General features: G+C 55.8%; 1 protein-coding gene across 1 annotated transcript; it reads right to left on the bottom strand.

Moving 5' to 3' along the window:
* Positions 1 to 45,790: 45,790 nt before the first annotated feature.
* On the bottom strand, positions 45,791 to 97,478 carry Bmp7 (bone morphogenetic protein 7). The gene is made up of 7 exons (XM_090352557.1): positions 97,061 to 97,478; positions 77,185 to 77,377; positions 61,382 to 61,530; positions 53,180 to 53,377; positions 49,185 to 49,261; positions 48,045 to 48,155; positions 45,791 to 47,661 (listed from the first exon to the last, which is right to left on the bottom strand). Exons 1-7 carry the CDS (start codon positions 97,476 to 97,478, stop codon positions 47,512 to 47,514), a joined length of 1,296 nt encoding a protein of 431 aa, XP_090208683.1. The 3' UTR covers positions 45,791 to 47,511.
* Between the last annotated feature and the right edge of the window lie 14,530 nt (positions 97,479 to 112,008).

The raw sequence follows: 112,008 nt of genomic DNA on the forward strand, positions 1-112,008 counted from the left end.
GGAGCTGGAGGCGGAGAGACCCGGCCAGGCTTCACATGCCTCTGCTTGCCCAGGATGCTCCGAAGGGCTGCCAAGCTGGGCCCAAGTATGTCAGCTCACACCAGGGCTCTCAGAAAGGACCACAGGAGGGCCCGCCAGCTGGAGTCGGCCTCTGGAGCTGAGTAAAGGAGATGGAGTCCATCTGGTACCCTCAAGAGCAGCTAGCCAGGAAGTCAGGGCACCTGTCTGACCCACCTGGGCTTTCTCCTGCATCAGAGGCAGATAGGTGGGGTTCCGGGCCCTGGCCAGGAGAATCTCCTCTCTGATGCTACCTGGCCTGGGTTTAAGGGGCCCACGCTCCTCTCCCACAGCCCCCCACACCCCCGGGCCCACCAGGACCCCTCCTGCCTCAGTGCTGGGATTTTTCAAAAAACGAATACCATGCCGCCAACCTGGGAAGGTGTCCCCAACGCGGGGACTGGGTCTTCCAGTTCCTAAGCAGGAGCAGCACCATGTCACAAACCTCGCTGCCCTAACCAGGAGAGGGCAAAGCCTCTTCACCTTGCAGACCCCTCGTGCCCAGGTGCGAGGCTGGTGGACTGGCAGTTGTAGAAATCACCGGCCTATTTATCAGAAGCCCCTGGTTCCTGAGGTCTTCCTCCTCCAGGCCCCCATTTCAGCAGTGTCTGAGTCTAGCTGTATCTCTCAGAAACATCATCATCATCATCATCATCATCATCATCATCATCATCATCATCATCATTATTATTGCAGCAATTCTCCTTGCAAAGTCTCTTTAACAAGAAACAAGGGTTTTAGAGTAAAAAAATACACAGAGGCAGCAGAAAAGAAAAGCCCAGAGAAACTGGTCACGGGAAAGATGAGTTCAAAGACCATTTCAGAAGGACACATGGTTCACGCCCATCACCCTAGCTCTGCAGGAGGCTGAGATCTGAGCATCACAGTTCAAAGCCAGCCTGGGCAGGAACCTCCATGAGATGCTTATCTCCAATGAACCACCAAAAAAAAAAGTTAATAAAAGCCTGACATGGAGCTATGGCTCAAGTGGCTTAAAGAGAAAAGGCTCAAGGACAGTGCCCAAGCCCTGAGTTCAAGTCCCAATACTGGCACATACACAAAAGTTGCTGGCTGACTTGAGACTCAGAAGTTCCTCCTGGCCTGAGGAGAGAAGCTAGAAAACTCAATTGAGGGCCACGGAGTCAGCTCTGGGCTCCTCAAATTCATCTTCCAAAGGCAGGCATTCATCTCTTCAAGTCTCAAACCACGTCTGCAGACGGGAGAGAGCTTGCCGGGCTCACCAAATCCGTCCATTCCACAGTGGACTTTCTCCCCGAGATGTGACAGCGACACAAATGTCCCCACTTTTTTTTTTATCCTTCTATTTTCTTTCTCCTTAGACTAAAGGTGACATCAGCATGACTAACTGCAAAAGGTATTCTCCGGTCTCCGTTTTGTTTTCTGAACTGTTCTATATTAAATCTATACACGCTGCCCCTTCAGTGAGAGCTGTCAAAACAGCTCCATGTAATCTTCCCCGGGAGAGAGACTTTGTGAAGCCACGTAACTCAAATTATACAAATAGCTGTCAGAAAGCATTACACTCAGAGCCGGCGCGGGGGGAGGGGAGCCAGGGCGAAGCTTTCCTCCTGCTGAAGAGAAAGCCCAGCACAGCCACTCTGTGTCTAGCCAGCTTGGCTTAGGAGGACCCTACATTGTCTGAAATCCATGGGTGAGTGGTTTGTGGATGGGGGGACATGGGTTCTGAGACCCTGGGTGATCTGCTAACCCCAGGCCCTCATTCCTGAGTCCATGCCCCACGGCTAAGCCCCCCATCCCATCCCCAGCTCTGAAATAATGCTGCCTATGCAGTGAGTGATGGGATTTGGGGGGGTGGCATGATGGTGGAGACGTTGCTAATGGTGGTTCCCCATCCATGGTACCCCAAGATCTGATACAGGGCAGGGGAGGGGTGCTAGGTGCAGGGACCAGGAGCTGTGGTCCCTCTTTCTGCCCCATGGAGTCTGAGGAAGGTCAGATTTCTAGACCCCAGATGGGGTCTTGTCCCCATTTACCACGCTGTCGTCTCTCTGGGGTGCACAGCTGGCCTCAGAAGGCTGGGCTTGCTACAGGAGCCTGGGGTTGGGCAGGGAGGCCCCAAGGCCCTTGCAGCAGGTGGATCCCCAAGTCCTCAGCAACTGAGGTGGCCCAGATTCTCCCCCCCGCCCCGTCCCAGGGCCCTAAGGCCCCATGGCCTCCAGGGCCACACACCCACAGCCATCCATGGAGACTGTCATGCAGTCACTCCTCGCTAGGCCTCTTCTCTGCCTGTTTCTTCTGTAGGCAGCCAGTCCTCACCTGCACGGAGGACAGGAGGGACATTCCACAATGTCACCGGGATCTTTCTTTGATTCTGACTTCTGATTTGATCCCTTTTGCTAACTGAGAAAAACATGATTGGTTTTCTTCCCCAAATTGTTCTGGTTAATTTCAGTATTTCTTTTCAGCGTTTTGGCACGTGAGAAAACTAAGTCCAGGTCAATATCTGCTGCTGTAAAGAATCTTCTGGAATGCCATTCTGATGTGGTGTGACCTTGGTCGGCAAGTTCGTGGCAAAGGTCACTGAACACATAGAATAGGAGAGGCTAAGGCCTTAAAAAAAAAAGCTCATAAATGTCAAAAGCAATTTTCTGAGCTCACCGTCTGGACACGGGGGAGGTGGCCATTCTGGCTCCTAGCACATTCCAGAAGCTTCTCCTGGGAGCTGAGCAGCGGCCCCCTCCAGGTGACCCAGAGGCCCTGTGCTCACCTGCCTTAGCCCAGGCTGGGAGAGGCCTGGTGGCCCCGGGGGCGTCACCCGGGCTAAGCAATGCCTGTGCACCGATGCGCGAATCATCTCCAAGCCTGGACGGGGCCCAGCATGGCCCGTCACTCCACCACGCCTTTTCTCCCACCTGTTAACAGGCCTCGGGTGCTGCTGCACCCCGACTGCCACCATGGGCTTCGCTGCTGTGTGTCTGCAGACACCCACCCCCATCTCTCCACGCCCACAGATCCGCTCAGCAACCCTGTGAGTGTTTGCTTATTACCCAGGGCGCAGGGTGGAGCCTTGACACATGGCTGCAGACACGGGCCCTGGTTCCACCTTCCACAGGAGCCGGTGAGCCAAGTGTTCTCATGGAGCAGAGCGGGGGCCACACCTGGGGACCTGTGCCTGAAACCAGTTGTTATCAGTGAATGCCCATCCTCAAGAGCTGTACACCCACCCTGCCGTCACCCCGTGTGCTTAAAAAACTGGATGAGTTCAGAGTCTTGAAACATAGCATGACAGCATACACAAAATGACAGAACACAAACAGCAGAATGAAATACGGAAGGCAGTGCAGGAGAGGAGAGGAGAGATCCAGAGAGATCCAGAAATCTCCAAATAAAGAGCTCAAAAACTGCTCAAACTTCAACAAAATCAGTCAAAAACCTAGACGATAAAATACGAGGTAAACATCAATGTTAAAAAATTCTTTAGCAATAAAAAAAATCCTAGACATTAGAACAGAAGTTGAAGACTGAGGATCAGAGATGGAGGTAAAGCAGAGGATTCAACCCAGCACTCAAAGACAAGGAAAAACACTCAGAAGCCAGTGCCAGCAGCTCATGCCTATAATCCTAGCTACTCAGGAGGCTGAGATGTGAGGATCTTGGTTCAATACCAGCCCAGGCAGAAAGACCTCGTGAGACTCTTATCTCCAACTGACCTCTGGAAAACCAGAAGTGGTGCTGTGGCTAAAAGTGGTAAAGCACTAGTTTTGAGCAAGAAAGCTCAGGGATGGCTCTCAGGCCCTCCAAGTTCAAGTCCCAGGATGGACTAAAACAAAGCAAACCCAACAGAAGACAGGATGGGGACTTTCAAGATCTTGTAGACTTCACTGAAAAATCAAACCTCTGAATGATGAGGATGGATGAGGAAGAAGAAATAAAAACCAAAGGTACTGAAAATGTATTCAAGAAAATAATGACAAAAACAAAACAAAACAAAAGAAACTTCCTCACCCTCAAGAAAGAGAAGGTAAGAGTAAGAAGAAACACTCCCAGGCACCTTGCAGTTAGCACACTGAGTGTGCGAATAACGAAAGATTACCAGAGGCCCCAAAAGAGGGAGACAGCAGCTTCCTCCACGCGGGATGGAAAGATGTCAGGCCCTGAAAGATCCCAGCTTCCAACCCAGAGTGCAGTGCCCAGCCGAGCTATCCTTTAGCTAGCGATAGAGAAATGCAGAACGGAAAATGCAGTACGGTGGATCACGCAGCCACCAAAACGCCCCGTCTGCAGAAAAATGGATGTGATTGGAGGACCTTGCCTTCATGCGTGAGGCAAGCCAGAAATCGTGGGTGAAGATCTAGCTGAAACCAAGATCCCTGTCCAGTGACTCTGAAGGAATGGAATGGCTCCAGCGGGGAGCGGGGAAACTAAGCAGTGGGTAGCACGGGCCCCTCCCCCCACCCAAAGGAGAGAAGAGTGGTGACACAGCTCAGCTTCTTGTTCCCTCCTCCAGGAAGACCTCCACCCTGAACCCTGGGCTCACAGAGGCCCACCTCTAAGTTAGATGTCAGTTAGAGCTGCAGGTGCCAAGTCTACTAGCGTATTTTCCCCTGAATCAAAGATCTGTCAACTTTTGTGTAAATAAAGACGCCACTGGTAAATATCTTAGATGTCACAGGCTGTGTGGTTTCTGTCTCGATTGCTCTGCTCTGTCACTGTGGTGCAGAGGCAGCTGTCTGCAACACATGACTGAATTCAGCTCTGTTTCAATAAACCTTCATTAGTGGAAGCTCAGATCTGACTTACATGTAAGTTTTGTTTGTGTGTGCTGGGGGTGGGGCTTGAATCCAGTGCCTGGGCACTGGCCCAAAGCTTTTCTGCTCCATGATGGTTCTCTACCACTTGAGCCACAACTCTACTTCTGGCTTTTTTTTTCTGCTTAATTGGAAATAGGAGTCTCACAGATTTCTCATCTTTGGGTTCGCTTTAAACCAAGATCCTCAGATCTCAGTCTCTTGAGTAGCTAGGTTTACAGATCTCAGCCCCTGTCACGTGGACACGTAATTTTCAAGTGTCACAAGACATAGTTCTTTGGATTTCTCACCAGCCAGTTAGAATGGCTTTCTGATTCCTGACCTCAATCGGGAGCTCTTGAGGTCAGACCTGGATGCAAAATGGCCCTTTTCAGGACTGGCCTCTGGGGGAGCCACGCTGACCAGAGCAAAAGCCTGTGGGTCTGCGATTGCTATTGAAGGGGTAAAATTCAGACCCGGGAGAGGATGGTTGGCGGCGTTAACTTGTCAGAAAATATTAAATTTGCAAATGTGTGTGTGTGTGTGTGTGTGTGTGTTTTGCTCTAAAGTGTCTCTGCCGCTTTCCACCTTAGCTGAAGGTTATGAAATGCTAATTAGCTCCCATCACAACCACAGTTCACAGATCTGACTGACTATCCTGTTGGGGTGTGTCTGTGCAGCACCCCACTTGGCACACGGAGATAACAGTGCAGCTGTGAGCAGCAGCTCAGCTCTGTGAGTGACCCGGCGGGGACACACAGGAGGCCTGAGGCCGGGGACCTGGAAGTAAAACAGCCTGCCAGAGCGCCGGCCACACCCCCATCTTCCCTCAACGATTGGGACGCCTGTGCCCACAGGAAGTGCGTGAGTCCTGAGCATGAGGGTCTTCACCAGTTCCCCCCGGCCACAGGCTGCCTTGCCGTCTGGCATACATGAGGGGGGCGGGGTAATAGGTGGACCCTCTGTCTGCCCTTCTAACAGGTGTGGATTGGTTCATGGCATCTTGGTCAAGTACCCAGGGAACTCTGGGTGCCTAGTGGCCCAGCTCAGCATTGCAGGATTTGGGGCTTGGAGCTTCTCTGGGTCTTATGGGAGCCGGAGCGGTGCCCTCCGTGGCACTGCCCGTGGCATCCTCCCGTGGCGTCCCCAGCCCCCAGCTGGGAATAAAACCCAGCCTGCAGGAGCCATGGTGGCTGAGCCTGTGCCTTTCCCCAGCAGGTGCCAGCTGGTGCTTTCATGTTCTTGAGCTCCCACCGAGTGAGATTCCAAGCCGGGAATTCAACGTATTTACACCTGTTATCTTCCCCCAGGCCAGTACTGGGGCTGGGAGCTGTCTCTGAGCTTTTTCACTCAAGGTTAAGACACGACCACTTGAGCCTCACCTTCACGCCTGGCTTTTTGAAGGATAAGGAGATAAATGTCTCATGGACTTTTCTGCCTCAGATCCCAGCCTCTTTTGCTAAACTAATTTATTTTTCAAAATTTATTTTAGGGGGTGGGGGGAGAGAAAGTGGGAAGGGGTAACAATGTTTGAGAAGTGATGTACTCACTGTCTGATGAATGTAAGACAGTGTATCACCCTGATAATAAAACTTAAATTTATTTTTTTCTATTTTCAGTAGTTTTTTAAATTTATTTTTTATTGTAATTAATAAAAGGGTTACATGATATTTGCCAGATAGAAGGTGCATTAATTCACATATATTGATACCCTTTCACATGTCTTGGTCCCCATTATCCTCCCCTCCACCCCCCCATCTTGGTTTTCCCCCTAAAACTTAAATTTAAAAAAAGAAAAAGAAAAAAGGAGGCTCTGGTGGTTCATATCCATCATACTAGCTTCTTAGGGAGCTGAGATCTAAGGATTGAGGTTCAAAGCCAGCCTAGGCAGGAAAGTCCCTGAGACTCTTATTGCCAATAAACGACTGAGAAAAGTTGAAATTGTTTCTGTGGCTCGTGTGGTAGGGTGCTAGCCTTCAGTAAAAGAAGCTCAGAGATACTACCCAGGCCTGAGCTCAAGATGCAGGACTGGCAAAAATGAACCAAAAAATATCTTTAAGTAGAAGGGGGTGCCCTATAACAAGGCAGTTTGTGACCATAATGCACCTTCATGGGGGAGATCTCGCCTCTTGAGTAGCTGGGATTACAGGTAGGAGCCACCAGCCTCTGACCTCTTCCTACCCTTGAAAGCATCGACCAGCAATGCCCCATGTTCTCACTGGTGAGAAGACGGTAATGGAGGCCGGCCCTGGGCTCCGAGTGAGGAAGTATCTTCCCAGCAGGGCTGGCTTTGATACTCAGGATCCTCGGGCTTAGCGCCTGCCATTCCCCGGCTCTGCCTAAGCCCAGGACACGTGTTGGGGATTACTGGGCTCTAGGTGCCTTAAGTGGGGGCTGCACTACCAGTACCACCAGCCAAATAACCCCAGAGGTCCCCGCAGGGTCCCCTGCACGGGAGGCAACATGGACGGTGGGCGCTCTTCCACTAGAGCCCCCTTGACCACAGCCCAGCGCAGGGGGGGAAGAGAGGGGGGAAGGGGACAGGCATAATTATACCAACTCATCCGGCTCCCAAGGCGGACAAGCCTGTGCTGGCAGCCTGCTAAAACTCGAGGCGTGTCATCCAACCATCCACACCGCTAATTACGGGGGCGGGAACATGAAAGCAGAGGGAGGGGCGCGTGGTCAGCCGCCTTCTGCCCTTCCTTTCAAGTGCGCCTTGTGAAGTATTTATCTGATTGACAACCCTACAGCTCCGCCTCTCCAGGTACTTTCATGTAGGATGGCTCTGTGCCCTGTCCCTGCCCCAGGCCTTCCAGCCTGGCTCCTCCTGGCTTCCACCCTCCCCACTACCAGAAGGGAGAGGGGTCACCTTGTGGGGGAGCCTGGCCCGCCCCCTGGAGTCTCCTGAAGTTTGGAGCACTTGTCTCCTGTGGGTGTGTGTATGTGTGTGTGTGTGTGTGTGTGTGTGTGTGTGTGTGTGTGTGTGCGCGCGCGCACACACACGTGCAGGTTTTGGGACTTGAACTCAGGACCTGGACACTTTCCCTGAACTTTTCTAGCTCAAGGTTAGTGTGTTACCACTTGAGCCACACCTCTACTCTTGGCTTTTTGGGGGTGAGGTGGAGATAAGAGTGTCCCAGAATGTCTGCCCTGGCTGGCTTCAAAGCAGGGCCCTCGGGTCTCAGCCTCCTGAGGAGCTGGGGTGACCAGAGTGAGCCTTGGACACCTGGCTTCATTCACTTTTGTGAAGCCAAACTTCTGGAAGAGGAGGTGACCAGGAAGCAGGCAGATTTTTCAATGGATGTCTCAGACATGAGGCGCCACCCCCCCACCAAGAACTATGGTTGGGGGGGGAAGGGCTGAATGAGTCAAGGACATATGGACCTGATTTCTGTCTATGAAGCCTCAAAAACAATCCCAAAGGCCCCAGACAAAATAGAGCCGGTCTGTTCCCAGTGTGAGTGGCCAAGGGGTGTCCTCACCCCAGATGGCCCCATTCTTCACTCACTCATTCAAGCAAGAGACACCTGTAGCCCTACTATGTACTGAGTTCAAGCCACGCCTGGGATGGGGACAGGAGGAGGCAACCACTGCCCTCCCTGAAGTCAGGCTAGGGACAGATGCCATCCTGGGACCAGCACTTGCTCTGGGATGAGGGTGGAGGGATTGGGGTACCCTGTCTGTGTGGCTCCAGCTGCAGACAGGTCATTTAAAGTGACAGTACCTTCTGTCCCAAGCCTCCTGCCCCTCCTCCTCCTCCTCTTCTTCCTCCTCCTCCTCCTCCACTTGCTCATCTCCCTCTCTTTGGTCCTGAGGTGGACGGCATCCCTCACCTCCAGAAGAGTCACATGACCTTTGTGTAGTCACCTCTACGCCTTCGGAGGTTTATTAGGGAATTTTCCTAATGTCAGATTCTCAGTCCTAGAATTTGATGCCTACCAGGTTGAACGGGAGGAATTATTTCTCTCTTCTGAAGCATGTCTGTTTTTCTGTAAAGGCCTGACAGAACTTAAATGCCCCTTAAGAGGCAAAGGCAACACATGTAGATGTGCGCACAGGCCTGGGTGCCAATAAAACTTTATTTGTAATGCAGGCCGCTGTCCGCTGGGCTGGGCTGGCGTGGCTACATCACAGGCGGGGTGCCCTTGCTTGCTGAGGGCAAGCGTAGAGTTGGCCTCACAACCTGCCCCTGATTTTCCAGTTCCTGAAGCTGGGGTACAGGGAAAGCTGATATCCACTGCTATCACGGCCAGACAGTGTCCCCCCAAATTCCTGTCCATCCGAACCTCAGCGTGTGACCTTATTTGGGAACAGGTTGTCTGTAATGTCATCAGGCTACAGACGGACATGAGAGAGAGAGCAGGGTGGCCCCTACATCTAAGGAGAGGGACCTTCCACCCACCGACAAGGTGCCATGGGAAGGGGGCAAGCAGAGTGGGAGGGGCAGCCTTTACGGGGGTGGGGGAGGACTAGAGGGCAGGCCCCGCCAGGGGGGCAGGCAGGACTGGGCGTGTGTCTGCCTGGGGGCCACCTTCCAGGGCATGGAGGTTGGTATCATGGGCAGTGGTCGATGGAGCAGAGGGTCAGGCTCCCCTCTGAAAGTGAAAAGAAACCTTCAGATCTGACCGGGCTGGCCACCGGGCCCCAGACCTCCCCAGAGACCTCTCCACACAGCTTGTCAGCGTTGGCCCAGGCTCCCTGGTCCTCAGTATGGTTGCCCCCAAAGGCCTCGAAAGCCACACTGAACTCTGAATATGCCAGCTGGAAAGGGAAAGAAAAATGGAAAGAAATCCATCGGGGGTGCGATGGGCGCCTACGCTGGGCGTTCACAAGACGCTTTTCTCGGTCTCTCCAAACTACAAGGTCTCTAGGGACTTTTGGTGGAACCCAGGGCTGGGTGATGACTGGGATGAAGGAAAAACGGGTGATTGTCCCTTCACCCAGCTCTGGAAACTGACGCTCCATCTCCCGGCCGCCATCTCCAAACTTCATTTCTGCCCAGGGGAGAAGGCACACTCTCTCAGCCCCGGATCACTCCCGAACCTGGCTGAGGCCAACCTCGGAGGATCTGAGGCAAACTGGAAAGAAGCCATCAGAGAGCGTTTCCATAGCTACTGATTTTGACATGATCAACTGCAAGCATTCGCTACCCCAGGATGACAAAACTCTGGTAACTTCAAAGCTGTTAAGGATAGCTCCAGGGCAAATTTTAATTAAAATTAGATAGCATATAGAAAAGCATCTAATTTGTACTCTATAAAAGAGTTTGGGAGGCATAACTCTAGAGCCCCAGGACAGTGGCTGTAACAATTATCCTGCAACTTTTCACAGCCCCATCACAACATGTTAATTTGTTAATGAGTCAGTCAGAGCAGGAGAGAGCTCTGACAGCAGAGGAAAACATACAGGCCACATTTACATTTCTATTTTTAAATAAATTAAATGTTTCAAGTCAAACTCCAACTTCGCATGGAAGTTTGAATTCTTATTTTTTTTTTAAAGAACTTGATTTGCCAGCTGACACACCAGTATTAAGATTCTTAGATTTCTCCTGGAGAAATAAGTGATTTCTTTATTCCAAAGTGGTTACAATTACATATGTGCTAAATGCATCCATTAGAGGAGAGGAAGTGGCTCTCTCCACTTCTTTTCTTTCCTTTCCTCTTTTCTTCTTTTCTCCTCTCCCATCTGCTCTTCCTCCCCCCTCCTCCCTTCCCTTCCCCTCTCTTCCCCCTCCTCTCCTCTTTCCTCCCCTCCCCTCCTCTCCCATTTTCTCTCTCTCCCCTTCTCTTCCATGCCTCCCCCCGCCCTTTGTGAAATTCTGGACTCTCAGAAAGGAGAGAAAAGACCCCCCCCACCAAAATCAGTTAGAATCTGCCCTCTCATTGAGTAATGCAAACACAGCAGGTGGAGGAGGGAGGGAAAAAGGGGAGGAGCCAGGAAGGCAGGGGCAGGGGAGGGGTCGGGAGCTAAGGACCTTAAATGACTTCTGACCACCCATTAGGAGATGATTTATTTTTTTAGACATGACACTGAAAGTATAAACAACAGAAATGGTCCCATCAGCCTTCATCCAACCCTTGGACACCAATGGCCATTTTCTAGAGAGCGAAAGGCAACCTGTGGAGAGGAAGATGTGCTCAGATCATCTGTCTGGTTTGAGTTTTACATTCATGTTTAAAGATGGCACTAGCCATCTTTTAAAAAAACCATTTATTAAATGGGGATCCCAAAGTGGAACATGAATTGAAGTATGTTTCCGAAACTTCTCTTCCAAACACTTGAAAAGCGAAGCATCAAACAGATGTGTTTTCACAGTGGCCCCCAAGTCCATCAACAATCACCGAATAAATGAAATGTGGTCTAGCTACATTGTGGAGTATTATTCAGCCAGAAAGAGAAATGAAGATCCAATACCGCTTCAACGTGAGGAAATAATCAGATCCAAAGGAACCAATCTCTTTTTGATTCCATTTGAATGGAGTTGTAGGACAGGCCAGTCCCTAGGGACAGAGAGAACATGGGCAGTTCCCAGGAGGGGGGTGGGAGGAGGAGGAGCTGCTTCATCAGCCAGTTTCCATTCGGTGTGATGAAATCCTTCTGGAAACAGACAATGGTGGTGGTTTCCCAACACTGCAAATTTAATTAATGCCACTGAAATAAGTGGAAAATTTTATATTCCATGTATTTTGCCAATGTTTCCCACTCAGCCTCCAAGAGTCATACTAGAAAAACCAGTTCCAGCACAGGTTCTACCGCCAAGAAGTGTCCAGAAGAGGCACGGGGGAGGCTGCCGCTGGGGGCCTGTGCATCACACATCTCCTGGACTTGTCCTACGGCCAGTCAGAGCAGAAAGCCCCAACGCACCCACATCACACTTCCGCTTTAAGATCTGACGGTGGCGGCTGACGCTCCCCCCATCCCTCCCCCCCCCCCCCCCGGGAAGGGAAGCAGAGGAAATGAAAGGCCTTTTGATCACGTTTTGATGAGAGATGACCAGTGATTTCAGGAAGAACCAAACCAAACCAAACAGCCAGTCTGGCCTGGCCTAGGGCGCTGTGGCGAATGCACGCTCATTCTAGACACAACTCCAGCAAAGGAGACAATCTCAGGTTCTTCTCCTCTGTCCCCTTCAACACGGCAGCTCCAGCACGGGCACCTTCAGAAGATCAAACAAGAGCCCAGTGCCTGCTGAGAAAAGGAGAAAAGACAAGGCACAGCCCGAGCACACACAAAGCTCAGGATGCAGAACGAAGATGAAGCAGAATTAGCATGTACGGACTAATGTCAGAACTAACATGGTAAGACTCAACATGCTATAGAATGAGCAGGATACAGAATGAATACAATACAGAAGATGAAACAGACCCACTGCGGGTGCTTGGCCAACCCCTCCGCAAAAGAAGAAAATTCTCACAATGAATTTCCTCAACACCGTAGTATTCCCAGTCACTGAGGGGAAACTGAGGTGCAGACGACCCCTCTCCCCAAGGTCGTGGGCCAGTCTGCAGATCCAGGGCTCACTAGGGAGGTGAGGACTCCCCCCTTCTGCAGGGACACTGTCCCTGTGGTACAGCTGGGTCCCCCAAGGGGCTGCGTGGAGAAGCCCCTCCCCCTCACTGCTCAGGCCTTTTCAGGAAGAGGACTGCTGGGCGTGTGCCAAGACTCATGGCTGGCAGGAGCCCCAGGCTTCTCGCTCAAGACAGGGAACCAGGCAGCCCAGATCCTGGAGCCCCAGGCTTTGGCTATGGGCAGAATTAAGTGAAGGCACATCCCATGGCTCACATGCCCTGACAGAGCAACTGCCATGACTCACCAGTGCCAGGAGACACACCAGAAGGCAAGTGGATGCTGGCTTGATGGTCGCAAAAGTGTCAATTCAAGTGGGCTTCAAGTTGGGGACTGGAGGAATGGTTCAAGTAGTAGAGCACCAGCCATGAGTAAGCTAAGAAGAGCAAGAGGCTTTGAGTTCAAGCTCTAGAAGTCTTTTTTTTTTTTAATACCATTCCTGGGGCTTGCACTCAGGGCCTGAACCCTGTCTCTGAGCTCTTCAGCACAAGGCTAGCACTCTCCCACTTGTGCCACAGCACCACTCCAGTTTTCTGGTGGTTATCTGGAGATAAAAGTCTCATTGACTTTCATGCCTGGGTTGCTTCGAACCACAATCCTCAGATCTCAGCCTCCTGAGCAGCTAGGATTATAAGCATGAGCCACTGGGGCCTGGCCAGCTTCTCCTTTTCTTGACTTCTTAGCAGAGTGGATCATGCAGAGGCAAAAAAAAAAATGCAAGAACTGTAAAAGGCAGAAATGACCCGACCACGGCTTTCTCTAGGTTGCGTGCAGAATGCTTCCTACCCCAAACTATACGGAGGCAAGAAAGCCACACAACCCCCCTAGGGCAAGATCTGGTAACTGACCCATTACAGAGGGGTCAGGGTGGGGCAGAGGGAAGGGTTTGGAAGCCCTGGTCCTTAGGGTCAACCTGGTGGCCCCTGGAGGGTTTGCTGAACCATCGCAGGAAAACTCATTTCTCTGCACATGGGGACTCCTCCGGGCCCCCTCTTAATCCTGCTGAGGATGAATATGGCTTCTCAAGGCATGGAGCTGATGCCCGCTCTGTCAGCACGTGGCAAGGCCCGGTGCAAGGCCCAGTGTCATTTGGGACAGAAGCACGCCACACCACCACGCCACCACATCGTCACACAGCCACGCCATGCAGCAGAGGGAGCTGTGACCCTGCCCCACCTTCAGAAGCCATGGACTCAGCCAGGGTTTCTACAGTGCCCTCTGCCCATGTGGAGAATACAACATTCCTGACCCATAGGCACAATGCACAGGGCGGGCTTTAACCTAACTCAACATGTGCTTTCCAGGGAAGAAGATGCTGGCCCCCAAAGGAGAGAGAGGACAGGAGAAGAGGTCTCCACTGAGCTCCAGGGCCTCTCCCCAGCCACAGGGAGCTCTTCCTGGACCCACTTTACACACAGAGAGACTGAGACTGGGTCTGCCGTGTCCTCCGGGCTGGACCTGACACAGTGGCTCCCGCCGGGGATGGTGTGTCAGTGTGGAGAGTGGTTCAGCCGTGGCCTGACTCCTGATGTTGAGTGGGCCGCTCTCTGTGTGGACGAGAGGCACCGCTCACGTCAGAACCTTCCCTGCCTTCGAGGTGCCAGGTGCCACTGTCAGGTGGCTAGCTGGGACAATCAAAATCTCTGGAGACATTGCCAGATGTCACCAGGGAGGGAGGAGGAGGAGAACCACTCCAGCCCCACCTCAGAGGTGGCCCTCGTTCTCTGTGAACCCCAGCAGAGGCCGGAGGAGGCCACAGGTGGACACCCCACATTCAGTGGCCACTGCAGGGCCTGCGCCACCCCCCAAATTTCTTCTCTGCCCTGCCCAGACAGTTTAATTTTGCCATGGGGCCAGTGCCCCCTGCCAGCCCACACAGCCGCCCTGCTTCCTCCCTGCCCAGTGTCCAGGGCAACATCCGGAGGGCAGATGACTGCAGGGCCACTCAAACCTGGCTCCCAAATCAGCCTTGGGTATCGAGAGACCCCAAGAGTCCCCTACCACCAGCCTGGGGCTCCCAGGGCCTCCCTGAGCTCAGTTTCCCGTTGGAAGGGAGAGGCCGCAGGCCACTTCTCAGGGCTGTTGTGAGAGCTGAGGCAGCTGGACCCACCACGGAGCCAGGGCCCTGTCGAGACGCAGGCACCCAGCAACCCCTGGGCATAGCACCTGTGAGTCCCAGGGCAAGGCATAAGCTGGAGAACGCCGAACGCCAGCCCCACCAGCCCTCCTGGAGAGCTGGGAGCCCAGTGTCTCCACACTGAGGAACGGGAAGATTTCACCCAAGAACGCCCGTGGCTGGCTTTCTTTGGAGAAGAAGGGATGCTGGCACCACCCACCCCCTGCCATGTGTGCCCTGCTGGGCCCTAACCAGTCCTGGCTTTACACAACTCCTTCCTGCTCACCCACAACATCTGCAGCCTCTGGATAGCCTCCCTCGGGGACATCGGGCCAGAAGCCAGCTGCTGGGGTGCAGGGGGTGCTTTCCAGGTCCCTTCTGGGATTCTTCACGGTCACCTCCCCATCTAGGGGAGAGGAACCCCACCAAGCCGCTGGCTCACCTGGCCCCCTCCCCATACCAGAGCCTGCTGAGCCTGCAACCTGTGCAGGGTGCTTCCCAAAACTCTCCTCCTCCTCCTCCTCCTCCTCCTCCTCCTCCTCCTCCTCCTCCTCCTCTTCTTTTTCTTCTTCCAAGTCTTGCTCAGCTCTCAGTTTACATTCGCTGCATTTTATCTCATCAGGACAGGACAGCAAAATACACACAAGAATTTGGGGAATTAGAACCACATGTGAGACAGGAATGTTGCTAGGAGAACGAGATGGCCGCTGTGGAGACTCCACTGGGCAATGTCAGGCAGGGGCAGGGCAAATAGAGCTGGAATGCACTGCCCAACCCCCTCCCCATGTCCAGAGTGACAACTGGACCCTGGCCATCCATGAGGTCCCTGTGTTTAGAGATGGCTGCAACCTTGGGGCAAAAAGAGACACAAAGGCCTGAAGAGGTCAGGCAGTGGTGACTCACACTTACGATCCTACCTGCTCAGGATTATGGTTCAAAGCTAACCTGGGCAGAAAAGTTCCTGAAACTCTTATGTCTAATTCATCAACAAAAACTGGAAGTGGAGCTATGGCTCAAGTGACAGAGTTTCATCCTTTAGCCAAAAGGCTCAGGGATCGCTCCCAGGCCCAGGGCTGGCATAAAAATCAAAATAAAAAAGGAATAAAAATGTTGAAAAGAAAACCAACATGGCAGGGGAAAGAACCTAGTGTGATTTGATCCTTTTCCTGGTATTGATATGAGATCAAGGTTTTCTTTCAAGACCTTTCTTTTTCTCCATTTTGCTTTGGGGCCAGACAGATTGGCCTTAGAATTCTACCTCCCCTGCTCTGCGCGCCAGAGAAACTGTCTGTACTCATCCTTGACCTGAGGTCAAGGGCAGGAGGGGTGCTGCTGTCCTAAGCAGGCAGTGCTGCGGTCCATGGACTGGGGCCTCACACGGGAGGCTCTTTGCCCTCCCACTCCTCACCCCTGCCACGGCACATGTTAGCGTCACATGGAGGTGTCTGGAGCTGCAGACCGAGGAGCGATCAGAGGGATGGGGCGAGCCAGGGCAGCGCTGGTGCCTCTGGAAGGGCCACACACACCTGCCGGCTCCCGCTGGGTCCTGGAGGATGCTAGACAGGTGGAAGGCCAAGCACGAAGGCCCACCATCCTCCAGTCCTCTGACCTCCACCCTGCCCTGCGGCTCTCTCTTGAGTCCAATGTGTGTAGCCAAAGGGGAGCAGGGAAAACACCCAGACACTAGGTTCCAGGAATGGACTTGGCTGGGCATTTTCTTATTAATTCCCGAAAAGACATGAACCCAAACCACCACTACATACTCCAGAAGATTCAGTTAGTGGCTTTTAGGAGGAACCCAAACAGGAAATGCAGAGCATCTGGGAAGAGTCCACCTTGGCCCGGGACCAGAAGCCCCAGCTCGGACCTTGTTCTTCCCAGCCCCATCCGCTCCTTGCCTCAGTGCGCAGCGCATGTGTGAATGAGTGAATGGCTGGGTCCATTGTGGATAGATGGGTGGATGCATGCATGTACATAGTATGTCTGTATATAAGGAAGGATGGAAGGGTGAAAGGATGGAGAGGCAGGTGGATGGATGCATGGACGGATGCGTGATGCATGAGTGTTGCATGAGCGAATGAAGGAGTAGATAGCTGCTGGCTGTATGGGTGGATGGATGGACATATGGGTAGCCGTGTGTAAACATGGTTAGACGGCTGGTTGACCGGCCAGCTGGTCAACGGATGGCCTAGAAGTGCAAGAAATCCGAATCTGAAATGCAAGAAAGCTCAAAGAAGATGCCTCAGGCTCTGGCTTTCTCAGCCTGGGCTCTGCTCACCAACCCAAGCCAAGCCCTTGTCCTACATCTACCAGAAGATGCTGAAAGCTGATGTTAGTGTTTAGAACAAGAACTGGAAGTTGATATCACCCTACCGTGACAAAAGGCTCCAGGGGACCAGAGTTCCCATGACAACCTGGAAAGATCTGCGATCCCACAGGATTTGAGAGCCGCATCGCCAGCAATCAAGTTCAGACATTGAGACACTGAAGGGATCCAAGCTAAGTCTATTTGATCTTGAACTCCTTTTCCAGTCCCAAAGTTCTAAATATCAGGGACGAGTATCTACCAAGTAGCAATCTCCTCCAAAGTGGCCTGCGTTGGTCTACAGCGCTTTCCTATTGGAAAGGCGGCTTGATTACCTTTGCTCAGAGACCAAGGAGCGCTCGCCAGACATGACACAGCAAGCTCGTGCCAGCAGGGTTCCTCACACAGCCTATCTGGGAAGCCTCCCAGGGCCTCCAAAGTGGGGTTCCCTCTCACAGCCAGCCCCAGCAAAGACAGGGCTGGGGAAAAGACTGGCTTCTTTGGAACCTTCTGGAACCTGGGTGCCATCCTGTGCCTATTGATACAGCTACCCAGCAGAGGTGGGCAACTCAGCGCCTGCAGGGTGACTCAGACTTGAACCGATGAGATTCAGAAAGAAAATCATAAAAATGACAGAGCTCGTGTTTATTACTGGGCTGTGTCTCCGGCTGCTCTGTGTCGCAATGTCGTGATTTATGGTCCCCATGCCTGGAGGAGGCTGGGCCAGTCGCTGCCTGCAGGGTGGGTTCCACCTGTAGAGGGTGTCTCTGAAATGTCTATACCACCCTGTGTGTGTGTGTGCGCCTGCTCGTGTGCACACGAGTGTCAGTCCTGGGAGGGCTTGCACTCGGCATTTTCGCTCCAGGTTGGTAATCTACTACTTAAGGCACAGCTCCACTTCTGGCTCTCTTGCTGGTTCATTGGCGATAGGCGTTTCATGGATTTTTTTTCTGCTTGGGCTGGGTTCGAACTGCAACTTCCTCAGATTTCAGACTCCGAGTAGCTAGGAGTGCAGGCGTGGGCCTGCGCAGTCCTCTTGCCAGCATGTCGGACGCACTTGCAATCGCCTAAAGCAGAGCCATAGCACATGGCGTCGCAGAGACACCATGCCCTCTCTGTCCTGTGAGTGGGCCGCGTTTGAGCAACCCCAGAGATGGGTGCATGGCTTGTGTCTCGATTTACTCCTCTGTACCTCGCTCCCCAGGAGAGACCTCGGCTTGGTGCCCCCCATCTGAGGGTGATGCTTCCACGTCTAAGTCTTCAGAGGATGTAGTAATTTGTTTTTGCCGATCCTGGGGCTTGAACTCTGGGCCTGGGCTCTGTCTCTGAGCTTCTTTTGCTCAAGATGCGACTTGAGTCACAGTGCCACTTCTGGCTTTTTCTTAGTAGTTTGTGAGAGATAAGAGTCTCACAGACTTCCCTGCCCGGCTGGCTTCCAACCTTCATCCTTGATTTCCACTTCCTGAAGGCCTGTGGGCCATGCCCCACCCTGTCCTGGATGTGCTGGCTCCCCCCTGGCCTGGGCCTTGCTGCCTGGAGCTGGGCTCTCAGCCCCTGTTAGCGCCAGGCAGCCGGCCAGGGCTCAGCCACCACGCTGGATGGATGGAGCGGCTGATTTTTATCTCCAGTGATTTGTATCATCTCCAGCTCTCTGGGGTGGACGGGAACCGCAGGGGAGACAGCCAGCGTTGCAGGCGCACAGCAGTGCGGGCATGTCCCAGCTCGCACTCTGCACTCCAGGTTCCCAGGGTAGAACTCGGCCTCTAGACTGAAACCCCCCGGTTCAGAACATCTGTGCTCCTGGCGGTGCCTGAGACACCAGATACTTACTCCATTACCTTCTCTGAGAAAACAGTAAGGGCTGCACAAGCTTGAACCCAGGGGCTGCTGTGTGACTTTGAGAGAGCCCCTTACCCTCTCTGATCACTAGCCTCTTAGTCTCTAAATGCAGGCCACACTATTACTTGGTTAAGATAATGCATACGAATACTTGTTCGAGTCTGCTATAGTGTGTGCCACCCCAGTTGCAGGAGAGACACATTCTTTTATTGGCTGTATGTCCGCAGCACCCAGACCAATACCAGACAAATCCGCATTCAGTAAGTGCCTGCTGAATACGTGAGCAGGGCTCATGCGGCTCTGCAGCCCCAGCCGTGCTGCTGGCACTCACTCAGCGTGACCACGTTTGCATGAAATGTGTCTCCCTGGGTCGGTGGCCAGAGAACTAGCCTGCCTGCCGCCTGAGCTAGTATCTCCCCATCAGCTGCAGCTGGGCATTGAGATACAAGGCCAGGTCCACAGGGGCCCACTGGACCCCCTCCCCCGCCCTCCTCAGATTGGGGTCCCCTGAATCTGGTTGCTAGAGGCCCAAACAGGCCTCAAGACCATCATGGCCCATGAGAAAACCCATCCCTGGTGTTTCTCTGTTTATCTCCGCCCCCTCTCCCCTCCCCCCTCCCCCAAACCCCAGTGGTGTGACTGCAGACAGCATCTGTGGGACAAGCAAGTGCAGGGCTAGAATGGAGGGCGGTGTTTCCAATAAACCTTGGCGTGTTTAATGAGACCTTTACAACTGCTAAACGATTAAGGGCAACACTTAAACCAGGGCCCCAAATCTTGGCAGCAAATGAGAGGACCCGGCCCCGCCCTGCTGTCCCCTGGGGCACCCCCGTGAATTATGTCAGGGAGCCATGGTGCATTTAATTAATAAACTAATAAACACCCGCCAGGCCAGTTTCCTGGGAGACCTGCTTTGGTTTTCTTAGGGATCCACACCAAAAACTGCCTCTACCCAGTGGGTCAGGGATGGAGAGCCCTGTGGCCTTGTGAGCTGCCTGCCCTGCCCAGTGGGGAGTGGGCAGAATCCCAGCCCATGATGCATCTGACACTTGGAGAAACCAAGAGTAGCTGGGCACCCTGGCTCACGCCTGTAATCCTAGCTACTCAGGAGACTGAAATCTGAGGATCTTAGTTCAGAGCCCATCCAAGAAGGAAAATCCATGAGACTATTATCTCTGATTAATCTCTGAAAAGGGAGCAGTGGAGCTGTGGCTCAAGTGGTAGAGCACCAGCCTTGAGCAAAAAAGCCAAGTTACAGTACAAGGCCCCGAGTTCAAGCCTCAACACTGTCACAAAAGAACACTAAAATAAGAAAAAAATACAAATAGAAAGAAAGGGGAAAAGCCGCTTGCATGTGACCTGAGGCAGCTGAAGGATGGCCCAGACCCTGGGCTGGTGCGTGGAGAACTGGAGGCAGGGCCTCACCCCTGGGACTGGACTTGGACTTAAGGGACAGAGGTGAGTTCAGGTCAGGTGGGAATGGAGGTATCAGAAGGGTGACCCACAGCCTTAGAAGAGTCAGAGCCTTGAGCCCCTGGGTTTACATGCGAACAAATTGTATAGACTAAAATGCTGATGCTTAGTATTATGAAAGTAAAAATGTGACTGTAATATTAGCTAAGTATAACTATGCCACAGTACTATAAAATATATGTAACTACTTAATCTCAATTAAAAAAAAAAAAGCTGGGCATGGTGGCTCATGCCTGTAATCCTAGCTACTCAGGAGGCTGAGATCTGAGGATCTTGTTTCAAAGCCAGCCCGTGCACTAAAAACCATGAGACTGTTAGCTCCAGTTAGCCACTAGAAAAGCAGAAGTGGTGCTCAAGGGATATGGTGGTAGCCTGGAGCTGAAGAGCTCAGGGACAATGTCCAGGCTCAGGGGTAGGGTGGTAGCCTGGAGCTGAAGGGCTCAGGAATAGCACAAGCCCCACAACGACCAAAAAAAAGGGGGGGCAGGGGGCATGGCCTAGTGGTAGAGTGCTTGCCCAGGATGAACAAAGCCCTGGGTCCAATTCCAGAAAAAGCCAGAAGTGGTACTGTGGCTCCAGTAGAGTGCAAGCCTTGCGAAAGCTCAAAGACAGTGCCCAGGCCCTGAGTTCAAGCCCCAGGACTAACCAAAAGGAAAGTAAAATTCAGAGCCTTTCTCAGGCTGGTGGGTGGAGCCAGGCTTGGGACTGAGTCACAAGCCCCAGCCCTCAGGCCTTTCTGCCCTGTTCAGGCGAGGTCTCAGGCTCTGGCCTAGGCCCAGGCCCGGGCCTTGATCCTCGTACCCCACCAGGCCCTTTCCAGATCTTTTTTTTCAAAATACAGTCAGGAAATGTAGATTAGAGAGGCTGATATGTCTGCTCTTAAATGCTGAGTTTACACATTTTTCTTAAAGTTTTTAAACTGTGCACTGGCCAATAAGCACCTGGGCTGTCGCTGGCTGCACCGCTTACCCTCGGGTTAGGGCCGGGACCCCCACCCGAGCCGCGGGGGTGGGGACGGGCATGGAGGACGCCAGCTCCGGCAGTCTCCTGGAGCATAGCGGGCACTCACAGCTGAGCCAACCAGGGTGCTGGTGGGGCGCTCTGTGTGCCCCAAGAGCCTGGGGGGAAGGCAGATCAGCCGCCAGGCCCAGCCTGGCCCAGCCGCTTTGGCCATGTTCCAGGTTGGTCCTCGCCAGCCTTCATCCCCAGCCCCCGAGCACAAGGCCCAAGTCACACCCGAAAGCTGGAGGTGATAGGGTTGACTTCCAGCTCTCCCAAGGGCCTCGCCCTCAGGCCGGCTCAGGGGTCACAGCCCCAGGGAGCCAGGGACCCACTTCCAACAGTGCCAGGCAGGCTGCAGCGAGCACTCCCAGGGCACTGTGGCCTGGCGCCCTGTCCGCCCCGGCTCCCAAGCTGGCCGCGCCGCCAGCCCGCTGCCCGCTGCCCAGGGTGCCAGCCCCAAGGGGCCAGCTGGGGAGACTGCCCCTGCGGGAGGCGGCCAGCCTGGGGTCTCCCGGGGGGGCAGCCCAGCGCCCCCTTCTCCAGGAGTCGGGACCAGGCAGGCCTGTGGGGGTCACAAGCAACCCAGGCAGGGCCAGAGGGGAAACTGAGTCACACACTCCAGGAGGCGTCCCAGAGGTGGCTCCCGCTAGCATTCGCCTCTGGCCCTCAGAAGGGACAGAAGGGAGACGAGGCCCAGCCCCAGCGAGGGCCCCATGGGCAAGGCAGGGCACGTGAGGGTACTGGAGGAGGCGGGCCCTGGCAGACTGAGGCCTGAGGGCCCAAGCCAAACACAATGTCTTAAGGCTTCAGATGCTTCTGTGGCTGTGGGGCAAGGATGGTGCTGGGTGAAGAGCCCCAAAATTATGAAATGGGGGGTCATTCGCAATCCCAAAGCCCCGCAAGGCTGAGCCTCGAGGGAAATTGGAGCTCAGTTCCAGGCAAGGGGATAAGCCAAGGGCCAGCTCCACGTCTCCAGTCTCCCTCTCTGACTGGGTTTTCTTCCCCCTAAGAGTGATTGCTTCTTCTTCCTCTTCCTCTTCCCCATCCCTCCTCCCCTTCCTCCTCCCTCTTCTGCCTCCTCCTCCCTCTTCTGCCTCCTCATCTTCCTCTCTCCCTCTTTCCTTCATCCTCCTCTTCATCCTGCCCTCCTCCCCCCCTCCCCTCCCTCTTTTTCTTTCCCTCCTCGTCTTTCTACTCCTTTCTTCCTTCTCTCTCCCTCTCTCTCCCTCCTCCCTCTGCCCCCTTCATTTCCCTTTGCCTCTTCCTCTACCTTCATCTCTTTCTCCTCTTCTTCCTTTCCTCATCTTCCTCTCTCCCTCCTTCCCTTTCTCCTCCTCCTTTTCCTTTGTCCTCTTCATCCTCCTTCCCCTCCTCTTCTCCTCTAGTCCTCCTCCCTCTGCTCCTCTCGTAGATGACAAGTGATGTTCCACCTCACCCCGTGGGTAGGTGGGACTCACGCTCCAGTGCTCATGCCTATTGGCCATGCTCTGTGCCCGCGTCCAGCTCTGGAGGTCGGCTCCGTCTTTCTCAGGGTCTCTCCGGTGTGAAATAGGACACATTTGAAGCGCAGCTCCTTCCTATAATTAATTAAGCCCGTAATTACCGAGCAATCTTTAAAACTGTAATTTGTAGTTTCCCCACAAAGCTCATTTCAAATCCAACTTCTGATGTGGCCTAAATTATATTGGAACCGATTTTTACTACTTGGAGACTTGGCAGAAACTGGCTTCATTGATGATTGATTGAATTTTATTGCCATTTCCGTATTTATTGGAGCTGCTTGAGTCAGGCCTCACTTCCTGCGCCCGGGAAGTGACGGCCAGAGAGGCTGAGCCTGGCTGGAGCCCGGGCTGCAGCTCAGTGCCTGCGTCCACAGTGACTGCACATGCATGTACACGCGTGCATGGGCATGTGTGCATGTGTGCATGTGTGTACACCTGTCCTGCGGCTCGAACTCAGGGCCTGGACACTGTCCCTGATTTTCACACTCAAGGCTGGTGCTTTACCACGTGAGCCACGGTCCTGCTAACCAGCTTTTTGCTGGTTAATGGGCAATAAGAGTCTCACGGGCTACCCAGGCTGGCTTTGAACCTCCATGCCCAGGGCTTGGCCTCCCGAGCAGCTTGGATCATGCTGGCTGGGGCTGGGAACGAGGATTGTTGCTGTTATGGCAAAGAGGCTGCAGTTCTGTAAGTCGGCTCCCGTGGTACAGTGCCACCCTTGTCAGCGTCACCCCCAGTTTAAGAGGGGAAGCAGACCAGCCGGGTGATATCTGGGGTGCAAAGAAATGGCCGCCAGGGCCTTGCTGTGGTTCTCAAAGCTGGCCCAGGCTCTCCCTGGCAGCTAAGGTAAAAGAGCTTCGCCGGGAGGCCGGGGAACAAAAGTGAGCAGGGCCGGGACGTTTCTGGCTTTGTCTCTGCGGTGGCCCGTGGCAACATATCACGTAGAATGCCAAGGCTGGAAGGAGAGCAGCCCCACTGCAGAGGCACACAGGCCTGGGCCCAGCCAGAGAGGATGGCTGGAGCATTTCCAGCCCTATCGGCCATGCAAAGGCACTGTGGCCCCCGGGCTCTTGTCTTGAGAGGCAGTAGCAGGGGGAGTCCCTAGCTCTGGATTCTGTGTTGAGTGGTTTGGGGACCCTTCCCAGGCCTAGGGAGGAGCCCTCGGCTGCAAACACCTGCGGAGGGGCGTCTAGAACATTCCCTCATCCCTACAGGCTTCCTGATTTTGCACTTTGGTCTTGGAGACAGCGTTGTAACTAAAGTGGAGGATTGCTCATCTGACCTGGGGCAGGAGCCGCTCCTCAAACACCGGCTTTCCACCGTCTTGCATAAACTTTGGATTATTCCTTTTGTTGAAAAGATTACGATAGGAAACATCCTCAAACGGTTCCTGCATGTTGTCTGCTCTTCCCTGGCCCTGGGCCCTGGGCTGGCACCTGAGGTTCAAGTCCCAGGAAATGACCGGCCACCCGGCCCCTCGGGGCCCAGGGGCCCCTCGGCAGACCCCAGGTGGGCTCTCTCCAGCGGGGCCAGGGCTGCCCCTGCCAGCGAGTGCCCTGCTGGGGCAGAGGACTCGGTTTCTGACTGTTTTGCCCTTGCTGTTAGGGGGTTGCGCCCTTCCCCACAACCCGAACCCAGGATGCTTTGGGTTCCATTTGTTATTTTTGCCCCGTTGACCTCGGATGGGGATCCTCGTAACTGCCCCTCCAGAGGAGCTGGGAGACCACCAGGCCTGCATGGCAGCAGGGCCGGGCAAGACTTGGAGTTGCAAAGTAAAAGGTAAATTAAAAACTGTCATGTCTCAGGGGCCGGGAGTTTGGCCTAGTGGTAGAGAGCTTGCCTAGCACGACAAAGGCCTGGGTTCAATTCCTCAGTACCACAGATATAGAAAAAAGCTGGAAGTGGTGCTGAGGCTCAAGTGGCAGAGCGCTAGCCTTGAGAAAGTCCAAGGACAGTGCTCAGGCCCTGAGCTCAAGCCCAGGACTGGAAAAAATAAATAAATAACCTATGATGTCTGGGCACACCCCCCCAGCTCCCAGGAGGGAGGGTCCCCTCCAGGCCTGGCCCCACTACCCATATCACTCCTTGCTCTAACTTGCAGCCTTTTGTCCAGGAAAGTGACTCAAACCCCATGCGGGAAGAGGTGGGAAGCCTGCAGGCCCCACCTGCGATTCTGACTCCTCCCCAGACCCTGGGACCCGGCCACCACTCCTGCAGCGCCCCCTGCTGGCGCCCCCTGCTGGCGCCGGGCAGCGGCCCTGGGGAGCTCAGGAGCGCTGGGGCCTGCACCCCCTCTGCCCTGTGGCCCACAGAGGACCACGCCCGGGCCTCGCGGGCCCTGTCTACCACCCGAAAGGAGCACACACTTCCCCAGCAAAAGCACGGGAGGTCAGGATGGAGCCGCAGCGCTCGTGCACACACCCCATGTGTACACAGTGGATGCCCACACAGCACAGTGCACGCACACAGCTTGCGTGCTCACGCAGGTCCTCCACCACCAACAGGTGCCCATGCAGGCCCCAGGATCCTGCAGCTCAGGCCTCCTCCCACTGCAGTATGGACCCCAGGAAAGCCCCAAACCCTAGGCCTGATTTCTGGCCCTCACAGGTCTTCACAAAAACAGGGAGAACAGAAGCACACACACAAGACCACCCTTCAGTAAATCACACACACCCAAGACCACACTTTAGTAAGGACAGCAGCAGTACAGAATGAAGAAATAGGGCAACCAGGAAGGGCTGGTGTGGATAGAGTAGTCAGGGCAGGCTTCCTGGAGGCAACCATTTAAAGCAAGGCCTGCGTCCATCCAGAAGGAAAATATGTCTGGCAGGGAGCTGCAGGTTCAAAGGCCCTGTGGTGGGAGGGAATGGGGTGCACTGGGGAAAGACAGGGAGGAGCTGGGAGGAGCCTGAGGCAGGCGTGAGAGGCCAAGCATGAGAGACAAGAACGCAGGGCAGGAGAGGAGGCAGGGGCTGGGAGCCTGGCTGTGCTGGCCCCTGGAGGGCTGGCTGGTGAGCACAGTGGCATGGGAGGGTAGGGGGAGGCATGGAGTGAGGAGAGGTGACTGGAAGAGGAGTGAGGCGCCACAGCCAGCCTGGGCCACCAGCAGCCAGCCCACGCAGCCCTCTACCTCCACCCTGGCTGGGAGAGAGTCGGCAACTGCGCTTTTGATCACCTTTGTGGCATCGGCAGTGTGGTCACAGACCGTGGACGGAAGCATGTCCACACAGCACACCTGGCCCCCCCTCACCGCGTGGCACCCCTTCAGTCACAGGCTCCATCTCCATGCTGCAGGACGGCCCACAGGGATGGCGCCCGGGGCAGGCACGGGGCAGGTGTCTTCCCGGGCACGTGTAAATAACTGCGAGCAAAACCGCCCTACAGCGCTGCGTGGCCTATCCCATCAGTCACAGCCAAGCCACTGCGTGGGGCCTCGGAGTCTGGGCTGTGGGCCTGGCTCCCCACTGGGCTTCCTCTAAAACATCACAACGCCCGGTGTCGCCGGAAGGCGCAGAGCAGGGAGGGACTGTGCAGCTGGCACAAAATGACTCCAGAATCTTCTGGAATGTCTGCCATTAGCCTCCTCCTGCAGGAAAACATCGAAGACCATGCAGTTTGCTAGCCAGGGCCGAAGCGGACGTCCAGTGCCGAAACCAGAGGTGGCCTTTGGAGCATCCTCAGAGCTAGCAAGAGCTGGCAGTAAGACCCCGGGGACATTTGTGGGAGCAGTGGACACTGGTGACATTTGTGGCACCAGTGGAGGCGGTTGCCAGGTTTCCTGGGTATTGTTTCTTGGGAGCTTCTTGCCCTCTGGACCCTTACTATGGACTGCGGGTCAAGGCAGTGAACTGGAGGAGAAAGGGACCACCAGGGCCGCCTGTGGTGACAGGTACTGGACGTTAGGCCCCCCACTCCACGGTGTCCCCCTTTGCACATGCATTAGAAGGAAGTAGTCCAGGACAGAACCCTCCTCTGCCCCCTCTCCCCCGACCTTCTACACCATCAAGAACACTGGGCTTGCACCGAGGGCGGGGTGCAGTGCCCTGGGTGGCTGGCCAGGGTGTGGCGCACACGGCCTGCTGTGTCCTGGGTCTCTGCTGGGCTGGCGCAGGAGGCCCTGCCTCTGTGAGACTCAGGTTCCCCTCTGCAGCATAGACTCCAGCCTGTGGCCATTGTTTTAAGCAAGAGCGGGGCAGTGGGTTAAGGTGAGGGCTCCCTCATGGGCGAGTGTGGACATGCCACACAGAAGCCCTCCTGTGTGTGCTAAGAGAACACAGAAGACAAAGAAAGGCCAGCCTGGCTGGCTGGAGCCCAGCTCCCACGCTGCCAGCTGGAGTCTCTCTCCGTTCATCTTCTGGAGAAATCTGGAGGGACCAGGAAGGGAAGCTCCTTGATACATGGCCGTCCCACGGCCCGGATCAGAACAGGGCCTCGTTGTCCCATCCTTTCTGGGTTCAGGTCTTCTTTGGCACCCATGACAGGTCCACACACACTGGCCTGAGATCCCCACACCACAGGGCCCACAAGGACCCCAGCCTGAAAAGCAAAGAGGCTACTGCCCAATCCAGCAGCACAGGGCACCAGAGCCATGCATCCAGCAGAGGCCAGCAGGGGCAGCTCTGGGCAGCAGAGGCCACCAGGGACAGAAGAGGTCAGCAGGTCCTGCAGGGGCAGCAGTAACCGGCAGAGGTCAACAGAGGCAGAAGGGGCCAGCATGGGAAGTAGAGGTCAGCGGGGCCAGCAGGGGAAGCAGAGGTCAGCAGTGGCCATCTGGGGAAACAGAGGTCAGCAGAGGTCAGCAGGAACAATAGGGTAGCAGAGGTCAGCAGTGGCCAACAGAGGGCAGCAGAGGTGAGCAGGGGCCAGCGGGGGAAACAGAGGTCAGCAGGGGCAGCAGGGGCGGCAGTGGCCAGCAGAGGGCAGCAGCCCCCCACACGGGAAGGGCCTAGGTCACTCCACGCCAGACAGCCTGGGCTGTCTGGGCGGTGGGGACAGAGTCACACTGCAAGGTCCCCTGGGCTCTGTACCCTGCTCCCGGGTGTCAGAGCACTTTTACGAACATGACCGAGTCCCACCTTGGGTCTCAGCCACCTGTGTAGCCCCAGGTCATCCCCAGAGGAGGGCAGGAGGGGGCAGCTGTGAGGATGCCATGCAGGTGCCAGCAGAGGTGCAGTGCAGCCCAGGGCCCAGAAAGGTGCAGGGGACCCCAGGGCTTCTGGGGGGGGACAGTGAATCAGAGCCCTGCACCATCACACTCCAGCACCCCATGGCCGGTGCTGTCCCCAGGACCCTGGGTCCCCAGGCATGCGCGGAAGGAGCTTCTGGATACCAGGGACAGGCCTGGCCCGGGTCCTCACTGCATTCCTCTGCTTCTGGCATGTTTGGGTGACAGTAGCGTGGGGATCACGTTGTCCCCATGTGCACCCCGTGGCTGGGACACATTCACACCCGGGACCGTGAGCTCCAAGGACAGCCTGGAACCTGGGCCGGGCTCCAAGCCAGGTGTCCCGGGACAGAGGCAGGGCGACCTGAGACAACCACCAGATGACATGGCTCTGGAGCCTGCAGAGGCTGGCACACCGTGGACCTGTGTGGGGGCGCAGGCCATCCCCTCACCAAACCGGGGCTCCCCACAACAGAGGTCATCCGACCTGCCCACGTCTGCAAGAGCAGACTCGAGGTTCAAACCCCAGCAGAGTGGCTTGGGTAGCGTGGCCCGGTGCCCCGAGGGCTGCCCGCTGGCTTTGTCGTCCAGAGAGGGCATAAGTGTGTGTAGCACCGTGGAGTCTCGCTCATACACTCACAAAGGCACACCCAGACACAGAAGTACAGACACATGCGCAGACACACATATAGTTACACACAGAGACATACACAGAAATATAGACACCGACACAGTTACACACACACATACAGTACAGACATACACAGAAGTGAGATACACACAGACACATACATTGACACACACACACACAGACATAGTCACAGAAATACACACACTGACACACATACAGCTACACAGACACAGACATGCACAGAAACACAGGCATATGCATAGAAATATAAGCATGCATGTGTGGTTTGTGGAGCACACAAATTCGTTTGTTCCATAAAGATTTATGAAACATGATAGGGAAGGGGGGAAAACCAAGACGGGTTGGGAGTGGGGGGGGGAATGGGTACCAAGACATGTGAAAGGGTATCAATGTATGTGAATTAATGCACCTTCTATCTGGCAAATATCATGTAACCCTTTTACTAATTACAATAAAAAATGCAAAAAAAAGATTAAAAAAAAGATTTATGAAACATAAACTGTGTGTGCACACACACACACACACACACACACACACACACACACACACACACGCTCGTGAGGGTGGACTCTGAGCTCCATCTGCAGCTTGCCAGGGTTGCTTGTCCACACCCAGCTTCTCCCTCCTGCTCCACCACTTTCAGCCCCAACCCAGAACCCCTGCCAGGCACCTGCCCCTGGGGGCTAAGCCCCCGGCCCTGCCAGCCTCGCAAGCCTCTGTCTCCCCGCAGACAGGCCAGCAGAGCCCCCAGCCCTGAAGTGCTGTCTCTGGGTTGGCCTGGCCTGCCTGGACCTTTCCAGACGCACAGTAAAATCTAACCTTCATCTCAACCCATCTCCCCAAGCTACAGGTTCTCCGCGGACTGGGCAGCTGGGTGGGCGGGGAGGCTCAGGCCCCACGGTGACCCCAGGGGACAGCAGGCTTGTCACCCCAGACGGACGCACCCACAGGGGACACACCCTGCCCTGTCAGGAGGCCCTGGGCTCTGAGCTGGGGACTCTGGGGCTGTGGTCACCACCCGCCTGTGGTGGTCACCGTGGAGGTGAAGTCAGACCTGGTGGGGACTGGGTGAGCTCAGGACCACAGTGGATGGTGCGGTCATCAGGGTGTGTTGTCTGTCTGCCTGCTCCACTCCCACCCACCACACCCAGGCCCTTTGCACTTCCCAACCCTCACTCCACTGCATCCGGGGCCCCGTCACCTCACAGCCCTGCTTTCCATGAGGGGAGGTAACTGGGGCCCAGGAAAAGGGCTGAGGACGGGGAGCCAGCTGCCCTAGCGCTCACCCGCTGTCCAGGCTGGCATGGGCACAGTCACCCGGGTTTAAGCTTGATTGAAGGCATCAGACGCCCAAGTTGTGTGGCCCTCGTCCTAGGCTCCTGCTCAGAGGCAGGACAGAGCGTTGGGGGAGGGGGTCCAAAACTCTATCACAGCCCATAGCTGGGTACAGTGTACACACCTGTGGTCCCAGCTGGGTGGGGCAAGAGGATCACATGCAGCCAGCCCAGGCAAAAATGTCACAAACCCTGCTACACAGACAGACAGACAGACAGACAGACAGACATAGATAATAGCTGATAGGTAGATAAATGATGGATTGATGGATGGATAGCTAGATAGATGACAGGAAGAAGAGGTAGGAAGGGAGGGAAAGAGAAAGGGGGGAGGGAGGGAGAAAAGGAGGGAGAGAAGGAGGGAGGGAGGTAAGAAAGAGAGGACGAGAGAGAGAGAGAGAGAGAGAGAGAGAGAGAGAGAGAGAGAGAGAGAGAGAGAGTTAATTTGACTGGTGGTGTATACTTTGGGAGTGCTGTGGGCTGTAGCTTGTATCCTGGCTTCTCTGGAATGGGGATTCTTCCAGGCCCTGGAGAAAGCAGTCAGCTTTTAGCTTTTTTTTGACTGGTATCTCAGTTCCTAGCGAACTAAACTTGGGTTGCAAACTAAGGCCCATGGGCCAGGCCCAGGCCCCTGTTTGTCTGCGTGAATAAAGTTTTATTGAAACAGCCACATCGTCCAAGTTGCCATGACAACACTGAGAAGCAGCAACAGAGATGGGCTGGCCCAAAGGGACCACAGCCCTTTGTGAAAAGCTTGCTCCCCTCTGCCTCATGGCCGGCCCCCATGGCTGGGCTTCCCAGCTCCACATCCTAGAGGGCCCACATTCTAGGCTGTACCCCACGTCCCTCTGCTGATTCCAGCCATGCTGGGAAGGCAACACGGGGGGCAGGAAAGGAGACTCCTGCACACCGCAAAGTCCTCTAGACTCTGCCCTCCACTTACTCAGCCACACATCGTCCTCTTCCTGTTCGTGACGGATGGGGTTTCCTGTTATGGCCCCCTGGGCCTCTCATACCCCGGTGTTTCTCCCATCACCCTGTATTCCAGGACAGGCATGGCCAGCCATCCTCCACCACAGTGCCACCTCCCATGTCTGCCTCCAAGAGTCCCGGCCAACCTGAAACCTGAGCTCGGAGATGAAGGAATGGGAACGGTGCAACCCGACCTCACAAGTATTCTTTTATAAGCAAGTCCTCCGTGTCTGCTAATTGGATGCACATTCCGCTGGATTTGGGAAGATGGGGCGGCTTCCCCTCTCGCCATGGCCGCTTCCTGGGCCCCTCCAGGCCCCAGCTTTCCAGCCCTAGCTTGGGAGCGTTCATGCGTCCTTAGGGATCCACTTGTCCACCCCCACCCCGGCCAGCCAGGCCCCAGAAGAGCCAAGACCCGGTCACCGCTCCAGTCTCCTCTCTCTGTTTGGCCTGCTCAGTGTGTGTAATTTTCACCAGGAAAGCCCAGGCTTTTCCCGCTGAATGCGCAGTGAGAGAGCACTGGCGACCCCTTGTGGCGGGCCCTGGGCTCTGCAGCCTCCCTCCGTGCCCACCGGGCCTGGGGTCTCAGACCTGGCCTCCCGTACTGCTTGGCATGTTTCCCAGCCTCTGAGGGCGCTTTTCCCTCAGGACTATTGGCAGGTGGGGTGCAAGGTGCTGAAAAGCCGCAGGCTCTTCCTTGGGGAGTCAGGCATCTGCCATCAGTCCTGTTCGTACTGATGGGGTTTCCTGTTATGGCCACCTACCCATCCAGGCTCACCTCGGCCCCGAGAAGAGGGGAAAAAACCTCAACAGCAATGCAACGAGACCTTTTGATTTCCTAACCTACCTTCAGCACTCCTCCAAGTGATGAATCAGAAGCCCATTTCCTCTGGTTTACAAATAACAACAACCCAGCGAGCTAAAGAAAAAGGCAGCGTTCAATAAAAACGTGGGGCCTGACGCAAGGGGCCTGGCTGTTAATTGCTTCCTTCCCGGACGCTGGGGGCGCCTGTCACAGGCCCCAATGAGTCTGTCAGAGAAAATGCCAGCCCTGTAACTCTCGGGGTGACATGACACAGCCCTCGGAGTAAGCCAGGATCAACACGTTGTTAGCCGTTTGATCTTGGGAGTCAGAATTAATGCTAGGTATTTTGCACAAAGGAAAAAAATGGATGTCAAGAGCCTGTTTACACTAACCGAAGACATCCCTGAGCACCAGGCCTGCGTTGGAGGCGGTTTCCTGCGCCACAGCTGGTTCACGTTTGGTTGTCTGCGGGTGGTGGGTAGCAACTGGTAATCGGAGCCAGACTGAGGGTGTGGGGACTCAAGGGGGAACGCAGAAGCTTGAGCTCAAAAGCCCCAGGGAACTGCTGGAAAAGGAGTCCTGGGCTGGCATTCAGGTCCTTGGGGGAGAATCGGGGTTCATTTGTAAACATGCATCCTTCAGCCGACCCTGCCGCTGAGCCCTGAGAACAGAGTGAGCCAGGTAAACAGCTAGGGCACAGTGTTCTGGCCCACTAGAGCCAGTGCAATGGCCCTGAGGCAGGAGAGATTGGAGGGTCTCCCAGCCACTGCAAGGCTGTCCTTGTACAGGAGCCAAGGGAAGGGAGGAGGAGGGGTACCACATTGGGGGCGGGGGGATCTGGGATGGGGATGGACACCACACTGGATGAGGCTCCAGAGGCCAAGGGGTCTGGCTGTGATTCTGAGCAAAAGACCTCCAGTAGAAGACTTGGAGGAGGACACTAATGAGATTTGATTTTTAAAATCTCTCTGGCTGTGGCAGACAACAGATGGTGAGGGGGGCCGTAGGGGGCCAGAGCCCAGCCCAGACAGCTGGAGTCATCTGGGCTGGAGGGAGGATTAGGAAAGGATTGTGGCCAGGTTGGCACACACGAAGCCTGGGTGGGGAGGAGGGCCGCACCTCCCAAGCCTCAGACCTCTGACAGGAGAAGCGAACTCCCCTCAGCTCGGGGGTTACTGGTATAAACTCATTCTTTTAAAACTAATCCCGAGAATTAACAGCACACTTGGTGGCTCACACCTGTCGTCCTAGCGACTCAGGAGGCTGAGATCTAAGGATCACAGTTCAAAGCCAGCCAGGGCATAACAGTCCCTGTGAGACACTTATCTCCAATTAACCACTCAAAAAACAAAGGTAGTATTGTGGTTCAAACAGTAGAGCACTAACCTTGAGCACAAAGAAGCTCAGGCTCAAATAAATAAATAAATAAATAAATAAATAAATAAATAAATAAAAAGAAACTCAGGCTCAGGGACAGCACCCAGGCCCATAAAAGACCAAAAATCAAGGATCAAGATAAATGCAGTCACCGGGAGTTTGGCCTAGTGGTAGAGTGCTTGCCTAGCATGCACAAAGAGCTGGGTTCGATTCCTCAGTACCACATACACAGAAAAGGGTAAATGCAGGCACATCTGAGCTGCTATTTTGGCCTGCTTCAGGTTCCCTCTGTGGCACTGCCACAGAACAGGTCTTTACAGGTTTTTTTCTAATTCATCATTGATTTCTAGTATTTCATCATTAACTTTGATCTTTTTAAACTGCATTAAAACCTTGCTTATCAGAGTCTGGTATGCCTTTCATCACAGCACTCAGAGGACAGAGGCAGAAGGATCAAGAGCTCAAAGCCAGCCCAGGTTCATAAGGAGAACCTGCCTGAAAGTGAGACAATGGCCGGAGATACGGCTCAGCAGTCCACTGCTTACCTAGCTTGTGCAAAGCTTTGAGGAGAGGGAAGGGAGAGGAGGGGAGAAGGGAAGAGGAAGGGGAAGGGGAAGAAAGAAAAGAACATAAAAGTGGAAGAAGAGGGAGAGAAAGAGGTAAGGGGGAGGGAGAGACAATCACTGGACGCAGTGCCCAGACCACAGCACTGGGCCTGAGCCTAATCCCCACCCCATGCCAAGTCTCCCCATACTTGGGGACTGGTGTCACTGCTGTCGTTTCTCAACCCACAGCAATTACAGGAAAGCCACCAGGAGAACCAGTGCCAGGCAGTGTCTAGAACCTTCTGGAGTCCCCTGACCACCCAGGGTTGTCACACACACACACACACACACACACACACACACACACACACACACACACACACACACACACACCCACCCCACCCCAGGGGAACAGGGAGGTCCTTTCCTTCCCAGCCTCTGGTTCTTCTAGATAGAAGTCCCAGGGGAGGTTGTGATTGGCTCATTGTAGGTCACATGTCACTCCTGAGCCAATCAGCTCACATCCAGGCAGAATGTGAGAACCCACATGGCTGCCTGGGAGAGGCAGTTCTCTAGGGGAGAGGTGTGGACTGGGTGCATGCCACATGTGTCCTGTTCTGAGTACAGAACTCCCTGCTTCCCTCTGGAGCTTAGGAAAGGCTTGGGAGTCTGGAAAGAGCCGGGTCTGGGAGGACACACGGGCTGTGGCATGGTCAGCTCTAAGCTCTGAGTCACCTGTCACCCCTACGTGGGATTCTTCAGACTCACTCCAATTCAGTGTCCCCAAAGGTGGAGTTTAACCTGGGGCGGGAGGGGGACATTTGGCAATGTCTGAAAATATCTGGAGTTGTCACACATGAGGGAGAGGCCAAGGTGGAAGCCAGGGGTACAGCTAAGCCCCCCCCCAAGAGTGCACTGTAGCCCCTACAGCGGAGAAACACGGGTCTCAAGGGCCCAGATGCCCACAGTGGCAAACCCTACCACACCCTACAAAATGCTTCTCAAGATGGAGGGTAGAAATCCCTCAAGGCTGGGGGTGGAGTTTGTCTAGGTGGCGACTGGTGGGGAAGGATCTCAAAGCCCTGTCACACACGGTGGTGCATCTTCCGGCCTGCGCCCCCAGGTGCCAGACACTGGCCGAGGAGCAGGTAGGTCCAGACCAGGAGACCGGGCAGGGAGCCCCCGCAGCCTGGCGCAGGGTTCAGAGCTGAGCGTAGATTCGGAATTTTCCCCAGGATGCATTTTAACAGCTCTAGTTATGAGAAGCAGCGGCCGCCACTCACTGGGTTTTATGTGTCGAGAGACGCCGAGGGCTCCCAGCAGTTCCCCTGTTTGCCCTTCATTTCCTTTTGGTCCCCAAGTGCCACATAAACCGAGGCTGGAGGGGTTCACGGCCCGGGCTCTGCTTGGCTTCCCAGGCTAGGGCTGAGCAGGGCTCCTGGGTTCTGCACAGAGGCTCAGGCCCGGCTAGGCGAAGCTGGGACCCCAGAGGGTGGGGGCTGTGCCACCCTGCCAGCCGTGCCCCCTCTGCCTCGGCAGTCCAGCCAGCACGGGCACCCCCAGGCTGGACTACATGGCCTGGCCCATATCTGATCATCAGAAAGCTACGAAGCAAATGTACGCCACTTCTGACCCCTCCAAGTCACACACTGCCACGGCCACACTCAGATTCCACACGGAGGGCTCGGCGGGGAGGCCAGTCTGTGAACACCAGCCAGGACTCAGCTCAGAGCCAGCTCTGCCACCGGATGGCTTTGCCTTCTTGAAGCCCAGTGAGGATCAGCCAGGCCCTGGCGCCACCACGCAGGCAGCAGGTCTGCTCCACCTCCCCAGGGAGCACCCCGGGGTGGACAGGGCCGTGGTGGGCCGAGCTCAGAGGCCGACGCCTCCAGGTGCTGGCCAGATGCGGGTCAGGGAGCTCAAATCACGTCAACAGGGACAGAGCCCAGCCGCAGCAGGCCAGGACGCCTGCCGGCCCGGTCACATAGGGAACACTGGCTCTGGAAGCACTCCCTCTGTAGGGGCATTCTGACCGAGCCCCAGCACCACACAGCTCAGCCTCTGAGCCTCAGTTTGCCCATTTGCCAAGTGAGAGCAACACTGTTCCCTCCTGGAGCTGAGCACAACCCAGAACCAGGCAAGTGCTGCCTGAGCACTCCCTGAGGGCTGCAGGGGGAGAGAGAGCGAGTGAGCTGGAGGGGCCTCATCCCTGCCCTGTGCCAGGGCCCCAAGCCCCCAGCTCCCTAACTCCTGTCCTTTCTCCCTGCCTTCCAACCCCCTTCCTGGAGTCAGCTGAGCCACCCAGAGGACTGAGCTGGTCTGAGCTGCCCACCACTAGTCTAGCTCCAGCCCTCTGGGGTCTCTGGGTTAGATCGCAGCCAGGGCCTCTGCAGCCCAGGCCTCTGCCATGGCCCTCAGCCCTGAGCCCCGGAGGCTTCTGCACCTGGTGATGCCAGCGATGGACACAGCCACCCCCTGGCTAGGCCTTGAGACGACACAGGCTGTCCCCTGGGGATGGAACCCAGTGGTCACAAGGCCGCAGAGCGGCCCGTCAACCCATTCTCCAGGTCCCGCCACCAGCATATTGTGCCATCAGCTCAGAGAATTTACACAGCAGCAGTGATGGTGCTTGACACAGGATGAAGAGCCTGAGGCCCACAGATGCCCACCGCCAGGGAAAAGGAGAAGCCTCAGGGTGCAGGGGAGGGGGGGGTCCCAGCAAGTCCTTGTCCTATGAGCTCTGTCCCCGCACAGTTGGCGTGAGTGACCTGTTCTCCAGGGACTTTGTCAGGTCAGGCACTGGAGTCTCGGCATCAGGAACCTCAGCCCTAGGCACAGGGTGGGGGCCCATGCCAGGCCCTTCCTGTGGCTTTGGTGGTCTTCCATGGGGCCAGCCCCACGCACACACTGACATGCATCCTGTGGTCAAAGCCACCTCCATGCCTTTATAGGAAGCACCTTACTCTGGTTTTAGGTTTAGCCCTCCCATTTTTTTTTAAATGTCTTAATTCTAAGGTCCTTGCTAAGCCTCTCGCAGGCGTTCTGGAAGCAGGCCTTGTCTGCCTCTTAAATCACCGAGAACAAGGCGCTGCCCTCACACAGCTGCAAGCCGAGCAGAGCCAGCCAAGCTGGCAGGTTCCCCGTGGCCTGGGAGTTTTGAGGCGGAATTATCGGCTCATCTGGCACGCCCAGTGGGCAGGACACTTGCCAAATCTCTGCTGTGGACTGTGCGGCGTCCATTACCAACAAAGAGATTGTTTTCCTTCCATTCATCTCCACAGAGGCTTGGCAGGACTTTCCCAGGGCAGATTCTCAGAGCATGGCCCCATATGTGTGATGTAAGGACCTGGGGCAGGACCCAGAGGAACAGAAGTAACCAGGACCCATGGAGGTCTTCCCTTTGCCTGAACCCAGATCTTTCCAATGAGGGGAATGGTATCCTAGCCTGTGACCCTGGCAGGTTTCTGGCTCTCTGTGGGCCATCTCTGTAGCCTCTTAATTATGCTTCTTTATGGCTGGATGCAGTGGCTACTGGATGCAATGGTGATAATGGTGATGATGATGATAATGGTGATGGTGGTGGTGATGGTGATGTTGGCGTCAGTGGTGGGGATGGTGGTGGTGATGGTGGTGACTGGTGGTGATGGTGGTGGTAGTGATAGTGGTGATGGTGACGGTGGTGGTGGTGGTGGTGGTGATGGTGGTGGTGGTGGTGGGGATGGTGGTGGGGATGGTGACGGTGGTGGTGGTGATGGTGGTGACAGTGGTGGTGATGGTGGTGGTGGTGATAGTGGTGATGGTGACGGTGGTGGTGGTGACGGTGGTGATGGTGGTGGTGGTGGTGGGGATGGTGACAGTGATGGTGGTGGTGGTGGTGGTGGTGGTGGGGATGGTGGTGGGGATGGTGACGGTGGTGGTGGTGATGGTGGTGACAGTGGTGGTGATGGTGGTGGTGGTGATAGTGGTGATGGTGGTAGTGGTGGTGGGGATGGTGACAGTGATGGTGGTGGTGGTGGTGGTGGTGGGGATGGTGACGGTGGTGGTGGTGGTGGTGGTGGTGGTGGTGGTGATGGTGATGGTGGTGGTGGTGGTGGTGGTGGTGGGGATGGTGATGGTGGTGATGGTGACGGTGGTGGTGGTGGGGATGGTGACGGTGGTGGTGGTGGTGATAGTGGTGGTGGTGATAGTGGTGATGGTGGTGGTGGTGGTGGTGATGTTGGTGACAGTGGTGGTGATGGTGGTGGGGATGGTGATGGTGGTGGTGGTGGTGGTAGTGATGGTGGTGATAGTGGTGGTGGTGGTGATGGTAGTGACGGTGGTGGTGGTGGTGATGGTGATGGTGGTGGTGGTGATGTTGGTGACAGTGGTGGTGATGGTGGTGGGGATGGTGACGGTGGTGGTGGTGGTGGTAGTGATGGTGGTAGTAGTGATGGTGGTGATAGTGGTGGTGGTGGTGATGGTGGTGGTGGTGGTGGTGGTGGTGATGGTGGTGGTGGGGATGGTGACGGTGGTGGTGGTGGTGGTGGTGGTGGTGATGGTGGTGATGGTGATGTTGGTGACAGTGGTGGTGATAGTGGTGGTGGTGGTGGTGGTGGTGGTGGTGGTGATGGTGATGATGGTGATGTTGGTGACAGTGGTGGTGATAGTGGTGGTGGTGGTGGTGGTGGTGGTGGTGGTGATGGTGGTGATGGTGATGTTGGTGACAGTGGTGGTGATAGTGGTGGTGGTGGTGGTGGTGGTGGTGGTGGTGATGGTGGTGGTGGGGATGGTGACGGTGGTGGTGGTGGTGGTGGTGGTGATGGTGGTGATGGTGGTGATGGTGGTGATGGTGATGTTGGTGACAGTGGTGGTGATAGTGGTGGTGGTGATGGTGGTGATGGTGGTGATGGTGGTGGTGGTGATGTTGGTGACAGTGGTGGTGATGGTGGTGGGGATGGTGACGGTGGTGGTGGTGGTGGTAGTGATGGTGGTGATAGTGGTGGTGGTGGTGATGGTAGTGACGGTGGTGGTGGTGATGGTGATGGTGGTGATGGTGGTGACAGTGGTGGTGATGGTGGTGGGGATGGTGACGGTGGTGGTGGTGGTGGTAGTGATGGTGGTGGTAGTGATGGTGGTGATAGTGGTGGTGGTGGTGATGGTGGTGGTGGTGGTGGTGGTGATGGTGGTGGTGGGGATGGTGACGGTGGTGGTGGTGGTGGTGGTGGTGGTGGTGATGGTGGTGGTGGGGATGGTGACGGTGGTGGTGGTGGTGGTGGTGGTGGTGGTGATGGTGGTGATGGTGATGTTGGTGACAGCGGTGGTGATAGTGGTGGTGGTGGTGGTGGTGGTGGTGGTGGTGATGGTGGTGATGGTGATGTTGGTGACAGTGGTGGTGATAGTGGTGGTGGTGGTGGTGGTGGTGGTGATGGTGGTGGTGATGTTGGTGACAGTGGTGGTGATAGTGGTGGTGGTGGTGGTGGTGGTGGTGATGGTGGTGGTGGGGATGGTGACGGTGGTGGTGGTGGTGGTGGTGGTGATGGTGGTGGTGGTGATGTTGGTGACAGTGGTGGTGATGGTGGTGGCGGTGGTGGTGGTGAGAGTGAGGACCACTTAAACCTAGGCACATTTCTGAGTCCTTATGTGGTTCGAGAGGTTATTAGCCTCTTTTGTGGAGGCGGCTACCTAAGGTCACCACCCTCGCACGTGGGGCTGACTGTGAATCCAGACCAGGTGCCAAGCACCATCACATGGGAGGCTGAGGCAGGAGGATTATGGTTTGAGGCCAGCCCGGGTGACATGGTGAAAAGCTGTCTCAAAAGGAGGGAGGTAGCCTATGGGCCTGGGACAGGGAGGAGAGAGCAGAAAGCCCTCTGCACCTGAAAACTTGGTGTGGTAGAAAGACCATAAACATGCACGGAGCCCTGGTAGCATCCAGCGGGAGGAGGCAGCGGGGCGGGCGGCCGCTCACCTGCTCCCAGTGCCCGGGGGACTTCCAAACCCAGGATGGAGAACAGTGCCCCAGGCCTCAGAACACATTCCAGAGAAGAGGCCTGTTAGCAGCCAGGGACCCAAGCACCCCAACACGGGTGGGGCTGGGGGTCCCCGCTGGGGAGGCCGAGAAAGCGAGTCCCTCGGGCTCCCTGGAGCTCAAGGCCCCAGCCGTGGTTCCTGCCATGTGGGCAGAGGCAGCAGGCCTGGGCACAACACAGCAGGCCTGGGCACACAGCAGGCCTCTGCACACAGCAGACCTCTGCACACAGCAGGCCTGGGCACACAGCAGGCCTCGGCACACAGCAGACCTCTGCACACAGCAGGCCTGGGCACACAGCAGGCCTGGGCACAACACAGCAGGCCTGGGCACACAGCAGGCCTGGGCACACAGCAGGCCTCTGCACACAGCAGACCTCTGCACACAGCAGGCCTGGGCACACAGCAGGCCTCGGCACACAGCAGACCTGGGCACACAGCAGGCCTCGGCACACAGCAGACCTCTGCACACAGCAGGCCTGGGCACACAGCAGGCCTGGGCACAACACAGCAGGCCTGGGCACACAGCAGGCCTGGGCACACAGCAGGCCTCTGCACACAGCAGACCTCTGCACACAGCAGGCCTGGGCACACAGCAGGCCTCGGCACACAGCAGACCTCTGCACACAGCAGGCCTGGGCACACAGCAGGCCTGGGCACACAGCAGGCCTCTGCACACAGCAGGCCTGGGCACACAGCAGGCCTCTGCACACAGCAGGCCTGGGCACACAGCAGACCTCTGCACACAGCAGGCCTGGGCACACAGCAGGCCTCTGCACACAGCAGGCCTGGGCACACAGCAGACCTCTGCACACAGCAGGCCTGGGCACACAGCAGGCCTGGGCACACAGCAGGCCTGGGCACACAGCAGGCCTCGGCACACAGCAGGCCTCTGCACACAGCGGGCCTGGGCACACAGCAGGCCTCTGCACACAGCAGGCCTGGGCACACAGCAGGCCTCGGCACACAGCAGGCCTCTGCACACAGCAGGCCTGGGCACACAGCAGGCCTCTGCACACAGCAGGCCTCTGCACACAGCAGGCCTGGGCACACAGCAGGCCTCGGCACACAGCAGGCCTGGGCACACAGCAGGCCTCTGCACACAGCAGGCCTCTGCACACAGCAGGCCTGGGCACACAGCAGGCCTGGGCACACAGCAGGCCTCTGCACACAGCAGGCCTGGGCACACAGCAGGCCTGGGCACACAGCAGGCCTGGGCACACAGCAGGCCTCGGCACACAGCAGGCCTCTGCACACAGCGGGCCTGGGCACACAGCAGGCCTCTGCACACAGCAGGCCTGGGCACACAGCAGGCCTCTGCACACAGCAGGCCTCTGCACACAGCAGGCCTGGGCACACAGCAGGCCTGGGCACACAGCAGGCCTGGGCACACAGCAGGCCTCTGCACACAGCAGGCCTCTGCACACAGCAGGCCTGGGCACACAGCAGGCCTCTGCACACAGCAGGCCTGGGCACACAGCAGGCCTGGGCACACAGCAGGCCTCGGCACACAGCAGGCCTGGGCACACAGCAGGCCTCTGCACACAGCAGGCCTGGGCACACAGCAGGCCTGGGCACACAGCAGGCCTCTGCACACAGCAGGCCTGGGCACACAGCAGGCCTGGGCACACAGCAGGCCTCTGCACACAGCAGGCCTCTGCACACAGCAGGCCTGGGCACACAGCAGGCCTGGGCACACAGCAGGCCTCTGCACACAGCAGGCCTGGGCACACAGCAGGCCTGGGCACACAGCAGGCCTCTGCACACAGCAGGCCTGGGCACACAGCAGGCCTCGGCACACAGCAGGCCTGGGCACACAGCAGGCCTCGGCACACAGCAGGCCTGGGCACACAGCAGGCCTGGGCACACAGCAGGCCTGGGCACACAGCAGGCCTGGGCACACAGCAGGTCTGGGCACACAGCAGGCCTGGGCACACAGCAGGCCTCTGCACACAGCAGGCCTGGGCACACAGCAGGCCTCGGCACACAGCAGGCCTGGGCACACAGCAGGCCTGGGCACACAGCAGGCACACAGCAGGTGTGCAGGCCACACTTCAGGATGGGGTCAGCCTGCTATTTATACCCCCAGATGCCGCCAGACCAGCTGAGTAGCAGATGCCTGGAGACCCAGCACCGCCTCTCCATCTGACCCACTCAACGTTATCACAACTCGGCTCCACAGATAAGACTTCCGCTCGCCCTGCCCCCATGCTGTTATTTTAGGGAGCACTCGGGACAGGCTGGGATGAAGGCCCAGGTCATCTGTCATCTTTCCCTTCATCCACACCCTAAAGCAGGGCAGAGCAAAGACCAGTGTTGGTGTGGAAGGCTGGAGCTGCTCCACCATCCGGCCCTCCCTCAAGACTGCTGGGCAGAGAACACAGCTCCCACCCCACCCGGGCATCCTGTGACAGCCCCCTCCCCTGCCAGGCTCAGGTGCGAGGCAGAGTTCAGCTTGGACTGAGCTCTCAGCAATGTGTAGGTGAATGCACTAAAACCCCAAATAGAATCTGGATTCGCTTGAGCACGAATGTGTAATTACTCAGCTGGCTCGAGGAACCAAAACCACTCTTATTCCACTTTGCTACAACTTAATCAAGCTGGCCGTGCTCCAGCGAGGGTCAAGTTCAAGGTTACGGGCCCTAAGTTCACAGGAGTCAAGGACCCCACTCATCCCTGCCTCCATCTCCTGCCCCAGCCCCCATCCATCTACACAGCAGAACCTCCGGGGATTATTTCACCGGCCCTCCTCTCGGTGCCCGGCCAGCAGGCCAGCACCACTGGGGTCTCCCTGAAGCAGGTGGGGGCTTCCGTCCCCTCATCCTTAAGCACCTGGGAGTCGGTCCTTAAGCATGCAGGACCTCAGCTCCCAGGCCTGTTCTTGATCATTCCCAGGCATTGCTAACGGGGTACAACTGTGCACATGGGTGGTTGGCATGGGTGTATCCTTGCCTGTGCCAAGGAGGCTGCTCCCATCCCCCTTGCCAGGATGACCCAGGGGAGGACAGAGGATGGGCCCCTCGGAGCTGCCTTTCCCAGACGGCTTCTTTCCACTGGTTCTCTTCCCTGGGGCCGCAGGGCACAAGGTGTCTGCATGCCACGTGCCTTGCTTGGCATGTAGCCCTTGCTCACCTGCCATGTTCCTCCTGCATGGGGTGATGCCCATGCGACTCGCTCCCTCCTGGAAGCCAGGCACGGCTCTTCTTACCTGCTCCTGCCTGGTGCAGCTTCTTCCTCAGCGGCCCCTGTGAGTCCCCAACGATTCCATCACCACACGGTTCATGCAGGGGTGAGGCCTTTGGGCTCTGCTGTCCAGGGTGTGTCTTTCAGGCCTGCATGGCTCACACAGGTTCAGAATGTGCTTGGTGAGGAACACACCAGGCTAAATTGGACCCCACGTCCCTGCCCTGTCGGCACCCAGAGCAAGAGGAGAAGGTGTAGCCCTTGGCCAAATGCCGGTAATAAGTTCAAGACAGTCACCAGAGCCGGAGCCTGGGCCCTGGCCCTGGCTGGCGATGGCACAGGCCTGGCTTGTATGGGGCCAGTGGGGTGGGCTGGGGGGCTCCCCTCTGAGATGCGCGCCATACAGATGGTTCCAGGCTTTGTGTGTGGATTTGGGGCTTCATCACAATCTCATCATGCAGAGTGGCATCTGCAGGGGGCTGAGGAGAACCAGGGCCTGCCAGGGGAGCGGGGCTGGGCTCTGCAAGGCCCAGTGCATGCACTGCTGTCCACGCTGTCCACCGCCGTCCACCACCGTCCAAGCAGCTGCTGAAACCCCCGGGGTCTGGAGAGCTGTGTGTTTTCCTCTTCTACTTTTACTTCTTCAAACCTAGGACCAAAAGAGGCCAACTCCAAACTGCTGTGGAGCCCGAGCCAGGAGGTAGGGAAGCACGGGCGGAGGGGAATGGCTAAGGTGGCTGTGGGTGCTGTGGACAGGAGTGGGGGCAGGGAGAGGGGGTTAGAGAGTAGGGTTGGGCCGTGCTGGCTGTGCTCAGAACAGCCCCTGCACCTAGAAAGGCCCCTTAACCGGGGTCTGCCTATCCTAGGGTCTACCCTGAGTGCCAGCAAGGCCCCTCAGCCAGTCTGGAGAAGCACCAGGAAGTGATCAAGACCCTGGAGACCACGAGTGGAAGGAGGCTCCCAGAACAGGCATGTCCACCCCTGGTGCCCGGAGCCCAGCTGCTGCATCCTTGCACGGATCAGCCTGAATCCTGTGCTGGACCCCAAATGTAGCCAGCATCCAATGGGATGTACCAAGGGGGGCTGGCAAAGGCTCGAGGGGGAGGCAGAGGCTGGGTGGTGTGGCCACAAGCCAAGGGATGCCAGTGACAGGCAGGGAGGAGTCTCCAGACAGCCTGGCAGACAGGGATTGGGAGGCCAAGCCGGGAGCCAGGCCCCCCCCATCCCAAGCAGCCCCTGGAGATTCCCACCCAGGGGAGCCTACGGGGAACCCCAGGTTTGGGGTTTGGCTCCCTGGCCCAGCAGTTATTAGCTGGGGGACTCATGACCCCCATTGCCCTCTGTGCCCAGCAGCATTGGGCAGAGGGGTGAGGAAGTGGGACCTGGCAAGAGGAAGGCTGAGGATTCGACTGCGGACATGCCCACTGGGTCTGCCCGTGGCAGAGCGAAGCCACAGCGCTGGCTGTCCTGGAGCCGGTGCCTCTCCCACTGCAGGGTCAGGGCCACACACACGTGTGTCTCTACCAGGCTCTCAATGGCCGCTGGCCCTCATCTTTGTGAGAGGCCATAGGGCACTGTGGAGCCTGTGGCGTGGGCCGGTCCGTCCTCGCCCCCAGCCAAGAGCAGCAGGAGGGGGCAGGTGGCCCGCCTGGCTGACTGCTCAAGAGAAGACAGAGTTGGGGATTTTTTTTTTCACTTCTATCTTCTGATTAAAAAAAAAAATGTCGGCATTTTAAAAAATGTGTAAGCAATCCTGAGGGGAGTGAAGACCTCCTCGAGGCCACATCTGGACCTCGGGTCTGGGGCCTGGAAACGAGAACAAAGGCTAAATTGTACATCAGAACACTGACAGGAGAGTGTGGTAACCACAAGGCTGGAACTCGTTAGGCACAGTTGCAGAGCCAGAGTCAGTGCTGGGGGGTCAGTGTGGGAGCAGTCAGGACCAGAGGGGTCAATACCAGGGAGTCAGTGCTGGAGGGGTCAGTGCCAGAGGGGTCAGTGCCAGAAGGGCCAGTGCTGGAGGGGCAGTACTGGAGGGGTCAGTGCTGGAGGGGCAGTACTGGAGGGGCAGTACTGGAAGGGTCAGTGCTGGAGGGGTCAGTGCTGGAGGGGCAGTACTGGAGGGGCAGTACTGGAGGGGCAGTACTGGAGGGGTCAGTGCTGGAGGGGCAGTACTGGAGGGGCAGTACTGGAAGGGTCAGTGCTGGAGGGGCAGTACTGGAGGGGCAGTACTGGAGGGGCAGTACTGGAGGGGTCAGTGCTGGAGGGGCAGTACTGGAGGGGCAGTACTGGAAGGGTCAGTGCTGGAGGGGTCAGTGCTGGAGGGGCAGTACTGGTGGGGCAGTACTGGAGGGGTCAGTGCTGGAGGGGCAGTACTGGAGGGGCAGTACTGGAGGGGTCAGTGCTGGAGGGGCAGTACTGGAGGGGTCAGTGCTGGAGGGGCAGTACTGGAGGGGTCAGTACTGGAGGGGTCAGTGCTGGAGGGGCAGTCCTGGAGGGGCAGTATTGGAAGGGTCAGTGCTGGAGGGGCAGTGCTGGAGGGGCAGTACTGGAGGGGCGGCTCGATGCACCTATCAGGTCACCTATGTCACACTTCAGAGGCAGGAACCTGGAGCACACCCACCCCCAGCGGTGCAGCGGGGCCCCGTGCCTCCTCGGCCTGTCACAGCGGCCCCCGCCTGCCCCGGACTCCAGGACAGCCTCACACTGATCAGCGGCCGTGCAGTGGACCACGGTGGCTTTCACGTTTTGGGTGCACATCCCCCTCTTTCTGTTCTTGTGCCTCCCTTTTTATTGGGATGACTGAATCCTTCAACGATGCTAGCCGTAAACACGGCTCATTTACCCCCACCTCTGAAGCAGCTGCTGACAGCTGGGCTATAATTCAATCAAGGATCGTTGCAGTCAGAGCCTACCAGACCCACATTTGTAGCTTGGATGTGTCGCTGAGGCCCAGAGCCATGCACATCTGCAGTAAATATTGAGGGGCACTGGCTTCGCCCCGGGCCTGGACAACAGACATGTCAGCGCTGGGGGTCGAGGCAGTGTGCGGTGCGCTGAGAAAATCCAGGGTACACAGAATGAACCGACGGGCCAAGGACCACACCACACGTCTGCTTGTATTGCAAAGTCAAAACCCTTTTTATTCCATCTAGTCATACAGGGCCACTTTCTTAAACAGCCATGGGTACAACTGGCCCAATCGTTAATAAATAGACTTAAATAAGAAAACAAACAGGTTGTAAGAAAGCAAGCTCACTGTGCCTCAACAAGAATGCAAAGAGCGTTTCAGGGGAGCTTCAGATGGAAATAAATAATTTCTTTGTCTCAACTATTCACATGTTTAAACGTACACATGCTGACTGGAGGCGGGTCGGAGTGGTGTCTGTGGACAGGCAGGGAGCAGGAGAGATCGGCTAGCACACAAAGTGAGTCAAACAAAAATGCTGCCCTCACCCCATGTCTGCATGGCGTGAAGCCTGTCGCCCAAGGTACTGAAGAAGTAAAAATCAGAGGGTACAGTCAGAGCCCCAGGTTTCTGGGAGGCAACGCCACAGAGGTGGGGAAGAACTCCCAGTGGGCTAGACTCCACAAGGCCACCAGTCTTGTCTGGATAGCCTGTTTGTTCATGTGAATTCGGGAAACATGTATACAGGCTCCCCCAAGGCCTTGTGTTTGCAGCTAGGAGCTGCATCACTCCAGTTGAGACCCACTGACCAAGGCTGGGGAGGGGATGGGACTCGTTCCAAGAACCACATGAGAAATGCCACCCCAAACCCAGACATGTGGTCAAGTAGTCCTCTAGAACCTCTTGTCTGCAGCTGGCTGGCGTCACCCCTACACACTTGAGGCTCACCCACACTCATCCTCTCTCCCTCATTTTAAGGCACTGCCTTGTTGGCACCACCCAGCAATGAAGGTTAGAAAAAAGGAGTAACCGTGATGATGTCCCATAGAACCTGAGTCCAGGGCACTGCCGGAGAGAAGCCACAGCTGGACCCAGGCCAGAGGAGACCAGCACCTTATTCCCCGGGCCCAGGGGAGTCAGATGTCCTCTGTGTTTCCCAAGGTCAGTAGAAGCTGTGCACCCTGTGCCACTTGCTGTCATGTCCCTTCTGCAGGTTCTCACTCATCTTCTACCATGTATGAGCTGGGATGGAGGGGGGGAGGGAGGCAGGGTGCCCTGCCAGTGGGTAGAATGCACTGCCTTCCTCTGGCAGAGCTCCATGCTCTGACAAAGACACACTCCCTGCAGCCTCAGATCGAAGCCAAGCGGCAGAGGGGCCTCACTGTCCTCTGCCAGCCACAGCTTTCTGTTTACGGAATCAGAATAAACCAAGGAATGGAGATAGATTGTTGAGGAAACATACCTGTAACATCCTAGCCACTTTCATTCATTCGTTTTATTGTGACATTTATTAAAGTAACTTCCGCTCCGTCTCCCTTCGGCACGGACACCTCGTGCCACCCCCAGCTGCACCCTTCCTGCACACTGGGGCCACTGGGGGCCTACAATCCCTTGGGAAAGGAGTGAGCCGGAGCATGGCAGAGCCAGGGCTACACAGACAGTGACCTTGACCGGGCTGGTTTTCTTTGTCGACTGTTTTTCCTGCTTGCCTGGCAAAGTTCCTAAGATCTTGTCCACAGGTGAAAAACCAATCAAAGCTATTTGGTGCACACATCTTGAACACTCCAACCACAGCTAGCTGGGGAGGGGCGAAGTCCTGCGAGTGGCGTCTGGCACAGGGCCCCTGCCCAGGCAGAGTGAGGAGCTTCTGGGTAGCCAGGCACCTCGGATCCGGAAAAGCATGGCCCGGAGGGTGGGATTCCAGGAGGGTCTAGTGGCAGCCACAGGCCCGGACAACCATGTTTCTGTACTTCTTCAGAATGACATTAGAGCTGTCGTCAAAGTAGAGGACGGAGATGGCGTTCAGCTGGGTGGGCGCGCAGCAGGGCTTGGGCACCGTGTCCGGGTTGATGAAGTGGACCTGGAAAGACACGGACCGTGGCCTCCGTGAGGGGCATGCAGCCCCCCTCTGGCTCCTCTCAGAAATGAATGCCACCAGACAAGGCGGGAAGTGCCACAGGCCAGGCCCCTGGTTCCACGTGCATTTCCAATCCAACTCACTTCTGGGCTTGGGGTCAAGGAGTGCGACCCAAATCCCTGCTTCCAGAGCTCACCTCGGTGCCAGCGCCAGCACAGTGGAAGGGAGGTGGAGGCCGGCATTGCTCTGTGGCCAGCACCGTACGGCTTCCCTCATCGGGCCCCTACAGGGCTCCTGGCCGCCTCCCCCACGGGTCGCCTCTCCCGCAGCCCACCTCCCCCGTGGGCCTCCTCCCCGGTGGGCTGCCCCGGGTGTGCGGCACCCACCAGCGTCTGCACGATGGCGTGGTTGGTGGCGTTCATGTAGGAGTTCAGGGGGAAGGCACATTCTCCCTCGCAGTAGTAGGCCGCATAGCCCTCAGGTGCAATGATCCAGTCCTGCCAGGGAAGGGACCACAGGCAGCCAGGCCCAGGTCAGGCCCACAGACCTGAGAAGGCGCTGCTCTCCTGAGCCACCCGCCTCCCTCCAGGGGCAGAGCAGGGCCCAGCGGAATGGGTGTGGCTGGTCATAATCCCAACAGAATGAAAGCTAAAGGCAAGTGCCACCGGGCTGGGCCAAGGCAGAAAGCACACACGTGTGGTAGCTATGCTTCCCAGACAGCAGGGGAGAGACGGTGCCAGACGGATCTAATCTAGAAAGACCCCTTGGACTCTCTCCTTGGCCTCTCCCATCAGACTCCTCTACTTGGCTCCACACTGGACTCTCGTACTGGACTGGACTTCCCTGGTTCTCCACGGAGCTACCACATAGAGACCAGCACAAGGTACCCCACGAGCTCATAGCATTTGAGCTCTGGGTGGCCGTCACGTGCTCATCCAGGGCTGTACACAGGGCCCCGAAGATCACCGTGCTGAACAGCAGCTGCTGATGGACGGGAAGAAGACCCGTCAGGCTGGGGCCCCTCGTCCCCCGCCTCCCTCTGAGAGGATGCAGAGGAAGGGGCTATGTGCCCACGATGTGGTCCTGCCAGCACACCGCGCCTCCCCTGAGCTGTCAGAGGAAGGGTGGGGGGCCAGGGCAGAGGGGAACCGGCTGTGTCCGCCCTCCCACACGGGCACCACCACGCGAGTGGAAGCAGAGGTCATAGGGTGGCGGAGCAAGCCAGGGTCGTGGAGAAGCTTCCGAGTCCACAGTGTTGAGTTCCTAGCTGCGCCAGGGCCCAGGCCCACTTTTGCTCTTGGGTTTCAGGGATAGCGCCATACCCACAGCCTTATTCTCCCCTGCCAGCCCACGTGGCAGCTGGGCATGCGCTGGCCACCAGGCTGATCCAGTCCCCACTCACTGCACCCGGGGAGGCAGCCCACCACCTGGACCACACCAAAACCCCAGTGAGCCTCAGAGCCCACCAGCCCTTGCCTGCCCTTGCCTGCCTTTACCAGCCTTTATCTGCCCTTACCAGCCCTTACCTGCCACCCCAGGTCTCGGAAGCTGACGTAGAGCTCATGCTTCTTGCATGCCTGCCTCTGGTCACTGCTGCTGTTTTCTGCGTTGTCGGGAAGAGACAGGTGCACACGTGGTCAGAGCCCCTCCCGGGGAAGAGGCCCGGCCAGGCTGGAGGGAAGATCTCCTGCCCAGACGCCAGTGCTGTGGCCTGAACACCTACCCATCTCCACCCAGCAGACCCCAGCAGGAGAGGGCCCCATACCGCACCCCTCACTACCGTCCAAGGCCAGGGCACCTCCGGGATCCTTTGTTGACATTACTTCTTTTTGTTTTGTTTTGTTTTTGGCTAGTCCTGGGCAGACATTACTTCTTTTATACACACCAGGGCTGTTTTGTTTTCCAGTACTGGGGATTGAACTCAGCACCTGGAGCTACCTCTTGGGCCATACCATGCCCGGCCTTTTACTCTTATTTTACTTCTTAGAAAGTATACGGCTGGGGCCGGGAGTTTGGCCTAGTGATAGAGTGCTTGCCTAGCATGCACAAAGACGTGGGTTCGATTCCTCGGTACCACATACATAGAAAAAAACCAGAAGTGGTGCTGAGGCTCAAGTGGTAGAGCTCTAGCCTTGAGAAAGTCCAAGGACAGGGCTCAGGCCCTGAGCTCAAGCCCAGGCCTAGATTTTGCTAAGCTTTTGTGGGGGCTGGCCTCGTGGTGATGCTTGCCCTCTGAGCACCTGGGATCACAGGTCTGTGCCACTACACCTGACTTTATACACCAGTTGTTTCTGTTTGTTTTGCTTGGCTTTTTGGGTTGATGGAACTCAGGGCCTTTCGCCTACTAAGAAGGAACTCTACCATTTGAGCCATGTCCCGAGCCCTCTTGTTCTTTTCTGTTTCGGTTTGATTTTGGAAGTGGTCTTGTGTTTTACTCAGGGCTGGCTTTAGACCACAGCCCTGCACCCAAGTCTTCTGTTCCAGGTGTCATGCCTGGCTGATTTGCTGAATGAATTCTGCTAACTTTTTGCCCAGGCTGGCCTCAAACCACAGTCCCCTGCAGTGATCTGGTCGGGGCAGGAGGTGGTGGTAAAGAGGACGGCGCCCTCACCACTGCCAAGAGAAACTAGAGGGCTGCGAGGCCAAGTCCTCAAGGCCTTTCCTCACTAGAGGCACAGGCTTTCTAGATGCAATTTGTAAGCACTCAGAAAAACTGCAGGCTGTCTGATGCCTGCACATGCTCACACTGCACTCCCTCCTGCACACGCACGCGCACACACACTGCAATTCCCCTCCACCCTATACATGCACACAACACACTGCACTCCCCCCTCCCCTGCACATGCTCACACTGCACTCCCTCCTGCACACACACGCACACACACACACACACTGTACTCTCCCTCTACCCTGCACACGCACACACTACAATCCTCCTTCCATCCTGTACACTCACACACTGCACTATCCCTCCTCCTCCACACTGCACATGATAACACTGCACTTTCCCCTCAACCCTGCACACACATTGCACTTCCTCCCCCACCACCCTGCACACACTGCACTTTCCCCCTCCCCTGCACATGCTCACATTGCACCCTCCCCTCAACCCTGTACACACACACTGCACTCCTCCTTCCACCCTGCACACACACACACACACGCACACATGCATGCTCGTGCGCTCGCGCGCTCGCTCGCTCTCTCTCTCTCTTTCTCTCTCTCTCTCTCCTCCTTCCACCGTGTTTACCACACACTGCACTATCCCTCCTCTGTCCACACTGCACTCTCCTCCACCCTGCCCTGCATTGAGGGACTGGGGTCTTCTTGACCACACTTATCTTCCTCTCCCGGACACTCTCCACAGCTGTCTGTTATACTCAGAACCTTCAAGGTCCTCACAATGGCCTCTTCCTGGGCTCTGAGTGTGTTCTCTGGATCTCCACTGTCCTGGAGAGACTGAAGCTCCCGAGACTCACCGGGTAGACTTCTCAGAGCAAAGCCCCTGGAATGCCAGCTCCCCTCCCCTACAGCCCAGCACCCCCTTGAGAAAGCCCTGCTGAGCTGAAAATCAGGACAGCACACGCACGTGGCTGCCACCCTGCAGGTCATTTGGTTAAAGGGGCCAACTTCCAGGGAGCTGGGCCCCAAACAGGACCAGGGACCAGGCAGGCCCTCCACCCCAGGCCATGCCATCTAAGGAACAGTGAGAACTGGGGGCAAGAGGTGGCCTCCACAAAAGACTTCTGTAGCAGTGGCATGCCAGAGCCTGTGTCCTGAGGGCTCCACACAAAGGCTGCAAGGGGAGAGAACTCAACTTGTGTGGCCCCACAGCCCGGGGGTGGGGGGCAGGGGGGCACTTCCACTGCTCAGGGCTGCGCGGGGCGGGACACTTCAAACACTCAGGGCACACCCATGCATGCAGGCCAGACTCAGAGCCCAGGGTGCCGCCCAGACCCAGCTGGATTTCAATTAAACTTCCAGGCAGGGCTGAGAACTTACAAGCCCAGGGCTCTGAGATACACAGGAAGGAGGCCAATTCCAAGCCCAGGAAGAGCTGCTGTGTAAGGCGGTGGGGGGTCCATCCTGGGGGGCTGATGGATCCCCCAGAGGGCCCGCAAGGATGCTGGGTTAAGTTGGGCTAAAGCTGGGGTTGTTCTGTCTCCCCGCTCTCAGCGCACACCTGGCAGGGCTGTGAGATGTGGGGGGCATGGCTGGGATGGGGGGATCTGGAGGGCTTACAATAGCTTCTAATAGTCTCTGGGTCCTGAGCTCTCCCCACCACTCCCCCGGTGCCCTCCTGCTCCCTATCTTTGGTACAATCTCACAGGGCACAAAACTTCCACCTCATCTAGGGATGAATGTCCAAGATGCAGCTCCCAGGAAAATCTCCACTCACCACCTTCCAGCCACCACAGCCTCAAAATGCCACAAAAACCTCTTGCCACAGATGTGTATGCCTGCTGGGCCTCCAGCCAGCAGCAGCAGGACCTGCCCGGCCTGGCTCAGGGCTCTGAGCTCACTGCCCATGGAGTCTGGTCGCACGCACAGCGCAGGTGGCTGCACCCCTGGAGACCCCTGGGGCCTGTCACCACACAGACATGGCCGATGACCCGTCAGCCCTTCCAGTGGCTCCTTGGGTTGGCCTCCCCTCGGTTCCACCATGGAACCCCAGGCCAGGAGCCTGGCATACAGAGGGTCCCCAAATAGGAAGGGGCTCAGGTGGTTCTGAATTTGGATTTTGCATTTTTGAAGTTAAAAAAAAAAGATTCCACCTTCCAGAAAAGAAACCACAGGAAATCTCTGCCCACACTCAGGCCACTTAGCTCCGTATGGCTGGAAGAATGGGTTAAGGCAGCATCTGGCCTTGCCCCTCCACCATGAGTGTGAGTGCCGAGAGGGTGACTGCCCACCTGAGCGTGCCCGCGGGAAGACCCCACCCTGGCCCTCCACAGAACCTTCATGTTGCTTATGGTTGAGAAGGGTTAACCTCCATCTTTAATGAGTTTACCTTACAGTAATAAAACATTTCAAATAAGACTAAACGGGTTAAAAAAAAAAAAGCTTTCATTCATACTGACCCAGTATTTACATGGCTCACGTTTCATTTTTGTTCTGATGGTCCTGGGATTTGAACTCAGACCCTCTCTTCAACTAGCCACCATGCTCAGCCCAAGTTTCACACACTTTTCATTTTAAGAAATAAAATAGCCTCCTCTCCTGATGCTCTGAAGGAGGGACCCCCCCTCGCCTGAAGCCACCGCCTCTTTGCATGGCTCCCCTTCACACCAGGCAGAAGGCGTTGGTAAAGCCACTGTTCTGTCCGTTTAGAACCAGACACAAGGGTACCTTGTCCTATGCATGTTCTGCTATTTTCGCATCTCTAGATTGACTTACCATGTTGAACAGGAAGCGACTTGGGGTTTGTTGAAGAACAGACTCCCAGAGGCCCTGGCTGCGTCTGAGGGAGGCACTCTAGTCCTCCACCGGCAGCGCTCCCGCCCCCGCAGGCCCGGCCTACCTGCCACGTTGGCCAGCCTCAGCGCCTCCTGGTTCTTGGGTGTCTTGGAGCGGTTCTGGCTGCGCTGCTTCGCCCCCGTGGAGCGGGTGCTGCGGAGATGGACCTCTGTCGCCTTGAAGAAGGCCACCATGAAGGGCTGCTTGTTCTGGGGCCCATGCCGCCCGATCAGCCCCGCCAGCTTGGGGTTGATGCTCTGCCCTAGACGGGGAGCAAGAAGGCACAGAACTGTGGGCTCGGGGCAGGGGAGGGAGCCGAGGGCAGGGTGGACACCCGGCATTGGGTTCACACCCCTCACAAGCATGCTCTCTGCACCAGGGAGGGCGCCCAGTCCCAGGGCTTCCATGGGGGGGGGGGGTGGCAGCAAGCATGCCATGTGGGGACCCAATGGGAATAAATATGTGCATGGAGAAAGGCTAGACAGGAGGAGTGGCCAGGGAGCCAGGTCAAGGTTTTAATGACGATGGCACAAGCAGACCAGGCCCAGGGACCAGCAAAAGCAAACGCCTGGTGGTGGGGCAGAGGGCGGGGTCCAGGAGTCCCAGGGCCCAGGGGAACAGGGCAGCTGCTGAGGGGTGGCTGGGCCCACATGCCATCTGGCCCTGTGGGCAGCAGTGGGCGCTTGCCTGGTATTTGCTGGGTGGACGCTGTCCCCCAAACTCAGGCCATCGAGAGGCTCATAGATGGCTTGCTTTGCAAGCAGAGTCCCTGCAGGTGCGATTCCTGGGCCAAGGACAGGTGTCCTTGAGGAAGGTCATGAAAGGACACGGTGGCCCTGACCCACACAGGAAAATGGAGGCTGAGAAGAGCTGCTGGAGGCACAGTAATGGGACGAACTCTAGAACTTCACACTTCTTAGGCAGATGCCTTGCCACAGAAGCACACTTGCAGCCTTTTGGAAATAGGGCCTCTTGTTTATGCCCAGGACCACGAGCCTCCTATTTAGAACTTCTGTGTCGCTCGGGTGAAAGGTGGCAACACTGCACCCAGCTCTATACTGGGTGAGATGAGGTCTTCTGACTGTTTTGCCTCGGCTGACTTTGAATTGCAGTCTTGGGTTCCCACCTCACAAGTAGCTCGGGGTTACAGGCAGGAGCCACTGCACTCAACTCCACGTTGGTTTTATGAACCCGTACTTGGAATTTGCGTGGGTTTTGAAATAAGAAGAGTCACGGGAAGCTGTGAACACACACAGGAGGTCCTGTCACCCCAGATTACCCCGCTCCCGGCCAGGGGTGAAATCTAAGATGGCAGAGTAGGGGGTCGGTGGGTTTTATGTGAGGAGAAAGGAGAAAGGATGGGGCTTTCTGAGGAACCTCAAGCTGTGAGACTCTCACCTGGAAGAAGGGAGGGCCTACCTGCCAATGTGAGGACCCTGGGGCTGGGCTGGGGAGAGGAGAATGGGCAAGAACACACCTGGGCTCTGTGGGTACAGTCGGAGCTCTTATGTGGCACCCACTGGGCAGAAGTCCCAGCCAGTGAGTGGCACTCAGGGCTCAGGCCAGTTCCAGCTCCCGTCTGCCCCTCTTTTAGCACTCACACCAGGCTCAGAGCATAACCACAAAGACCAGCCCAGGGCTGTGGCCTGGCCAGCAACAACTCCTCAGCTGGAAAAAGGGTTTACAGCCAGAGACTGGACAAGCTCCAGCGCTGACAGCTGAGCCCAGGTGACCTTTCTCCCACTGGAAGGCCAAGGCGTGCAGCAGAGACTGTGCAGCTGAGGCAGTGCCCTGTAGGGAAGGATCTGAAGGGTGGATAGGGTTCCCAGGAAGCCATGAGGTTTCAGGAAACAGAAGGAAGGGTGGATGAGGCAGAGGTCTGAGCCATGGACTCAGGATGGATTCTCTACCTATGATGAGGTTGCTGTAGATACAAGTTCAAGGTCATGGCTGTGGCAATGATGACTGCTCCCAACGGAAAAAAAGGAAAGATGGAGTCCAAGTCTATTTGCACATCACAGAACAAGCCCAGAGAGGTTGAATGACATGCCTAACAACACTCAGCTTGGCATAGTGCAATGGAATCTGAACCCACACCACACTGACAGAGAGTCAGGACGCCCCCCTCGGCCCCCACCAAGCCAGATGAGAGAGGCAAAGGCCAGCAGAGATGATAGCTCATTTGGAAAGAACTTCCGGTCTTCCAGACCAGTCCGAGAGCAAGGAGTCCAGCTCCAGAGACCAGCTCAGGGCCAGGGGGTCACTTTGGTTTTTATAACAGTGAGCATTTAAGAGGATGTTTCCCTGCCCCCCATCCCCAGTTTTACCTTGCCCCCTCCCCCCACCAATGCCTGGCTTTTCTGCATTCTTGAGCGGGGTTTCCTCAAGTTCATCCATCTATAACGCGAGAGGTTCTATAAAATAAACTATTAAAGCTGAGCCCCCAGGAATTGCTGCGCCCCCCTGGAAGGCTTTTACAAGGAGCAATATAAAAATGCCTGGTCTGAAAGCCGACGCTGGCGCAGACCCTGCCCGGCCCTCGAGGGGCGGAGGCCGCTGTCCGCACAGAGGCCCTGGCTCGGATCACCCCTCAGGTGAGGACAGACGCCAACCCCTGGCACCAAATCTGGGCAGAGATCCAGGATGTCTAGTCGGAGGTCCAAAGGACCACTTCAGGATGAAAACGGGCAAGGCACCAGGGACAGAAGACAGACAGGGTACCCGGGCTGACGGTCACACACACACACGTCACCCAGTGAGCACCCATCCGTGTTGGGGTGGGGACTCTGATGACAGCTGCAGGTGAGCCACGCTGCCCCTCACTCCCTGATAGCCAGCTCCAACACCAGAGCCACTGGACCCACAGGAGGGCAGCGGGAGGACCGTGGTGGTGACCGTGGAGGGGTGTCTCTCCCATTGCCACGGGGAAGGGGAAACAGTTTTGTCCTCTCCCCACTGCTGCAACTGCACCCCATCTGTGACCACCAGAGATGTCTCTAGGCCTGCCCCCAGAGAGGAAAAAGTCCTCCACGGAGACTTCCCTGTGCAGTCTAAGGATCTGTTGTTGTTCTGTTTTTACAGTAGAAAAGTTTTGGATCTGAGGCCTTGTTCCCTCCAGGCAAGGGCCCTACCACTTACTGCCCCCTCCTAGCTCTTTTATGGTTAATAATCTGTGTGTACATGCATGCACATGGGTCCTGGGACTTTGACTTCCAGGCGTGGGTATGTCCCTCAACTTTTGTGCAAAAAGCTAGTGCTCTGCCACTTGAATCTCGGTGGTTAATTGGAGATAAGAGTCTCATGGACTTGCCTACCTGGGCAGGCTTGGAAGCGTGATCCTCTGATCTCAGCCTCCTGAGTAGCTAGTATTACAGGCGTGAGCTGCCATGTATCAGGCTTATCCTTGACATTTAAATCTAAAATCAAAATAAGCAACTGCATGCTGCTAACTAAGGCTGATGCCTTGTAACCATAAGAGACAAGACAGTTCAGTTCTTCCCTTATCGATTTATTTATTTTGAGACGGTCCGGGTTTCACTGTCAACCCCGGGCTGGCCTGGGGTCTTCCTACTTCCTGCTCCCACGTGCTGGGATTACAGGTTTGTGGAGTCACACCCAGCCTTATTTTTGTTTTAACGCTCTCAAAGAAGGTCAACAGAGGTTATTGCAGGAATTTTTTTTCTTTGTGGTGTTAATGATGATATTATAATGTCTCAGCCTTGCTTCATAACTTCAACTATTTGCTTTGATTTTCTGTATTTAAGTATGCAGCAGAGTCAGGCTTGGTAGCACAGGTCTGTAATCCCAGCACTCAGGAAGTACAGGCAGGAGGATCATAAGCTCTAGGCCAGCCTAGACTATATAGCAAGTCCAAGTCCAGCCTGGGTTGCATAGTAAGTCAAAGAAGGACTGGGGTGCCCTGGACCGGTGGACAGCAGGACCGAGGCCCCTGGTCAGAAGCAAGCTTTCCTTGGCTAAGGCCTGCACCTCAACCTTCCCTCCAGGAAATGAGACACCTGTCTGAAGAGAAGAGCGAGTGGCGAGTGCAGTCAACAGCCCAGGGTCCCACTGACATGAGATGGCACTTCACCCCCGTGCCACGTGCCAGGTGCCACATGCCATGTGCCATGGAGGTATGGGGAAAAGGACCCCCCAATCTAGGAGACAGAACGTGCCTGGATGTGACATGCCTATGGAGTCTTCAAACATGGGGCAGCTACCCAAGGCCTGGGCAGCCTTCCACAGGGAGTGGAAAGGGGAGGGGTCTAGGGGACGGGGGGGGGGCAGATTGAAGCCTGGATTGCAGGCGGCTCCTGGCACTGCCAGCTGACCCAGTGCCCCAGGCCGCCCCCAGGTTCTTCTGAAGATCCCAGATCACAGGCAAAGAGACGAATCAGGACTCGGGAAGGAGGAGAGGCCACCCACCCACAGAGAGGGTGGCACTCCTGGCTTATTTTCCAGGCTCAGGGCCATCACCATTCCTCTGAGGCCCACAGTGTAAGAATGTTCCTCATTAATTGTGGGAAACAGATGAATTCCAGCCACTGCCCTGGATGGACCAAGGACCAAGTGGTAAGTGAGAACGTGGCTGACTGACCCAGTGGCCACTCTGGCCAGCCTGCGAGGACAGATCCCAGGACAGAGCTCCCCGGAGTTTCCAGACACCAGAAGTGAAGTGACTACAACAGGTCCAAGCCCCTCGAGTCAAATGGGCTTGTGGATGGCACCATGCCCCGGACCTGGCTCAACGCCGCCACGGGCAAGCAGCCCACCTCCACACGCACTGCCAAGCACTGGATGCCCAGATGAGAGAGGAAGGACGTGTGCTCCTGCATGCCACAGCAGAGGGCACACCCATGTAACACGTATGTGTGCCAGGTCAGCTGCAGGGAGGGGTGGGGAAGGGGGCCAGGAGATGGGCAGCAAAAGCCAGCAAGGTGCAGGAGAAGCTGTCCCTGAGGAGTGGTGGGCAGATGACGACAGGGTCCTCAGGTTAGAGGCTGATGGATACCATCCTCCTGGGCCTGCAGTGATGTCCTCGGTGACGAGGGACAGGAAGGGAACCTCTGAACCAGGACAGGAGCCGTGTGTACAGACACAGGGCCGGCCAAGCCCAAACAGCTCCCCTGGCCACAGCAGGCTGCGGGGGTGGGGACCGGAGGGCAGCAATGGTCCACACAGCCTTGACTTCTCCATGTGTCCCCTGCCCACTGTCCATCTCCTCCCACAGGAGTAAAGATGCTGCAGGAGCAGGGTGGGGTCAGCATGGCTCCCATCCAAGCAGGCAGTGCCCAGGGCCAATAGTACCTTGACGGGACTCTGAAAGGTCTCTTAAGTCCAGCAAGGTAAAACACGCCGGTAATCCCAGCTTCTTGGGAGGGACAGGTGATCAAGTCCAGGCCCCCCTCAGAAAAGTTATCAAGACCACCAAAGCCAAAGTCCACCTGGAGGCTGGGCCCAGGGCCTCGTGGAGACCCAGCACACACATAGGCGAGGATGCAGAGCCACAGCAGTCTACGGACTCAGGGTCCCCTCTCTGCTTCTGCCCAGTCCAGGCCAGTGCTCCCTTCATCACCAGTGACAGCTCGGGAGACAAGACCACAGCCTCACCCCTCCCCTGCTGTCTGGTTTCCTCCCAGAGGCCTCCCCCTACATGGTGGGCATGGGGCTGGGGGTTCCCTGACCAGGTCCCCTGCAGCTGTGGCAGAGGCGGCAGGAGGGCTGCAGCTGGCAAGTAGGGAACGGGCTCTGAGCACCTCCTGGGTGGTCCTGGAAGGGCACCTCTGATCCGGGGCCTCCCCCAGGACCAGATGGGAAGGAAGTGAGTACACAGGCCTCCACGTTTGTCACAGGCAGACGGGACCTGGCACTGGGCTTCGGAAGTAAGCTGCAGCACTGGCGCAAGTCTGGAGAGGAAGCAGAGGCCCAGACGGCCACCGGCTCAGAATATGGGTAGACACCTGGGAGCCCCTCTCTGCCACCCAGATAATACCCCTCCTCCCTTCCCGACACACCCTGGGGCCCTGCCACCCCTCTGGCCAGGGTCACAGAGTGGCACACCAAAGGATCCCTGAGTCAGGCTGGTAGAGCCTCGGCCCAGGTGCACTAGCAGCCAGTGGCTCAGGGCCGGGCACATAGTAGGTGGTTTCTGATGGACAGGACATCATCTGTCCTCTATTGGAGCAACCAGGACGGGCAGGGGTGCCGATGGTGGGGCACAAAGGAGAAGCCCCTAAATCCACAGAGACTGTGAGAGGTGCCACCTTGTCAAACCCAGCCTACTACGAGTCATGCGTGGGGTTTCCCAGACAGTGTGTGCAGGATTCACAGGGGAAAGAGCACCCCGCCCCACCCCGGCCCCGCCCACTGACAGCCCTAGGTCAGGGTGTCCAAGCTCTCCTGGATGGAGCCTGGGCAAGTGACAGCGGTCTGGCCATCGCCAGGGACCTTCAGGGAAGGCAGGCTCCTTCTGTACCCCAGACTTGCTTCTGTGGGGCTTCCTGTGCCAATTAAGGTACTATCTGTATTTGACTCCTTTGTTTTTATACATTTTTAATTCCGTCTCCACTCAGACTGCCAATGAGAACTGTGCCAGTGATATTGTGAGCTACCATGGTGGGACAGCAGGGACAGTTTTCAGTTATCAACAGTCATACCTGCCTGGCTGAGGCATATTTTGTTTTCCCTTTTTCTCTTTCTTACTTTCTTTCTCTCTCTTTCTCTCTCTCTCTCTCTCTCTCTCTCTCTCTCTCTCTCTCTCTCTCTCTCTCTCTCTCTCTCTCTCTCTCTCTCTTTCTTTCTTTCTTTCGCAATACTAAGGTCTGAACTCCAGGCCCCATACTTGCTAGGAGGCAGGTGCTTCACCACTTGATTCATGACCCCTAGACCTTTTTGCTCTAGTTACTTCTCAGACAGGGTCTTGTATTTTTGTTCTAGTCAGTCTGGACAGCGATCCTCCAGTTTGTGCTTCCTGTGCAGCTAGAATGATAGGTGTTATTACCAAGACAAGTTTTTCATTAAGATGGAGGTCTTAGGAACCTTTTGCCTGGGCTGGCCTCAAATCATAACCCTCCCAATCTCTGTCTCTGGAACAGTTGGGATTACAGGTGTGAAGTCACCCAGCTCAGTCAAAGTCCTTCCCCTGTCAACCCATGAAATCTCCTAACAACCCAATAAGCCCCTTACCACCTGCATGTGGACGTGATAGAGCCAAGGCTCTGCCAGGTTAGGAGAGCTGTCCAAAGTCCCACAGAGAGGGAGGCAGGGTAACCTACAGACCTGCAATCACACTCTATATGGGCATAAAACACAGAAATCTTAAAACAAACATGGACGCCTCTCTATGGTGGGCAGGACCAGTCTCTAAGAGAAGCTGTCAGACGGAGGACAGTGGACACACTGTGACTCATTTGTGAGAAGAAAAGATGCCGTCACGTCAATGGCAGAGCACATCCCTGAAAGTGAGCCCGGAGACAGGAGCTGCCTTGGGAAATGAAACTCCACAGCAAGGGAGAAGGAAGTCGGAGGGAACTCATTTACTGTTGCGCATTCCCATAATGTCTGTTTATGTAGCCATAGGCAAGTACGTACTTCCTAGTCCAGCATAAGTGGTGGAGAAAATTCTTAAAACCAGTGGCAGTAAAAAGCCAAACACAGTATCAGTCCCTATTTAATGAGAAACATGCTTTGGGGCCAGAAGAAATGGGTATATCCCCACCCCTCCAGTTCTCACTCACTTCCTGTCTGCCTAGACAGACTGTGTTGGGAGAGGAAGAGGCTGGCAGGCGGGGGCTATCTGCTGATGGATTCTTGACCCTCAGGTCGAATGTGGAAGAAACAACTACCTTGAGAAGTGCAGAAATGGACACAACTGTCCATGCAGGACAATCTAGGTGGCCCTGGCCTCTGGTGAGTAAGTGGCTAGCATGCCACTGCCCATGCCCAGTGTCAAGTCGCTCCCAATCGGTGTCCAGAAGTCACACTGCCATGCACAGTGTCACGTCTGAGCTCCAGTCCATGTGCACCAGGTCTGGGTGGCCAAGAGTGTGCACTTCTCACGGGAGGAGAGCCACACACAGGACACCGCCCTGGCTGGCACTGAGCCACCCAGCCCATCTATGGTCCCTATGTGAGGGACAGAGGCTGGGCATTAAGTCCAAGTGGGGAGGGGGAGAGAGCATGGAGGTCTGTATGTGCACGGAGACCCACCCCAGATCCAGGGCCCCTGGGTGTCCTGGGGCCCATGTGGCAGTGGCCACAGACTCACCATGCAGAGTCTCCACCGAAAGCTGAAGGCCTAGATTGTGTCGAGGGTTGACCACCCAGTGGTTGCTAGTGGCAGTGATGTCAAACACCAGCCAGCCCTCCTCAGAGGCCCACAGGGTGCGACTGTCCAGCAGGAAGAGGTCCGACTCCCTGGAGAGAGCAGAGACAGCACCAGGTTAGCTGGCACAGCACCAACCCCCAACCACCAGCCACTTATAGAAGGGGAGCCCCACAGAATGGGGGCAGGATGGGATGGGGGAGGCAGGGGCACCACCAGCCCCACAGCAGGGAGAGGGAACAGGGACACACAGGGAGGACAGGAAGGGGGCTGCCACCAGGCCATGTGGCCCTAGCAGTGATTGGGGCTTCTCAGCAGGGGGTGTTAGCCTGCAAGCTGCCGGAAGCCCCCCAGAGACAGAAAGTGGCCTGTTTCTAGGGCTCTGCACACAGTAATCCTCTCGATCTTGGGTTACAAGGAGCAACTGTTACTCGTCCAAGGTCACTTAGCCAGGATGCTGCCGGGCTGGAAGACAGCCCACACAGCCAAGCACCCCTGCCAGGAGCTCTGCCTTTTTCTCTTTCCTTCCCTCTCTCCTTTGTTTCCTTCCTTCCTCACTCTCTTCCTCTTTCCTTCTCTTTTCTTTTCTTCTTACTTTATGTGTATAGTCAGGGCTTTAACTCAGGGCTTCACATTCTCACCAGGCTTGTTTGCTCACAGCTGGTACTCTACCACTTGAGCCACCACTCTAGTCTGGAATTTTTCTGGCTCATTGGAGATGAAATCTCAGACTTTTCTGTCTGAGCTGGCTTTGGACCTCAATTCTCAGACCCCAGACTCCTAAGCGGCTAGGATTACAGGCTGAGCCCCCCAATATGTGTGGCTTATCCATACAGCTCTCTCACCAGGACAGAAGCTGGTCTGGACTGACTTTATTAAGAGAAGTAAAGAGTGCAGGCTTTAGTTCTTTCCCTTACTTTTTTTTTTTTTTTTGCCAGTCCTGGGCTTGAGCTCAGGGCCTGAGCACTGTCCTTGGACTTTCTCAAGGCCAGAGCTCTACCACTTGAGCCTCAGCACCACTTCCGGCTTTTTGCTATGTATGTGGTACCGAGGAATCGAACCCAGGTCTTCGTGCATGCTAGGCAAGCACTTTAACCACTAGGCCAAACTCCCGGCCATCCCTTACTTTTTGTAGTAGCAAATTAGGAAAATCACAATTTGCCCTATGGATAGGTGGACAGGTGAGTGGGGAGGGGGTTGGATAGTTGGATGGGCAGATGGACAGACAAATGGATAAATGAACAGATGGAAGGATGGATGCTTGAATAGATGTATGGATGGGTAGATTATGGACGGATGGATGTTGGATTGGATGAATGAATGGGTAGATAGGTGAATGGATAAGTGGATGGGTGGGTGGATGGATGATGAATGGATGGATGAATAGGTAGGCAGATGAATAGACAGGTGGGTGAATGAGAAGCTGTCCTGACAGACTAATGGACAGATGGATAGATGGAGTAGACAGGTAGATAAAGTCAGGCTGGTAGCAGATGAGTGGATGGACAGATGGAAAACACCATGGTAAAATCCAAGGAGAATTTCTGCCCTTCACACACAGTCACCAGCAGCGGCAAGTGCGTACTGAGCAATTACTACATGCTAGGCTCTGAGTGAACAGCCTGACCAGCTCCACATCACCGAGTTCTCCAAAGGTGGGAAAATTCTTCCCACCATTTTCAACTCCCAAGCTGAGGCTCAGAAAATTGGAGCCAGGTAGGTGAAACCCAACCAGGCCACCTGCAAGCCCACCCTGGCCACCATGTGGCAAGATGGTCTTCCAGGCGTCTCGCCACCATGCGGGAAGATGGTCGTCCAGGCGTCTCTACTCGGTGTGGCTACCACACCACCTTCAAGCCTTTGATCAGTAAGATTAGGGCAGAGGTTCCACTAAGTCAGGGGCTAAAGCAGCAGATGCCGTTCTGCATGGGGCTCCATTTCCTACAAACTCCTGCCCACCAGGGACTCCGTGTGAGCAGGGGTCATCAACGTGCCGAGTGCCGTGCTACAGTCAAGTCACCAGGCAAACCTAGGAAGAAACAGGCTCACACCATTAGCCAGTCCTCAGGTTGTTTTTACTCGTGTGTGTGTGTGTGTGTGTGTGTGTGTGTGTGTGTGTGTGTGTGTGGCGAGGAGGGGAGGATGGGGGGCCTAAACCTTGTCCCTTATGTTGTTCACTACCAACTCAGCCACTCCTCCACTTCCAGCTTTTTGGTAATTAGAGATAAGAACCTCATAGTCTTTCCTGCCCGGGTTTCCACGTTCTTCAGATCTCAGCCTCCTGAGTAGCTAGGATTACAGGTATAAGCCATAAGTACCAGTCCTTTGCCCTTGAGACCAGGGGTGAGGTGGGAGATGGGGCAGGGAAGGGTCTTTGCTACCCCCCCCCACCCTGGGCCCCCACATTCACCCACAGAGGTGTGAGGGTGCTGGCGTTTGTACAAGAGCTCTGCCAATGCAGCCATCACCGACTCCCTGTGCCCAGGTGCTGGCGCTCCCAGCTGCTGGTGGAGTCCGACCCTGTCTTTGGGCCTGGACTGAAGGTACAGCCCACAGTCTGCAGGAGGTGCCTGTGGGAGCGACACCCCAGCAAGGCGGGGCTCTGACTGGAGAGGAGAGGCCTGTGGAGGAGGAGGACCTGGGGAGGGAGGGAGAGAAAACCATGCCAGCTCCCGGTGAGGTGCCAGCTCCATCCTCGACCACAATCAATGCCACCCCAGGAAGAAGAATTAGCCAGCCACGCCCTGCTTGAATTCCTGAGCCATAGACTAATTCTTGGTTCAACTATAACACATGGGTGGGCATAGATTATCTAAGTAACACTCAACCAAAAGTGAAGCCTTTTTTAAGGATACCGATGAGAACATGGTGGCTTGTGCAAGGCAGGAGGCCCGCGCAGCTGCTCTGCAGGGCCGTGAAGAGGCACTCTGCAACACGGGCAGACGCAGCCTGAAACAGGGCGTGGAACCCTGATCGTGGCAGAAAGAAATGGAATGCCGGAATAGTCAAATAGACACTAAAGAAGTTCACGTAGGAAGCCGAGCATGGGGGCACCGCCTACATCCCGGCTACAGGGCAGGAGGGCGGGGCTGAGACAAGGTGACTAGTGAGATCCTGTCGGAAAATTTAAAATAGGGCTGGGTAGACAGCCCCGTTAGAGCACCTGCCTGGCATATGCAGGACTGAAGGGGGGAGGGGGAAGGAGAGAGGAAAGAGGGGGAGGGGGAGAGGGAGGGAGGGGGGAGAGGGAAGGAAAGAGGGAGAGAGAGAAGGAGGGAGGGAGGGAGGAGAGGAGGGAGAGAGGGAGGGAAAGTGGGAGAGCAGGAAGGAGAAAGGGAAGGAGAGAGGGAGGGAGAAACAGGAAGGGTTAGAGGGAGGGAGAGAGGAAGGGAGAGAGGGGGGAGAGAGGGAGGAGAGGGAGGCCTCTCTCGAGGGAGGGAGGAAGGGAGGGAGGGAGTTTGCGTTGCAAGTCAGCTGTGATGTGAAGGGCACCACGTCCAGAACAGGCTAGTGCACGCCCTGCAGGTGGCCCCCTCTCCCCTGCCCCCATCCATCCATGCGGCTGGCTGCATGTCCTGTTCCCAGCTCCATTGGATGAGGCTCCTGGGGCCACCCACCTCTGGGGCCGTCTTCATGGTATCTGGCCGTGCTCCGCCCACCTCCACGTCGTGGCTGGTCCTGTCACCCCAGACACACACCGCCGGCATCCCCCTCTACACTCAGCAGGGACAGCCCCTGACTGCCTACGGCCTCATGCTGCTTCTGGCTTTTGGGTTTTCATTGTTTTTGGTACGGCTGAGATTCGAACTGGAGACCTTGCGCTTTCTAGACAGATGCTCGACCACTTGAGTCACACCCCCGCCTCCCCTTTTCTTTTTTTGCTTCAGTTATTTGCTATTTCTCAGGTATGGTCTCACTGTTGCCTAGACTGGTCTTGTGCTGCACATCTCTTCTCTCTGCCCCTCAAACAGCCGGGATTCCAGGCATGTACCACCACACTCAGCCTTTTTCTTTGAAATAGGGTTTCACTAGCTTTCTGCCCTGGCTGTCATCAAACCGTGATCCTACTGACCCTGTGGTCCAAGCAGCAAGGTCTGCAGGCATACCTCATGGGGCCAGCCTGCAGCTCCTGATGAAAGAAACAGAGCAAAGCTGGCAAGCCAGCTCCCCGCTTCCTGAAACCCTGCTCCTGGCAAAGCCCTGCTGTGCAAGGTGTGAACGCATGGTGGCCCCAAAGTCACCAGCCTGGGACCCACCAGCGGTCACCCAGCGGGAAGGGGGGAGGGGGGAGGAAGGGACTGTGCCCCCACCACAGCGGTCATCTTCTATGTCTTGGCATTGGAAAGTTCTTCCCATGTGGAAAATGGGTATTTTCGAAACTCAAGTGTAGGAGGTGGAAAAAGTCCCTTTTTTTTGGCCCTGTGGCTCCTCAGAGGCTATTTAGAGAAGACGACACGACCTCCTCCCATAGGGCTGCGGGGACCCACCAACCAGGCCCAGGCCCACAGAGGAAGTGAAAACCAACCGACCCAAGGGAAGCCAGGACCTTGACCCCAACCCAAACTGGCCCTTGCTGTCTCCTCACCTGAGGACCGGACCCAGGAAGGAGGGCCGTGGGGAGTCCCCCACTCCAATCCCTCACTCCTGATCCTCACCCCAGCCTCGAAGGCGGCCCACTCCAGCGCCCTGCTGTGGGAGTAGCGCCAGCTGGGTCTCGGGTCCCCCAGGCCTCGCTGGGGGCCTCAGCATCCCGGCACCACAGCCTGGTACCTGTCCCTCTGCCACCTAATGCCACCAAGACATAGGTCCAAGCTGGAGCCCACTTAACAGGAGAGGTGAGTGGGGCCGAGGGTCCCCATCCAGGGTCACAGTGCTGGCCCTAAGCTTCCCCATTACAGAAAGGAAAGTAAACTGGAGAAGATGCCCCTCTGAGGGTCCTGGCCTGAACCCTGCCCTGTGTGAGGTCTAACAACATGACCCCAGGATCGGGCCTGGTAAAATGAACCAAGGAGATGACCTGGATGTCCAGAGGGGCCAGAGCCCCCCACGGCCTCATGAAAGTGGGGCCGGGGTCAGAAGCAGAGTCAGCATGGCATAATGGCTGGCCGCCCCCCTCTTCAACTTCCCCAGAAAATGAGGTGGCTTCTGGAAGCTGGAGAGGGCCAGGTGTGGCTCCCCATGTCCCAATCCCCGCATGGGAACGGGTGTGTGTTGTCAGCTACTAAATCCAGGGTTTGTTACAGCAGCCAAAGAAACCCATGCCGTCCTCACACACAGACATTTCTTCTTAGGCCTCTGCAAAGAGGGTGTCACTTAACTAGGTGGCTAGAAGGCGAGGGGCCCTGTGCACAAGCACCCCAAAGTGGAGGCAGGCTGCCACCGTGGGGGTGGTCAGAGGTGGGAGGGGTGGCAAGTGAGACAGGCACGCATGACATTGTGGGGTGGGGCAGGTACAGATGAGTCAGGCAGGGCTGTCACAATGGAGGGGGCTTCCCCCTCCCCCACCGCCTGTGCCCCTCTCAGCCACAGGGACCGTCCTCCACTACCATGAGTCCCCACCCTACCCCACCCCCAGGGTCCTGGCACCCCAGGGCTGGAGGGTAAAGTCAGGAAGTCCAGGGCTGTTTGTAAACACTCCTAAAGGCTGAGCATTTCTGGGAAGACTAAAATTAAGTCACCCGGGAGAAAGGTGGAAAAATACACAAGGGATACAACATCCTCCGACTGCAGGGAGAGCACCCAGGCTCCCCACAGATTCCCTCCCATCCAGGACCTGGCCCGCTGACAGCACAAGACCCAAGGAGGGAGCTCTTGTGGACGGCCTGCATCACCCAGGAGGGCCAGGCCAGCGTCAGCGGCCGTGAAGCTCTGGGCCTCAATTTCTCCTTCTGCATGAAGGGTCTGGTATATAGCGAGATCTCCAAGCTGCATCTCTTCAGGAGAGGCCGTGGTCTGAGCATCCTAGAGAGGGCGCCATCCACGAGCATCTTAAAGGCTCTGAGAAGTCCTGCCACAGAGAGCCAGGGTGCAGCTGGGATCACAGGTGGGGGAGCAGCAAGAGGGAAGGGAATCATGGTGACACACAGGCCTGCACGGGCAGAAAAGCTCAACCGCCCGCCCCCCCACACCCTAATCCTCTGTTAACTGGGGATAAAATCTGACCCCTTTCTGTGCTCCGTGGGCTGGGGCTAATGCTGCTGACCCCAGAATCCATGGAGAACAGAGCTCCCACAGGTGATGGATCACACAGGGGCCCAGGCTCCATCCACACCGGGCTGGCCAGACCCCTCCAACCTCAGTGTGGCTGCAGCCACCCATCTAACATCCTCTCCATTTCCCACATTCGAACCCACTTGTCAGCCTTAGTTTGCCTCTCACTATACTGACTCAATACCCAGTACCCAGTGTCTAACATCCATCATCTACCACCAAGCTCCCAGCACTCAGAACCCAACGCCAAGCACCCAGCATCCGTTACCAGCATCCAGAATCCAGAGTTGAGGACACAGTGCTCGGCACCCAGTATCCAGCTTCAAAACCCAGCACCCAGGGCCTAGTGCTCTGCAGCCAGCACAGGATCAGAACTGGGCACAGAAGTGACTCCAGCCCCCTCTGGCGTCTCCATCCTACCACCTGGCTGGAGCCTGGGCACTGAGACTTGGTGCGGGATTGGAGAGTAGTGGTTTTTCCTGCTCCTCTCACTGTTTGCTGTCCGGGTCAACCGTGTGCCCGCCTGCATTCCCCATCAGGAAAACCTAGGTGAGCCAAGACAGGCATGGGTAGGGCTCAGAGGAAAGAGGGTCTCTAAACTCTGCTCAGACCCAACTCTTCCTCCCCCTGCTTAGGACTCCAGCCCCTGAGCCCTGGAATTTCTGGAAAACCGTAGGCCCTGGCCATCCCTGAGACCAGGAGTGCTCCATGGAGGAGGCTGGTGACACACTGGGCCCGCTAAGGATTCCAGCACCCCAGAGTGTTCACAAGACCCCAGGACTCCGTCTCCTCGCTGGGAGCACCCACGCAGAGCTCCGGGAAGTCCCGCACAGATGGGCAGGGCCCATGACTGGCATGTGGAGGCGGATTTTCTAGACTTTCCCTGGTTGCTCCATTTCCTCCCTCTCTAAACCAAAATAGCACAAGGTGAACTCAGCCTTTTCCTTGGCGGTCCAGGAACAAACAAACCAACACAAACAAGCTGGCGTGTTGCGTCATCCTTCCAACCTTTATAAACAAAACAAAACAAAGAGAACCACAGGCTGTTTTCAGATTCCAAGCCGAGGCTTGGAAAAGCGCAGCCACATGACACAGAAAGGAAATGAACTTGACAGTGGGGCTGCAGGCAGCAGCGCAGCCAGCCATGGGCTGGCCTACTCGGCCACTCACGCTGGAGTCACTTCAGGCTGTCCCTTGCCCTGAGCCACTCCAGTTTATGAAACTGCCAACATTCTCAAGGACAGATACCACCTGTCCTGTGCAAACCACAAAGCAGAGACTTACAAATAATTCTTGCAAATGAAAATGACCACCTATGAACGAAAGTACTGAATGAAATTAAGAACACATGCACACATGGAGTCTCTAAGCCATTATCTCTAACTCATCAGACCAAGAAAGGATGGGACTCTCGACCCCTAACCTGATCACACAATTGAGAGGCACCTAACCCGGGGTTCAGCAGCTCCCGTAGACCCACCATTAGTCCATCCAGTGCACATGTCACAGACTAAAGGGACCAGCTCCTAACTACCCCAGGGGCTCCAGCCCAGCATGCTGTCCCTAAGTGACACAGCCCACTTGACTTAAGTGGCATGGTCATTCTGCAAGCATTATATCATGGTGTGAAACAGAGTCTGTCACTATGAGCCAACCTGGAATGGAATAAAAGGACCTGTGTTTGCCAGTGGCTGTAAGTCCCAAGTAAAATCAAGAGTGCTCAGACCCTTCCAACACTGGTGAAGCATTACTCGATAAATTCAGACATGTGCAGAGAGACACAATATGTGTCTGTTTTGCACACTGACCAGACTGATCATCACAATAAGATCAAGACAGAGAAGCCACGACTGGTGGACTTGAAGGGCGGAACGGTGTCTGGAACTCATGCAGAAGACGATGTCCACAAAGCAAGTGGGAGCCAGGGAGAGGAAAGGGTGGGGTGGGGGGAATGGCTCACCCTTCCTGGGTGCTTGCCAGGTTCCCAGAGCAGGACCAGGCGGCCAGGTGTGGCGAAGGCCTTGTGTCACGGACTCAGGTCACGCTCCAGGGATCTCTCAGAAACAGACCCTAAGTCACGGGCTTGACTGCATCTAAGCAGTGACCCCGGGAACCATGGAGGAGGCAAGAAAGGAAGTCAGTCCCAGTGTCTGCAGATCCGTGGAGGGCTCTGAGTGGCCTCCTGAGGCCACCACCCCCTGACTGTGGCTATCAGCAGATGTGAGAAGAGTGGGCCCCACACGGGGTCAGAAGCCACATGGAGCTCTCCATTATCAGCATCTGAAATCATGAATGCATTTTTACCAAGGGGCTCCACATTTTCCGTAACAAAGCCAGTGACAGGGGCTTGTTTTCAAGCACTGACCACAGTTTCTGGCTCGTGGGACATGGGGCCCATCCTAGGTGGGAACAGAGCTGGGTGAAGAGGTAGTAGTGGGGAGGGCAGGAAGAGGAGGGGTGGACAGGAAGGGGAGGGGCTTCCCACCCCAAGAGCCACCAGTTCGGGGGCCTCCTCTGGGGCTTGAACTCAGGGTCTCGTGCTCTCCCTGAGCTTTTTCACTCAAGGCTGAATGCTCTACCAACGGAACCATATTTCCACTTCCTGATTTTTTTTCTTGGATTTTCCTGGCTAGGCTGCCTTTGAGCCTCCACCCTCAGATGTCAGCCTCCTGAGTAGTTAGAATTACAGGTGTGAGCCCTGCATCAGGCGAGATGTAGCCCAGGCTAATCTTGATCTTTGGATTCTGCAGACTCATCTTCCTCATTGACTGGAATGTGCCATTGCCGGCATGTCTGGTTTTAAACCTGAGTGCCAGGAAGAAGCTAAGAGACATGGCCTTGAGTGAGGTGTGACGTTGGCCTGGACACTGCAGCCCCCTTGGCCCTGGCAGTGTGCAAGTGTATCTCCAAACTCTACATGGGAGAGGTGAGTCACACGACATCCTCTCAAACAGCATACCCCCTCGCCTGCTGGCCTTCATTGCTGGTCCACCACTCTGTATCATGGGCCATGCTGGGTCATCAGCTTTTGCCCTCACAAAATCCTCAACTCAGGGTTGGACCTGCCTGGCCAGAAGGCATCACTCGATGGCAAGGTCACTTGATTAACAACGGCTGCCTCCTTTGGTGGAGCTGTACTCCAGGCACGATGGGAAGGCGTGCTGGGATTGATTAGCAATGCCTGCCTTGACTCCCAGAGGGAGACTGGTGGTGTGCATGCTGGAATGCAGGCCAGATGTCAGCTCCACTCCCTCCATTCTCAGAGTGGTAGGACAGAAAACAATGGGTGCTGTCCGGGAAGACAAATGTGGCAGGAAGATTCCTGCCACCGTGGCAGGAGTGACAAGACAAGGGAGAGACTAACTCTGGTCCCGAGCGTGAAATAACCGAACTTTGTTAACCAGAGCCGATGTCTAAACCATCTTCCCTGGTGCACCCAGATGCCCCATGGGTACAGAGTTAACATCTGAGCAGGCCCTTTCCTTCCCAGCTACAGATGACCGCTTATGACCAAATTGAAAAATATTAATTCTCTTTGTCTCCTGCCAAAAAGGCTAAAGCAATTACAGGCCGCGATATGAAACACAGATGTTAATACGTTTGGAAAAATAGGCTCCTTATAGGCGAGCAGAAGTCCTGGTCCCAGAATGAACTGCTTTCAGAATTAAAGCGTCAGATCAAGCTATCCAGACAGCCTCACTTCTAAGGCCCATTGTCCCCAGATACGTCCCAGTGTCAGGGACCCAGACCCCAGTACACAAGGACAGTCCCCCTGTTGCCAGTGAGAGCCAGTCTCCTCTTGGATGCCCACCGCCCAACAGAATCTAAATAATATAATTATAATCATCACTGGAAAACTCGCATAGGATCACAAGTACTATAATTACAGGCAATTTTCACTTTTGGGAAATTGAGCTCAGATGCCGAATAAAGATCACAAACAAGACATTCTCCAGTTTCAGTTCTGGAAGAGAAAGCATGCTGGGAAGTATGCTGGGGTGGAAAGACCCCAGGGCAAGAAGGCTGGGCGCCACACGCTTGCTCGCTACCTGAGCTGCAGCCTCCTGCCCGCACAACACGGGCACACAGAGGACACTGCCGGGCCCGGAGAGTAAGGGAGCCGGGAAGAAGGCATCTTTTACACCCCCGGGAGGCAGGCATTTTGCTGAGTCCCTACAGCATACCAGGTCACAGGCGACATGGCTTTGCCTGTGAGCAGCACACTCAGAGTTCTTGTCCTGCCCAGTACCTTCACGGTTGTGTGGCTGGACCACCCTCAAGGCCACCACAGTAACCACAAAGCTTTGCCACAGAGCCCAGCAAGGCTCCACAGAGGCCTGCAAGCCATGCCAAGTTCACATGACTTCAGGCAGTAGAAACAGAGGTGCTTCCAGTGGCAAAAATCTACAGTATCCTGTGCTGTGACATGCTAGACTGTCACTGTGTCACTGTTCTTTTCTGCCTCAGTTTCCCCATGTGGAGATTCACTCTGCCCACCATCCATCCCCCAGTCCGTACGATTCCCACTGGGGAGAAAGGAAGACATGCTGTCAAGGAGCCCAGGAAGAAAAACACTTAATGGGGAAGGGGAGGCACTGCCTTCACCTCTTCCAGGCACCATGCCTCCCTCGGCTTCCCTGTCTGTAAAATGAGCAGACAAGCAGCTCAGAAAATGTAAAGAGGGGCAGCAGCAATAGCGAGTTCTGTCATCACTGCTATCCCCAGGGACGGCCACCCTCCCTCATTCAGAGACGCAGTGTGGTGACTGTGAACTGCTGAGCTGCTCCGGCCCTGCGGGGGACAGTGGGGTCCTGTGCGGGCTGTGCAGAGCACGGGGACTGAGCAGGGACACCTGCCCAGCTGAACGCCTGGTGACAACGCCCAAGGGTGGGTGGACAACTGCCAGGCCCCCCTCAGGCCAGCAGAGAGCCCCACTGAGAAGCCTGTCACTGCAGATCCCAACCACCACACGCTGTCCCAGAGATGCTGGGCTTGAGATGAAGTATGGCAAGGAATCAAAGGCACCAAGATCAAAACAGCCACCAAGGCCCGCCAGATGGCCTCCGACCACAGGACGGGAAGCCAGCAGGCACTGGGCCCTGGGATGCTGCATTTCCAGCGCTAGCAGGATTGGACACAGCAGCCTGCAGACCAGCCCAGCTGGGTGGCACTGACTGAATGCAGGCTTTTTCCAGAATGATCTTGGAAAAGTGGTGAGAGGGCCCCAGTGGAACCGAGAGACAGGAAGGTCATGGCTCAGCCTGAGACCTGGAAAGTGGAGTAGGACCTAACAAGGGGCTCCTGTGGGCTGGGGGTGCAGGGAACCAAGCAACCAATCCTCTGCCCTCAGGGACATACCCGCCAGCTTCTCCTCCTGCTCTTCAGGAGGGTCTTGGGGGAGCAGAGCAGGCACATCCTGAGAGGACAGCTCCAAACCAGAGCTTACAACTTGGGGCTGAGGTGTAGCAGCAAGGAGTGAAAGCTCCATGTGGAACCCAGTACGTAGGCTTCCAGGAGCAGCAAGAAGCTTCAGAAATCACCACCCCTAGCCAGCCCCTTTCTAAAACTGACAATCAAGGTCTAGACCACAATTTGGGCTCAGTCCTGTAGGCAGTAAAAGTCTCTAAGAAAAAAGGCCCAAGGGAATAAATGGGCTGAGCCCAAAGGAGTCCCCTCCTCTCAGCCCTGGAGCAGGCTAGACCTGACGCCGTCTTAGCCACCAGCTCTCACCTGGCCCACAGGGGACAGCCTGGGAGCCTAGCTGGGCTCCTCTGCTCGCCCACTAAAATGGGGGGGGGTGCAAAGGAGAAGGCCGCATAGAACGAGGCCGTACAGAGGGAAGAGGCTGCACAAAGCGGGGCATCGAGGAAAGAGTTGTGTCCACAGCTGGGACACAAGCACTGAGAATTCAAAGACCCAGTTCCTCCCACAGCCACTGTACCCCCCCTGCTCTAACCCAGACTCCCAGCTGGAAGGGGCACCATGGGCCCAGGAGGCCAAACCTGCCCGCCCCTGGACCAGGAAGGGGACGGGGCAGTGCAACTTCTTAGTGGGAACCAGAAATCAATAGCCTGATGTCAGCTCCTGGGGTCTGTCTTGGACCACTGTCCCTTCTCCCCAAGGGCCATTCCAGGGCCATCAGGGGCATTGACTTTGTCAGAGCTACAGTCTTGGCTTTCAGGGTATTCAATAAAAAGAAGCTGGCCCACCCCAGGCCTCCCCTGTCCCCCGGGTCTTGGGGAGACAGGCATTATGTCCCCCAGTCACTTGTCTCTGCTCCTGCCTGACCTTTCTTCTTTCCCCCAGGAGGCCGGGCCTCCACAGGTGGGAGGCAGTGTGCCCATGTCCCTCTGCTCAAATGTGCTCTGAGACTAAGTTCACCCAGGCCACACATGCTGATCACTGCAAGGCCCAGGGAGGTCGGGGCAGGTGGGACTCCAAGACCCATCCCCTGGGTCTGTCTGTGGCCTCAGGGACACACACAGGGACTCAGCCAAGCACCTTTCCTGGGAGCAAGTGAGACCTAGCAGTGGAGGTCGTGGAAGTGGAGCTGGGGCACAGGTTCAGCTCCCTCCAGCCCCTGCTCCGGTTCCCTAGCTGGGGAACAAGCTGTGATTTCAAGGGGTTGGGAAGCTGGGCTGTGGCAGGTGTGTCCCCATGGGGGTGGGGGGCTCCCAATGCAGGGGAGGTCACTGGCCAGCCCAGGCACAGGAATGCAGGCCCAGATGAGGGGCTGCGAGCAGCTCCTGCGGGGCCGGGTGGGACTGGCCCCTTGGCCTCTAAGTGACTCAGGCTGCAGCTGACCCCGGTCTTGGCACTGCAGGCACTCTGAGGTCACCCTCCTGGCAACCAGAGTCCCTGTGACGGAACAGGAGACATTTCTCATCCAGCTGCCGACATCTTCTCAATCTCCTTGGTGATGGGGATGGAAGTCTGGCCTCCAGGGCTCTGAGCACGAGCACAGCAGAGGGAGCCAGCCTGGTACACAGCACATCCAACCCCAGCTGCAAGACCAGGCAGGGCCAGGCAGACCCCAGCCCCAGACAGAAGGATGGCATCTTTGGGAGGTAGGGCACTAGCTGGCCCCGCTTCTCGCCCAGGGTTCAGAAAAGGAGACGAAGACTCTGATATCCCTTCACCACCACCCCCTCCACGTCAGCAAGCCTCCAAGGCCAAGGCCTCCTTCCCCAGACCCGCCTCTGAGCCCCCCACTGGCCCTCAGTCCACCAAGGGCGTTTCCTGCATGCCTCCCCAGCTGTCCTGGCCGTGGAAGGCCTCCAGCACAGCTCATTATCGGAATTTAATCTGGATTCTGAGAGACCAAGAGGACTTGGTAGAAAGTAGTCCTCTGGAGGGAAGAGGCACCGGGCCGCCAGTCAGCGAATCCCAGCACCCCAGGCTCCCTGAGCTCTGGCAGAGCCTGCCAGAGAGCCAGATGTCCTGGCCCTGGACAGCTGGGCGGCGGGTGACCGCAAGACCATGGCTGCCTCAGAGCCCATACCAGGGTGGCTGGCTACACAAGAGACGGTAGCAAGGGCAGAGCCCGGACAGCAGGAGGCCTTCAGATGGAAGCGGACATACAGCCACATTTGTGAGGGGGCACGCAAAGGGGGCGGCAACAGAGCTATAGACAAGCCCAGGTGTGTCACTGACACTGAGACCCACAGCACTGTCCATACTAGCAGAGCAGAGAGAGGCCATCGGGTGAGACACCACACCCACACACCCACACACCCCACTCAACCGGGCTCTGAGGAGACAAAGCACAAGACGGGAAGGACAGGCGAGGGTGACATCTGGGAATGAGGCAGGAGGAAATGGGGGTACCACTGTGGAGTGGACAAGCAGACGATGCACCTGCTCACAGCCAGCCTGGGCAGAAATTGCAATTAACTAGCAAAGCCAGAAGTGGTAGAGTGCTAGCCTTGTGAACAAAAGCTCACTGGCACGCCACACATGCACATGCACACACACATACACACACACTAAGCTAGAGTGTGAGGCCCTGAATTTAATACACACAAAACCCAACAGGGCAGAGGGTGCTCACAGGAGTTGTTAGCCTTCATTTCCAGTTTGATTATGTGAGCATGCTTTACCTATCCAAAACTGAGCAAAATGTTCTCCCCTTTGCTGGCACTGTGGTGCAAGCCCTTGACCTTGCACTTGACTACGCTGGGCAAAGCTCCCTATCACTGAGCCACATTTACAGCCTCCAAACCACAATTCTGAATGGAAATCCTTTTTTTTTATTATTATTATTGACAGTCCTGTGGCTTGAACTTAGGGCCTGGGCACTATCCCTGAGCTTCTTTGCTCAAGACCAGCACTTTACCACTAGAGCCACAGCGCCACTTTTGGCTTTTTCTGTGTATGTAGTACTGAGGAATCAAAGTCAGGGTTTCCTGCATGCTGGGCGAGCACTCCACCACTAGGCCACATTCCTAGCGCAGAAATTCTGCTTTTGAGTATGAATGTTTCCAGCTCCCTGCACCTGGGCCACATCCTTGCCACGTGGCCATTTGATGTGGCTTCAGGCCATGCCAACATTGCCTGTTTCACAGATGCACTGTTGGCAAAGGTGTGGTGGCCACAAAACTAGAAGACACATTCACAACCCTGGGGACACTCTTGCCTGAATACTGCTTTCTTAGTAGACCACCCAAAACACAGCAGGGCTCCCTCTCGCCTTCTGCTGCCATGAATCTCCATCCTGTAGCACAGGAATGACCAGCTCCTATAAACCACCACTGGGGACAATAAAAGTGCCATCATGCCTGCAATCCTATCCAGGAGGCTGAGCTCTGAGGATCATGATTCAAAGTCCAGGCAGGAAAGTCCATGAGACTCTTATCGCCAATAAACTGCTCAGAAAAAGCCAGAAGTGGAGCGATGACTCAGTGGTAGAGCACTAGCCTTGAGCAAAAGAAGCTCAGGGACAGCATCCAGGTCCTGAGTTCAAGTCCCAACACCAGCAAAAGAAAACAAAAAGTGCCAAGATCTATGTAGTCCAAAAGCCTAGCCACAGGGAAACACGACCCTGGTTGTTTATTCTTCCTCAGACTTGTTCTTAACTTACTTACCTCTCACAGTACTGGCATGAAACCACCTTCAGAAATACGAGGGTTTCAAATGTTGGAACCTCACCTTGCTAGTGCTTCTTGGACAGCCATGAGTTCTGTGCGGGTCGCCTTTGGTTTGGGCTTTTTTCCTCCTAACGTTTAATTACAAAGGCCACTTTGATTGGCTGTAGACACCATGTGAGGCTCCGCTGTGTTGGGAACAAGGGAGACCCTGGCTCTTCCCCTCTCTCCATGCTCCTGAGCATACCGCCAGACCCCCACAGGGGTGCCCACGGGTCCCAGGGCTTCCTGTCCCCTCAGTCCTGCCCAGACTCCAGGGCACACTGCATCGCACCTCCTACACCTGCTTTAACCACCGAGGCACCAGTCCCTGGTGGGGGCCTCCACGTTGAACCCCACCCACCCTGCCAGACCCAGCCAGCCCCCATCCACCCCACACTGGCCAGCACCCACCTGCCCAGGTGCTCCTGCAGCACCTGGTAGATGCTGATCCGGAAGGTCTCGTTGTCGAAGCGCTCCCGGACGTAGTCCTTGTAGATTCGGAACTCAGCGGCGGTCACAGCCTCCCCCTCTGGGATCTTGGACAGATCAAAGCGGAACTCGCGGTGGTGGTAGCGCGGGTGGAAGAACTCCTTGTCGTGTTCCACTGCAAGGGAGGGGACGTTAAGTCTCCAGGTCTCTCCTGGTCACAGTCCAGGCCCCTGACCAGAGCTGGGTGGGCCCTTGCCCACAGGGATCCCTAGTGACAACTGTGACCTCACACTGACAGGCGCAGTCAGACGGCAGGGTCACAGTGATCAACCCCCCCACACCAATACATACGGTCAGACTGCAGGGTCACGACACACCCTAAGGCTATCTTGGGCATCCAGCCACAGTCAACCTGGCCAAACTCAAATCCCAGCAGCTTGAACCTAGGTTCAAATCCAGTCTTGGCTACCACCTAATAACACAGCACTAGATGGGCATCAGACAGCCCTTGTACACCTGGGCTTCACCACTGAAACAATGGGGACTGCAACCACGTGTGAGAGGTGTGGGGTGTCACGGCAGGCCAGTCACTTGCAGCTCCCGCTGGCGAGGGGAAATTCAGTCGATCCTGTACGGCCTGGATGCCTACTTCTTCACCCAGGCTGCACAACTCTGCAGACATAACTGAAGAACAGGATGCAGCCAAGTGCCAGCGGCTCACTGTCATCCCAGCAACGCAGGAGGAGACCTGAGCAATGGGGTTCAAAGCAGCCCAAGCAGGTATGCCTATGAGACTCCTATCTCCAATTACCCAGCAAAAAGCTGGAATGGAGCTGTGGCTCAAGTGGAGGAATCTTGTGTAGAAAAGCCAGACAAGCTCCTGCACCAGAAAAAAAAAAAAAAAAAAAAGATGTGTGTGTGTGAGCCTGCCAATTTCCAAGTTCAACACTGTCAGATGGGCAGATTTTAAGCCCCACCCCATCCCACACAGGTCCCGAGCTGGGAGCTGGGAGCTGGCAGCTAGGAGGAGACCACTGCAGGCTCTGACACCAAGTGTGTCTCACCTCACCCTGTGCAGGGAGAATTGACAGTTCTGCGGAGAGTTGGAAGTTGCCCCTTTCAAAGTACCCCCAGCTATTTCTAGTGAGTAACCAAGATGATGTGGTTACAGCCTTAGACTATAGCCCTGAAAAAGGAGACCAGCCAAACCTCGAAGGAAAAAAGCCAGGCCCGGGGTCCACGCCTTGTCCCTTCCACATGGTGTGAATAGACATAGGTCCATGTCACAGGGCACAGACACCAAGGGGGAAGAAAATCCAACGTCACACAGGGCCCACAGCAGACCCACAACCTTGGGAATGTGAACGCTGACCACAGTTGCGGGCATCCTGAGACACTCACGGAGAGCTAGATAGAGAGATGGACTCCCCGGGAACGATCCTACATGCCTCTCACAACAGCGCGCCGCTCACCGCTTAGGAGGCACACAGAAGCCACATGGGAGAAAAGGGACATGTGCTACTGGCTGAGAGGGCACAGGGACAGTTCCTGAGTGCAGCTGCTTGGAAGGGCCGTCCACTGGACATCAGGTGGGCCCAGGAACCCCAGGTGAGGGAGCCAGGCAGAGAACCTGGGCCAATCCCTGTCACTGGCCAATTCATGCCACCCCATGGCACCCTGGGAAGGCAGGGCAGGCATGAGGGACCCACAGCTATGGAGGGGCCAGCCAACTTCACCACTCTGCTGTCTCTGCAGCCATGCAGACAGCCTAAGAGCAGCTCCTCTGCTTCTCCATTCTCATGACACTATTGCATGTATGTATATGTACACCAACCAGGTGTGCAATTCAGCGAACCATCACACAGGGCATACCCCGCACTGCGAGGACCCCACCCAGACCCACAGCAGAACATAGCCCACCCTCATACTGCCTAGCCCCCCAGGCTGACTCAGGAGCCTGGCATGCAGCCGGTCCCTGGCTCCTCCGGTCCCTCTGCGCTCTCAGGGGCAAGTGGATAGCCCACATGTGGGTAGCTCTCTGCACCCAAGTGACCCCCACATGCAAACGACATCCTGCGAGCAGATGGTCTACATGCAGTGAGCTTCTACAATCAAATCACCTGGCATGCAGACAGCTTCATCTCTGAATCCCCCCCACTTCTCTTCTCCTCTCCTCCTCCCACAACAAAAGGAGCTCTTCAATCAGGTGGGGGTACCGTGACCTCTTGTCCCATCTTGTCCCATGACCCCTTTCTCTTGCAAGGGATGGGAGGAAACAGCTCTAATCTTGAATGGAGTTTCTCTTGCTTTTACTAGAAAACAGACAGAGGGTTGTTCCCTTGCCTCAACTCTATAGAGATGACATCTGCCACAGAAAGAGTGGGGGGAAGGAGGGAGCACCTGTAGGTCCAGGCCCCTGGTCTGAGGTCCCCACCCCTCCTGGAGGTCAGGCTGCTGTCTCCTGACCTGTGAGCTAAGCTCAGCTACCTCCAACAAGACCTCTTTAAGATAATTAGAGTTGAGGTATTTTGCAAACGCAGTAGTTCTGAGCCTAGCAAACACCACCAGTCCAATTACATACACACCCAGAAACGCACAGGCAGGAAGTGCACACAGGTCAGAACGGTCATCACAGGGTGACCAGCTGCCATGCCAGCTCCTTTCTTGGGACATGAATACATTTTCCCGTTCAAGATCCCCCCTTGACCGAGCTTTGTAGGAGCGGGAATGGCAAAGAACTGCACCCACACCCCAGTCAGGGCCCAGCCTGAGCGCCACAGGGCTTCCCAGGTGTGACACAGTGCCTGGATCGCCTGACTCCCGCAGAGCCTCTGTTATTATCACGTTAACAGCACACATGCACTGAAGAGCACACCCACAATAGGAACACACCCACAGCAGGCTCCTCGTGCCACCCCCCACACCCCAAAGCCAACCCCTATCCCACCACCATCACCTGGCACCTTCCACACATGACGTGTGGCCACAGAATGGAAAATGTGTCCCTCCAGGGTCTCCTCCACCTGTGGCACTGGGTCTTGATGGCATATGTCTCCACTGCTGAGCAAGCGCCCAGCACAGCCACGGCCCAGACGTTTTGGTTTTTTGATTGGTCAGGGCCAAGGTGCTATCCTTGAGCTTTTGTGCTCAAAGCTAGCCCTCTACTTGAGCCATAACTCCACTTTTCAATGGTTCACTGGAGATGAGAATCTCATGGCTTGGAAGCACAATCCTCGGATTACAAGCTCCAGAGTAACTGGGATTGTGGGCATGAGCCACCAGTGAGGCCTGGCTCAGAATTGATTTACTATTATTATTATTATTATTATTATTATTATTATTATTTGCCAGTACCAGGGTTTGAACTGTGGTCCTGGGCACTATCCCTGAGCCTCTGCGCTCAATGCTAGAGCTCTACTATTTAAGCCACAATACCACTTCCAGCTTTCTCTGCATAGTTTATTGGAGTTAGAGTCTCATGGACTTTCCTTCCCCAGCTGACTTTAAACCATGATCCTCACATCTCAACCATCTGAGTAGCTAGTATTACAGGCGTGAGGCACCGTGTTCTGCTGTCCCCGATTTTTTTTTTTTTCTCAAGGCTATGCCAGACCACTTAAGCAACAGCTTCACTTCTGGCTTCGAACTGTCATCTTGAGATCTCCATCTCCTGAGTAGCCAGGATTACAGGTGTGAGCCACTGGTGGTGTCTAGCTCAGAACCCACTTTTGATGGGTGCCTGGGTGCTTTCCAATCTGGGCACATCTCTCACCTTCCTCCGAGTGCAGACATCTCTGTTGAGCAAACACCTTTTGTGAAGCTGCTGTGGCTGAATTTGGAGGAAATGGGGCCAAAGGAGACCCAGTCCCTACGGAGAACTTGTTCCATTTATTTGAGCAATACGAAGGCGAGTTCTCACAGGGAAGGTGCTAGAAGGATTCAGGAAGAACAAGATTGGCTGGCCTCAGAGGACAGGGCAAGGCAACATAGAGGGAACAGCATGGCTGACAGGCTGGGAGACAAGATGTCACTAGCTCTTCCCTGGGCAGGGGCTTGAATGCTAGGCAGAGGAGACAGTCCTTGACCCATCAATAAAGCTGGTTTGGTCCCTTGTGGTGCAGGCTGGCACCCTGGGGAGAGCTTGGCTAGAGGACAAGTGATCCTACCAGAAGTATTATGAGGAGGGAGGCAGGAGCAGGGAACGTCCAGAAGCAGAACACTCATCCCTTTCTGCCCTCCTGCACACAAGGCAGGCATCACTAAGCCATCAGTGCACTCTTTCCTTCTACCCAGCACTTGGGCTGCCACCACGACTGGGAGTCCCCAGTCTGGGCTACATAAAAGGATGATAGATGGACAAGAAGTCTCCTTCAAGGCAACAGACAGACAGAAGCCAACGACAGCTTCAGTGCAAATGTCTGAAGACAGGAGGGGACATGAATGCTCAGGTGCCTTGTGGGTAACCGCGCCACGGTCAGAAGGGACAGAGGAGTGCACCTGGGGGCAGGGGAGATGGAGCAGCTGACAGCTTCAACAGGAGGCGCCACCACCCACCACTGGGGACCGTCCATATCTGCTGCTTTCCATTCTGTTCTGTTCTGCTGTCTGTGATGGTCACCAGGGCCCAGGTGAGGAAGAGGCCCCACTGGCTGGGCCCCACGCCTCACCAGCACCTCCCTGACCCCTGACCCCTGGCCCCAGGGGGCACACGCCCCTTGCCCCCTCTACAGGCGAAGATGCTGAGCTGGACACACGATCTCTCCCTCCCCCTTGATGGTCACAGCTGACGTGAGGTTCTGCAGGCTGCACCACTGGGCCATGCCATGACCCCTCACCCGGGGACCCTGGGCTTCATGCGGGGGAAGACGTATGCTGAGCACACCCACAGGTGTCATGACGGTAAGCGCTGAACTCCAGCTCCAGAACCTCCAGGTCCCTCCCTGGCTTATAAACCCCACCCCTGTCCCCCTAGGGCCACCCTTGCTTCAACTGGGGAACTACCCACCAAATGCATCAAGGGGCCAGCCAGGCCCCAGAGCCCCCGTCAGTGCCCTCAGGGTGACTTGGTAAATGGTGGGCGCTGCACCCAGAAGCACCTGGAGTAAGATAGCTTGCACAGATGTTCATACTCGGCAAGATTAAGCCCTTCCACCGGGCCCAGGCCCTGGACAATGCTGCTCACAACAACGCCAGTGTTGTGAACTGGACAGCACTGGAGAGGAAGGCAAGATGCGCCAGTTAACTCCAGGGCTGGGACAGTGGTTTGCCTCAAAGGGACTCAGATGCGGGAGGAGAGGAAAGAGGAACTGTCCACATCCGTCCATCCTGCTGCCGCTCTGCAGGCCAAGGGGTCATCCCCGGAGTCCCTCTCAGTCATAGGACTGCTTAGGCTGGAGACATGGCGAGACCCTGCCCCAAACACCAACAGTGCCATGTGGAGACTTCGGAGCCAGCCAGCTGCGCCTCCCAGGTGAAGAACCTGCCTCTGTCCCTTTCTTGGAGGTCAACCAAACTGCACCCTGCACGTCATAGCCGCCGCCACTCTGTCTTGCAGTGGTTATACCATGTGCAGGCGCCAGCGCTGTCCATCTTGACCTGCACATGGCTCTACTTACACCACCAAGGTGGCAGCCACAGGCCACATGGCCCTAGAGACATGGCCAGTGTGGCTGAGCAGCTAAGTACTCCGCTTCATTACTATTCATTTAAAGTTCCATGTGGCTTGTGGCCAGCTCAGTGGGAATGTGTGTGGCTCAGCAGTGCCCCGTGGCTCCTGGCTCCTCCCTCAGCACACCCTCCTCAAGAGGGTCCCAACCAGGACGCCTGCTGCACCACACAGCACAACTTTCTTGTAGGAGGGCCCCGGAGCACTGTCTGCTCCAGAGCTGGGTTTGATGGCCTCTGGTGGATAGTGACTTCAGGCGGGAGCACCTGCAATCCAGTCTCGAGGTCACAGGGAGCTGGGGGAGCAGATGCTCACCTCACCTGCATGGTGAGTGACCCCACACTGCCCACATCAGTAGCCCAAGAACTATGTGTTACAGGCTAGGCCCAACCGCGGGACCCTCCCATCTTCAGCAGCGGTCATTTACTTCCTGGGACTCGGCTGCTGAGGTGGTCAGACTGGTGGCCTTGCCAGAGTATGAGCTGAGTGGAGGGATGGAACCTGGGTGCCTCTGAGAGGCTGGCACTGCCCTCCCAGGTGACACGGTGCAGGAGGGGGATGAGGCCCGTGCTCTGGGCTCCACAGGTCTGCCCACCAGGGATTCTGGTCCCGCAGACCCAGCACCTGGTCCCACCCACTGCTGCAGGTCTGAGCTATGGCCTGGCCATTCTCGGGGGTGAACTCACTCCCACTGTGCTGCTGTGCACACCCCACAGTGAGACGCCAGTGCCGGGTCTGAGTGGTGCCACGCCAGTCTCTGGGGTGCCTGGCACTTTTGAAAGCTTCCAGGATAGGCATTGTGTTGTTTGCTTGTCTCCGTTTTGCCCACGCTCACTTGCCTGGCACCTGGCTGCTTCCCAGTACCTCAGGAGAATCTGGGCGCCTCCCTCAGGTGCACTGAGGAGAAGAGACGCCCCCCCCCCCCCAGACTCAGTCAGCTCAGGAAGCAGCAGGGCTGCGTGTGGGAACTGGGGTCGAATGGTCTGGGTAGGCCATCAGCAGGGGACTCAGGATGAGTAAACTCAATCCCCCTGGTCTTCACACTGTTGTGAGAGATTGAGAGGCGGAGGCTGCCATCCGAGGGTGGCACAGTGGGGATGCTGATGCTGCTTAGGTCACCACTTCCCAGGGTGGCCCAGTGAGGCGCAGGGCTGCCCCTCCCACAGCAGGGAACCCCAGCCTTCCCACTGCCAAGGTCAGTGGGGCAGACACAGCTGGTTTCAGGTACTTTCGCTGCAAATCAAATCAAATGAGAATTTGTAATCCTTCCTGGGGTCTGGGCTCCATCAGCCTAAACTCATTAGACCAGAAGATGCAGGTGCAGGAATAAAAAAGGGGGAGGCTCTGTCTCCCCTTCAAAATAAGAGTCTTTAAATACACACACTGACCCTGGATCAAAACGTAAAACAGTCTGGTGACTACTTCCTGTCATTCTAGCTACTCAGGAGGCTGAGATCTGAGGACTAAGGTTCAGAGCAGATGCAAAAAGCAGATATGGTTCAAGTGGTAGAGTGCCGGCTCTAAAAAAACCCCAAACTCCAGTCATCAGCTTCATTTCTCTAAGCATAATGTGTAGAGTAAAGGCAAAGGGGTAGATGAGAAAGGAAGGAAGGAGGGGAGACAGGGAAAGAGAAAGAGGGAAAGAGGGAAGGAGGGAGGGAGGAGGGAGGAGGGGAGGAGAGGAGCTGGGGGGGGGAGGACAAAGACTCCTAGGTGGACAGGTCATCCATTCCCAAAACCAAGCGAGAACCTGGCCACCACTGTGTCGTCATTCCTCACACGTGAACACAGCGTGGGCTCCCACCATCTGACGCGTGGACGGTGTGGGAAGTGCCCACTGAAGACAGGAAAGGTCAGCCGTCCAGAAGAATGCGGAGGACGCAGAACACCGGGCCGACATGCGGAGAAACAAAAAGAAGCATGGTACAATCGTGCCGTGATTTGATCTGGGTGACTTTTCAGACTGGCGCGCACACAGCCCCCTTCGGTGTGAGAGCTGGCCCAGAGCACTCCGGCTTCTCCACACAGCAGTGTTCTGTAAAACCCTGCCGCGGCACGCAGGTCCTAGTGGAGAGGAGGAGACATCTTGTATGACAGGCTTTGTCCTGATTTACCAGCCTCCCATGTAGCCTGGTGCCCACAGGCCTGTTCCAGCCAGCAGCACAGTTCAGGAGAGCCACCTGCCCAGTCCTCGAGGCGCAGGTGCAGACACAGGCACAGGTGCAGGCTCGGGCCACCCATCAAGGCACAGCTTCCGCAGGTCCAGAAAGAGCCAGGTGCTCAACCTACCAACCCCACTGCCTGGGAGCTGAACAGACACTGGTGGGCCACAGGCGGGAAGTCCCGATGGGCAGAGGCACAGGTGGGGAGCCCCAGGTGGGCAGAGAGGCATTGCTCCCAGCAGTTGAAGTCACCGACGGCCACAACGTGCGTACGTGAATGCGTGAATGCATGAGGTCGTCACTGCACTCCAGTTCAGGGGCTAGTGTCAACTTCAGAGAAGGGCCCAGAATCCCCAGCTCAGTAGTCGACCCAGGCCACAGGCTCACCAGCAGCAAAGATGAGGCTCTGCCATCTGAGCACCTCAGAGGAAACGGAACCCAGGGCTGGGACCTTAGCGGGCACTTCATGCAAAAGCTATTGGAGGTAACGTGCAGCTCCTACAGAGCTCAGAGGTCCTCAAACTGACACAGGAGGAGGAAGGAGCCTAGAGGACAAGGGCAGGAGAGGCACCTGAGCCGCTGACCCCTGTGGGACAAAGGGCAGATGGAAATATAGCCAACAGTAGAAGTGGGGTCCGTGGAAGCAGAGGTCAGCAAATACCCACCAAATACCCACAGAGGGCCCAGTGTGTCCACCTCATACCCACACCCTGACACCCAAAGTCCATGTACTTCTCACTGGTCAGGGAAATTCTTTAACTTATCACTCATTTTAAACATACACAAGCCAGGGGCCAGGAGTGTAGCTTGCATAGCATGCACGAAGACCGGGGTTCGATTCCTCAGTACCACATACATAGAAAAAGCTGGAAGTGGTGCTGAGGCTCAAGTGGTAGAGCTCTAGCCTTGAGAAAGTCCAAGGACAGTGCTCAGGCCCTGAGCTCAAGCGCAAGACTGGCAAAAAAATGCATAAGCCAGGGCAGGGGGCATGGCTCAGGTGGTAGAGCACCAGCCTCTGGGCAAGAGCAGCAGATACTGAGTTCTAGTTGCAGGTCTGGGCCTGAGGAGGGCGTGGGGGGGGGAGGGACAGGAAAAGAGTCACAACGTGAAGCTTCATGTCAGTAGTTGAAGCTGAGCCACCAGCTGGGCAAAGTCACTCCAGGGGCTGCAATAATACTCTGAGTGTCACAATTTGGGGTGGGCATTCAGTGGGAGGAGACAGATATGCCACTGGTTATCTCACCATGTGCCCACACAGTGAGGAAGGACAGGGCTGGGATAAGCAGGGCTCTTGGATGCCCTGGGATGCTGGACCCCCTCCCCTGCCAGACACAGACTCAGGGCCAAGCTGTTGACCTCTGCTTCCTCCTAAAGGGAATGGATATAAACATAAGCAGCCCTGGAAAGTTCCAGGCCCTCCTGGTATTTCTAAGGGCTTCTAACTCAACAAACCTAAGGACAAGTCAGTCCGACAGTGGAACTTGAGAAGGGGAATGGATGGGGGAAATTTTATGAAGTTCAAGGCCAAGAAGAAACTTAGAAGACTCAAGACCCCCCGCCCCTGCCCCTGATTCCTCACTTGTAAACAAATGGCTGCTTTACTTGGACACCCTGGGGACAGGCTGAGAGTCTTAAGGTTCCCCTAGACAGGGCTCGCAGGCTTTTCATTTGCTCCAAGTCTCCCCTGTCGTTAATAGTTCTAAGATGGGGTGGTTACTGGCCTGCGGGGTGTAATAGAACAGCATCAGCCGCATACCAGGCCCGATGGAGCCACGACCCACCCAGAGCTCGGCTCATGGGTGCCTCCAGCTTTGGTTTGCTGAGGCTCAGGGAAAAGGTGAAACCCTAAGAAGAACAGAGAGGGAGGCCACAGGCACCCACAGCCCAGCTGCCTCCTGCTTCACAGAGTAAGTCAAGGTGCCATGCCTAAGCTACCGAGGGTTCCGTCTTGCTCCAGCTTTTGCTCAGACGGTCTTGTTCCACTCCAACACTCGTCCAGACATCACAGCATGCTCCCTATCCTATTCTATTTGGAACAGTGCTGAGAGAGTTCCAATTCCAGGCCTTGTCACGTGGTGCTCGACCACGTGAGCCATCACTCCTCCTGTCCTTTTTGCTTCAGTTTTTCTCAGGTAGGAGCTCACCTCTGTACCCTGGACCACACCCCTCCCATGCACCAGATGACAGGTGTACAACCACCACCTCCAACTTATTAGCTAAGATAAAGTCCCACCTGCATTTGCCCAGCTAACCTGGCTATCTTCCCAATTCCCACCACCATCATCCCTTCCCAAGTGGCAGGGATTACAAGTGTGAGCCACCATGCCTGTGCCTGGTTTCTTATTATTAAAAGAAATAAAACAACAGGAACAGAGTTTGCTCAAAATTTCTCCCCATCCCATCCCTCGCCTGCACCCAAACCCAACAGCTGTCACACTGCAGCTACTAGCATTTTACACCTATAGTTTTGCAGTATTACTGCAGCACTGTGTGAGACACCAGCAATAAAAAAGTGCCCCAGGGTGCTATGTGCACAGTGTTTACGTGGCACGTGTTCCATCCCAGTACCCAAGGCATAAAAAAGCCCTTGAACGCAAACCTCTCTACCATTTCCTTTCCACACACACGCCCTTGCCCATGGAGGCTTGGATGTGGGTGACTTCTCTGTATTACAAGCCACCTGGGTGGACAGCCCAGGGCACGCATCTGTCATCCCAGCTACTGAGGAAGTGGAGGCAGAAATCCAAAGGATCGGGACTTAAGGCTAGCCTGCATATTTAGAAAAAGGCAAGTTCCCATCTCAAAGCCAGGCATGATGGTGTGTGCCTGTCATTCCAGCTGCACAGGAAGCTGCACAGGAAGATCAAGATCTAGATCAGCGCTGGGCAAAAATGCAAGGCATTACCTGAAAAAAATCACCAAAGGGCTGGGGACGTGGCTCAAGGGGTACTGTAGCAAGTACAAGGCCCTGTGTTCAACCCCTGGTATGAAAGGGCAAGGGAGAAGAGGGGAGGGGAGGGAAGGGGAGGGGTCGTCTCATGGGCTTTTCTAGCCTCCGAAAGCTCGACTACTAACAGGCACTCCTGTAGCTGCTTCTGGAACTGCCTCGGGGAGGGAGAGGTACACCCTGGCCCCACACTTGGGCATTCAGGGCCCTTTAGCCTGACAATGAACCATAAAGACCTGGAAGGGGTGTTTGTACATGCAGGACAGGTATTGGAGGGGGAGGTGGTCCCTGCTTGTCTTTATCTTACTCAGCAGAACAGGACAAAGTCAAGGTCACCATAGGGCCTCTGTTCTCGCAGTGTCTACCCCAACTCCTCCACACCCCGCCCTATTGGAGGCCCCCCACAGGGCCAGAAGGCAGGGGGGTGTTTACAGGCCCCGCCTGCCCTCCATCTTAGGCACAGTGCCACTTCCCGTGCAGAATGCTGAAATGGGAAAGAGGGCATGGCACATCTCTTCCCGGGCCACCAGGAAAGTCTGTGAGACTCATCTCCAACTAACACAAAGAAAGCTGGAAGTGGCGCTGTGGCTCAGGCGGTAGAGCACTAGCCTTGAGCAAAAGAAGCTCAGGGACAGCACCCAAGCCCTGCGTTCAAGCCCCAGGACCAGCCATAAATAAATGAATCAATGAATCAATAAATATGCATTCGTTCTGATTAATTAAATTCTGTAGTAATGACTACACATAAAGTGCTAGGCTGTATTTCATCTTCAGAGCGTGCGCTACCTTCTCTGGAGTACGGAAACAGCCTAACACAGCAGGCAGTACACAATGTACTTCTGTTTGTGCGTGCGTGCTCATGTGGGCTCAGGACCATACACACCTGAGCAAGCCACGTGGATGTTCACCCTGCTACACCTTGGAACTGCTGGGTAGTGCCCAAGCAAGCCGGCCATGGAATCCAGGCCCCAGTGCCCTTGTGTGGGAGAGCCAGCGCGGAGGAACAGAACACCAGGGCCAGCAGAGGCCAAGGGGCTGGGTGAACTGTAAGGCTGAATACTTAGATGATGTTTTCTTCTTTCTTCAAACATGAAAGTTAGGACAAAGGCCGGCGTTACCAGGCGGTCCTGGCCTCTGTCCAGCGCCTCAGATCATGCAAGCCCTAGGTTTTGGAAACAGAGCTAATGTAGCCAGACAACAAAAGAGAGAAACTTGAATTCTCCTTCAGAGAGTTAAAGGTGACCCGTGACTTCAGAGATGAAGAGAAAGTTAACACTTGCTACGTGGGACTTTCCAACTGGCATAAAAGGAAGGGCAGAGGAGATGGGGGGAAAGGTTGGAAGGGGAATCCCCCCACACATTCGTGTGCAGCCCCAGATAAGTCTCTCTGGTCCTCTGGTCTCTGCAGGGTTTGAAGCACACTGAACCCACAGAGGGCCTTGTCGTGTTGCCAGGCCCAGGTGCAGGACTGGCCACTGCCTGGCACCTGCTCTATGAACAAGTGGGAAGTAGCAGAGTCTGGTTAATGAATGGCACGCTGTGACCCCTGGAGCGGACAAGTCCACTTGTACTTAGACCAGCTCCCAGGTGACTTCCAATGACTTTTAGAAAGTCAACGTTTTCATTCAGAGAATTTGTCACTGGCACTTGCCAAGATAACAGGTGGGTTTCTGTGTGTCTCCCTAGCTCCAATTCCATCTCCCAAGTAGTTTGTTTTTGTTTTTGTTTTTTGTTTTGCTTTGTTTTTTTGGCCAGTCCTGGGCTTGAGCTCAGGGCCTGAGCACTGTCCTTGGACTTTCTCAAGGCTAGAGCTCTACCACTTGAGCCTCAGCACCATTTTCAGCTTTTTTCTCTGTATGTGGTACCGAAGACTCAAACCCAGGTCTTCGTGCATGGTAGGCGAGCACTCCACCACTAGGCCAAACTCCCGGTCCAAGTTATTTTTTTTAAGTCACCACAGATGCCAAACTGCAAAGACCCACAGCTGCATACAATTCATCCAGGACATCGGGTTTGTTCAATCCCATTTCACAGATTTCTAAAGAGAAGGGACGCCCAAGCCCAGGTACAGGGCAACTCTTTGATGTCTTTTTAAAAGATTACATGAGCAGGGTTCTGGGAGCTCATACCTGTAATCTCATAAATTAACCACAAAAAGCCAGAAATAGAGCTGTAGCCCAAGTGGTACAGCACCAGGTTTGGGCAAAATAGTTCTGAGAAATCATCCAGGCCCAGAGTTCAAAGCCCCAGTACTGGAACAACAACAACAACAAAAAAAAAAACAGGTATAAGTAAACACTAAAACTCCAAGTACCTGTGTTCCTGCCTATAATCCTATTTGGGAGGCTGAGATCTGAGGACTGTAGTTCAAAGTCAGCCCAGGCAAGAAGGTCCATGAGACTCTATCTTCAGTTAACCATCACATATCTCCAGAAGTGGAACTGTGACTCAAGGAGCACAGCACGAGCCTTGAATGAAAAAGCCAAGCAAGAGTTCAAGACTCTGAGTTCAAACCCCAATACCAGCACGCACACACACACACACCACTGACATTCAGATTAACATAGGAAAGTTAGTATTTATCTGGCCATCCCAATAAAAACAGCAGCTACCATGTATTGTGCACCCACAGTGTGCCAGACTGCACATAGGCAATGTAATGTTGTCTTCCTGAGATATTATCCACCTTTATAAAATGGAGTGAGAAACTCAGAGATGTTAAGTAACTCATGCAAGGTTACACAGCTAATATGCAACCACAGTGAGAGCAGACCCACGGGTTTATGCCGAATCTACAATCGCCTGTCTCCAGCCCATTCTGCCAAGCCACACCCACTGCTGTCACCAAGAACTTCCGTTACACACGGCAGGGAACACCCCCCACGCACACACAGCCCCCCCTCCATATATCACCCAGAATTAGTTGTAAAGTGTCAGGAAACTTGGCCAGGCAGCCAGCCCCAAGCCTGAGAGCTGGAAGTCCTTTATGGAAAGCTGTGGTTGGCAGACCGGGCGGGGGGGGGGGGTGCTGCTGCATGGGAACAAATTAACATTGGCATTTGGAGCACAGGAAAGGAAGGAAATTAGAAACACAGCTTATACTTGGCCAGCCCTTTGAAATACTGTACCAGGCTACCGACATCAATTAATGAAAAGCAGTGCTGTGCTGAGAGGCTCTGGTTTGGAAATGCATTAACACACGTTAAACATGTTTGTACAGGAACTGGATTATAAGCACCCGGACTCCAAGACAATAAAGCCATTACCCTCAACCTGGGGCCCTCAGAGTCATCATTAATTCAATACACTCCACGTGGATCAGGAAGGCTTTGCACGGCTCCCACAATGCATTCCCAAACACATGCTCAAAGGCCAGCACCACACATGCGGGCCTGAGCTTCGCTTTGGGGGAAGTGTCCGTCTTCCCCATGCACTGAGGAGGAGGGGAGGGGGGGAAGGGGCAAGGAGAGAGGAAGGGGAGAAGGAGGAGGGGAAAAAAAAAGGCCCCAACCCAGCCCTGGTAGTCATGGCATTTTACTTGGGTTGGAGCAATTTCTCACCAGGGAAGGTTAACTATGAAATATCTGGTACACATTAAGAAATACTAAGTCACATGTTTTGTCAAATAGTATTTGTCAAATGCCATTTGCTACAAAACCCAGAATTCAATCCCAGCTGAACACACAGCTAATACCGACCAGCTCACATCATAATCATGGTGATGTGTGTACAGGATCACTTGTCATGCGCCAGCTCTCTTGATTCTACGAACGGTTGCAGAGAAGTTGGGAAAGAAAGTTCTGGAATAAATAAAGCCTGGACCTTTCCAGGCTTTCCAGCACAAAGGAGATTACACACTCACAGGTTCTCAGCCAACCCAAAGTCAAGTGTCCACTGTTCTGTTGTGCAAGAATTGTTTGTGTGTGTGTGTGTGTGTGTGTGTGTGTGTTGGTATTGGGACCTGAACTCAGGACCTGGATGCTGTCCTTAGCTGTTTCACTCAAGGATGGCACTCTGCCACTTCAGCCTCTTCTGGCCTTTTTGCTGGTTAACTAGAGATAAGAGTCTCCCAGACTTTCCTACCCAAACTAACTTTGAACTGTGATCCTCAAATCTCAGCCTCCTGAGTAACTAGGATTACAGATGTGAGCCACCAGCACCCAGCAAGGGAAGGATTTTAGACCTGTGGTAGGACTCAGCTCTTTTGCCCTGCAAAGAAAGAGTTGCTCGAATTTTATTTTTGCGAGGCCAGCCTTGGCTGTGCCCCTTTGGGCACACGCACCTGTGCTCTGGCATCCTGGCTCCCAGCCTCAGACACTGCTCACCTCCCCTCCCCGCTCCCTCATCAGGTTGAGGTCATCTGCCCTTCTCCATGCTGCTCTGGGGATACTGAAGCTGGAGCCATCGTACTGTGCAAAGCTAAATGTGTTATCATTTGCACCACAAATTAACAGTTTCTATGTAAATATTGGTATTTCCTCACGCCATGAAGGCGAGAGGAGGTTAAAAAAAAATGGCACGGGTTCATTTGATTTAAACTAATTAAAAGCAGAGGGTTGTGAAATTCAATGCACTGATTTTTACCAGTGGAAGTTAAGTCTTTTATAGTAAGTGCCACAGCTGCACCGTACCGCTCTTGGCGCCAGGCTCTAAGCTCTCCCTCAAATTCCTTCAGAGGCTGACATGACAGGTCCACATCCGTGCCTGAGCCTGACCCCAAAACCACCCCCCACCCCTTCCTGCTGGACTGCACTGGGGATACCGGGCCCTGAGTGCCAAAACCCAGTGGGCCCACAGCCCACTGTGGCTGCAGCTGGGCGCAGCAGCTGGGCACAGCAGGTCCTCTGAGCTCAGCGGGCCAGGAAGGGCGGACCGAAGAGGGGAGCCTGAGGACACACACACAGCCCCACAGTGGGCCAAATATGACCTTAGCTAAGGGGGCTGGGTGGGATGGTGCAGGTCATTGGTCAGCCCAGATGGGCTCTCCCTGGAAGGCAGTCAGCATTGGTGTCCGAGTTGGGGGGACGACATGGGATAGTTCACATTGCAGGCATGCCGGGGGGGCCAGGGGAGGGTCCACCAGCTGTGTTTATCTGGACAGAGGTGTGATGGCTGCCTACAAACAACCACCCCCTCTCCTTGCTGCCCCCAACCCCTCTTATCTGGGTCACCTCCCCCACCCCCTCCGTGGGGACCTTGTCACTAAACAACAGCCCTGGAATCCTACCCCCTCTCCCCACCCCCCTCCCCCAAAAAAGGAGTCACCCAAGCTGGCATCCAGGACTCCACCTCACCCTGCTTTGATTCCAGAAGGGAAAGCCACAGAAAGATCCCCAAAGTTCAAATGTGGGTCACCTACAGAGATGGGGGGCTGGGGGGAGGGGGAGGAACCTTTGATTTATATAAGCAGGAAAATGAGCTTTAAAAGAAGTGATTTTGAAAGGTTTACTAAAAACACAGCTGTTGGTCCACTCCTGGCGAAAAGGCCGGCGGCTGCAGGGAGAGAAAGAAGGCGAGGGAGAAAGAAGGGGAAGCCTGTGTGACATCTATATTAACCCCTGGCCGAGGCCCAAGGAGGGCCGCGCTGCGCTGGAATGCGGAGCAGACCCCTTCCAAATTCTAACACAAGCCAGGCTGCAGCTGCAACGCCTGCTGTCCTGTGGACATTTTTAAACTGTAACAGAATCTTTTCCTAATGCTCTACAGTGGTAGGGCCTGTTCTGAAGGGGTAAAAGGAGAGCTCTTAATGCCAAACACTTGTCAACAAAAAGGACAGCCAGATGGTCAGAGCAACAAGCCAGCCTCTAAGCACAGCCTCTTCCTCGCTTGCAGTCACAAAAGCCACTTTTCTGCTGTTGGCTCCCATAATGACAGGCTTCCAGCTTTGCCTCTTTTTTTTTTTTCCAATTGAGCTTCAAAGATTAAACAAATTTCATTCCTTCATAACCTGGCCCCACAGATAAACACGGGTCACATACCCCATGCCAGCCGGCTTGTCTACAAGATTCTAAGCAGAGCTGCTAGGTTTTCCAAAGAAAGAATGAGCAGTCATGGCTAAGGAGGGAGACATCTTGGAATTGCTGTCGCCTGGGGACTATTTAGGAGAGAGGAGCCTGTTTCAAATTCCCAAATTAAATCTACATGGAGGAGTTGGAGACTTTTTAATCCAAACCAGTTTACTGGTCTTCACATTGAACTTAAGGGGCCTGGGCTGAGGAGACATGAGGCCAGCTCAAGTAGCCAGCTGCTCTGACTGCATGCTCTGAGGGGCACAGGTACCATCTGAAGTCCTAGCTGGATCACATGGTTTTGTCGTAAATCCCCCTCTAGACTAGATCATGCTCAGCCTGGCAAAAAGCTCAAATTCCAAGAAGAATCTATAGGAACAGAAACCAGTGTGGCTGTGGACAGAGGGAGGAATAAAGGCCACAGGTCTGCAAAACCCTTCAGAATGCAGGCAGGGTCTCCTGGCTGGCAGGCAGACAGGCAGGCAGGCAGGCAGGCAGGCCGGCCAGCAGATGTATGCCGGAGGGGGAGGGGTGGCAGGGAAAGGCCCCCTCACCCCCCACACCCCCACGTAAGAATCTCACCAGGGGTCCCCAAAGTCAAGGAGACATGCAATGGTTTGACATGAACAAGTGATATTTTCTCACTCTTAGGTGAAGTGTGAGAACAAACTTGGCTTTAAACAGCTTTGTATATTACAGATCAACTTGATTTGCAGCCCCAAGGAAAACTGCTTTCCTGGCCAACTCAGATCAGGGCGAGTCTCTCTCTCTCTCTCTCTCTCTCTCTCTCTCTCTCTCTCTCACACACACACACACACACACACACACACACACACACACACACACACACACACGCACACACACGCACACACACACACCACACACATACACACACACCTCCCCACACCAGCTTCCACCCTGAGTCTCTCTCATGGAGCCTCTAGTGACAGAAAGGACAGAGGGTTAATTCCTGGGCTGTGGCTGAGCAGAAATGCACACAGACCCTTGGGGCATTTAACAGAAAGCTGTTCACCAGACTACAGACTGTTCTTCCCTTAACTAATTACCTCGAGTTTGGGGACAGAGAGAAAGAGAAGGAAAACAAGGTCACAGTGTGCCCTCTTGAAAGCCACTCTGCCATCTAATTTGCAGTGATGCTCCAGAAAGCTAGACCTGAGAAAGTCAGGCCAGTCCCACAAAGCCCAAAGCCAGCCAGCCGGCTGATTAAGAGGCTCAGACAAGCCAGTCTTTGTCCTTTCAAGATGAAAGAACTGGACTGAAAGGTATGCGTGCAGCCAGAGAAGGAAAACCACCCAGCTGTGGCCTTCCCAGGCGAGCCTGAGCTTGCTCCCAAGGCTGAGGGGGGAGCGCCAGCCCTGCCCTGGAGTTCCCAGCAGCACCCAAGCGCGGGAGCTCTCCTCCAGGATGCCACAGAGCCCTTCCAGGAGAAGCAGCAGGGCAGAATTGGCACATGGTTGGCAGAGCCTGCTACTCAAGTCAGTGATTACAAGTACTTTTTTTTTTTTAAGTAACTCCAGCCAGACTGACTGTAGTTCTGAGACCTACCCACGCTGTACGGGACCCAAAAGAGAGCACACATCAAGAAGTGCCACCCTGAATCCTCAAGGAAGGCCTGGTGAGCAGGGTTTCAAGAGGGTTACAGAACTCCTGGCACACACATGCATGTAGTTGGAATTTTTCTTCAGTTCTTGATATTGGCAATAAACACATTTGAAAACACCACACACACACACACACACACACACACACACACACAATTTTTTTAAAAAATCTGACTCCAGTTTCTGGTGTTTTGCTCCAGACACTTTGCAGGTAGCCACCTCATAAAGGACAAGCAGCCAAAGGCTTAATGTGACTTCCACTTGCTTCAAGTTATTTTGGAGCCTCAGTCTCCCACCTCCAGGCTTCTGAGCCTCGTTCTAGACAGTGGCCCCGGGGCAAACTGGAGACCAGATCTGGAGGGCGCCCCTCCCCTCTCACCCCAGGTGCCCAGCCTGGGGCTTCCCAAGTTGACCCAGCGCCCTGTGGGCCTGTTTGCTAACTTCTCTGGGTTGGGGATTTCTTCGCAAGTCACACAAGTGGAATGCAAGGGGCTCAGGAAAACAGCAGTTCTCCTGTCCTGTTATCTCCAAAACCAAATATTGGATCGCCAATCCCTCCAGGGCGCTGCCTGCCTCGGGTCAGTTTAAAGATGGAGGGTGGGGGTGTACACGGGGCCACCAGCCCTGCGGTCCTACGGATTCAGCTGGGAAGTGAGGGGGTGACCCCGCCGACCCAGCCGCGGCTTCTGCTCCGGGATCTCTCGCCACCCAATCGCCAAAAGCCGTGGTTGGCGCGCCACACGTGATAAACGCTGGAAATGGATCCTGCCGGCTCAGGACCTATCATTAAGTATTTAAAATAGAAAGCTGGCCAGGGCGACGCTGCTACCCCCAGCCTCAGCCGTGAGGTGGGCGCGGGGCTGGAAGGGGACCCGGGGCGCCCCGGGCGCGCAGCGCGCAGGAGCCGGCGCGCCGCGAGGGGTCAGGTAGGGCTTGCCAAGGCGGGAAGGAGGGCGACGCCCGCGGTGCCAGGGCCACGCGGGCTGAGAAGGGCCGAGGAAGGACGGAAAGGCAGTCTTGGCCCAGCAGGGCCCCTGAAGTCCAGGTCGCGGAGGCCACGCGGCCAGGATGGCTCACGGGACCCAGCCCAGAGCTTTGAACGGAGCCGCGCGGCCGGGCGGGCGCCAAACACAGAAGCAGCCTCGAACGAGCCCCGGCTTTGCGATCAGCAACCACCGCGGGCCAGCTGAGCCCCACCTGGGGGGCGCACAGCCCTTGGGGACGGGGCGGGAAAGAACCAGGCAAGGGCACCCGCGGTGTTGCAGAGGGCGCTGGATGGCGAGATGAATGGATTGGATGCAGCACCGGCCCCCTCCCGGTCCCAAAGCGCCCCCACCAGGGACGCAAAGTCCCCCTCCCCCGTCCCAAACCGCCTCCAACAAGGACGCACAAAACCTCGTCCCAATGGGCCCCGAAGAGGGGCGCACGGCCGCCCCTCGCCCGCTCACACTCACCGAGGTTGACGAAGCTCATGACCATGTCGGCGTCGGTGAGGAAGTGGCTGTCCTGCAGGCTGGCCAGGGGGGGGCCCTGGGTACTGAAGACCGCCTTGTAGGGGTAGGAGAAGCCCTGGCCGTCGGGCCCCGCGCCCTCCTCCACCGCCATGGCGTTGTACAGGTCCAGCATGAACATGGGCGCGGAGTTGTACTTGCCCTGGAGGTGGGGGCGCGGGCGGTGCGGCAAGCCCAAGATGGAGAGGATCTCCCGCTGCATCTCGCGCCGCTCCTGGCTGCGGAGGCGCCGGTGGATGAAGCTCGAGTGTACCTCGTTGTCCAGGCTGAAGTCGCCCAGGGCGGAGCGCAGCAGGAACAGGGGCGCCCAGAGCGCCACGAAGCTACGCGGCGCCGCAGCGCGCAGCGAGCGCACGTGCATGGCTCCGGCTCTACGTGCCAGCCGGGCTCGGGGCACCCGGGCCGCGCCGCCCCCGGTGGCGGACGTGGGGGGCCGGCCGCCGTCCGCGCCGCGCGGTCACTCGCTGCAGACGGGCCCCGCTGCGCCCGCTGCACACATGGCCACTCTCCGGCGCGCTGCGCTCAGCCCGGACCCCCCCCCCCGCCCCTGGCTCGGCGCTAGCCCGGGGCCCCTCGCCCCGCACTTGAGCGCACCGCAGGGCTGGGAAACCAGCTGGAACGAGCGAGCGAGCGAGCGAGCGAAGGATCGGGAGGCGGGCGCGGGTGTGGGAGGAGCAGCCAGGAACCTAAGAGTCCGAAGAGCCGGAGCCGAGGCCCGAGAGGCAGCGGGCGCGCTCCTTCCCCTGGCGGCCCCCGCGCCCTCGCCCTGGATCGCCGGTGACCCACGCTCTGGGAACGTCTGGCCAGGGAGCGGGGACCCCAAGATGCTCCCCGAGCGCCGCGACCTCACGAGAGCCGCTCCGGGAGCCCGGGAGTACAGCCTGCTGGGGCCGGGGAAGAGGCGGAGGAGGAGGTGGAGGAGGAGGACGGGCTTCGCGCCGCCCCTCGCGCGCCCGGCCTCCCACCTGCGCCCGGCCACGCCCTCTCCCAGCTGCGCCCAATCGCTTCGTTCGTCCCCGCCGGCGCGCTCCACAAATTCCTAGCCGTGCCCACCGGGTCCACAGCACCCCGAATGGGCACCCGGTGCCCTTCCCTGGGACCAGAAAGAAACCTGAGCCAACTGATGCGGGGGGGTCTGTGGCGGCGGTGAGAAGCCAGGGTAGCACCGAGGAGGCACCGACATCGAGAGGGCTTCCCGGAGACGGTGGCCCTTGAGCCTGCCTGTCCCGTCCTTCTGTACCCGAACACGCCTTTCTCTGCAGCCACGCGGCCCCCTCCGGCCTCCCCACAGACTGCAGGCTTGACCGCACCGGCCTCACTCTGTGCCTGAGTCCACTCACACACACACACTTTCTCCACCCCCCCCCCAGACCTTCCACGGCCCCTGCTATGAAGCCACTCCCTCCTTCACACCAGGTACACTTGTTTCATTTTCTGTGATTCCCTCACTGTCCAGGATTGTCTTATGTCTCCACTGGGGTCCAAGGCCCTGGGGAGGGAGCTCCTTAGCTCCCTGGGGGAAAACCACTGGGCCTGCAGAATCCAAGCGATATTTACTGAGTGTATAAGTGAATGCATATGCAGTAGAGCACATCTCCACCCACCAGTCTGCCTGAGACGACAACCCAGTCTCCCCTCTGGCTTTTCCCCAAGTCCCTAGCAGTGGAGATCAGGTTCACAGCCCAGGGGCCTAGGTTTCTCTCTATATCTTTCTCCTCTCTCTCTCTCTCTCTCTCTCTCTCTCTCTCTCTCTCTCTCTCTCTCTCTCTCTCACACACACACACACACACACACACACACACACACACACCACGCCTTCTTTTTTTCCTCTTCCCCACCTCACAAAGAATAAACCACCCACTCATCCCAAAGAGGGTCCCAGGTGACTCAGAACTGCCAGCACCTTGGACGGGGTAGGACTTGAGATGAGGTACAGCTCCAGGGAGCCTCTTTCCTTGGTTGTAAGAATGGGACCTAGCCTGGCAGCCAGGGTGTGAGGGGTTATAGTTCAGCCCTCTCCTGCTCTCCTGTGGCGGGGCTTTGTGGGTGATTCAAGAGTTGTAGTGAACATTGAAGTCTGAGTTTATGGAAGGGACTTCAACTGAGCCTCTCTTGAGGGCTAGTTATACCATCCTGGTCTCCCAAATTTCTGATCAGCCATAAGATTCTCCATGTCTCCGTTTGAGCACTTTTGGACAATATGAGGCCACACGGAGAAAGGAGAAACCTCCGTTAGCCAAGCAAGGACTGACCTGTCCCAGCTGCTCCTCCTTGGGCACAGGCTGCAGAGTGTGGCAGATGTGAGCTCCTTGGCTGGTCAAGATCCCCAGGACCCCACCCTCCACCCACCCTGCCCTTCCACACAGGATGTGGGCAACTGGCTGCCATGGCCTACAGCCTGTGTAGCAGCCCTTGGGGTTGGGCCCTGTGGTTAGCACACTGCAGTTCTTAATAATCGAGGGCCAAACAACGCCATTAGACTGGGGCAGGGAATGGGGGAAAGCAGATTTTGTTCTCTGCTTCTCTCTGAGACAGTACCCGGGAGGGAGATGGCCCCTCATCTAAATTGTGAGGCTATCTGATGATGGGCCAGCTGGCTGCCACCTCCTCCACCACCCATCCGTGACTGTTCAAGACCCCAGGTCACTGCAGCCAGAGGGTAGGGGGACAGGCAGGATGAGGGGAGGTGGGCTGTGGGGACTGCTGGGGGGGGAGTAGCCACCACCCTGTATTTTGAGGAATGGTGGGACCAGATGCAGGCTTCCCCAAGGGAGGCAGCCAGCAGTGGAACCAGCGCCTACAGAGTTGAGGACAGAAATCAGGCTTGTCCTCCAGCCCTACCCAGGATACCAGGGCATGGTGCCCAGGGCGAAGTCATAGCAGCTGCCCGGACACCATTGCTGTGAAGGGGTGGCTTCTTTCCAACGTCTGCTATGAAAAGGAGACTCGGGGAACATAGTTCTGTGGCACCTGCCACCCCCAGGCACCAGCTCTCCATCCCTGCCTCTCACCTGGGTCTCCCACACAACAGGTGCTCAGTAAGAACCAGTTGGATGAATCATTGCCAAACCTGAAGAGCCGGGTGTTTCCGAGGCCCCTCACCCCAGGGGCTCCATCCGCTAGGAGGAGACTGAAGAGATAAGGCTCCCTCGGGGCTCCCCTTCCCCCTTTCAGCTTATCTCCCTGTGATGTGTGATCGGCTCTGAGGGAGGAGGGGCTGTCCCTCTCCCTTGCTTCCTGCCCAGTAGAAGCCCCGAATACTGCTCCAGGCACTCAGAAACAGGAAGCTAGAGGCTCTGAAGCCTCCTGAGAGAACCCAGATGTGGAGTGGAGGGAGGGGCACCACCAAGAAAGGCCTGGGATTGATGGTGGAGGGGGCAGTGTGCCTGTCTCCTGCATTTGTCATCACCAGCTGAGTGCTGGGTAAGAGACTGAACCTCTGCATGCCTCCATTTCCCCATCTGTAAAATGGACAAGTCAGGAAGCACCATGTGCATGGGAGGGAAAAGAAAAAAAAAGTACCAATCTCTTCATGTATATAGCTACAGGCCTGAGCCACTGGTGCCACATTTTTTTTTTAAACTCAGGGCTGCTCCTGCTTGCTGGGCCAGTGGTAAAGCACTTGAGCCACGCCCCCAATCAGAGCAGTGCCATCTAGATAAGTCTTGGAATTTGAAAATAACAAGGGACAGAGCCTTTCCTGATGGTGTGATTTGGGGCCCAGCAGAGACCAGGCAACCCTGGCCTGGTGAGCAGAGGGTGGTGGGTAGAGGGGAGCCCAGCTCAGGGCTGAGAGATGAAAGGTAGCCCTGCATTCCATCTGCCCCGGTCCCCAGCCCCCATTTTCTTCAATAGCCAGTCCCCCCGCCCCCAGTTCTCAGAGCCAGGGCACCCAGCCTGGGGCTCCAGCTCTGTAACCTGATCCTCCTGGGGCTGCCGCACACCTGGGCCGACTTTGCTGAAAGGAGGCCTGGAATTGTGAACTGTGTTCTGATCCCAGGCCCGGCCCGCGTCCCCGCAGGCCCAGCCCCACATCCCACCCCAGCTGGCTGCTCTCTCAGCACCGAGCAAGGACTGTTCATCTCACACATCATCAGTCACATCTTGCAGAAGCGGTTTTGACCAAGTCAGCATATGTCTCCAAGGCAATAAAAAGAAGAAATGGATTCTGCTGACACACACATTGCTGGCAGAGGTGAGGGAGGGCCTCCTCTGCTTCTCTAGAACTTTATTCCATCTGCCCTGCAGGAAGCCCAGCTGGTCCCAGCCCCCTCCCAGCGTCCCCCCCCTCCCAAAATAAAAACTGGGGCTGCGGCCTCTTCCACCCCACCTGGCCAAGTCCAGATGGTCTGAGTCTCAGTCCATGGCAGGGAACAGGGTCAAGAGCCTGCCCTGCACGTGGCTGGAAATGCCGGCATTCTGTGAGAGCCACAGGAGGCAATTATCCTCACACACCTGTGGTGAAATTCTGTCCCCCCCCCTGCCCCCCCGCATGGTTTTCAGGGCTCCAGGCACAGGTTGGCTCCCCATACTTGCTCCTCCTGGCGATCCTTTGCACATTGTTTTAAACAATGGAATAAGAGACCCAGTGAGTTCACAGTTCCATCAGCCCGGCATTGTGGCCCACACTCGTTGCCCCCCACTCCAGAGGCTGAGGCAGAATCGTGAGTTTAGGGCTGACCTAGGTACCATCATGAGAAAACTTGTCTTTAAAAGCAAACAAATAAATCTTCCATCAGCCTGAAGTATAGTTCCAAATGGAAAACAGACAGACAGATGAACTGACACACACACAGAGTCAGAGAAAAGTGATGGCATCATGGGATGGGATGGTTTTGTACACCATCGCCATGGCGACCCCTTTCCTCTGTGGAGAAACCTGGCTGAGGTGTGGGCCAGGCTCTCTCTGACTCCTCTCCAGGCTGCTTTCCTCTCCCTTGCTCTGGCCTGCAGGGAGTGTGTGCCCTCGTGGGTGGCATATGCCTCTTCCCAGCACCCCCAGGTTTGTGAGGGAGCACCCCTCTTCTTCAGCTGTGCACAGGACCCTCCAGGACCTAGTACAAAGCAGACACCCCAGGAGGCGAGAATGCACGGTGGCTAGTGTGAGGTGCATATGCCTTTGAATTTCATTAGAAGCAGCATCCTCACCTAGCTTCAAGCTGGAAACTGAGTCTCTTCCAGCTACAGTCTGAAGTTTTTTTCCTGTTTTTCTTTTTTCTTTTTTGCCAGTCCTAGGCTTAAGCTCAGGGCCTGAGCACTGTCCTTGGACTTTCTCAAAGCTAGAGCTCTACCACTTGAGCCAGAGCACCCTTTCTGGCTTTTTTCTATGTATGTGGTAACCCGGGTCTTTGTGCATGCTAGGCAAGCACTCTACCACTAGACTGAACTCCTGACCCTGAAGTTTCTTCAATAAACTGATTTGACTCTCCCTCACACACATTCACACCTCTCTCTCTCTCTCTCTCTCTCTCTCTCTCTCTCTCTCTCTCTGTCTCTCTCTCTCTCTCTGGTGCTATTCTAGTTATCTCATTTTAAAGATGAGGAAGTCATAGCTCTAACACTCAGGGAACCTGTCAGGAGCTACACGGATGGAGAATGGATGGCACAGCCACCTACTACTGCAGGCTGTCTGATTCCAGGACCTCCATCCTTAAACACTGGGGCATGCCCATGTAGAGAAGCATCTTACCTGAACAGGAGGTACCCTATCATGTTGGGTGAATACCCAGAGCCTTCTTGAGTCCCTCTCCCATTCCTCTCATAAGCCAGACTCCTGACTCCAGTGCCCAAAGGCAGGGACCAGGCAAGCAGCACAGACACCCAAGTTGTGTGACCCAAAGACTACTCCTCCTGAGGCCACTGAGGGCTGAGCACTAATGGGATGTCAGATGACAAGGGATGCAGTCTAGATTCAATAAAGGGGACAGTGGACCAGGGTGAGTGGCATACCACAGGCCCCCAGCTGAAGCCATCCAGGCTTTGAGTCAGTCCAATGAAGCCAGAACACCAGATCTCAAGGAGCCCAAGAGCTGAGTTTGCACCAGACAACTCTCAGTGCTTGTCTCTTACTAATTCAATTTGGGCATTGCCTGTTAAACCAAAGAAGATACCTCTTTGCCCCTGGCCTTGTGGAGAGCTCTGTCAGATTTGGATGGCGTCAGCCTCGACCACACACCCGCCAGAACAGTGGACCACCAAGGTTGGAATAATTCATGGCAGTTCCAATTAATTCATCACTTGAGGGCCATCAAGTGAGTCACAGAACAGTCCTGGGCTGCCCACCCACCTGGGGACTGGTGTCCTCATCAACTCCCCTTCTCACAGAAGCAGCAAAAAAGCAGAATTCTTGGTTTAGGATCCTGGACATTTCTTGCTCTGGTGCCTCCCTCCTCCAAGCCACATCTGACCGCAAAGATGGAATCCCCAATTGGCCTCTGAAAAGGAGAGCTGAGCAATTGGGAGAGGCAGTGTCCCAGCCCACTCTACAGTCAGATGCTGGCACACGACCAAGACCCAGCCAATCAGAGATGTCACCCAAAGCTACCCACATGACACTACTGCACACAGTAGTCTGGGAACACATGGTTCTCGGCCTTCCTGAGTGACCTGGGCATCCCACAATCCTCTGCTGAGCTCCTTCTATGAGCCAGTCAACCCTAGATGCCTCCTACTGCCTGTAGCCAGGTGTGGTGCCCACAGGGTGGGTATGAGAAGCTGGGATCCCGTGACTTGTGGTAATCATGCCAAAGCTAAAAGCTTGCCAGGCGGGGTGGCTCACGCCTGTCATCCTAGCTACTCGGGAGGCTGAGATCTGAGGATCAAGGTTCACCCCGGGCACAAAAGGACCTGAGACTCTTATCTCCATTTAACCCCTAGAAAATGGGAAGTGAGGCTTGGCTCAAGGGTAGGGTGGAAGCCTTGAGCTGAAGAGTTCAGGGACAATGCCCAGGCCCAGGGATAGGGTGCCAACCTTGAACTGAAGATCTCAGGGACAGCACCGAGGCCATGACCCACAAAAAAAAAAAAAGGCTCGCTCATCCTTTGTCAGTAGCTCCAGCTCTTGTTCAAGAACCTTCACAAAGATATCCAGAACAGACAACAAAAAAGAGCATTTCTGGCTGAACAGAGCTTCCGCCTGCCTCATTCCTGTCCTGTGTCCTAGCAGGTAGACGCAAACCACCCACCCCACATCTCTGCAGGTGTAACACAATGGTCCTCTGCAAAGAGGAAGACAGCACTCCTGGCTGAGCCTCCAGACCAGGCATGGCTGGGCACACACATTGTGGCACCTAGTCAAAGCGCCTCATCCTCATCAGCCAGACCCCTCTTCAGCCCACTCAGCCCCCACGGGCTCTCAGGGAGAGTCTGCTTCTGAGCCAGGAGCCCTGAGGTTGCCTGACATCAAAGAGGGAACAGAAGAGTGTCAGAGCCTTGAACCAGACCTGTTTTTGTGGCTGCTGCTCTGATCTCAAGCCCAGAGGTTTCTCTTCAGGGCCCCCAGGAAGGCAGAAGCTTTGAGGCTTCCAGCTACCACCACCAGATCAGTGACTCTACATGTCCCTGCCTCCCTGTGTGACTGGGACATAGCTCGTACCACTGCCCGGGTTTTGTTTTTATGAGGCAAAATCCTTTGATTCCCAAATGCCATGTGAGAATTTGCTGGGGGTGGAGTAGGAAGCCGAAGAACAAAAGAGTGATTTACTGGGCTTCCAAAGCCTTGTTATGAGCAGAAGGTTTAATTTGCACACATTTGGTTCTTTCATTTCTCCTTCTCTGGAAGGATCACAAGTCAGGGTGTCCACCCTGGCTCTCCCGAGGTCTGTTCAAGACATCTGAACGCACCTCAAACCAGGCAGCAGACAGGCTGAGTGGATACCACCTCACTGCATTCAGAAATCAAGCCTGGCTCCCCTGCAGCCATGTCCTAGAGGGAACAACCGAGCCTGACTCAGCTGTGCAGCACAAGTGTCCCTGTGTGGCTGGCCCAGTCCCCGGCAAACCAGGAAGATTGGAGGACTGCCGTGAGCCATTGCACTCTGATCAAGGCTGTGCTGTTAATTTCACCGGCCACTTGGGGCTACCTAAAGCCACCGGGAGCACCATGGCTGGGATGTCCCTGTCAAAAAGTATGTCCATGTGTTGGAAGATGTTCTCAGGTAACCTAATTTCTTCACTGGAGAAGAGGAAGGGAGGCCTTGGAGCTTGATTCCTGGGAAGGCGGAGCAGTGTTTCTGAGCTGGTTGAGGGGTTTCTTTGCATGTCTGATTGCTGACCCACGGCCTTGAACTTGCTGGGTGAGCTCTGGTCCACCGAGCCAGCCCCATAGTCATCCATGGGCTCAGGAAGTCTGACAAGGGCGCTGAGGTCCCATCTCCCTGGCCCTGTTCTTCTTTATCTTTCAACTCAGTTTCAATCCCAGCCTTGACTTCCTTACACCTTCCTCTGCGTGCCAGGTTTCTGCCCCTGAGGGCTGCAGCTGTGTGGGGCCAGCTGGTGATGGGAAAAGAGTCACCAGGGACTGACAGGTCCCACCTCAGGGTACCAAATATCTGGAGTTAGGGCCCCACCAGGCACCCATGAAAAGACAATTCCCTGGAGTGGGAAAGCTGTCACCAGGAATGGCAGAAAGGCACATAAGACAAGTGAAAATGAAATCGAGTTTGATCAAGGAATCCCTCTGAACACTGTCCCACTGGGCTGGGGCTCACATGGGATTCCTGGGGTACGCAGGACACTGCCAGCCTGATGATCCTTAAAATCCTGCCCACAAATCGTCAGCACAGACACCCCAGTCCCAGGAGCCCCCGGGACATGCTGGGGATGGCCGTTCGGGTCTGTCTGTGTGTGACACAGGATCTGCACACAGTCCGCGTTCAGTAAGCACTCAGCGGCAACTCATGTCCATGCTCACGGTGATAGTACCCTGTCCCAACCTGGAGTCAGCAAGTCCCGGCTGTCAACTGCCCAGGGCAGCTTCTGGCAACCCCATCAGGAAGGAACTCCGTGAGCTTGGATGACAGCCCTCCTGGGATGAGCCTTCATATAAGAACCGGCCGTGCCTGACCACAGCCACAGGACCAGGAAGCCACAGTAGGTGCCTGGCCAGGGCGCTGGGAGGAGGTGGCATACAGCCACCAGCGTGTGATGCTGAGAGGCAGCAGTGGACTGTGAACTCGGGTCTGGAAGCTTAGGGACTGGGGGGGGGGGAATGGAAACTCAAGGGCTCATCCCTGACGCCCAAAGCATACAAGGTTCCAGAGAGCCAAAGGGGCAGCAGGAACCAGTGGGAGGCCTCAGGGGACCTCGGGGCGGGGGGAGGGGCTCAGCAGCAGGGTCCAGTAATGATGGCAGATGGTGGAAGTCTGAGGTGGCTTGGCTGGCTGCAGCTGTGGCAGACAGGGTCTCAGAAGGCTGAGACCTAAGCGACTGGGTGAAGGGTGATGGCAGTTACTGAAGCGGGCATGGATGGGAGGAAGGGAGGCTGGAAGTAGGGGCATCTCCATGGTCACAATCAACAGATTTCAGGCCAGCCTCCCTCTCTCTCATCTCCCATCTCCACAGCCGCAGCCATCAAGGGCTGCCTTTTCTTCCTCTGACCTGTCACCTTAAGGTCACAAGTGGCCAAGGACTGAGAGGGAAGGGAGTGGGAGCAAAGTGATTCCCTGCATCTCCCTGTGCACGGGAGGGCAGGGGAAGAAATTTTCCCAGAGACCCTGACAACCTATCCTGGACCCCACTGGTCAGAGCAGGTCCCATGACCCCCCTGCTCACAGGGAAGCTGGGACAGGAACTAATGTTTAGCTTAGCTGGGGGTAGGGGTGGGGGGGGTGGGGGTGAGAGAGGGCGAGGGAGGTATGGGGAGGCTCGGAGCAGCTGGAAAGCAGCTCCTAGGCACAAAGTTGAGGTGACCCCACTAGCCAGACAGCTCTGCTCCCACAAACCTCAGGCCTGTGTCTAGAAGGACAGAAGCTTATGGCGACATTGTGAAAACCTGTGCAGAGCACGACCTGTCCCCTGCCGCTAGCCTCCCAGGCCAAAACGCACCCCCTGTCCCCTGTCACTCCCCCTGCTGAGTTAAGAACCCTGAACGGTCACTTGTCTAGACGTGGTCCAGCACTGGGCTCGGGTTCCGCTTTGCTCCATTACAACCTATTTTGACTGCGTTCACCAAAGGAGAGAATGGCTGGCTTGGTTTGGGGTTTTCTATCAGGAGCAAAGCGCATGACTTTCTTCTCAGAAAGATGGCTCGGCTACCTGTAGCCTGGGGTTTGCAGTGCTGAGGCTGCTCTGCTTCCAGGCACCACACCACCCTTCCAGGCCAAACGAATGGGAGGAGGAGGAAAGGCAAGGTACACTTTCTTTCTTTCTTTCTTTCTTTCTTTCTTTCTTTCTTTCTTTCTTTCTTTCTTTCTCTCTTTCTTTCTTTCTCTTTTTTTAGGACAATAACAGGCTTTCTTGATATCAACCCATCTCGGCCCGCACAGGATTGTGGGAGAAACAGTTAACTGGCGAGCCCTTTTACCTGGCACAATGCCAGTTCCGGTAGGAAGGAAAGAAAAGAAGGGATGCTGGGGTGAGGGTGGGACTGGGGAGGGGGTGGGGGAGACAACCACCAGCAGCAGCCTGCACACATCCCAGGTCTAACCCACCTTGGAGGTAGAGTTGGAGTATATCACTAAATCCGAGACCACCACACTGGGGCTAAAACCATGTGCAGCTGCCTCCCTTAGTTTCAGAACTTTGATCAGAACACAACATGACCACTTGGCCACACAGTATCTCTAGCTGCTTTTTATTCTCCAGCAGCATCTGAGATGTGGCAGAGCCACAGAACACTTACAGTTTGATGCTCACAGAGGCGTTTATCTTAGATCCAAGACCTGGCTATTGGGGGGGGGGGCTAGGGACACACCTTCAAGTTCCCACCTGCACCCCCTTATCTCCCTCTCATCAGCTCACTCAGGGAGACTTGGGGTGATGCAGACAGCATGGGAAATGTTAATTCGGGGACTGTGGGGGCTCTCGGGCCACATTTCCCCAGGGGAAGGAATGCAGGCTCTGTGGCCCCTGACATGGGAGGTCTCACTGACCTCTGTCACTCTGCATTGTTTCTACATTGCTCTCCCCTCCCGCTCTCCAGCCCTGGGGCCCTGTGACAAACATCTTCTCGGGTGCTCTTTCCCAGTGCCTTTGATCCCCATGTCTCGGTGAACCCTCAGGCCCTCATGCACCATGTGAGACTCTGCAGCAGTCGAGATCAGCCTTTCTGGGAAGGGGGCCAAGGACTCCGGGGGGCCACCCATGTGTCCCCTAAATTTGTCATGAATACAGACAAATAAACATCTTTCAAGGAGTCTGTGGCAGACATGGCATAGAACTGACCTCCTTAGGTGACCCAAAGGTCCTGTCCTCCGGCCCAGAGTCCAAGCCTTGGGTCACTCCTTCTGCCTTCTGGAGGTTCTAGAGGAGGGCGAGACCACAGACCACAAAGCTTCCCAGGCAGCGCCTCAGGTGGGCACAAAGCCCTCCACCCTGTTCCTTCCCACAGCTACGGGAGCTGCCAGGCCTCCAGGCCCCACAGGGACCCTGGAGCCAGTGTGGGAGAGGAGGGCTCCGGTTTCCAGAGGCTTCCGTCGTGGCTTTTAATAGAAAACATTTGCCCCAAATAAAAAAGACTCTCCTGTGCTGGGTTTCAGCCGTAAATTATCGCCGTGTGATCCGGCCAGACATGCCAGCCAGCCAGGGCCGGAACCTCAGCCAGTGGATCCAGATCAGCTCTGGATCCAGATCAGTTTCGGGGCCGGGGCCACATCCAAAAGGAGGCAGGAACAGGATGGTAAGAACAGAGGAGCTTTTGTCTGGGGAGGCCGCAGGGGTCCCAGCCAGGCGGCCTCACTGCAGGGGGGCCCGTGAAGGCGACTCAGGGGGATCACGGGGCACCCCGAAAGCCGAGTGGGGCAGGGCAGCACCCCCGCCAGGCCCTGGCCTTGCTCAGCCTTGGTGGTCCCACCGCAGAGGGGCCTGGCTCTTATTTGTTGTCTAGGATGGAAAAAGGGGAGGGTGCAGGAGACGGAGCTGACCCACAATTTCCATAATGAGTGCCTGCTAAGTGCTATGGATTCACCCATACACACAGAGAAGACACACGCACGGACATAGGCGTGTGCACACAGGCACACAGACACACACGCTGTGCACATCAACAAAGGCATGCACACAAGTGCACCCACATTTGCACACACACATGCTGTGACACTACACATTCGCCCCAAATGCATGCTGGGGGCCACACACGGACTCCTGCCTTGCATCTGGAGGCTGCAGCGGGCTGGGATCCTATGCAACCAGTGTCCTTTGTAGCAGCTCAGTGCAGGCATGTGCCTGCACACATTCCACCTGCCTGCAGAAACCAGTCCCAGAGGGTCACCCAGCAGCAGCTGGAGGCCGCTGGCAACAAGGATCCAGAGCTGCTCTGGCCCAGGGACCTTTCTCTTTTTATCTCACAGCTCAGTGAGGGGCTGCGCGAGCCGCACTTGGAAGCTGTCTGCAGGGAGCCTCTTGCCCCATCATGTGGGCAGCAATCTCGGGGGACATTTTGGGGGTATCCTAACTGGAGGGAGTGTGACTACTCTGGGGCATGAGGCCACCACCTGCAGGGGGTGGGGCAGCCCAGCAGTGGGGAGCCTGCTGTGTCGGTGCTGTGGAATCCTAGGTGAAGCCAGAGACCCCAGCAATGCCTACCCCACAACCGAGACTTCTGGGTCCTGAAGTCTGAGGCTAAGGAAGGCAGACGATGACCTGGCTGGTGGAGAGGAGTGTGGGGGAGTTATCTCCACCCCTCAAAGTGTGGAGACATGCCAGGAGCCCCAGGCTCCAAGATCAAGGCTTTGGGGGTCCTTCTGCATCGCGTGCCAAGTCCAGTTGAAGTGCCCAGAAAAACAGCACAATTCAAGTCCTGCTAGTGGTCAGGTTTGAGAGGCATAGGTCATGTGGAGGGTGTCGCCTTCCATCCACAACGAGCAGAGGGCGCAGTCTTTGAGAGAAGCTCCAGACTTCCCTCCCAAACCCACCTGCTTGGAGCGCCCGTGGACTGTCTGGATCATCTCATCATCAAGTCTAACTGCCTCTCCTTTCCCCTGGGAAGTAAAAGGAAGGTGGATGGCAGAGAGAAGGCCCAGGGTAGGGTCCAGCACTGTGAGTGACATGGTGGCTTCCGCACCCTCTCCCCTTTCCAACCCTTAGGATTTCACAACCACACAAAGAATGGCCACAGTGCCTTCCCAGCTGGGGTTCCAGCTCTGAGCCATGGGACAGAGCCCCTGAGACTTTAGAAGTCAGCTGTGAGGCCAGAGGAAGTTCAGGCTCCTCAGGCTTTGTCCTGGAGGGAGGCAGGGGACAAAGGCCAGCAGGAGCAGTGGTTCTGGGGCCACGAGGGGCGGGGGGAGAGCAGAGACTATGGCCCATCTGCGCAGGCTGCAGAGTTTATACTGTGAAGAGCACATACATGGCTACCTCACCTCAGGGCAGCATGGACCCAGGATACCTCCTCCCTCCCCCCTTCCTTTCTTCTAACCCTCCTCCCTTTCCTCCTTCCTTTAGTTCTCCTACTCTCCATTCCTCTCTTTTGTTCCTTTGACTTTGCATTCCTTCTTTTTCCTTTCCTTCATTTTTAATTAAATATCAGGATTCCTTTCTAGACTACATGCAGTGAAATCACTTAGCAACCTGGACCATATCCACTCAATAACTTCCCGCGGAGAGCAGAGGGGAGCGGGGTGGGGGGGCGTAGAGGGGCAACAGAGGGGAGTGGGACAGGCTGGTTCACTCCACGTAGATCTGGGTAGACTGGAGGGAGCGGAGGGAATGAGAGCGTGCAGAGTGAGTGAACTCACATGCTCCTCACCCTTTCTCTCCCTGGGCAGGACGTTTGTTTGGCATTGACCTTTAAAGGTTTGAGGGCTGCATTCCAGGCTTCAAGCTCTCACACTCACATTCTCTCTCTCTCTCTCTCTCTCTCTCTCTCTCTCTCTCTCTCTCTCTCTCTCTCTCTCTCTCTCTCTCTCTCTCTCTTTTCCACTGTAGATGGAAGGAATAGGAATCTCATTGTCAAATAAAGAGAAACGTTGCCATGAGAGGTAACCAGGCGTGGTAACCAGGGGGACCAGATGGGGGACCAGTGTCCCCTGGTGGCACGCACAGGTCATTGTGACCCACCAACTTACACTGGGGAACAGGACTCACCTGAGAGGGGCACCGGGGGAGCCTGTCATAAAGGCAGGCATCCTCTGAGCCTTGCCCAGGAGGCATGGGCCACAACCACCAATGGAGGGGCTGAGGCACAGAGAAGGCAAGCAGCTTGTCCTGGGCCACACAGCAGGTTCAAGATGTAAAACCCAAATACAATTTGCCTCTGAAGCCTGCCTGCCTCTCCCAAGTCTATTTCTCGCTCTAAAGGAGCCAGCAGCCATAACTTAGGACAAATAAAAGCTCACCTTGGAGATACTGCATAGTGGTGTGAAGAGATGAAGGGCCCTGAATTGACCATTTCCCACCTGTCCAAATAACCAGCAGGCCCATTTGTAAATAGTGAGGGCAGGCTGAGACAGATGAGGCTTCAAGCTGGACTTTACCACTGGTGGGCCATGTGGCCTCCGGTAAATCACTTAATCCTTCCTGACTCTCTGTCTTCCTATCTATCCAGGAGTCTAAGCTGATGGCCGGGCAAATTCAGGGACTGCAGTGAGAATTAAGGGAGTCAGAGTAGGGAGCACTCGATGTAGGTGCTCTATGAATAATAAAACAACCAGCAAGCAGGCATGGCAGTGCCACCTGCAGCCTGGGCTCCTCTGAGCTGAGGCAACACTTCCAGAGTTCAGGGGTTCAAGGCAGGC

This window comes from Megascapheus bottae, chromosome 18 (assembly GCF_031878675.1).
Source record: "Megascapheus bottae isolate mThoBot1 chromosome 18, mThoBot2.hap1, whole genome shotgun sequence".
Lineage (NCBI taxonomy): Eukaryota > Metazoa > Chordata > Mammalia > Rodentia > Geomyidae > Megascapheus > Megascapheus bottae.

What these genes read in the sequence shown, in the direction of transcription:
- Bmp7 (XM_090352557.1), bottom strand. Translation starts at nt 97,478, where the DNA reads ATGCACGTGCGCTCGCTGCGCGCTGCGGCGCCGCGTAGCTTCGTGGCG. An exon ending in CTGCAGGAGCACCTGGGCAG is followed by an intron (nt 61,531 to 77,184) that starts GTGGGTGCTGGC and finishes TGCTCTCTCCAG; the next exon opens with GGAGTCGGACCTCTTCCTGC. An exon ending in TCCGAGACCTGGGGTGGCAG is followed by an intron (nt 48,156 to 49,184) that starts GTAAGGGCTGGT and finishes CTTCCCTGGCAG; the next exon opens with GACTGGATCATTGCACCTGA.